We start from the raw sequence: 144,179 nt of genomic DNA, 5'->3' as shown, positions 1-144,179 counted from the left end.
TGGTGTGACAGAGGAAGATGCAGAGGACAGGGTGAGCAGCTGAAAGAAGAACAATTATTTCTGTAATTGATTAATACAGATTATTTTTTAATTACTGATTAATCTAATGCTTGTTTTTAATTAATCTATGGATTATTTTAGGATTAATCAATTATCCTGTGGTTACTTTACCAGTAGGTCATAACCAGAAATTCTAAAGATAAAATAGTAGAGAAGCTTGAATCTTCGACTGGACTAGGGTTGTTTGACGCGAGGACGTTTTGCTTCAAATCGCAGAAGCTTCCTCAGCTAAAATTTTTAGCTGAGGAACTTCTGCAAGCTTCTCTACTATGGAAACCACCTGGACAACTGAGAGCCTTCACAGATACAGATAAAATATTTGTATGTAAGGTTGAAAGTTAGAAACAAATGTCTCATCCCAACTTTTTTGGAATGTGCGGCAGGAATGGATGTATATTCACAAATGAAATTAAGTTGACCACACAAAACATGAAAATACAGTCTGCAATGAAATAGAAGTCAAAGTAAATATAATAATTACTGAAGTTTTTTAATTAATTAGTTAATTAATTAATTAATTATTTACCATATTGTCCTTTTTCTGATTGGGGTTGCACATTGCACAGCAAAGGAGCAAACTAAAATGAAAGAACTGTGTACTTTCTCTCTGCAACATGTCCTGCATCTTCTCTTGAACATGGACACCACTCAAGACACAGCTTCCTCTCTGTTTTCCACATTCTACACCTTACTACATTACACACACACACACACACACACACACCACACACACACCACACACACACACACACACACACACACACCACACACACACACACACACGAGGAGAGATTCCAAAATGAAGCCAGATCACGTGCTGTGAAGCCAGTATTACAAAAGTCGGCACATCATCTATTTATCACTGGCAGGCCACTGAGCTGAGAGGAAATTAACCAAGCGCAGGGGTATTTATTGATCAAACACTCCACCAGAGCTTATCTTATCTATTCTCGTCAATACCAGACACAAAAGAAAGAAATTCAGGTTCTTTTGATATGATTCAATTTCTGTACTGACATCATCTTCCATCTTCAGCAGATAAAGGCAATCAGCAACAGCTAATGATTTGCACTTACAAACAACATAACACACCCCCAAAAATTTTCATTTTCAAGCCACCTGAAAATATTTTATGTAAAACAATGCAATCGATAGATAAATGAGAAGATCACTAATTAACCAAACAGACATATCTGTATAGCTCTTATAAGGACAGCATAAAAAACACTCTGTAAATAAAGTACTTACATTCTCATCATCCTCAATCTACTCCAAAAAACATTGTTTTCATTCATGACTTTTCCATCAGGTTTTGGGAAAATGAGATCACAAATCTACAGTGCATCCGGAAAGTATTCACAATGCTTCACTTTTTCCACAGTTTATTTTACAGCCTTATTCCAAATAGAGTAAATTCATTTTTCCCCTCAAAATTGTACTCACAACACCCCATAATGACAACATTAAATTTTTTTATTATTATTACTATTTTTGCAAATAAAAAAACAACTAGAATCCACACCCTTTTTTCAATACTTTGTTGATGCACCTTTGGCAGCAATTACAGCCTCAAGTCTTCTTGAATATGAAGCCACAAGCTTGGCACATCTATCTTTGGGCAGTTTTGCCCATTCCTCTTTGCAACACCTATCAAGCGGCATCAGGTTCGATGGGGAACATCGGTGCTGTCAGATTGAGGTCTGGGTTCTGGCTGGGTCACTCAAGGACATTCACAGAGTTGTCCTGATGCCACTCCTTTGATATCTTGGCTGTGTGCTTAGGATCATTGTCCTACTGAAAAATGAACCATCTTCCCCAGTCTAAGTCAAGAGCACTCTAGACTACGATTTCATCCAGGATGTCTCTGTATACGCTGCATTAATCTTTCCCTCAATCCTGACTAGTCTCCCAGTTCCTGCCGCTGAAAAACATCCCCACAGCATGATGCTGCCAACACCATGCTTCATTGTAGGGATGTTGCCTGGTTTCCTCCAAACATGATGCCTGGCATTCACGCCAGAGAGTTCAATCTTTGTCTCCTCAGACCAGTAGCTTTTGTTTCTCCTGGTCTAAGAGTACTTCAGGTGCCTTTGGCAAACTCCAGGCAGTCTGCCATGTGCCTTTTAGGTAAGAAGTGACTTCAGTCTGCCACTCTACCATAGAGGCCTGATTGGTGGAACTGCTGCAGAGATGGTTTTCCTTCTGGAAGGTTCTCCTCTATCCACAGAGAAATGTTTGGAGCTCTGACCAGAGTGACCACCGGGTCCTTGGTCACCTCTCTGACTAAGGCTCTTTCTCGCTCAGCTTAGACGGATGGCCAGCTCTAGAAGAGTCCTGGTGCATCCCACTATTTACATTTATGGATGATGGGGGCCATTGTGCTCACTGGGACCTTCAAAGCAGCAGAAATGTTTCTGTGCCCTTCCCCGATTTTTGATTCAAGACAATCCTGTCTCAGAGGTCTACAGACAATTCTTTTGACTTCCTGCTTGGTTTGTTCTCTGACATGCACCGTCAACTGTGGGACCTTATATGTATACAGGTGTGTGCCTTTCTAAATCAAATCCAATCAACTGAATTACCCCAGGTGGACGCCAATTAAGCTGTAGAAGCATCTTAAGGTTGACCAGTGGAAACAGGATGCACCTGACTCAGTTTTGAGGTTCATGACAAAGGCTTTGAATACTTACGTACATGTGATTTCTTTGTTTTTTTTATTTTTAGTGAATTTGCAAACGTTGCAAAAATACCTTTTTTTCCACACCATCATTATGGGGTATTGTGTGTAGAAGTTTGAGGGAAAAATTAATTTCATCTATTAAGGAAAAAAGACTGCAACCATAACAAAATGTGGAAAAAGTAAAGCGCTGTGAATACTTTCCGGATGCATGGTATCTGTAAAACTGCCAACAAATTGGCAAACCAAAAAGCAAACACAGGTGAACACAGACTCACTGACAGATGACATATGTGTAGGTAATGTCTAAAGAAAAAAAATATCATTCTTTTGTTCATGCTTTAAAAGTGTTTACAGTTGCCATTTTTCTCTGTCTTATATTTGTCTTTGATTTTTTGCTATTGTTTGACAAAATAATAATATTGTAACTCTGGCAAACCACCGATCCGTTTTTTGGAACATTTTCTGTGATTTAGGGTCATTATAAAAATTGATTAAATCAGAAAAAAATAACAGATTGTCTGATCATAAGAATATTCATTTTGGCAGTCTTCATGCACACAACCTCTGCCAAGGTGCACTTTTAAGAGTTTGCTTATAATTTCTTTTAAAATATAACAAACAAATTATCATTAATACAGTAATCAGATAGGGAATTTAATAATACATTCTGAAAATACACTGAATGAAATTAAGGCATTCTGCATAAAATGAAGATATACAGAACAAGCAGTAGACATACCTGACGCTATCCCCGGGCAGACTTGCATAGCTGTCTGGGTCTCTCCTGTCTTCGTCTGTACAGGTCTGAGTTTGTCACTCCTTCAGTTTCAAAGAGTTCAATCTCCCTCTCTCCCTCCCTTCCTTTGTTCCTTCCTTTCCTGCCTTCTGAAAATCTTATTCCAATGCAGTGGAATTACTCCAGAGTAGTCTGTGTGTGCCACGGTTTGATCCACACAGAAACGTTACGTTTCGGGATCTTCTTTCACACACACCTCCAGGGCACCACCCTTGAGGGAAAGACACGCTCAGAGGTGTGGTTCACATTCTGCAACACCTATCAGCTACTTTTTGCTCCTCCTCTTTTCTTCCCCAGCAGGCTGAGGCAGGATGCCTCAGAGAAAAAAATAAAAAAATACAATTTGCCCTTTTAGTCTTTTCTTTGTCTCCCCTACATCATTCAGCTTTAAGACATTTCTGTAGAAAAAATAAATAAATAAAATATCTTTATATTTAAATTATCTTTATATGGCATCAGTTCTGTGCTGATTACCTCAGTATATCTAAAATGATGATTCTGTACAGATTAAGAAGTGTTGTCTTAATTTGTTTGTGCTTGTGAACCTGCAGTGTATGGACCATCATTGAATTATATCAAATTAGAATTTCTAGTTTAAAACATTCTCTGACTTTATGCAGCTTGTTGAACCTTGTGGTGTGCTCTCTTGTTGCAAACATGAGCTTATTTGCAAAAGAAGCCATTGAGAAAGACAAAAATGTCAAACTATGATAATCATTGCAAGTTATGTGGGACAAATGTTCCTCCCCATTACAAAGAAAACCCCACAGATAGCACATTTTTTTGACCAGCTGAAAGTTGCCTTCAGACAAATGTCTGTCTTACACTTTTTAAAATAATCACCTACATTACTGCATTTCAATCGAAAAAGTCAATTTTACATCTGATTGTCTGATTGTGTTTTATGGGTGCAACATTCTGAGTAGTTTCATGGTCCCGTGTGGCAGACTCATCTTCAGCAGCTGCTTGCCTTAACCTGTTGGTATTCCACATCACTTCCCCCCACCCCACACACACACATACACACAACTGTAGCCTGTAGTCCTAACCCTCACATTCTCTTAGCTTGCAGAGGTGCTGCAACAAGTGAAAAATAAGCTTTACATCATTACTGTACATGAAGGTAGAAACCACCTACTGCTCCTCTGATGTCATTCCAAAAAGTATTCAACATACTCAAGGGACTCCATAGTTTCACCCCCCCAAAATGCACTTTAAAAGGTAAATCCCTTCAGCTGCTCCCTTGTTTGCACTCGGGGTCAACCACAGCAAATCCAAGGTGGATCTGCCATGTTGAATTGGCAGAGGTTTTACGCCGGATGCCTTCCTGACTCAACTCCACATTACATGGAGAAATGTGGCAGGGGTGGGATATGACCGGGAAAATGCAACTTACAAGTGGCTATTGTAAATACAGGATAGGGTGTGTGCATTAGCGTCTGAGTGGCTGATAAAAATAATCAAAGTTTAGAATACCCCTTCTTATGTAACGGGGCCTTTCCTCTATGAAACCACCACGATTAACGCCCAACACTGCTCTGACTGCAACACAGTTTGTTTATGCAACGTAGCTGTGATGACAGCACTGCAGATTAAACCAACAGTTAGTTTTGTAAAGTGTTTTTCAGTGAGTTGTGTAATGCGGAAAATGGAGCCACTGCTTTAGATTGCAAAGAAACCTCTCTTGTAATGACGCTCACATGCACACTCCCAGTTGAACAAGTTCCCTTTGACCTCCACACACTCCAAAACCAGCCTTTCAGCCACATGAATGTCCTGCCACCACGTGGACAACAATGGTACAGCAACTATTTCATCAAGTAGGAAGCCATATTACAATGTGTTTCTCTGCTGCAAAAAATACCCTTTAAAAATAGGAAACACTCACTGAACTCTGAAACCTTTGTATCCCTCATGGCCAAAAGAAGAAGCACAAAGAGAAATACTGCACAATGTCCAAATATCATGTCAAGCTGAATTTGATAACTGCATGCATCATACTGAACAGGAACATTTTCTCAAACAATATCAGAAACGGGAGGACTTTAATCGTCCCTTAGTCTTGACTGTCATAGCAATTCTTGATCTGCATTTTTCAGATCGCCTGCCAATCAAATACTGAGCCTGCAGCTTTGTCCTTTAAACTTGGTTTTCACTTTGCAAAGACTCAAGAGACATAAAGCACCATGAACTGCAGGATCATGGAAAAAAGTAGTGGGGTTTATACTGCAGTGGAGCCACAAAGCTGCCATAAAGTGTTAATATGGCTCTTACACTATGCAGGTACTTACAGAAACAGGAGCGATAATAATACACTCTTACCAGTGTGCTGTGTTAAAATGCGGAGATGATTTTAGTTTTCTTCTAAAGTCTGTGTGCTGTCACTGCAAACAGTTCTAATGCTGTTATCTCAGTCTTCATGGCCACATCACTTCCTGCACGCCATGGTGTGTGTGTGGGTGTGTGTGTGTATGTCTGTTTTTGACGGGTGGTGTGACAATAAAAAAGGCTGTTGGTTTACACAAACTGTCAGTCAAGAAGGGGGGTGTGGGAATGAAGAGCTCAACAGACATTCAGGAGGGAGGTGGATGTGGAAAAATTTGTGAATAGTTAGTATGGGGAGGTGTTAGTGAAACCTTCATGACAAGATGAACAAGATTGGGCTGAACAAACAAAAAACAAAAAAAACACAAACAACAACTTAGATTTCCAGCATTACCTCTGAAATTATATAAAGCTGATAGGGAGGAAAAGCCTTTAATTTGTAATTTTTTCCCCTTGTCAGTCTTACAAATCAGCAGTCGGTGGGGAATATCAGTCTGGGGGAAGCAGACTGAACATTTCTGCTGGTCATCAGAGCTGTACTTCCCTATATGCTCACTATGTACGCAGCAAATAAAGAAAGGCCACAACTCCACTTCATATCAAAAGGTGCACTTGAGCTTGCCTGTATCTGTTCAGCTGCAGCTGGCTGATGTGATGTGCTGCTGACCTCCAATGGTGGAGTAAAAAAACCTAAGTCATCAAATCAGACAAATTCTACTTCACGTCACGTGAACTGACAGCTGATCTCACGGTGTTTGCCTTCTTCACTGCAGATGAAAAAAATTTATTATTTATAAGTTTTATTCATATAATAACAGGAAGGTCAAGTCACGTCAAATCTGAGAGCTTGTGCTGTGCTGCGCTTTGTTGCATCCACAACAACACGGAACAGCCACGGGTCCTGGATGGCAGTCACCCAGAAAGACAAACAGGTTCATTCCCACATCTCAAAAATAACAATTTTATGCCACAGCCAGATGAAATATGGGCATCCTGTTGACTTCTCCAGCTACTGTGTGCTGGGATCATCATGCACAGAGAAATGGGCAACATGGCCAAAATGTCGAGTATGATACTCCTCATCTTAGTATATTTAGTAACTGCCACGTTTGACACAAAGTCATCCCCCTGTATTCAAGAAACCACCAATAAGACCTTTCTTAGTTTTTTAAAAATTCTTATTAATTTGCAAAAATTTTTAAAAAATCAAGCATTTTTCATGTTGTCATTATGGGGTGTTGAGATCAGAATTTTGATCAGGAAAAAATTAATTTACTCCATTTTGGAATAAGGCTGTAATATAAAAAAAATGTGGAAAAAGTGAAGCCCTGTGAATACTTTCCAAATGCACTGTATACAGGTATGAGAATGGGCAAAGAAAAAACTCTGAAAATGAGCGGGGGTCTGGGGGCTGCTGCAACTGAAGGAAATCAATTGTAAGGTCTGAAAGAGGTTTCTGAAGGAAGTATTTTAGCAATAAGGTCAAGTGAGGGGGGGCGTGTTGGCTTTTTAAATACTGAAAGACACCGGACTCATCGAGAGGATTTATTGCTGCTATAGTAGACTGATGCAGAAGGTGACAGCAATGCAACAATAAGGATGGCGGCTGCCATGCCGTTAAACGCCACAGAAGAAGGGTTCGTTTGGTTTTCTCCACAGGGCCACATTTTGAGAAAAAGCGTGTTTCGTGTCAAATAAAGCCATTATACAGTGAGGAAAATAAGTATTTGAACACCCTGCGATTTTGCAAGTTCTCCCACTAAGAAATCATGGAGGGGTCTGAAATTTTCATCTTAGGTGCATGTCCACTGTGAGAGACTTATATATATATATATATAAAAAAAAAAAAATCAGAAAATCACAATGTATGATTTTTTAATAATTTAATTGTATGTTACTGCTGCAAATAAGTATTTGACCCCCCCCCACCACAGCAAGAATTCTGGCTCACACAGACCTGTTAATTTTTCTTTAAGATGCCCTCTTATTCTGCACTCTTTACCTGTATTATTGCACCTGTTTGAACTTGTTACCTGTATAAAGACACCTGTTCACACACTCAATCAATCACACTCCAACCTGTCCACCATAGCCAAGACCAAAGAGCTGTCTAAGGACACCAGGGACAAAACTGTAGACCTGCACAAGGCTGGGATGGACTACAGGACAACAGGCAAGCAGCTTGGTAGAAGACAACACTGTTATGATTATTTATTAGAAAGTGGAAGAAACACAAGATGTGCTGGCGTGGTTTTGGAATCCCTCGGTCCGGGATTCCATGCAAGATCTCACTTTGTGGGGTAAGGATGATTCTGAGAAAGCTCAGCCAAGGCAACTAAGGAGGGGCTCCGTAAGAAGCATTTCAAGGTCCTGGAGTGGCCTGGCCAGTCTCCAGACCTGAACTCAATAGAAAATCTTTGGAGGGAGATGAAACTCCAAACCTGAAAGATTTGGAGAAGATCTGTGTGGAGGAGTGGACCAAAATCCCTGTTGCAGTGTGTGAAAACCTGGTGAAAAACCACAGGAAACATTTGACCTCTGTAATTGCAAACAAAGGCCACTGTACAAATATTAACATTGATTTTCACAGGTGTTGAAACTTATTTGCAGCAGTAACATACAAATAAATTATTTAAAAAATCATAAATTGTGATTTACGGATTTTTTTTTTTTTAGGTTATGTCTCTCACAGTGGACATGCACCTAAGATGAAAATTTCAGACCCCTCCATGATTTCTAAGTGGGAGAACTTGCAAAATCGCAGGGTCTTCAAATACTTATTTTCCTCCCTGTATATATAAAGTTAGCGGTTTTATATGATGGAATAAACAGAATATGGAAACAAATTTTAATGGAAATCCATACAGAAATGCTGGTTTTGCAGTCCTGAATTTCACTTTAGTATGTGTACAGGATAAATAACTGCACCACACTTAAAAATTTCAGTGATTGTAAACACATTTAATTGCATGAATAGAATTATTGAACATGAACCTGAGCACCTAATGTTCAGTCGCTTACCAGTACAAGTGCTTTGGACTTTGGGGCTGGCTCTATACCTCTTTCGCGCTCTTCCTGAAAAACGGATGCAATCCATACGCTGGGTCGCTTGGGACACTGGACCTGGGCAGCACACGATTAGTCCATTTAATCTTAACTTGGGTGAAGTGCAGTGGTGTCAAAAGTACACACATTTGTTACTTAAGTAGAAGTATAGATACTGCAGTTTAAAAACACTCTGGTAAAAGTTGAAGTATCAACTTGACCTCTTTACTCAAGTAAAAGTGAAAAAGTATGTACTCCAAAACCTACTTAAAGTATAAAGTATAAGTAACCTTAAAAAAAAAAAAAAAAAAAAAAAAGGTAGATGCCACTATAGAATTGAAACTTAATTTAAAAACTGATTCGTTCTACATGTGGCCCAAGACCCAAAACCCAAAATTACCCCCCAACACCACCACCTGCACGAAAATGTTTCAATTCTAGAAGCTCTGAAATGCAATCTGGGACTATTCCAGACAATAAACTGCAGTGAGTGCAGCATCCATTTAGTGAGAAAAAAAAAAACTTTCCTTATTCAGATTCATTCCAGTAGTATTCTGCTCTTACTAGGATGCAGCAGTTTTCTAGTTTGGCAGATAGGTCTGGAGGAAATCACTGAAGAAATTAACACATTGAAAATATGGTTTGACCGAAACAAACTGTCATTAAACTTAAATAAAACAGGGATGAAATGGAGGTGTAAGAGTCACTAGGTGTTCACAGGAACACTTATTTATTTCTGTATGTATGTATGTATGTTCATTGTTAGTTGCTTTTATTTTTATTTTCTGTTGTGTTTCTATTCAGGTTCTTTTGTCTCTTTCTCTGAAATTGTATAATAATTATCATTAGATTATTAATATATAAACAAAAATAAATTTAAGAAATATTACAATTTGAAACAAATGCACCCGAACGTGAAGACAGCTGGAACTGCTTCATGCTTTTAACATTGAAAATGCCATAGACATGCTAATGTGTTAGCGTCGCTCCCATTTTTAAGTTATAAAATACATCTATCAACTGTTTCAGAAGACCATAACAGGTCGGTTTAAATAGAAAAGGTAAATAATACTCACAGAAGTATGCTCTGTAGGGTTTTAGCGGGGGGAAAATTAAGCGAAAGAAAGAATAAACGAAACAATAGGTTGAAGCATTGCTTCAATCTGCAACCACTGCTTCGACTGGTTCAAAATCCATTCCTTTATCTCATTGAGCCATGTTTCTGATATAGCAATTATGTTAATTTTTTTTTTAAATTGACTTAAATATTCTTTAATGTTGTTAAAGTTTGCATACAGACTTCTGCTGTTGAAATGGATTATTGATAATTTGTTATCCGTTTTAATGATCCAATTAAACTGTTAATCTGTATAATAGCAACAACTGTCATTGATATTTGAGAAGAAATTATTGTCCAGGTCTATATCGTGCTCCAAGTCCAGTACATTGTGGTCTGTGTATTTAAATGTTCTCAGTTCTAGTTTTCCATGATCAGCAATCCTGTGAGTTATATCCTTCTTGTCTCCAGATGTAGATGATGTAGTAGATGAATAGGTTCCTCTGGTCTGTGTCATGGTGTTGTGATGTGTTTGTGTCCTCATACCTTATTGGTCGTATTTGTCCAGTTCCTTGATGTTCCTGATTACCATAACCTTCGCTTGTTCTGGTGTTCCGTTCAGTTTGATGAATGTTTTGCAGTTGGATGTCCATGTCTGTTGAATTTTTCCGATTTTTTTAAGAGACGAGCTTTCCTGGCGATGTCTGCGTTTCTTTTGGTCAGATGTTCATTGATGAATACGTTTGTTCCTTTGAGTTTCCATCCCTGTTTTAACAATGCCATTTTATGTTTTCTGTTGACAAACCTCATTATAACTGCTCGCTTGTCTCCATCCTCTCTCCTGGGCAGGGGGTGGCACGCTTCAATGTTATTACAGTCCATTTGAATATCTTTAGATTGCAGGAAGTCAGCCACCTGTTGTTCCACTGAGCTGCCTCCTGCTCACTGGCCTCGAGTCACAAAACATCAATTAGACCAGCCATCGTAAGCATACTCCCATGATTTAGGGTTACGGCTGCATAACTGTAGCCAAATTTAAAGGGATTATGGCTATAGCTGCCATAACCTTAATCCCTTCACGTAAAATAAGCCACTACGGAATGTTTGTGTAGCAACTGGTTACATTACATTCAAGTTAACATAACTTCTGGGCTTTTGTTTGTCATTAACCACTAACGTGTACAATGCAGCTTCCTGACATGCATGAATGTTTTATTAGTGTTGTGTTTTAAATTTAAGACAGCGTTTTAGGGCCACATTGACTTTTTTTTTAGACTTTGAGAATAAAGTCATAATATTATGAGAATAAAGTCGTAATTTTATGAGAGAAAACTCTGCATCTCAAATGAGATCTGTGAGCCCTTTGTGAAGTTGTACTTCAGTGTAGGTTTTATAAATAAGGAACTTCATCTTTTGACCCATCTGCACCACATTATCAGCATCAGCACTCTGAAAACAATATGCAAGAAAATGTCTGTACTCTGGAGGAGGAGTTCTCATGGAGTTTGCCTGTAGTTCCGGTGATTAGTAGCTCCTGAAATCACCTCTTTCATAGAGGAGGAGACGGCTGGAACAGGCAGTCTACAGGGTTATTGCTTCTCGTATAAATACAACTTTATTCTCGTAATATTCAGAGTTTTTATCTCATAAAACTGCAAGGTTTTTTCTCGTAAAATTACAAGGTTGTTTCTCATAAAATTACAATTTTTTTTCTCGCAAATTACAACTTTATTTTCGAAGTCAAGAAAAAAAAAATCAATGTGGCCCTAAAACCCCATCAAAGAAATTGAAAGTAGCATTCTGCAAATATTTATGCCCCTCAAATCAAATTTGGCACATTATCGATTTAGACTGATTTGCTTTTCATTTGTTTTATTGTTCCTTTGCCAGCATCATGGTCTTGCTGTTTTCATGTAAATACTTAGAACAGTAGGTTCTGAATGCCAGTAGGAAAACTCAAATATAACTTGGCATGTGCATGAAGAGGCAAATAGCAGGTTTTTCCATTAAAGTGCAACATTTGACTTTGAAGACTGTCATATGAAAGCGAAACTGTTCATTGTCCCCCTACACTTCAACATAATGCATTTTCTTTTGTAAACAACTTGTTTGTAGTCATCAATCAATCAATCAACTTTTTTCTTATATAGCGCCAAATCACAACAAACAGTTGCCCCAAGGCGCTCCATATTGTAAGGCAAGGCCATACAATAATTATGAAAAACCCCAACGGTCAAAACGACCCCCTATGAGCAAGCACTTGGCCACAGTGGGAAGGAAAAACTCCCTTTTAACAGGAAGAAACCTCCAGCAGAACCAGGCTCAGGGAGGGGCAGTCTTCTGCTGAGACTGGTTGGGGCTGAGGGAAAAAACCAGGAAAAAGACATGCCGTGAAGGGGGGCAGAGATCGATCACTAATGATTAAATGCAGAGTGATGCATACGGAGCAAAAAGAGAAAGAAACAGTGTAGTCATGTAGTGAGAATCAGTTTAAAGCATGGATCTGCAGCTGTCTGTTTGGCTAAAATATGTATATTGTCTTTAGGAATCCCATATTGGCACAAAGAGATTTCTGCAAAACCATAATTTTTTATTTCAGCATGGTAAACAATAGCTACTTAAGTGGATGAGTTCCACTGGGCTCTCAAATTAATGATCACTTGCCAAGCCATTCCACACAACAAGACCACATTATATCTGGGAGGAGGGGACGATGACACTTCACTGAGCAGTGTTCATGAATACGTGTGAGTGTTTGTGTGTAGGGCCTGATGAAATATGTCTCCCTGTCCTACAGGGTAACAGTCTTCTAATGACTCCATCATTCTACAAATAGACACCCAGTGCAGCCTCATCTCCAAACTAGGTGCTGGCAGCAGCTGTTGTGTGTATGTGTGTGGGCGCATGTGAAACAGAGAAAGGCCGTATAAACAGTAGGGGGCCACCTCATTCTCCACCTCCTCAAAAAGGAGCTGCAATTAACAACAGTCAATTCATGATCTGCCATGAGGCTGTACAGGCACAAATATTTTGCTTTTATCCACGTAACCATGTCTGCATGTGTGATGCTCCATAAACACACGTGTTAAGTGTCACTGGTGCATGTCATCCAAAATTAAACCAACATAATAAGCTGCAATACCCATGTTAACCATGGGGGCAGTATAACTGTGTAGGCAGGGTAACCACAAAAAATTATAAAGAAGAACAGATGATCATTTCAGTGGGTTCTGGCTGCAGAACGTGGAGATAGTGGAGGTTCAATTTGCAGTCAAACCTTCTTGACCATTTCAGAAACTACAAACTCAAAAAAAAAAAAAAAAAAAATCACAGGACCAACAGACAGCACTGCTTCTTTTTTGCATTGTTAATGCTTGGATTTAGAGAAATAAATAAACTACTGGTACAGTTTTTTTTTTGTTGACTGGATATTCTTCTCAATAAAAGTATTTTAATCTTAAAGCAGCAGCAGCTGTACACTGTGAAAGATTAATGCATCATTATGGCGAGCTAATATCAGCAAGCTGCAAAACAGGGTTAGTTAATGTTAAAGTTATCCTACGACAGACTCAATCATTATCAGCACAGCAAGTTGTTTGGAAAAAATCTCATGTGAAACACACCTACAAATACACTCAACAAAAATATAAACGCAACACTTTTGGTTTTGCTCCCATTTTGTATGAGATGACCTCAAAGATCTAAAACGTTTTCCACATACACAATATCACCATTTCCCTCAAATATTGTTCACAAAGCAGTCTAAATCTGTGATAGTGAGCACTTCTCCTTTGCTGAGATAATCCATTCCACCTCACAGGTGTGCCATATCAAGATGCTGATTAGACACCATGATTAGTGCACAGGTGTGCCTTAGATTGCCCACAATAAAAGGCCACTCTGATAGGTGCAGTTTTATCACACAGCACAATGCCACAGATGTCGCAAGATTTGAGGGAGCGTGCAATTGGCATGCTGACAGCAGGAATGTCAACCAGAGCTGTTGCTCGTGTATTGAATGTTCATTTCTCTACCATAAACCGTCTCCAAAGGCATTTCAGAGAATTTGGCAGTACATCCAACCAGCCTCACAACCGCAGACCACGTGTAACCACACCAGCCCAGGACCTCCACATCCAGCATGTTCACCTCCAAGATCGTCTGAGACCAGCCACTCAGACAGCTGCTGAAACAATCGGTTTGCATAACCAAAGAATTTCTGCACAAACTGTCAGAAACCATCTCAGGGAAGCTCATCTGCATGCTCGTCATCCTCATCGGGTCTCGACCTGACTCCAGTTTGTCGTCGTAACCGACTGAGTGGGCAAATCTCACATTCGCTGGCGTTTGGCACGTTGGAAGGTGTTCTCTTCACGGATGATCCCGGTTCACACTGTCCAGGGCAGATGGCAGCAGTGTGTGTGCGTCGTGTGGGTGAGCGGTTTGTCTGATATCAATGTTGTGGACTGAGTGGCCCATGTGGCGGTGGGGTTATGGTATGGGCAGGCGTCTTTATGGATGAAGAACAAAGGTGCATTTTATTGATGGCATTTTGAATGCACAGAGATACCGTGACGAGATCCTGAGGCCCTGTTGTGCCATACATCCAAGATCACCACCTCATGTTGCAGCAGGATAATGCACGGCCCCATGTTGCAAGGATCTGTACACAATTCTTGGAAGCTGAAAATGTCCCAGTTCTTGCATGGCCGGCATACTCACCGGACATGTCACCCATTGAGCATGTTTGGGATGCTCTGGACCGGCGTATACGACAGCGTGTACCAGTTCCTGGCAGTATCCAGCAACTTCGCACAGCCATTGAAGAGGAGTGGACCAACATTCCACAGGCCACAATTGACAACCTGATCAACTCTATGCGAAGGAGATGTGTTGCACTGCATGAGGCAAATGGTGGTCACACCAGATACTGACTGGTATCCCCCCCCAATAAAACAAACTGCACCTTTCAGAGTGGCCTTTTATTGTGGACAGTCTAAGGCACACCTGTGCACTAATCATGGTGTCTAATCAGCATCTTGGTATGGCACACCTGTGAGGTGGGATGGATTATCTCAGCAAAGGAGAAGTGCTCACTATCACAGATTTAGACTGGTTTGTGAACAATATTTGAGGGAAATGGTGATATTGTGTATGTGGAAAAAGTTTTAGATCTTGAGTTCATCTCATACAAATGGGAGCAAAACCAAAAGTGTTGCATTTATATTTTGTTGAGTGTACCAACTGAAATTTGTATTGTTAAGCTTGTGAATGTGATCCCGTTCGACAGTCATACACTTATCGGTCACTTCATGAAGTATGTCTATTCACCTGCTCATTAAAGTAAATCATGGCAGATACTCAGAGCATTTAGACATGTAGATATCATCAAAAGGATCTAATAATGTTCAAGCATCAAAATGGGGAAAGAAAGGTGTTCGAAGCTGCTAGTTTGAGGGATGCTGCGACTTACATTCCACAAAAAAACCCACACATTTGTTTTTAATAATGATCAGAGTGACTATTTAAATAAGAATTTCCCAGAAATCAAAGCACTAAACAAAATAAACTCTAATAATGAACGAATACATGCCAACAATAAACAGTACACGTCAACAATACACACAAATCTCAAATTAAAGGAACTAATAAAACAGGAAAAAAGGTGTTAACTTGTACTTCTAAGGTAAAAACAGGAAAGTAGACTATAGTAGGCACATCCATCCAAACTGGACAATGGGCAAATGTTGCTGGTCTGACGAGTTTTCAAGTTCTACTGTGACATTCAGATGGTAGTGTCAGAATTGGGTGTACACACATGCAAGCATGGATCCATCCTTCCTTTTAATGTCAGCGTCAGGCTAACGGTGAAATGGTGTGGTAACTGTGTGATGCTATTATGTTAAAAAGGACTAAATCTTTGAGAAATGCTTCCAGCACCTTGCTGAATCTATGCACAGAGAATTAAGATGATTAACATAGTTATATGTATTATCATCTCATAAATTGTGGCTATTTTGGATACACATTAATTTTTGATGTATGAAAGCTTGAATGATATTTGCAGTTACTTCCCATGTAAGTTGTAACTTACATGTGAATTAATTGGAGGAATCGAAGTGTCAGAGAATCTATGTCACGACCAATTAAGACAGCTGAGCCAGCTCTAAAAGCAAAAGAGGGTTCGACCTGTCCTCGCCAAGTGCACCTAATGAAGTGGCCAGTGGGTGGACATTTTTCAAGTTTATACACACGTTTTTTTGGCACAGAAAGATTGTGAAACCGATGACTGTTTCTTAACATGACTTCTAATCTGGAAATTTGTCCTACACAAACAGTCTAATTCTTCCTGGCTAAGTACATACTCTTTGTCTGAGCATGAAAAATTCATGTAATTTCCTTTTTTAAAACACAGACATTATATTAGATACTTGGCTTCCATAAAGGTATGTTGAACTGCATATCTCACTGGCTTTTGGAAATAAATGAAGAATACTGATATTGTCCAAAGCACTGAAAAAAAATCAATAGCAGTTGTGTATTTGTATCATTTCAGTCCAACCTACCACCTAAACAGTGGGAAACACTGTATATTTAACTCTACTGTATTCGGTCTCTGTTAAGGAAAGATAGTTCTGCAATGAGACATTTTTAATCCATCTAAAGTTACCAAAACCTATAAACCTAAAACCTATCACTCAGTTTCCTACTTCATAACTTTTTTCTTTTTTGTCTTGATAAGCCACATGTGAAATTTAACATTTGGATAAATATTTTGATAACTTGGCAACCAAAGGTTTCATTATAAAGACCATGGACTTCCACTTTCTGGCAGAGAGAGAGAGAAACAGAATGCAGATGCCAATGTAGCTTAAAAATGGCTACAGCAACTGTCAGCAGTCGACACAGTGTCTGTGTCCTTCTGTCACCTGACATTTTCAGACATCTGTCACTCCAATAAAGGTCATTAAAGAGGTCATAGCTCCAGCCACATGAAGCCTTGGGGAAAGAATATACCTTTGCAACTATTATGTCAGCAAGCGGTTAGATTTCGAAAAGATGTGGCAGTTATGTACTCGTATATAGTGCTATATGTGGGGCCAAAAGAGCTGACAAGGGCCAAGATGTGACAGAAAAAAATATTATACAGTTATAAAATATCCCATTCATACAATGTTAGTTAGTAGCTCAAATAAATACAATGTAATAAAACCTGTTCATGTTTTCTTTCCTTTCTGTTGGTTTCATCTGGCAGTGAAGCAGAACTTAAAACAGCAACTCTTGAACACATGCATGAAATACTGAACAACAACAGTACATTTTCAGTCACAGATAATATTAATAATAATAAAGTGACTTTGAATTCGAATGCAATCTAATCAGAAAAAAATAATCATCTAAAGAGCAAAGCATGTAATGGATAGAAAAGGTCCCACAAGGTTGTTGCACACCAATCTAGCTCCCTGTGCTGGTACATGGTGATATTAATCTCCCTTGCTTGATAGTGTAACACAGGGGTAGGCAACCTGTTCCAGAAAGAGCCATGAGGGTGCAGGTTTTCTTTGCAGCCACTGACTCCACCAGGTGATTTCAGTGATTAACTGATTCCATCTGCTCAAAGTGATATTAATCAGTAAAATCACCTGGTGGAGTCAGTGGCTGCAAAGAAAACCTGCACCCTCATGGCTCTTTCTGGAACAGGTTGCCTACCCCTGGTGTAACATGACAAAGTACAGCTGATTTTGTGCAGATATATAGCACATATCAGATGGACAGGGTAGATATTGAAATTATATATAAAGTTATGAAGAAAATTTCATATATGCACACACACACACACATATATATATATATATATATATAAAGTCTAAATCCAATCTCTCTCTCCCCCTCTCTCTCTCTCTAGCATGAGGGCTGCCTAAGCCCAAACATTTTCTCTTTGGCAACGCATGAACTGTGCACACAACAGTTCAAGCATACACATGTAGCATGAATGATTCACTGACTGTGCAAACATAATTTATGACTAACATTTCCTTTGTTCTGTACTTTTTGTTCCCGATACCCCCTTTGACCTGCAAATGACCAAAGTGTAATGCCCAGTTCTGGCCGTTGGAGAAGATGCAATACTCCCCAATCTGCAAGACCTTTGCCACCATGCAAGGAGGAAACAACACACACCTTTTGACTGTGGCCCCTCAGAGTGTGTTGCAGTGTCCAGCAAACAGTGACATAATTACGCAAGTTCTCTCTCTTACTGGCCAATAGCTGTAAGCATTCCAGTTGTTTTTCTTATAAATCATTCAGTACTTCATGATGAATTTTTCTTTTTTTCTTTGCCAAAATGATCCTGTCCTCCTGGTCTGTCATACTTGTTTGCCAACTAGGCTATAGTGATAAGTTAATGCAGGAACTTTTTCCCTACGAAATGTTAATGCACTTCGGTTTGCAAGCTAAAACTGCAGACAGCTAAAACTGTTTTCATGTTTATATATGCTGAGTTAAGATGTTAGATATATCCATATTGACTACAAATGTCCAAAGCTTAACATCGTTATCAATGTGAATTTTATCACAACACTATACCATGATTACCACCCATTCATACTACGGCAATTCTATAGTACCCTTCTGGCCTCATCATTGGTGATAAAAATCTTTACCATTCATTCTGGAAAAACCAACACAGCCATATCCACTATTTGTGGTGCAAAATAATAAAATATTCTTCTATCAAGGGACCAATGTAGCAAGACTTTATTTGTAACACTGCTAGAATAAATAAGTCCTGTATAGGCCACAAGGTGTGTGAGGCAGGTGGGTATCCCAGCCAAGCCCAGTGCCCATTTACAGCTGGATGGACTGGAAAGATACAAACGGAGTGTCTCATCCACACACAGACACACCTGGACTTCAACACTGGTCTATATACTGGTAGCCCAACTTTTACCCCACAGAACACTGGGACCTGAGGCCCATCAGATCAGTGTTTATTCCTGGATAAGGTAGCTAGCATGAAGAAGGAGAGGCTATGACTCTCCCTGGATGGAACAGCAGTCCATCAAAGGTTACTTCCCCAGCCAAGGCTTATACTCATGAACAGCTGGGTATAGGTCTTGACGTTATTCTTTCCAGAGGTTGTTACAATTAGAAGATATTACATGCACTTGTTTTGGTTCAGTGGGCATCAATGGTCGTGCAAACACTGCAAAATCAGAATACCTGCTGAACAATCAAATTTCCCAAAAGTATGACTAAAATTTTTCACTTTAACACTGTTAATGTCTCTGCTGGCAGTACAGATGAGGATAAAAATATTAATCTCCCCTGTTTTTTTCAAATTCCTTCTCCTGTTTTGTCAGCATCAACAGTTTTTTCTTCCACAAATCTAAAGTGATTTCTTTTGTTTTTGGCATGTTGCTTTCTCACGTGACAGCTAAAACTCTTATTAATGTTTTGATACTGCGTGTGCACTGGAAAATAACCCTCAGTTTTTAAAATGAATTTACAAGCTTTGAGCATTACAAAGATCAAGCACATCATTGCATAACAGTGATTTGTGGTATGGCTCAACAAAAAAGGTCAGTTCTTAAAGGGGATCTAATAATTTTGACCCTGGTAGTTTTTGCTTTTTTCGTGTGTGAAATTTTTTTGTTTCTGTGTGCAAAGTAAAATCATGTAAGCATCAAAAACAAAAAAGGATATTTAGAAATGCTCTGTTGAAAATTCCTTGCTCTGTTAAAAAGCACTTGGGAAAATCTTTTAAAGAAAACATTAAATTTCATAGAGGGACTAATAATTTTGTCCTCATCTCTATATTCAAAATGCAGTACAAACAGAAGCAAGTGGACAGTCTTGAGTTTTACTTGCACAGCAAATATTACCTCACCACAGGATCGTGAGCAACACCTATTAGCCCTCTATGAATGTTTAAACTAGTTTAAATTTAGGGCTGCAACTAACAACTTAGCCACATGGGGTGTGCAGTCAGTACATTCTGAATGTGGGTCCCAAGCCCGTATAAATGAGGAGGGTAGAAGGAGGCAGGGGTTCTGTCAGGAAGGGTATCCGGCATAACACAACACAACCATGCGGAGTACAAATCAAATTTCCATACTGGATCGGTCGAGGCCCGGGTTAACAATGACTGCCACCAGTGCCGTTGCCCAACAGGGTGCTGGTGGAAATTGGCCAACTGCTGAACAAAGAAGAAAAATAGGAGGAAAACATATCCAGAGATAGCAGGAGAAGAGGAAAACTAAAAGGGTGGATGTGAGAGTCGTGACGTTGAACGTTGGCAGTATGACTGGTAAAGGAGAGTTAGCTGACATGAGGGAGAGGAGAAAGGTAGACATATTGTGTGTGCAAGAGACCAAATGAAGGTAAGTAAGGCCAGGAGCATAGGTGGTGGGTTCAAGTTGTTGTATCAACATGTGGATAGGAAGAGAAATGGTGCTGGGGTCATTTTAAGGGAAGAAAATGTTAAGAGTGTGTTGGAGGTTAAGTGAGTGCCTGACAAAGTGATGAGTGTGAAGTTGGAAACTGAAGGGGTGATGATGAATGTCATCAGTGCATACGACTCACAGGTAGGTTGCGAGATGAGGGACACAGAAGATTCCTGGTGTGAGTTAGACGAGGTGGTGGAGAGTGTGCCCAAACATGAAAGAGTGGTGACTAGACTTCAATGAGCATGTTGGTGAAGGGAACAGAGGTAACAAGTAAGTAATGAGTGGATATGCTATCAAGGACAAGAATGTGGAAAGGCAGATGGTAGTTGATTTTGCAAAAAGGATGGAAATGGCTGTAGTGAATACTTACTTTCAGAAAAAGGAGGAGCAAAGGGTGACATATAAGAGTGGAGGAAGATGCACCCTGGTGGACTACATTCTTCATAGGAGATGCAGGCAAAAATAAACTGGAGATTGTAAGGTGGTGGCAGGAGAGAGTATAGACAGCACCGGATGGTGGGTTACAGGATGATTTTAGTGGTGAAGAAGAGGAAGAGAGTGAACGCCCAACAAAGGATCAGATGGTGGAAGCTGAAGGAGGAAAATGTACAGTAGTGTTCAGAATAATAGTAGTGCTATGTGACTAAAAAGATTAATCCAGGTTTTGAGTATATTTCTTATTGTTACATGGGAAACGAGGTACCAGTAGATTCAGTAGATTCTCACAAATCCAACAAGACCAAGCATTCATGATATGCACACTCTTAAGGCCATGAAATTGGGCTATTAGGGAAAAAGTAGAAAAGGGGGTGTTCACAATAATAGTAGTGTGGCATTCAGTCAGTGAGTTCGTCAATTTTGTGGAACAAACAGGTGTGAATCAGGTCTCCCTTATGTAAGGATGAAGCCAGCACCTGTTGAACATGCTTTTCTCTTTGAAAGCCTGAGGAAAATGGGACATTCAAGACATTGTTCAGAAGAACAGCGAAGTTTGATTAAAAAGTTGATTGGAGAGGGGAAAAGTTATACGCAGGTGCAAAAAATTATAGGCTGGTCATCTACAATGATCTCCAATGCTTTAAAATGGACAAAAAAAACAGAGACACATGGAAGAAAACGGAAAACAACCATCAAAATGGATAGAAGAATAACCAGAATAGCAAAGGCTCACCCATTGATCAGCTCCAGGATGATCAAAGACAGTCTGGACTTACCTGTAAGTGCTGTAACAGTTAGAAGACGCCTGTGTGAAGCTAATTTATTTGCAAGAATTCCCCGCAAAGTCCCTCTGTTAAATAAAAGACATGTGCAGAAGAGGTTACAATTTGCCAAAGAACACATCAACTGGCCTAAAGAGAAATGGAGGAATATTTTGTGGACTGATGAGAGTAAAATTGTTCTTTTTGGGTCCAAGGGCCGCAGACAGTTTGTCAGACGACCCCCAAACTCTGAATTCAAGCCACAGTTCACAGTGAAGACAGTGAAGCATGGTGGTGCAAGCATCATGATATGGGCATGTTTCTTCTACTATGGTGTTGGGCCTATATATCGCATACCAGGTATCATGGATCAGTTTGGATATGTCAAAAAACTTGAAGAGGTCATGTTGCCTTATGCTGAAGAGGACATGCCCTAGGAATGGGTGTTTCAACAAGACAATGACCCCAAGCACACTAGTAAACCAGCAAAATCTTGGTTCCAAACCAACAAAATTAATGCCTTGCAGATGTGAAGAAATCATGAAAAACTGTGGTTATACAACTAAATACTAGTTTAGTGATTCACAGGATTGCTAAAAAAAGCAGTTTGAACATAACAGTTTTGAGTTTGTAGCGTCAACAGCAGATGCTACTATTATTATGAACACCCCCTTTTCTACTTTTTTTTTTTTTTACTAATAGCCCAATTTCATAGCCTTAAGAGTGTGCATATCATGAATGCTTGGTCTTGTTGGATTTGTGAGTATCTACTGAATCTACTGGTACCTTGTTTCCCATGTAACAATAAGAAATATACTCAAAACCTGGATTAATCTTTTTAGTCACATAGCACTACTATTATTCTGAACACTTCTGTATAAAATTCAGTGAACAGGTGAGACAGGCACTGAATGGAGGGGAAACAATTCTGGTCAACTGGGAAAGTACTGCAGATGTGGTGAAGGAGACAGTGAGGAAGGTACTGTGTGGTGAAAGTAGGTGAGTTTAAATTCGTGGAGTCAACTGTCCAAAGTAATGGAGAGTGTGGTAGAGAGGTGAAAAAGACAAAGGGACTGAGCTGGAAAGGATGTGCAGCAGATTAGGATGATAAAGGATGGAGATGGCAATGTGCTGACAAGCAAGGAGACCATGTTGAGAAGGTGGAGGGAATATATTGAGGAGCTGATGATTGAAGAAAATGAGAGAGAGATGATGTGGAGGGAGTAAATCAGGAAGTATAAGAGATACATAAGGATGAAGTGAGGGCAGCTATGAAGAGAAAAAAAAAAGAGTGGAAAGGAAGTTGGTCTAGATGATATGCCAGTGGAGGCATGGAAATGTCTAGAAGAGATGATAGTGGAGTTTCTAACTAGATTATTTAATAAAATCTTGGAAAGTGAGAGGATAATTAAGGAGTGGAGACAAAGTGTGCTGGTTCCCAGAAGAACAAGGGTGATCTGCAAAGCTACAGTAACTACAGAGGAATAATGTTGATCAGCCACCTCATGAAGTTGTGGGAAAGAGTAGTAGAAGCTAGGCTTAGAAAGCAGGTGAAGATCTATGAGCAGCAATATGGTTTCATGATGAGAAAGAGCACTGCAGATGCAATGTTTGCTCTGAGAATACTGATGGAGAAGTATAGAGAAGGCAAGAAGGTGTTACATTGTGTGTTTGTGGATTTAGAGAAGGCTTATGACAGGGTGCCAAAAGAAGGTATTAAATGAGGAAGTCTGGAGTGGTATAGACATATATGAAGGTTGTGCAGGACATGTACAAGGATAGTGAGAAAGTGGTGAGATGTGCAGTAGGAATGGCAGATTCATTCAAGGTGGAGGTGGGATTACATCAAGGATCAGCTCTGAGTCCTTTCATGTTCACAATGGTGTCGAACAGATTGATGGATGAGATCAGACAGGAGTCTCTATGGACTATGATGTTTGCAGATGCCACTGTGATCTGTAGTGAGAGTAGAGAACAGGATAAGTCTAGCCTGGAGATGTGGAGTTATACTCTGGAGAAAAGCAGAATGAAAGTCAGTAGAAGCAAGACTGAAACATGTGTGAGAATGAGAGGGAGCCCAGTGGAATAGTGCGGTTACAAGGAGTAGAGGTGGTGAAAGTAGGTGAGTTTAAATCCTTGGAGTCAACTGTCCAAAGTAATGGAGAGTGTGGTAGAGAGGGGAAAAAGAGAGTGCAGGCAGGGTGGAGTGTGGCAGCAGTGATTTGTGATGGAAGAATATCTGCAAGAGTGAGGGGAAAGTTTACAAGACAGTCGTGAGACCGGCTATGTTGTACGGCTTAGAGACGGTGGTGCGAACAAAAAGACAGGAGGCAGAGCTGAAGATGTTGCAATTTTCTTTGGGAGTGATGAGGATGGACAGGATTAGGAATGAACATATCAGAGGGACAGCTCGGGTGGGACGGTTTGGAGACAAAGTTAGAGAGGTGAGATTGAGATGGTTTGGACATGTGCAGAGGAGTGACCCATGTTACATAGGGAGAAGGATGCTGAGGATGGAACCACCAGGCAGGAGGAGAAGAGGGAGGCCAAAGAAGAAGTTTATAGATGTGCTGAGGGAGAACAAGCAGGTGGTTGGTGTGACAGAGGAAGATGCAGAGGACAGGGTGAGCAGCTGAAAGAAGAACAATTATTTCTGTAATTGATTAATACAGATTATTTTTTAATTACTGATTAATCTAATGCTTGTTTTTAATTAATCTATGGATTATTTTAGGATTAATCAATTATCCTGTGGTTACTTTACCAGTAGGTCATAACCAGAAATTCTAAAGATAAAATAGTAGAGAAGCTTGAATCTTCGACTGGACTAGGGTTGTTTGACGCGAGGACGTTTTGCTTCAAATCGCAGAAGCTTCCTCAGCTAAAATTTTAGCTGAGGAAACTTCTGCAAGCTTCTCTACTATGGAAACCACCTGGACAACTGAGAGCCTTCACAGATACAGATAAAATATTTGTATGTAAGGTTGAAAGTTAGAAACAAATGTCTCATCCCAACTTTTTTGGAATGTGCGGCAGGAATGGATGTATATTCACAAATGAAATTAAGTTGACCACACAAAACATGAAAATACAGTCTGCAATGAAATAGAAGTCAAAGTAAATATAATAATTACTGCAAGTTTTTTAATTAATTAGTTAATTAATTAATTAATTTATTTACCATATTGTCCTTTTTCTGATTTGGGGTTGCACATTGCACAGCAAAGGAGCAAACTAAAATGAAAGAACTGTGTACTTTCTCTCTGCAACATGTCCTGCATCTTCTCTTGAACATGGACACCACTCAAGACACAGCTTCCTCTCTGTTTTCCACATTCTACACCTTACTACATTACACACACACACACACACACACACACACACACACACACACACACACACACACACACACACACACACACACACACACACACACACGAGGAGAGATTCCAAAATGAAGCCAGATCACGTGCTGTGAAGCCAGTATTACAAAAGTCGGCACATCATCTATTTATCACTGCAGGCCACTGAGCTGAGAGGAAATTAACCAAGCGCAGGGGTATTTATTGATCAAACACTCCACCAGAGCTTATCTTATCTATTCTCGTCAATACCAGACACAAAAGAAAGAAATTCAGGTTCTTTTGATATGATTCAATTTCTGTACTGACATCATCTTCCATTCTTCAGCAGATAAAGGCAATCAGCAACAGCTAATGATTGCACTTACAAACAACATAACACACCCCCAAAAATTTTCATTTTTCAAGCCACCTGAAAATATTTTATGTAAAACAATGCAATCGATAGATAAATGAGAAGATCACTAATTAACCAAACAGACATATCTGTATAGCTCTTATAAGGACAGCATAAAAAACACTCTGTAAATAAAGTACTTACATTCTCATCATCCTCAATCTACTCCAAAAAACATTGTTTTCATTCATGACTTTTCCATCAGGTTTTGGGAAAATGAGATCACAAATCTACAGTGCATCCGGAAAGTATTCACAATGCTTCACTTTTTCCACAGTTTATTTACAGCCTTATTCCAAATAGAGTAAATTCATTTTTCCCCTCAAAATTGTACTCACAACACCCCATAATGACAACATTAAATTTTTTTATTATTATTACTATTTTTGCAAATAAAAAAACAACTAAGAATCCACACCCTTTTTTCAATACTTTGTTGATGCACCTTTGGCAGCAATTACAGCCTCAAGTCTTCTTGAATATGAAGCCACAAGCTTGGCACATCTATCTTTGGGCAGTTTTGCCCATTCCTCTTTGCAACACCTATCAAGCGGCATCAGGTTCGATGGGGAACATCGGTGCTGTCAGATTGAGGTCTGGGTTCTGGCTGGGTCACTCAAGGACATTCACAGAGTTGTCCTGATGCCACTCCTTTGATATCTTGGCTGTGTGCTTAGGATCATTGTCCTACTGAAAAATGAACCATCTTCCCAGTCTAAGGTCAAGAGCACTCTAGACTACGATTTCATCCAGGATGTCTCTGTATACTGCTGCATTAATCTTTCCCTCAATCCTGACTAGTCTCCCAGTTCCTGCCGCTGAAAAACATCCCCACAGCATGATGCTGCCAACACCATGCTTCATTGTAGGGATGTTGCCTGGTTTCCTCCAAACATGATGCCTGGCATTCACGCCAGAGAGTTCAATCTTTGTCTCCTCAGACCAGTAGCTTTTGTTTCTCCTGGTCTAAGAGTACTTCAGGTGCCTTTTGGCAAACTCCAGGCAGTCTGCCATGTGCCTTTTAGTAAGAAGTGACTTCAGTCTGGCCACTCTACCATAGAGGCCTGATTGGTGGACTGCTGCAGAGATGGTTTTCCTTCTGGAAGGTTCTCCTCTATCCACAGAGAAATGTTGGAGCTCTGACAGAGTGACCACCGGGTCCTTGGTCACCTCTCTGACTAAGGCTCTTCTCGCTCAGCTTAGACGGATGGCCAGCTCTAGGAAGAGTCCTGGTGCATCCCAACTATTTACATTTATGGATGATGGGGGCCATTGTGCTCACTGGGACCTTCAAAGCAGCAGAAATGTTTCTGTGCCCTTCCCCAGATTTTTGATTCAAGACAATCCTGTCTCAGAGGTCTACAGACAATTCTTTTGACTTCCTGCTTGGTTTGTTCTCTGACATGCACCGTCAACTGTGGGACCTTATATGTATACAGGTGTGTGCCTTTCTAAATCAAATCCAATCAACTGAATTTACCCCAGGTGGACGCCAATTAAGCTGTAGAAGCATCTTAAGGTTGACCAGTGGAAACAGGATGCACCTGAGCTCAGTTTTGAGGTTCATGACAAAGGCTTTGAATACTTACGTACATGTGATTTCTTTGTTTTTTTATTTTTAGTGAATTTGCAAACGTTGCAAAAATACCTTTTTTTCCACACCATCATTATGGGGTATTGTGTGTAGAAGTTTGAGGAAAAATTAATTTCATCTATTAAGGAAAAAGACTGCAACATAACAAAATGTGGAAAAAGTAAAGCGCTGTGAATACTTTCCGGATGCATGGTATCTGTAAAACTGCCAACAAATTGGCAAACCAAAAAGCAAACACAGGTGAACACAGACTCACTGACAGATGACATATGTGTAGGTAATGTCTAAAGAAAAAAAATATCAATTCTTTTGTTCATGCTTTAAAAGTGTTTACAGTTGCCATTTTTCTCTGTCTTATATTTGTCTTTGATTTTTTGCTATTGTTTGACAAAATAATAATAATTGTAACTCTGGCAAACCACCGATCCGTATTTTTGGAACATTTTCTGTGATTTTAGGGTCATTATAAAAATTGATTAATCAGAAAAAAATAACAGATTGTCTGATCATAAGAATATTCATTTTGCAGTCTTCATGCACACACCTCTGCCAAGGTGCACTTTTAAGAGTTTGCTTATAATTTTCTTTTAAAATATAACAAACAAATTATCATTAATACAGTAATCAGATAGGGAATTTAATAATACATTCTGAAAATACACTGAATGAAATTAAGGCATTCTGCATAAAATGAAGATATAACAGAACAAGCAGTAGACATACCTGACGCTATCCCCGGGCAGACTTGCATAGCTGTCTGGTCTCTCCTGTCTTCGTCTGTACAGGTCTGAGTTTGTCAACTCCTTCAGTTTCAAAGAGTTCATCTCCCTCTCTCCCTCCCTTCCTTTGTTCCTTCCTTTCCTGCCTTCTGAAAATCTTATTCCAATGCAGTGGAATTACTCCAGAGTAAGTCTGTGTGTGCCACGGTTTGATCCACACAGAAACGTTACGTTTCGTGATCTTCTTTCACACACACCTCCAGGGCACACACCCTTGAGGAAAGACACGCTCAGAGGTGTGGTTTCACATTCTGCACACCTATCAGCTACTTTTTGCTCCTCCTCTTTTCTTCCCCAGCAGGCTGAGGCAGGATGCCTCAGAGAAAAAAATAAAAAAATACAATTTGCCCTTTTAGTCTTTTCTTTGTCTCCCCTACATCATTCAGCTTTAAGACATTTCTGTAGAAAAATAAATAAATAAAATATCTTTATATTTAAATTATCTTTATATGGCATCAGTTCTGTGCTGATTACCTCAGTATATCTAAAATGATGATTCTGTACAGATTAAGAATGTTGTCTTAATTTGTTTGTGCTTGTGAACCTGCAGTGTATGGACCATCATTGAATTATATCAAATTAGAATTTCTAGTTTAAAACATTCTCTGACTTTATGCAGCTTGTTGAACCTTGTGGTGTGCTCTCTTGTTGCAAACATGAGCTTATTTGCAAAAGAAGCCATTGAGAAAGACAAAAATGTCAAACTATGAATAATTCATTGCAAAGTTATGTGGGAACAAATGTTCCTCCCCATTACAAAGAAAACACCACAGATAGCACATTTTTTTGACCAAGCTGAAAGTTGCCTTTCAGACAATGTCTGTCTTACACTTTTTAAAATAATCACCTCACATTACTTCATTTCATCGCAAAAAGTCAATTTTACATCTGATTGTCTGATTGTGTTTTATGGGTGCAACATTCTGAAGTAGTTTCATGGTCACTGTGCAGACTCATCTTCAGCAGCTTGCCTTAACCTGTTTGGTATTCCACATCACTTCCCCCCCACCCCAACACACACACATACACACAACTGTAGCCTGTTAGTCCTAACCCTCACATTCTCTTAGCTTGCAGAGGTGCTGCAACAAGTGAAAATAAGCTTTAATCATTACTGTACATGAAGGTTAGAACCACCTACTGCTCCTCTGATGTCATTCCAAAAAGTATTCAACATACTCAAGGGACTCCATAGTTTCACCCCCCCAAAATGCACTTTAAAAGTAAGTCCCTTCAGCTGCTCCCTTGTTTGCACTCGGGGTCACCACAGCAAATCCAAGGTGGATCTGCATGTTGAATTGGCAGAGGTTTTACGCCGGATGCCCTTCCTGACGCAACTCCACATTACATGGAGAAATGTGGCAGGGGTGGGATATGAACCGGGAAAATGCAACTTACAAGTGTCTATTGTAAATACAGGATAGGGTGTGTGCATTAGCGTCTGAGTTGCTGATAAAAATAATCAAAGTTGTAGAATACCCCTTCTTAATGTAACGGGCCTTTCCTCTATGAAACCACCACGATTAACGCCCAACACTGCTCTGACTGCACACAGTTTTGTTTATGCAACGTAGCTGTGATGACAGCACTGCAGATTAACCAACAGTTAGTTTTGTAAAGTGTTTTTTCAGTGAAGTTGTGTAATGCGGAAAATGGAGCCACTGCTTTAGATGGCAAAGAAACCTCTCTTGTAATGACGCTCACATGCACACTCCCAGTTAGAACAAAGTTCCTTTGACCTCCACACACTCCAAAACCAGCCTTTCAGCCACATGAATGTCCTGCCACCACGTGGACAACAATGGTACAGCAACTATTTCATCAAGTAGGAAGCCATATTACAATGTGTTTCTCTGCTGCAAAAATACCCTTTAAAAATAGGAAACACTCACTGAACTCTGAAACCTTTGTATCCCTCATGGCCAAAAGAAGAAGCACAAAGAGAAATACTGCACAATAGTCCAAATATCATGTCAAGCTGAATTTGATAACTGCATGCATCATACTGAACAGGAACATTTCTCAAACAATATCAGAAACGGGAGGACTTTAATCGTCCCTTAGTCTTGACTGTCATAGCATTCTTGATCTGCATTTTTCAGATCGCCTGCCAATCAAATACTGAGCCTGCAGCTTTGTCTTTAACTTGGTTTTCACTTTGCAAAGACTCAAGAGACATAAAGCACCATGAACTGCAGGATCATGGAAAAAAGTAGTGGGGTTTATACTGCAGTGGAGCCACAAAGCTGCCATAAAGTGGTAATATGGCTCTTACACTATGCAGGTACTTACAGAAACAGGAGCGATAATAATACAACTCTTACCAGTGTGCTGTGTTAAAATGCGGAGATGATTTTAGTTTCTTCTAAAGTCTGTGTGCTGTCACTGCAAACAGTTCTAATGCTGTTATCTCAGTCTTCATGGCCACATCACTTCCTGCACGCCATGGTGTGTGTGTGTGTGTGTGTGTGTGTATGTCTGTTTTTGACGGGTGGTGTGACAATAAAAAAGGCTGTTGGTTTACACAAACTGTCAGTCAAGAAGGGGGGTGTGGGAATGAAGAGCTCAACAGACATTCAGGAGGGAGGTGGATGTGGAAAAATTTGTGAATAGTTAGTATGGGGAGGTGTTAGTGAACCTTTCATGACAAGATGAACAAGATTGGGCTGAAAAAACAAAAAACAAAAAAAACACAAACAACAACTTAGATTTCCAGCATTACCTCTGAAAATTATATAAAGCTGATAGGGAGGAAAAGCCTTTAATTTGTAATTTTTTCCCCTTGTCAGTCTTACAAAATCAGCAGTCGGTGGGGAATATCAGTCTGGGGAAGCAGACTGAACATTTCTGCTGGTCATCAGAGCTGTACTTCCCTATATGCTCACTATGTACGCAGCAAATAAAGAAAGGCCACAACTCCACTTCATATCAAAAGGTGCACTTGAGCTTGCCTGTATCTGTTCAGCTGCAGCTGGCTGATGTGATGTGCTGCTGCCTCCAATGGTGGAGTAAAAAAACCTAAGTCATCAAATCAGACAAATTCTACTTCACGTCACGTGAACTGACAGCTGATCTCACGGTGTTTGCCTTCTTCACTGCAGATGAAAAAAATTTATTATTTATAAGTTTTATTCATATAATAACAGGAAGGTCAAGTCACGTCAAATCTGAGAGCTTGTGCTGGTGCTGCGCTTTGTTGCATCCACAACAACACGGAACAGCCACGGGTCCTGGATGGCAGTCACCCAGAAAGACAACAGGTTCATTCCCACATCTCAAAAAATAACAATTTTATGCCACAGCCAGATGAAATATGGGCATCCTGTTGACCTTCTCCAGCTACTGTGTGCTGGATCATCATGCACAGAGAAATGGGCAACATGGCCAAAATGTCGAGTATGATACTCCTCATCTTAGTATACTTTAGTAACTGCACGTTTGACACAAAGTCATCCCCACGGTATTCAAGAAACCACCAATAAGACCTTTCTTAGTTTTTTAAAAATTCTTATTAAATTTGCAAAAATTTTTTAAAAAAATCAAGCATTTTTCATGTTGTCATTATGGGGTGTTGAGATCAGAATTTTGATCAGGAAAAAATTAATTTACTCCATTTTGGAATAAGGCTGTAATATAAAAAAAATGTGGAAAAAGTGAAGCCCTGTGAATACTTTCCAAATGCACTGTATACAGGTATGAGAATGGGCAAAGAAAAAACTCTGAAAATGAGCGGGGGTCTGGGGGCTGCTGCAACTGAAGGAAATCAATTGTAAGGTCTGAAAGAGGTTTCTGAAGGAAGTATTTTAGCAATAAGGTCAAGTGAGGGGGGGCGTGTTGGCTTTTTAAATACTTGAAAGACACCGGACTCATCGAGAGGATTTATTGCTGCTATAGTAGACTGATGCAGAAGGTGACAGCAATGCAACAATAAGGATGGCGGCTGCCATGCCGTTAAACGCCACAGAAGAAGGGTTCGTTTGGTTTTCTCCACAGGGCCACATTTTGAGAAAAAGCGTGTTTCGTGTCAAAATAAAGCCATTATACAGTGAGGAAAATAAGTATTTGAACACCCTGCGATTTTGCAAGTTCTCCCACTAAGAAATCATGGAGGGGTCTGAAATTTTCATCTTAGGTGCATGTCCACTGTGAGAGACATTATATATATATATATATAAAAAAAAAAAAAATCAGAAAATCACAATGTATGATTTTTTAATAATTTAATTGTATGTTACTGCTGCAAATAAGTATTTGACCCCCCCCCCACCAACCAGCAAGAATTCTGGCTCACACAGACCTGTTAATTTTTCTTTAAGATGCCCTCTTATTCTGCACTCTTTACCTGTATTATTTGCACCTGTTTGAACTTGTTACCTGTATAAAAGACACCTGTTCACACACTCAATCAATCACACTCCAACCTGTCCACCATAGCCAAGACCAAAGAGCTGTCTAAGGACACCAGGGACAAAACTGTAGACCTGCACAAGGCTGGGATGGACTACAGGACAACAGGCAAGCAGCTTGGTAGAAGACAACAAATGTTATGATTATTTATTAGAAAGTGGAAGAAACACAAGATGTGCTGGCGCTGTGGTTTTGGAATCCCTCGGTCCGGGATTCCATGCAAGATCTCACTTTGTGGGGTAAGGATGATTCTGAGAAAGCTCAGCCAAGGCAACTAAGGAGGGGCTCCGTAAGAAGCATTTCAAGGTCCTGGAGTGGCCTGGCCAGTCTCCAGACCTGAACTCAATAGAAAATCTTTGGAGGGAGATGAAACTCCAAACCTGAAAGATTTGGAGAAGATCTGTGTGGAGGAGTGGACCAAAATCCCTGTTGCAGTGTGTGAAAACCTGGTGAAAAACCACAGGAAACATTTGACCTCTGTAATTGCAAACAAAGGCCACTGTACAAAATATTAACATTGATTTTCACAGGTGTTGAAACTTATTTGCAGCAGTAACATACAAATAAATTATTTAAAAAATCATAAATTGTGATTTACGGATTTTTTTTTTTTTAGGTTATGTCTCTCACAGTGGACATGCACCTAAGATGAAAATTTCAGACCCCTCCATGATTTCTAAGTGGGAGAACTTGCAAAATCGCAGGGTCTTCAAATACTTATTTTCCTCCCTGTATATATAAAGTTAGCGGTTTTATATGATGGAATAAACAGAATATGGAAACAAATTTTAATGGAAATCCATACAGAAATGCTGGTTTTGCAGTCCTGAATTTCACTTTAGTATGTGTACAGGATAAATAACTGCACCACACTTAAAAATTTCAGTGATTGTAAACACATTTTAATTGCATGAATAGAATTATTGAACATGAACCTGAGCACCTAATGTTCAGTCGCTTACCAGTACAAGTGCTTTGGACTTTGGGGCTGGCTCTATACCTCTTTCGCGCTCTTCCTGAAAAACGGATGCAATCCATACGCTGGGTCGCTTGGGACACTGGACCTGGGCAGCACACGATTAGTCCATTTAATCTTAACTTGGGTGAAGTGCAGTGGTGTCAAAAGTACACACATTTGTTACTTAAGTAGAAGTATAGATACTGCAGTTTAAAAACACTCTGGTAAAAGTTGAAGTATCAACTTGACCTCTTTACTCAAGTAAAAGTGAAAAAGTATGTACTCCAAAACCTACTTAAAGTATAAAAGTATAAAGTAACCTTAAAAAAAAAAAAAAAAAAAAAAAAAGGTAGATGCCACTATATGAATTGAAAACTTAATTTAAAAACTGATTCGTTCTACATGTGGCCCAAGACCCAAAACCCAAAATTACCCCCCAACACCACCTGCACGAAAATGTTTCAATTCTAGAAGCTCTGAAATGCAATCTGGGACTATTCCAGACAATAAACTGCAGTGAGTGCAGCATCCATTTAGTGAGAAAAAAAAAAAACTTTCCTTATTCAGATTCATTCCAGTAGTATTCTGCTCTTACTAGGATGCAGCAGTTTTCTAGTTTGGCAGATAGGTCTGGAGGAAATCACTGAAGAAATTAACACATTGAAAATATGGTTTGACCGAAACAAACTGTCATTAAACTTAAATAAAACAGGGATGAAATGGAGGTGTAAGAGTCACTAGGTGTTCACAGGAAACACTTATTTATTTCTGTATGTATGTATGTATGTTCATTGTTAGTTGCTTTTATATTTTATTTTCTGTTGTGTTTCTATTCAGGTTCTTTTTGTCTCTTTCTCTGAAATTGTATATAATAATTATCATTAGATTATTAATATATAAACAAAAATAAATTTAAGAAATATTACAATTTGAAAACAAATGCACCCGAACGTGAAGACAGCTGGAACTGCTTCATGCTTTTAACATTGAAAATGCCATAGACATGCTAATGTGTTAGCGTCGCTCCCATTTTTAAGTTATAAAATACATCTATCAACTGTTTCAGAAGACCATAACAGGTCGGTTTAACATAGAAAAGGTAAATAATACTCACAGAAGTATGCTCTGTAGGGTTTTAGCGGGGGAAAATTAAGCGAAAGAAAGAATAAACGAAACAATAGGTTGAAGCATTGCTTCAATCTGCAAACCACTGCTTCGACTGGTTCAAAATCCATTCCTTTATCTTCATTGAGCCATGTTTCTGATATAGCAATTATGTTAATTTTTTTTTTAAATTGACTTAAATATTCTTTAATGTTGTTAAAGTTTGCATACAGACTTCTGCTGTTGAAATGGATTATTGATAATTTGTTATCCGTTTTAATGATCCAATTAAACTGTTAATCTGTATAATAGCAACAACTGTCATTGATATTTGAGAAGAAATTATTGTCCAGGTCTATATCGTGCTCCAAGTCCAGTACATTGTGGTCTGTGTATTTAAATGTTCTCAGTTCTAGTTTTCCATGATCAGCAATCCTGTGAGTTATATCCTTCTTGTCTCCAGATGTAGATGATGTAGTAGATGAATAGGTTCCTCTGGTCTGTGTCATGGTGTTGTGATGTGTTTGTGTCCTCATACCTTATTGGTCGTATTTGTCCAGTTCCTTGATGTTCCTGATTACCATAACCTTCGCTTGTTCTGGTGTTCCGTTCAGTTTGATGAATGTTTTGCAGTTGGATGTCCATGTCTGTTGAATTTTTCCCTGATTTTTTTAAGAGACGAGCTTTCCTGGCGATGTCTGCGTTTCTTTTGGTCAGATGTTCATTGATGAATACGTTTGTTCCTTTGAGTTTCCATCCCTGTTTTAACAATGCCATTTTATGTTTTCTGTTGACAAACCTCATTATAACTGCTCGCTTGTCTCCATCCTCTCTCCTGGGCAGGGGGTGGCACGCTTCAATGTTATTACAGTCCATTTGAATATCTTTAGATTGCAGGAAGTCAGCCACCTGTTGTTCCACTGAGCTGGCCTCCTGCTCACTGGCCTCCCCTCCGCTGTCTTCTGACACCACCCGTGCGTAGGATCGAGGTTTAATATGAATTCCTGTAATAATAACGTCGTTCATCCTTGTGTACTGTTCCAACTCTGCAACACGGTTCTCCAGGTGCACCAGACGCCGGTCTTTCTCGGCATTCTGGATCCGGAGAGCCTTCACTTCTATTATGATTCCCATGCATATGAGGAAAGGTTTAACTTCCACCCCCCTCTCACCCTGCCAAAATCCAGAAAACCATGGAAAATTCTCATCCTTCTGTATTCATTAATCTTTAACAGACACACTGCAGTCATTGTTACATCATCTCCTGTTGTGTTTATAATAAATATTTATATTTATTTACGGTATCTTTTTTCCCTGGTTGAAATGCAGATACAAATGAATGAATCTACCAGACTTAATTTAATTTAACCTTTATTAAACCAGGTTAGTCCCATTGAGATCGAGACCTCTTTTGCAAGGGAGACCTGGGCAATTATAAAGTTTCAAATTCACCTAACCTGCATGGTTTTAAATGGGGGAGGAAACAGGAGCACCCAGAGAAAACTCACGGAAACACGAGAACATGCAAACTCCACACAGAAAGGCCACAGGTGGGAATAGAACCCATGACCTTCTTGCTGCGAGGAAACAGTGCTAACCACTAAGCCACTGTGCTGCCCTTAAAAATGTACACATTACTTTTCATGCTATTTTATTTGTCAAAAAATAAATGTCCAAGGTTCATTGTCATGTGAAGCAAGAAATCATCTCATCTGAAACAACAGATATGGTTTTAACTGACAGATGAGCATCAAGATTTCTAGACACTTTTTTAAAACTTAAACTATATTAATTACAAGTTTTCTAATTTAAGAAACATTTTTTAACTTCAAAATGACCAGAAATCAGAAATGAATCTTGAGGTAAAAAAAAATAAAAATTAAAAATATGTAGGGATTTTCTTAGTTCTGATGCTCCTCTGACACATTTCTGCACACTTTCGTATTCTGTGTTTTCTTCTTTACAAAACATCTCCAGTTCATCAGGTTTGTTGGTTTCTGAGCATGGACAGCCCGCTTAAAATCACATCACAGATTTTCAATAATATTCGGGTCTAGGGACTGAGATGGCCATTCCAGAACGTATTTTGAGCAGTGTTTAGGGTCGTTGTGTTGTTGAAAGATCTAGCCCCGGCGCAACTTCAACTTTGTCACTGATTCTTGAACATTGTTCTCAAGAATCTGCTGATATTGACTGGAATCCATGTGACCTTCAAGTTTAACACGATTCCCAGTACCTGCACTGGCCAGACAGCCCCACAGCATGATGGAACCACTTCCAAATTTTACTGTAGGTAGCAAGCTTTTTTTTTCTTGAAATGCTGTGTTCTTTTTCAGCCATACATACCGCCCCTTGTTATGTCCAAATAATTCAATTTTAGTTTCATCAGTTCACAGCACCTTATTACAAAATGAAGCTGACTTGTCCAAATGTGCTTTAGCATACCTCAAGCGACTCTGTTTGTGGTGTGTATACAGAAAAGGCTTCCTCTGCATTACAGCATCTCCTTGTGCAAAGTGTGCTGTATAGCTGAACGATGCACAGAGACACTAGCTGCAGCAAGATCATGTTTTAGGCCTTTGGAGCAGGTCTCTGGGTTGACTATGACTGTTCTCACATCCTTTGCTTCAGCTTATGAGATTTTTCTTGGCCTGCCACTTCAGGCCTTAACTAGTACTGTGCCTGTGGTCTTCCATTTCCTCACTATGTTCCTCACAGTGGAAACTGACAGCTAAAATCTCTGAGATAGCTTTTTGTATTCTTCCCCTAAACCATGATGTTGAACAATCTTTGTTTTCAGGTCATTTGAGAGTTGTTTAGAGGCTCCCATGTTGCAACTCATTAGAATAACTGCAAAGAGGAGAAACATTTGTAAATTGCCACCTGTGTAAGGAGGTGAAGGGCCAATGAGCTTACCAAACCAATTTTGTGTTCCAATAATTAGTGCTAAATGTATTCAAATCAATAAAATGACAAGGGTGGCCAAATTTATGCACCTGCCTAATTTTGTTTAAATAATTATTGCACACTTTCTGTAAATACTAGAAACTTCATTTCACTTCTCAAATATCAGTGTGTTCGTCTGCTATATGATATATTTAACTGAAATTTCTGGTCCAGACAACCAAAGATTTATTAAGGAAAATCATGAAAATTATCAGGTGTTCCCAAACTTTTGCATACAACTGTACGTCACAGTGCACAGCGGTGAAAGTTGGACTGAGTTGAACTTTGACTGCGGTGAGTTTGACGTCAAGCTACGGTGCGCACTCCCAATGGAGTGTCGTGCAAGCTTGGTTTTTGCGTGTCACACTGCAATGCACAATTTACAGAGAGAGTCTCACTGAAAACAATGGGTTTTAGAACAATGCACGCCGTGTTTGCATGCTCGCTGTGAATGGCCCTTTAGTCTTACCGGTTCAAACTATATTTTTATATTTCATTTTCCACCATATCTGTTGTGAAAGTGTAGGAACACGGACCCACAACAGGGGGCGCAATGAACGGACAATGGAGAAGGTAAATAACAAGATTTACTTCTGTGAAACAAGCACAATTAATATAACAAACACAATTTGGGGTCGAATCCGCTGGTGTCGTGTGGGCAGGCTCGAAGGTAGGAGACGTCCGTCTCAGTCGAACCGGAACCACCCAGATCTCCTCTGCCACCGAACCCTGGAAATACTGGAACCGCCAAGTCCCGAATTCCCAGGTGGCCACTGCCTCCGCTCGTCGGATCCGGTACTGCTGGCAGGAGAGAGCAACAACACACAGGCGTGGATGACCGCACCCAGTAACGGAGAGGGGAGAAGCCGCCTCCACCTCTTGTCAAAGAACAGCAGGAAGGTGAGTACTTATCCAAACAATGAAGCTATCTGTAGTCACCAGTCCTGAAAAGGTTTAACGGGTTTAGCTGGTTATGCAATATATAAATGCAGAGAATACTACCTTAGTCTTAGGCGATATCTCGGCACTGAGGTGGAGACGCCGTCCTCCTGATATACCTCTGTGCTGAGTGGAACAGCTGTGTCTGGTGATGGGTGACAGCTGTCACCCAGGCTACTCCCATGATGCGGCAGCGCCCTCTGGTGCCTGGAGCCCGCACTCCAGGCAGGGCGCCCTCTGGTGGTGGTGGGCCAGCAGTACCTCCTCTTCAGCGGCCCACACAACAATATCCATGAAAATTCAGTCAGGTATATCTTCTATTATACATTCCAAATCTAAGGTGGAACTTGACTAGTGTATACTAAGGTTCTCCTAAATATTAAAAAAAGAGAAAAAAGAGGAAGAAAGAAGAAGGGACAGAGCCACCTAGGTGCATTGTCTTGAGAACCAGGGATGGTAGGTTTAAAAGCTTTTTTATCCCATGGGAACTCTCTCTACTCACCCAAGCAGCTCAAGAATATGGACAGCATGTATATAAGTGACATTTACACAAACAGGGCAGTAAACAACATATACAAAAAATATCACAACTACATAATATTATAGGAGTTAGTACCTGAAACCTAAATGTTCCTACAGAAAAAGATTAAAATAAACATCTACCTAGTCTGTAGACATGTTGTAAAACAAAGTTATGGCTAATAGGCGAAGATATAAATCTGGTTATTATAGAAACAAAAACTATGATAAAATATGTATTAGGTTCCTATCTAAAGTTCACCCTGCTAGCTAAGTTATGGATAGTTACTATAGAAAGACAAATTCCATACTCTACATGCTTTCTAATGGAAACCCCAAACTTAGATACTATCTGTTGATATCTATTAAAGAACCGTTTAAACTTAAGAACCATTAAATATCTACATCATGTAAAAGAGTATAAATCCCGAAAGTTGGCTAACTATAGCCAGAAGAACTACCGTAATTTAGCCTATAAGTAGCCTAGCACACCTTGCTAACCATCTCAATAAAGCCGATAACTAGAGTATAAAGCACAACAGTGTTGCTACTCTCTACAATAATGATCGTAACAAACAATACATATAACAACAAACGTAAACAAGTGTCTATTAACGTTAACTTAACAAACAGAATCGGCTATGTTGTTAGCTATGACAGACAGTGCTGCAGCCGGCTCGATAAGCTAATGTTAGCAGCTAAGTTTAGCTAATTGTACCCCAATTCTAACGGTTTTCACCTGTAATATTATGCTTGTGATTAAACATTAAATACATAAACAAATCAAACATACACACTGACTCGAACAGCAATTTTTCTTGCTCTGCTGCAGCTGCATGAGTGGTTGACAAGGCGAATCCCAGCATCAGGGTTCCATGAACACTGTCTTCTGTGCACACGCTTAACAGAGAGTAAAGCTGAACCGACACTGACTTCATTAAACTAAGTCAAATGAGTTGTTCTGGAACCAAAAACTTAACAGATTCCCATCTCAGGGTAAATCACCTCAGATTTCAGAGATAGGCCCAGAGTTTGTTGAAACCTCCTTTCTGAAACAGGTCCCAGGTTCAAGACAATCAAGGCAACTCAGCTTTATACCACATAGTGAGGAAAATAAGTATTGAACACCCTGCAATTTTACAAGTTCTCCCACTTAGAAATCATGGAGGGGTCTGAAATTTTCATCTTAGGTGCATGTCCACTGTAAGAGACATAATCTAAAAAAAATCCAGAAATCACAATGTATGATTTTTTAAATAATTTATTTGTATGTTACTGCTGCAAATATGTATTTGAACACCTGCCAATCAGCAGAAATTCTGGCCCTCAAAGACCTGTTAGTCCGCCTCTAAAAAGTCCACCTCCACTCCACTTATTATTCCAAATTAGAAGCACCTATTTGAGGTCGTTAGCTGCATAAAGACACCTGTCCACCCCACACAATCAATAAGACTCCAACTACTAACATGGCTAAGACCAAAGAGCAGTCCAGAGACACCAGAGACAAAATTGTAGACCTCCACAAGGCTGGAAAGGGCTACGAGGCAACTGACAAGCAGCTTGGTGAAAACAGATCATCTGTTGGAGCAATTATTAGAAAATGGAAGAAGCTAAACATGACTGTCAATCTCCTTCAGACTGGGGCTCCATGCAACATCCCACCTCGTGGAGTATCAATGATCCTAAGAAAGGTGAGGAATCAGCCCAGAACTGCACGGGAGGAGCTGGTCAATGACCTGAAGAGAGCTGGCACCACTGTTTCCAAGGTTACTGTGGGCAATACACTAAGACGTCATGGGTTAAAATCATGCATGGCAAGGAAGGTTCCCCTGCTTAAATCAGCACACATCCAGACCTGTCTTAAGTTTTCCCATGACCATTTGGATGATCCAGAGGAGTCATGGGAGAAATGTGGTCAGATGAGACCAAAATACAACTTTTTGGTCTTAATTCCACTCGCTGTGTTTGGAGGTAGAAGAATGCTGAGTACCATCCCAAAAACACCGTCCCTACTGTGAAGCATGGGGGTGGAAGCATCATGCTTTGGGGGTGTTTTTCTGCACATGGGACAGGACGACTGCACAGTATTAAGGAGAGAATGACCGGGGCCATGTATTGCGAGATTTTGGGGAACAAACTCCTTCTCTCAGTTACAGCATTGAAGATGGGTCATGGATGGGTCTTCCAACATGACAATGTCCCGAAGCACACAGCCAGGATAACCAAGGAGTGGCTCCGTAAGAAGCATATCAAGGTTCTGGAGTGGCCCAGCCAGTCTCCAGACCTAAACCCAATAGAAAATCTTTGGAGGGAGCTCAAACTCCGTGTTTCTCAGTGACAGCTCAATAACCTGGCTGATCTAGAGAAGATCTGTCTGGAGGAATGGGCCATAATCCCTGCTGCAGTGTGTGCAAACCTGGTGAAAAACTACAGGAAACATTTGACCTCTGTAATTGCAAACAAAGGCTACTGTACCAAATATTAACATTGATTTTCACAGGTGTTCAAATACTTATTTGCAGCAATAACATACAAATAAATTATTAAAAAATCATACATTGTGATTTCCGGATTTTTTTTTTAGATTATGTCTCTCACAGTGGACATGCACCTAAGATGAAAATTTCAGACCCCTCCATGATTTCTAAGTGGGAGAACTTGCAAAATCGCAGGGTGTTCAAATACTTATTTTCCTCACTGTACACGTGGAAAGAGTCAAACATGACACATGCTCATCCAGTGCTCTTCCAAACAAGGACACATTCACACTCTAAGATGTTCCCCACAGCTTCAGTTGTATCAACAAAGCATGGAATGTGATTTTTATTTTTTTTTAATGTAATGCACTCAGAACACAGTAATCCTCAGGCCATTAAAACACTTTGCCTCTGCCAGCTTTTAGTGTGCAGAGTACTTCAGAAAACCCAGACTCATCTCAGGCCATAATTAACACTACAGCGCACACAGCAGCATTCATGCCGAGAGAATTAAAATACTGCTTTGAATAGCAGGCCCCTGGGAATGGACGGTCAGGAAATGGTTTAGAAAATGCTACTGTCCAGTGTTTGTGTGGACATTCCTGAGCAGGGAGTAGATCATTCCGTAAAATACGTTATACAGTGCATCCAGAAAGTACTGGCAGCGCTTCACTTTTTCCACATTTTGTTATGTTACAGCCTTATTTCAAAATGGATGAAATTCATTTTTCCTTTAAGTTCTACACACAATATCCCATAATGACAACATGAAAAAAAATTTTTTTTTCAGATTTTTGCAAATTTATTAAAAATAATAATAATAATAAAAAAAAAACAGAAACCCCACCGAAGAAATCACGTGTACATAAGTATCCACAGTCTTTGCCATGAAGCTCAGAATTGAGCTGAGATGCCTCTTGTTTACACTGATCATCCTTGAGATGTTTCTACAGCTTAACTGGAGTCCACCTGAGCTAAATTCAGTTGAGTGGACATTATTTGGAAAGGCAGACACCTCTCTACAGGTAAGGTCCCACAGTTGACAGTGCATGTCAGAACACAAACAAAGCATGAATTCAAAGGAATTGTCTGTAGACCTCCAAGACAGGATTGTCTCAAGGTACAAATCTGGGGAAGGGTACAGAAACATTTGTGCTGGTTTGAAGGTCTCAATGAGCACAGTCTCCTCCATCATCCATAAATGGAAGACGTTGTGACGCACCAGGACTCTTCGATAGAGCTGGCTGCCCGTCTAAACTGAGCGATCAGTGGAGAAGAGCCTTCATCAGGGAGGTGACCAAGAACCCAATGGTCATTCTGTCTGAGCTCCAGTATTCCCCTGTGGAGAGAGGAGAATCTTCTAGAAGGACAACCATCTCTGCAACAATCCACCAATCAGGACTGCATGGCAGAGTGGCCAAACAGAAGCCACTCCTTAGTAAGAGGCACATGGCAGCCTGCCTGGAGTTTCCCAGAAGGCACCTGAAGGACTCTAAGACCATGAGAAACAAACGTCTCTGGTCTGATGAGACAAAGATTGAACTCTTTGGTGTGAATGCCAGGCATCATGTTTGGAGGAAACCAGGCACCAACCCTATAACGAAGTAGGTGATGCTGCTGGATTAGTGCTATATGTGCCCTCCTCCCCCACTTCTTTCAGCTGCCCCAGTTTGCTTGGTGTCATCACAAGGGAATTCAGTACAGATAAGCATTGGGACCTTGGACAAGTTTTATACTGGATACTATCTTACTGTTGCAACTGTAGCTCTATATGGAGAAACCTGTTCACTGTTCCTGGTGGATTTTCCCACTCAGTTACATAATGGACCTACTCTGCTTCACTTCTGAGCATCAGGTGTGCACAGAACAGGGATTAGTGCTGAAAATTATCAGTTAATTAGTTAATAATTAAGTCATAGGATGAGTTGGTGATTAACAAAAATCTATCATTTGTCTCCTTGACAGCAATGAGTGTTTTGAAATGAGATTTTATTGGCTTCACACTCACTGATGGCACAACTAATTAACCAGTATAGCCTTTTGAGTGCTCAAAGAAGGAATTGTGGCATAAATTTATTAAAGCTTTTCACTTCAAAACAACCAGCTCAAATAATGAATGTTGACAACTTCTAATAACATAGCCTTGCCAACAGTAACTGGGAAAGGATGAATTTGTCATTTAAAATTTTCATTATCACTAGTTATTCCGAGTCCCATAATAAATAATAGTAATCTATTTAAATCTTCAGTTTAATGTCTAAGAAATATTGTTAGGAATTCCCTGCACTTTATTTTTGAAAATACGGATTTAACTGTTTTACAGTACCAGCTTAAATAGGTTTTGCATTGGTATCTGTCAATAAATTTTCATTTCTTGTAAGTATCTCTGTCACCACATCCTATACGCAGATAAGTGGCAGAAAATGAATGAATGAATGCATGCAAGCATCTCTGATGACTAATTATTGGTATTGAAAAACATATCCGTCAACCTATGGTTGCGTGTCAGCGTTTGCTGCTTCTCGTCTTGTCTCCTCGTTTTGCTGCTTCTCTCGTCTGCATCGTTTGCTGCGTCTCTCTATCACTTTCAGTGTAATGCATTGACAACTCAATCATATCACATGCAGTTTTACACTTTGCACCAGCCATTTCAGTATGATTCTCAAAAATGCATCTAAAGAAATATCAAGCTTTTTTTAAAGAACATATTAATTATTCAACACATGCAACAATGTTCCATGAGATTACAACAATCTTGCAAAAACTGTGGCGCTTTTTCACAGGTGTTTCAAAAGTAAATGTTTTACACTGGTATTCCAGATACAAACCAACATTTTCTTGTGAAGGAGGAACAAACTGTTTCTGGTCACTTAATGTAAATTTTTCAGGCAGCCTTGACATTTTTAACTTGATCCCCAACAAATATATTAACATATTTTTAAGTTGACCTAACAAATTACACTTTATACTATGCATTATTAGAAGTATTCTCTCTATTAGAGCAACTTCTACTTAACCATACTTTTGTCACACTTTTATGCTGCATTACTTCCTGATGTGGTGATGCATCTGGACGGTCTATAAAGGATTTTTTTCCTTCAGTCACATCTTTTTACTTTGTTGATTTATTTCATTTTATATACAGTATGCTACGTCTTTTTGCTTCAACAAAAATCAATTAAAACGAAAACAAAACTCTAAACTTTGACTTCATTATCTTAAATATTAGAATGCCATGCTGCTGTCAGACCACTGTAAAATTATGATGCAAAAAGTAAAAATCCCTCCACCTGAAAAGCTGCCACAACAGAATATAGAACCTCAATTACCACATTCTCAAATACTTCTAATTTACCTTTCAGCACAAAGTGTAAAAAAGCAGTTCATAATCCGTATATTAAATATAAAAACAAATTGTGCAAAACAAACATCAACCCAAACAAAATTTACCATCGTCAAATAGACAGCTGGGGGCGCTGGGGAGCAGAATGAGTGCATACACTGAGATTGTAGCTAGGTAAATTACAGAACTGCAAAATGTTAAGTTGTCGTTCAAACGTTCATTACATTCATCTAAAATACGTTTTTTTCCCCCTTAATTCTAGTGTGGTAATGTATAAATGTCTGTCAACGTCGGTCTGCCCCCCCGACCGCCTCCCCTTAAAAAAAAAAAAAAAAACTCAACTTCTCAACTCTGAACCAAAAGTGTCCTTTCGGATAAACTCTGTCAGACTTTTGACATACCCATTGGTCATCTCCGTAATACCGAGCATCTCTTCGTTCTGTCCCCAAACACACTCTCGTTTTCAGTCTTCAGCGACAGAAGTCCAGATGTTCGGGATGTAACTAACAGCGGACACAGAATGGCGAAAAGACACAGCCTCGCCTCTGGTCGCCGACTGTAAAGCGACACACACTAAAGAAACATCCGCTTTCTTTCAAAGTAAAACCAATTATTCGAGTATGACTTGAAAGTATTGGAAATTTTGATATAAGAACATCTCGCTGTACTTTTTGTACAAAATGAAGTAAGACAGCCATATCTCCATTTCCCTTTTAAGGAAAGCAGTGATTAAGTTTTGCGTCACCAATCCCCCTAACTTGTATATACAAACACTGTGTCAATACATATTTATTATGATAGTGTTTAGGGTTATTTTTTTAAAAAAAAAAGAAGGAGTAGTTCAATGTCTTTAGATACAGTGTGTAGCAAGATAAACATTACTGTGACAACTCGTCCCAAATGTAGTGCTTTTATTTTGAAGTCCTAAGCGCCATTTCTACGTTGCTCGGTATATTTACACTAGCTTGTCGTTCAGTCAGTGAGCTTCGACTGCTGCAAAAACACTATTTAGCTTTTATTACAACAGCTGCGTAAAATGTTCCAACAGATTAATAAGATTGCTTGGTTCCGCAGCCTGCACATACGGTGTTAATCTTTATTTTGCATATGCTACAGATATATGTGATGTGGGACTTTTCATCCTGATTCAATGGAAAATGTGGGTGGGTGTCATCATGAGGAAGCAGCTTAGAAAAAAAAGAAAGAAAAAAGGCATTTCAATGAGAAAATGTTCTTGAAAAGCAATAAAAAGTGAATTGGGAAAAGTACATTTTAGAAAAAAATGTGCAAAATGAATTAACAATGCTAAAAATATAAACTATTTTGTTGACATTCAATGCATTTTATTAATATTTAATGGCATGTTGCATGCATAACTGCTTGCTGTAGTCACCAACAGTGTCGTGTTTATTCCCCTCTGATACTAGAAACCACATATATTTCCATATAAGGAAGCACAGAACACCCTTCCTTTAAAAAAAAAAAAAAACATGAAGGGGATGGGCCTTTATTCTACAGCTATTAAAATGTACCAGACCGTAAGACCAACCCCTAATAGAAATGTAAATCAAGTGACATTGGTTTACACGCCCCCCCCCCCCAAAAAAAAAGGTAATGAAAAGGAAAAAACAAAATAGATATTTCGCTCCTATTTACTTGATTGAAAATTGTCAAATGCAGTAACCAACATTAGTACAAATGCATAGTTTGAAAGGCTTTTGAAAGTTTGTCCACTGAAATGTAAACGGTAAATGGACTGCATTTACACTCAACAAAAATATAAACGCAACACTTTTGGTTTTGCTCCCATTTTGTATGAGATGAACTCAAAGATCTAAAACTTTTTCCACATACACAATATCACCATTTCCCTCAAATATTGTTCACAAACCAGTCTAAATCTGTGATAGTGAGCACTTCTCCTTTGCTGAGATAATCCATCCCACCTCACAGGTGTGCCATATCAAGATGCTGATTAGACACCATGATTAGTGCACAGGTGTGCCTTAGACTGCCCACAATAAAAGGCCACTCTGAAAGGTGCAGTTTTGTTTTATTGGGGGGGGGGGGGGGGTACCAGTCAGTATCTGGTGTGACCACCATTTGCCTCATGCAGTGCAACACATCTCCTTTGCATAGAGTTGATCAGGTTGTCAATTGTGGCCTGTGGAATGTTGGTCCACTCCTCTTCAATGGCTGTGCGAAGTTGCTGGATAGCGGGATGAAAGTCCTGGGTCCCAATTGAAAAGACGTTCCCGCTAGCTTGGCCAAAGGGGAGTAGGGGAGTTCCCCTTTGGTTGACCTGGTAGAGGAACAGTCTTTTGGTGCGAGCCGCGTGGGTTCGATCCCCCACCGTCGTCCCGGCCACGAAGGTCCTGTTGCTTCAATCTCATACAAAATGGGAGCAAAACCCAAAGTGTTGCGTTTATATTTTTGTTGAGTGTATATAGCACTTTTCCATCTGCATCAGATGCTCAAAGTGCTTTACAATAATGCCTCACATTCACCCCAATGTCAGGATGCTGCCATAATTGTCACTGTTGTGAAGGAAAGAAAAAACAAAACAGCTGGAACGTGTTGCGTGTCACGGTTCTGCTATGGAGGAAAAAAATAAAACCACACACCATAAAAAACACAGCATTTTATTGAATCCCTCTTATTGAACCAACAATACAAATATGAACCGTCTGTTCCTCTGTAGATGACCCGTGGTCACAGATGAACAGTCATGACATGACATGAATGAAGCAGTGCACTCTTATCATGTCCACATCTGTCGGCCTGGCATGTCCAGCCAGCCCTGCACGCATGTCCAGTGGACGGCACGCTGCAGGGCAGCCACCGCGTCATGTGGAACAGAGCTCATGTGGGTGATGTGACATTCAGATCGCCCACTGCGTGTTATGATCTGATGGTCTGTTTCACCTGGGGCAGCCTGTCAGTGTGCACGCCATGTGCTCGCTTGCTGCAGCTGGTCACAACAACAATATATGTTTTTATGTATGTCCACGTGAGGTTGTAAGGTCATGATGTCCGTCAAAACATGATACGTGTTTCCCACCTGAGACGTCCAGAACCAGAGATCTCAACAGCAGCTGCTGTCGGTGGCCATGCCCCCTGACAGTTCAGTGCACACAGCAACGTGTCTGTTATGTGATTATTATTTTTTAGTTATTTGTTATGTAATTGTGTATGTAGTTAGTGTAGGACTTATTAATATATCTGTCCTGGCTGTGGTCCCTGTGTTTTTAATGTGACACGTCATGTGCATGGAACCATCACTTGCAGCTGTCAGTCAGTCTCTGTTCAGCAGCTGGGAGGAGGCTCTCTGTGTTTTTTCATTTATCTTTGATGTCTTTTTAATAGAATGCAGTGGGCCCCAAACCTGGGGTCTAAAGTTGCACCCTAGGCTCTATAGTTATCCTAACCAGAGCTGGCATTGTATCCGAGGGTTCTCTTCAAGATGGCGATCGTTCCCTTAATTGCAGACAACTGCACCTCATGTGCGCTTGGGTGACCGGGGATTGCCTCAAGGTATTTCTTCAGGTTCTTCTTCATCAGGCCTGATGCCCCCACCACAACTGGGATGATATCAATGTCTTTCACTGACAATGTTGTTCGTAGGTAATTTTTCAGTTCTTGGTATTTTGAGATCTTTCCCCTTTCCGCTCGATTCAGGCCGTAGTCACTGGGGACTGTCACATTGAAGATTTTGGCTGTTTTCTCTTGCTTGTTTCAGATGACAATATCAGGTTTGATCTTGTCTTTTTTTTTCCATTTGCCTTGAATTTCCTTCTACAAGAGCGCAGTTGGCCCCAGACCCGGGGTCTAAAGCTGCACTCTTAACATTACTGGCTTTGTATCCGATGGCTCTCCTCAAGATGGTGACCCTTCCTCTCCTCAAATACTGCCTTTGATCTCCTGCCCCACTTCTCAAGTTTGAGTAGGCGAATCAGTGAGATCTCTTTTTCTTCTCCCCAATGGACCATTTTACAATGATGCAGTTTCACTGGATTCTTTTAGCCCATTGATGGTGTTGTTGCTGGGGTCCAGGATCAGAACTATCTGGTGGATGACACTGCTGATCTCGTGGATGACCCAGCTGAGTGCTGCTACAGAGGAGATGTCTCCCCACAGCACTGGGAGAAGTTGCACCATTTTCTTCATACGCCCTGGTGCCTAGGCTCTTTGTGGAGGTTTTAGCTGGGGTTTGTTTCTTTTGAAACATCCTCATACCAAGATCTCTCCTGGCAAACCCCTTCACAGTGGGACTGAGGACACTCGAGGCTTGTGTCCAGTAGGAACTTGCTGTGTGCGCTCAGACGTGGCTAGCCAGTCCCCGTCTGTACATCCATATTAGCAGTTCATGCAAGTGCGCTCCCACCCCCGGGACGCCACATGTTCCGGATTGGGGGGGGGGCACAACACACGCGCGATACGCACGCATGGCACATATGTTGCAGGGGGAGCCGATACTCTGGCACGTCACTCGTGGGGGCACTTAGACAAATTTCACATCCAGCTCAAAAGCGATTGTCTGCTGACTGTTTTCGTGCTAACAGCGTGAATGGTCACACATTTTCTAAGTATCAAGAGAGCAGTGTTGGATGTTCGTGTGTGTCACCTGGAATTTGGCCGACACCTGCCGCAAGAAGGATCGAATGGGCTCTTGCAGGACACACTCTGTCTTTCAGCCGCTGGTGTACGCAAATAGGTGTAGCGACAGGTACGAGGCATTAGAGGCAGCTGATTTTTCACAAATGGCATACAGTTCCTCCTTCATGCACGACTTGGCTTCAATCGTGTTACTTGTACGTGTGAAGGGGCCCTAACCAATCAGATTTGCGGAACAAATGTAATTGGATTAGAATTGTCTTTTAACATCACTGCTACTGGATTCAAGTATCTTGGCATTAATGTGCCACGTGCTTTTTCAGGCCTTTACTCTCCTAACTTTACTCCACTTACGACCAAAGTTAAGTCTGACTTTCAGAGATGTAATAATCTTCCTCTTTCAATTATTGGGGAGATTAATGTAGTTATAATGAATGTTTTACCAAAGTTCCTTTATGTGTTTGAATCAATTCCTTTATTTTTTACCAAAACACTTCTTTGACACCTTAGATAGAATAAGTAGTTTTATTTTGGGGGAAAGTCTCCAAGGATCTTCAAGTTGTTGCTCCAAAGATGCAAGTTCAATGGTGGTCTGGCCTTACATAATTTTATATTTTATTATCGGGCATTTCATCTTTAGAAAATACAATTTTGAGTTGATGCTCCAAATCTATCACAGTGTAAAATAAAGGCTTCATCTTGCTCTTCTTTGTCCTCATCTGCTCTTACATTTCTCTTTGCCAACTAGTTATCAATGTATGTGAAAAACCCGGTTGTGCTTAATATTGTAAGATTTGGTATAAATTTAGAAAACATTTTATATTTGTATCAGCTTCCCCCCCAGGTTCATTACACAACAACCACTCCCCCCCCCCCCCCCACACAGAATCAGAATGCCTTTTATTGTCATTATACATTGGTACAACGAGATTAGGGCCATCCAGTTGCAGTGCAATAAAATAGAATAAAAATAAAAACCACCTGGACTATCTGCTTTCGCTGCCTGGCATTAACAAAAGTATACAATTTTGTTGACTTGTATTCTGAAGGTCTTTGTTTTTTGGCAATTTATAAGTTATTAAAACTATCATTCTTTTTAGGATTTTCCAAGTTTTAAATTTTATCTCTGTGTTTCCCCAGTTCCCCTCCCTACCTCCTCAGCAGTTAAGTGGTGATTTTCTCATTTTTAAAACAGTCAAAGAATTATTTCTGAGATTTATAATCTTATGTTAGATCTTTATGATCACTCAAATCTAAAAACAAAATTTGTTTGGGACGGGATGCTGGGATTGCAATTCAGTGAGAGTTGGTGGGAGCAAGTTGTGAATGGGATACACCCGGTATCGTCTTGTGCTCGGCTTGCTCTTATTCATTTCAAGATAATATATAGGGTCCACTTCTCAAAATCAAGACTATCTCACATTTTTCCAGAGACAGAAGGCAAATGTGACAGATGCTCTAACAGTCAGCGTAATTTGAGCCATTTTTTTTTTTTTTTTTTTTTGTCCAAAACTACACACGTTTTGGTTTAGCAACTTCATCATATTATCTGGTATATTGGGCATTCCTTTACATCTCTGTCCATTGATAGCAATCTTTGGTGCTCCCAGTGAGACCATACATTTAAACTCTGTGCAGTTGGAGATTATCCGATTTACCTCATTACTACCCAGATGCCGTTTACTTTTACTATGGAAATCTCCTCACCCACCAACCATTTCACTCTGGCTTAGGGACGTTGCATTCTTTCTCAAGATGGAGAAAATTAAATATACATTGAGAGGATCCACACACAAGTTCTCTCACATATGGGAAACATTTCTGACCTACCTGCCCACCTTATGAATCTTGCCAGACAGAGTACACACAGATTGATTGACTTCTACGAGACAGTGCTATGTATATGCACACTCAATCTTGTGAGCCAGGATGGGTGGGTTCTTATTTTTTTTCTTGTTCCTCTCCTTTTCATTACTTACTGTAAAGAATAAATTGTTTTTTTCCCCCATTTCTACTCAATGTTTGTATTCATTTGTTTTTACTATGTATATAATTGAGTGTTGGTGGTTTTGTTTTTTCTTAAAAAATGTAATTGTAAATTGCAGTTTTATTTGATATCGCTTGTAAAATATATATATAAGCAAGAGTCTACATTAGTGTGAAACATTCTCATTCATGTTACCTTTATTTGTTTTACAGTTGGAAAGAAAAACAAATCATCTCTGCCTCAATTTGAAATGTAACGTCTCAACAGTTACATATGAAACTTCAAGCCACACTAACATACAAGTTCAATAAAAATCCTTAGATAAAAATACATTCAGTTTGCTCAAGAGAGGACAAGAAGCTGCCGATAGAACAGCTTAGTGTGACTTTAGAATAATTAATTTTAATGTGTACAACTTATGGAAAAGTGTGCATCGGACAAAAATACTTTTATGAGGAAAGAGGAATTGTTTTTCCATCTTGAAGTCATTGCCAGACACAGACTGACACCTATCGGTCTAGTAAGGCAGAATTTCTTACCCCTATGCTATGAACACCATTCTTCCACAGGATATGCGGTATGGAAGCAAAATTTGTCAGTAATCGAAAAAAAAAAAAAAAAAAAAAATCATCAAGTAATCCCCAAGAAAAGCAGACAAAAGAAACTTGAAATGGTATTAAATATTAGCAACAGTCAAACAGAAAGAACAAACCAGTCATCACTACAGACTGTAATAAAACAATTCGAGCATGAGTTTTGAAAATTATAACACTCCTGATTTCCGAACATAAGGCATTTGTGAAAAACAACCTCTGAAAGGATAATGAGATGCTCTGTCAATTATATCACTCAGGTGAGCCTGACAAAACATGAAGGGGGGGATTATGAAGGAACATAGAGATGTGCTTTAATAAACCACATGGTGGCTTTGCATGTTTTAGCCCATTAAACTAAAGCCAGCTATACACTACACAATATGATGCCAGTGCCTTATCAACATAACTCAGTGCTGCATCAAGGTAATGCAAGAGAGTACTGCAGAATAATCACAGAATACAGTGCCCACATCAAGGTGTGTGGCTCTAGCTGGGCAGCAAAGGAACACCGGGAGCTGCGCACTGTGCATGGTGCTGCACAGTTTATCCCATGTAGAGCTGATGTGTAGCTCTGGAGTGCAAATAAATATGTAACGAGGCTATGCTTCAGTCAACACTCAATAAGTTATGGTGTGTGCACAACATAAAATTACTTCCTATGTTTGATTAGTTCATCGCAGAACATAACCATCTGTGCCAAATTGTGAAACATATACAAAGAACTGAGATAAACAACATGGCTGCATGGTAGACATCATACGGATTTTTTTGTGGATAATAGAAACACAGAAATACATTTACTGAGCAAAGAATATATATATATATATTTTTTTTGCTCAGAGAGAAAAGTGCATGTGAGCCAGCACCAAACTGTGGAAATGACTTGTATATTGTGCACACGCAGTAGCATTTCTTGCATTTTTTTTATTTTAGATTTTTTTTGCTATACGAGGGCTGTCCGTAAAGTATAGGTCCTTTTTATTTTTTTCAAAAACTATATGGATTTCATTCATATGTTTTTACGTCAGACATGCTTTCACCCTCGTGCGCATGCGTGAGTTTTTCCACGCCTGTCGGTGACGTCATTCGCCTGTGAGCACTCCTTGTGGGAGGAGTTGTCCAGCCCCTCGTCGGAATTCCTTTGTCTGAGAAGTTGCTGAGAGACTGGCGCTTTGTTTGATCAAAATTTTTTCTAAACCTGTGAGACACATGGAAGTGGACATGGTTCGAAAAATTAAGCTGGTTTTCAGTGAAAATTTTAACAGCTGATGAGAGATTTTGAGGTGATTATGTCGCTTTAAGGACTTTTCACGGTGCGAGACGTCGCGCTGCGCTCTCAGGCGGCGTCATCAGCCTGTTTCAAGCTTAAAACCTCCACATTTCAGGCTCTATTGATCCAGGACGTCGTGAGAGAACAGAGAAGTTTCAGAAGAAGTCGGTTTCAGCATTTTATCCGGATATTCCACTGTTAAAGGAGATTTTTTTTAATGAAAGACGTGCGGACGGGTCCGCGCGTCGGGACGCAGCCGACGCGGTGCCGCGGCACAGGAAAAACACCTCCGTGTTGATAACCATTTGTAAAATCCAGGCGGCTTTTGATGGCTTTCAGTGGAGTGAGTATATGAGAAATTGTTTATCAGCTGGACATGTTCCAACTTGTCCTCAAGGCTTCCAACAGAGGTGTTTTTCCTGTGGCGGAGCGTCGCAGCGGCTGCGAGCCGACGCTGCAATCCGCCCGCACGTCTTTCATTAAAAAAATCTCCTTTAACAGTGGAATATCCGGATAAAATGCTGAAACCGACTTCTTCTGAAACTTCTCTGTTCTCTCACGACGTCCTGGATCAATAGAGCCTGAAATGTGGAGGTTTTAAGCTTGAAACAGGCTGATGACGCCGCCTGAGAGCGCTGCGCGACGTCTCGCACCGTGAAAAGTCCTTAAAGCGACAGAATCACCTCAAAATCTCTCATCAGCTGTTAAAATTTTCACTGAAGACCAGCTTAATTTTTCGAACCATGTCCACTTCGATGTGTCTCACAGGTTTAGAAAAATTTTTGATCAAACAAAGCGCCAGTCTCTCAGCAACTTCTCAGACAAAGGAATTCTGACGAGGGGCTGGACGACTCCTCCCACAAGGAGTGCTCACAGGCGAATGACGTCACCGACAGGCGTGGAAAAACTCACGCATGCGCACGAGGGTTCAAGCATGTCTGACGTAAAAACATATGAATGAAATCCATATAGTTTTAGAAAAAAAAAAAAAAGGACCTATACTTTACGGACAGCCCTCGTACACACAATACTGGTCCATCCAAGGTACCCTCCCCCCCACACACACTTAAAGTATAGTCACATGGCATCATTGTGTAGTGTAGTGAATGTCCAGCTTTAATCACATTAAACGATGCTGCTAACTATGCTCCCACTGTGGACAAAAAGTCTTTTTTTTTTTTTAATCTGCAAGGCAATCATAAGTAAAATTAAATTAATTAATATCGGACAAAATATCGACTGTGTGTTACCTAGTGCATGACATGCATATTTCAAGTGTCCGCAACTTCAGATTCACAGCTGAATGAAATTAATTAAAAGAAAGAAAAAGAAGGAAAAAAACCCCATAAAAATATGACATTGACTTTGGAAATCATTTGGTAGAAATTGAAAGTATATGCAAATTGTATTCAATGATGAAAAACATGCAAAACCATTAACATGGTCATTTAAGTGCACTGTGCAAGATGACCTCAGTGAAATAAAACATATTTAGGTTCATAGAATCTCATACCATACCTACTACATAATGAGCAATTAGGTATAAACCCCTCCTACCACTTGTGTGCATCAGCATTACACGATGCAGTTCTAACACGCACTACACATATTATATTCACTCATACAGCACATGTTCTCATGCTGCTAATATTGCTTTATAATACCTTATGTGTATAACTTTGTGTCTACTAAATGTTGTGATGTGACTGATGCATGTTTGCCTTCATTTGTAAAACATTCATTCACATTTGTGCAAGTTAAATCAGATGCGGCCAATGTTTTGGCTCTTATTACAGCTAAAACACTCTTCACCATTTCTCTCTGATACAGATTCTTTGGTCCAGTCAACTGTCTCACCAGTGTTTGATAAATGCCCAGTTTTATCGACCAGCCTTGTGTCCCTGTTTTATATATACACAAAGTATCACTGGTCAGTACAGACTTCCACAGAGAATCCCCAGTAACTACTTATTTATGTGGATGTTTACAGGTCTATCTGATCCCAGACCAGCTGTGGAGATAGGAGGTCCAGCCTGAACCCCGTGGACTTGATGACTCTTCCTCTCCTGAAGAAGGGGGTGGGGGGGGGGGGTGGAATGCAAGAACACCTGGTAAGTCACGAAAGAGCAATGACAGAATGTTCTCAAACACTTGTGAATGGATTTATTAATTCGGCATACAAATCAACAGTTTAAAAAAAAAAATCTCATAAAAACAACAACTTAACAGTGTACTCATGTGGCCAAAAGGGTGTAGGCAGAAGCAAAGCTTATAAATACCACCCCTTATACTATATATATATATATATATATACATATATATATATACATATATATACATATATATATATACATATATATATATACATATATATACATATATATACATACATATATATACATATATATATACATATATATATACATATATATACATATATATATACATACATATATATATATATATACATACATATATATATATATATACATACATATATATATATATATATATATATATATATACATACATATATATATATATATATACATATATATATATACATACATATATATATATATACATACATATATATATATATATATATATATATATATACATACATATATATATATATATATATACATATATATATACATACATATATATATATATATATATACATATATATATATATATATATATATACACTCACTCATAACAACAAATACCAAGAAAGTGTGCACAAATTATATAAATTAAACAATGAACTAAAATTTCAAAACACAACCAGACAAACAATAGTGCACAATGCACAAACCCAAAACAATAACAAAATCTGTAAACATAATTCTTCAAACTATAACAAGTAATTTTATTATTTTTGGAAAGCCTTTTAAAGCCAACTAAGGTATCAAGTAATTTAATGTTATCAGGATGACTATTCCAAATGTTAACACCTTTAACAGAAACACAATGAATTTTTATAGTAGTTTGAAATTTTAATTTCTCAAAAAACAGTATTCCTCTCAAATTACAGCTGGAGTCCCTCATTTTAAACAGATCCTGAACATGTTGAGGCAAAAGTTTATTTTTAACTTAAAACATAACTTGTACTGTGATGTAATCAACCAAGTCCCAGAATTGTAAAATATGCAAACAGGCAAATAACATATTCATTGGCTCACGATATGGTTTGTTACTGATAATTCTTATATCTTTCTTTTGCAACAAAAATATTGGATTAATATTAATTTTACAGGTGTTTTCCCAAACCTCAACATAAAATAGTTAATGAATGTTGGGAGAGGAAGTCTTGTGCTTTATGCAGAATTGCAATGGCTTTTGATATTTTAGATTTAACATAATTAATGTGTTTTCCAGCTTAATTTATTGTCAATAAAAACACCAAGAAATTCTGTATCAGTTACAATTTCAATATCATGTAGTAACCTCTTAAGACTTAAACCTCAAGACACGCAGAAATGACATTAATACACAACTTATTATACCCCCCCCCCCCCCCCCCCCCCAGACATTTTAGCCATAGCGGTTATGAGTGATCTCAAGATTGTTAAGATGGTGCTGGTTTCACTGTAGTCACAGACTTTACCAGCTAATTTCACTGAGGAAAGAGTCCCTCAGTGAAATCAACCACTGATGCGACTGTCAGGAATGAATCTTGCCTCTTTATTGCACGAGATTGAGATCCACCGATTTCAATGTTCCAAATTTTCTTAACCTGCTAATAAAATTAAGAAAAGAAAAATCTTTAAAACCCTTTGTGGATTACTTTAATATAAAGACACAATATCATAACATGTCTTGAAAAGAGAAGTTTAATACCAATGTAATGTAGTGTAGAACCTGTACCTTGTGCAATGGCGGCCAGTTTACTTTTCTCCTCTGGGCTGAGCTGCAGCATGGTGTGAATGACAGGAAGCAGAGCCCGCCGCTCACTACCTGATCTCAGGAAAATGAACTGCAGCAGGACGTTCTTCAGATACTCCAGATTGGCTACGCCCTTCTCTCTCTCCTGATTCCTCTCCAGACGGCGAACTTCACTCTTCAATAACTGTTTGTGAAAGAAACCGGTGTCAATAAATGATTAAACCCTAAGATGAGTCAGAACTATTATGGTAAGAAACAAGTGCTTAAATTAAGGATTCTCTTCTCCAAAGATAATGTGTAACAAAATGTTCAATCAAACTTTTGTAACATGCTGTTCACAAATGCGATGTGTTTGAGAATAAACCCAGATATGAACTTGCTGCTAAACTACAAAAACATTGTAAATACCACCATTGAAGTGGTTAAGTTTTCACTGACATTTGTCTGTCAGCAGGACATCTCAAAAAGATATGAACCAAATTCAATGAACTTTGTTGAATAAGAAGAAACAAAGAGCCAAATCATTGCTACACATTTTTCATGTCAATGTCAAATTTATTTATATAGGACATTTAATACAGAAAAACTGCCCAAAGTGTTGCACACACCCAAAAAATATTAATAGTAATAATGAAAAACACAACAGGAACAAAATGGCTAAAATGATAATCATAACCAAATCAGGAATCGGCTAGCTTGAGTCGAAAGCCAGAGCAAACAAATGAGTTTTTAAGCAAGACTTGAAGATGTTTAAAGACGGGGCAATATGGACATTCAAAGGAAGCCTGTTCCAGAGTCTTGGAGCCGCCACTGAAAATGCATGGTCTCCCCTGGTTTTCAGCCGGGATCTCAGCTTTTCAAATTTATTATAACTGTCAAAGATGACACTAAGATTCCTTACAGACGGGTGGCAGTGGATACTCAGCGAGCCCAGAGCAGTGGCATCAAATGAGTTCCAAAATACCGCAATCTCGGTTTTAGAGTTGTTCAGATTAAGACAATTATGGGTCAACCAGTCCTTCACTTCCTTCAAACAATTATTCAAAAGTTTAAAATTGTCTCTGCCCGGGTACAGCAGAAGATAAATTTGCAGATCATCTGCAAAGCAGTGAAAAGAAATATTATATTTTCTAAAAACTGACCCGAGTGGCAGCATATACAGAGAAAACAATAAAGGGCCCAAAATGGAACCCTGTGGTACTCTGCATTTTAGTGGGGCAACATCAGACAAATGAGGGCCCAGGTGCACAGCAAACCACCGATTTTCCAAATAGGATGTAAACCAACGTAAGGCAGTACCTTTAATGCCAACATGATTTTCAAGGCGCAACAACAGAATTTTATGGTCAACTGTGTCAAACGTTGCCGTTAAATCTAGAATAGAATAGAATAGAAATACTTTATTCATCCCAAGCTGGGAAATTTCTTTGCAGTAGCAGCATTTACACTTAGACAGTGCACCCTTGTTCCCACTATTAATAGTAGAATAAAATAAGGAATAAAATAGAAATAAAATATATAAAATTAAAATTCAAAATAAAGAAAAAATATAATATGTACAACAAAGTGTGCAATAATAATGTACAGTGTGCAGTAATAATGTACAGTAACAGTATATTAGAGCCGATATATGGATTAGCAGTATACACCAGATGTCATGGGGTGTCTCAATATACTGATAAAGGATGGATCAGCTTTTATTATACAGTGTGATGGCATGTGGCAGGAAAGATTTCCTGTATCTGTCCCTTCGACAGCGGAGCTGAAGCAGCCTGTGTGAGAAGCTGCACTTTACGTGCATTAGGGTAAAACAAGTTACCCAGAACTTTGAGTTCTTGGATTTGTTTTTCCTCAATCCATTTCGGGCACGTACGGGAATTGGCAGCATGATCGCCAGAGCAATTTACACATCACACAGGACCCTGACAGTTGGCAGAATTGTGGTCACACTTACCACAGGCGTTGCAACACTCAGCGCTTTGACAAGAAGATCTGAAATGGCCAAACTTCTGACATTTAAAACAATGAATGGGGTTAGGGATATATGGGCTAACCCTGACATGCAATCTAATCTAAAAGAATTAAATCTAAATCTAAAAGAATTAAAACAATAGAATGACCAGAATCAACAGTTAAAATTAAGTCATTAAAAACTCTTAAAAGTGCAGTTAAAGTGCTATGGCGCAACTTAAAACCAGATTGAAATTTTTCAAAAATGCCATTAGCCTCCAAGTAAGTTTGAATTTGTTTAAAAACCAAATTTTCCAATATTCTGGACAGAAAAGGCAACTTCAAAATTGGCCTATAATTTGCAAGGACTTCAGAGTCCAAATTTTGCTTTTTAAGCATGGGCTGAACAACCGCATGCTTAAAAGAACCAGGGACACAGCCAGAAGTCAGCGATAGATTCGTGATCTTCAGTAAATAAGGGCCAACCACATCAAATGCATATTTGAGCAGTTTGGGAGGAAAACAATCAAGTGGACAGTTAGAGGGTCAGAGCTTTTGCACAGCAACAGACAGATCACTGAGAGTAATTTGCTCAAAAGCCGTAGAACAGACTATGTTCATGGAGGGATTTGCCTCAAAAGAGGCAGGAGGTTGAAGCCCTGATGGCAGATATTTTATCAATAAAAAAGTTAAGAAAGCTATCACACAATGTTTGACAGTAAACAACACTGTTTAACTCCACAAGATTCACTAATTTGTTTAAAACATTAAACAGGACCTGGGGTCTCTTAATATTTGACACAATTAAATTTGACATGTAATCAGCTTTCGCAGATTTGACTGTTCTCTGATAATTTGACAAACAGTCCCTTAAAATGTCCAATGACACACGAAGCTTATCCTTTTTCCACCTCCTTTCAGCCCTTCTACATTCTCGCCTCAGTGCACGAGTGGTGTCATTTAACCAAGGCTCAGCTGCAGACTTAGCCTTTTGGATTTTCAAAGGCACAAGCAGATCTAAAATAGAGATGCAAGTTGAATTAAACATTTCCATAGTCTCTTCAACTGAGCTAGTTGACAAATCCAAAGCTGGCGCCAGGGAAATAAATGCGCTCGAAAATTCCTCTGCCGTTGAAGAGTTAATTACGCACCGCGTACGCGTCAGGGCGCACGGCATAGATGGAGCACAAGGCAATTTTACAGAAAAAACAGGAAAGTGGTGAGAGAGACTGGTATATATATATATATATAAAAAAAATGCTTCTTCAAACTAGATATTATATTCTCTTGTTTGTACAATTGTTAAACATATATCTTCACTTTTTGTTTGTGGAAAAAAGCTCATTTGGAAAAATTATGGTTGCTTGATTGGGAAATCTGACAATCAACTTTAATTATTTTTATAAGAGGTACTAAGTCTTGTATTCACCCTATTGAGGTTTTAAATCCCACAAAATCTTGAAAACTTCGGAGAGGTCACCTGCGAGATTGCATTGAGACGGTCTGATAAGGCTGCACTTTAACTGCTGCACATAAACAACAGCATTAACATTGCAACATAAAACTCTGTATATTGTGCCTAAAACTCTAGTGAATATATTATATGGGTTTATAGACCTTGTTATTGTGTTTATGTAAATATGTGAGAAGTTCAGGTTGTTTCTCCGTTATTTTCAATGGGAATCCCTGTGAGCTGGATTTGCTTCCTGTTCATGTCATTCTGGGGGAAATTGCTCTTTAATGTCCTGCTTATTGTCCTTACAGCACTGTTTGTTCCAGAGTAATATATATAAGATGTCTGAAATATGTTTTGCATTTATTATATTCCACGCAGATTAAATGTATCAGACACGGATTATTTGGAATATTTGTTTTAGCAAGTTTTTGTGGTCTCATGCATGCAGTCTCTTATTAATGTGATGAAAAGCATAAAAAAAAATTATATTTTGGTAGGATAATGTTCATTTGCAATTGTTGTCATGTGGATTCTCTATGCTGTTTTGACTGCAGTCTCTGGCATGCAAGGGATTATGGAATATCTCAATAGGGCAAACAGGCCTTGAAGTACATTGGTGGCGGTGCTGAACTCCATACGCCACAATATGAAGCAGATGAGAGCAATGACTCCCCCTGGATGTGATTCCAGTTTGACACAGTTTACTTCTCCAGCCTAGGCCGGTGTTGCAACACCGGTACCCAACTCATTGCCCACCAAGGTACCTGCTCAATATTTTTTTAAACACATGGTTCTCATTTTTGCTAATAAATTGACTTGACATTGTTTGCTTACACCCTCACATTAATATCAGTGCTATATTGCAATTCACCCTCCCACAAGCCCCCACTCTGACAGAGTTGCCAAATCCCATTATAATAAGGTAAATCATTTTTTTCTTTTTCATCTTCTTTTGGCTGATCCCATTAGAGGTCACAAACGCAGATCGATGATCAGTCTCCATTTCAGCCTGTCCTCTGCATTTTCTTCTTCCACCTGCATGTCCTCTCTAACCCCATCCATGACCCTCTTTTTGGACTTCCCTTTTTCCTCTTAAGTGGTGACTCCTCAGCATCTATCTCCCATCTACCCTGCATCATCTCTCTCACTCTGTCTTCAAACTGTCTGGCCTGCGCTGTTCGTCTGATATGAGCGTTCCAAATCCAGCAAGTTCTCATCACTCCCATGGAACATCGCAGCATTTTTAGCTCTCGCCCCTGTCTTGTCAGCACCACCAACTACATTTTTAAGTCAAGACTTAAAACCTATTTTTATTCTCTTTCTTATGAATAGTTTTTATTTTTTATGTTTTATTCTTTTACTTGTTTTTAATTATGTATTTGAATTTTTTAATTTTATGTATTTATTTTAATTTTTTATGTTCAACTGTTCTGCGTGAGGCGCCTTGAGACGGCTTTTGTTGTGATTTGGCGCTTTATAAGATGATTAAATTGAAAACTGAATTTGAACACAGGCGATCTCACTACCGACATCTTGCAAACTTTCCCTTTCACTTCTGCAATTTAAATATAAGGTACTGTATTTATAGGGTCATTATAAGACAAACTACCTAATGATAAATATATATATATATATATATATATATATATATATGTATTTCATTTTTGCTTTACAAATTTCGTGTGGTTGTTTTTAACGCCACTGACGCGCTTCTTTTGAAGCTCGGTTGCTTGTCTCGCGAGATTTGGCAACGCTGCCGTATACGTCACAACAAGTATGGCGGCGTCTACTACCTGCGAGAAGAGCTGAACAGAAAGATTTTATTTTAAACGTTTTACATGTGATAGCTTAAAAAACCGGCTACATAGTTTTCGACAGCTGGAAGACTTGCTCCGCCGTGAGCATGGGGCTGGAGCGCTTGCTGTGCGCGGAGCTGGAGCGTTACTCCAAACAGATTTTGCTCCGTGTCGTTCCGCAGAGCTTCAGGATGTCCGCTAGCAGCGGCTCCTCTCAAGTTATCAACCGCATTCAGAGCGTCCGCAGGTTCCAAGTCAGTCCAGGTCAGCCCCCCAAAGACGTGGTTCTGTTCCAGCACGACAGGACGCGTTTCTTCCGCCTGCTGTCGTTTTTCTGTGGAGGTCAGGCTCTCTTCTGGGCATACGTGTCTCACTTCGCGTACACCAGCCTCAGAGACACAGGGGGCGCTACAGAGCAAAGCCCCGCGTCCACCAGCACGGGGCTGCCTGGGATGTTTAACTTTGACGTAAACCTGGGCTCCACCGTGTGGAGGCACAGCTTCACACTGGGAAGCCTGGCAGTGGGAATGTTAATAGTCGGGATCGGGGTTATACTGTGTCGTCGATCTGTCAGCCAGGTGGTTCTGCACAAAGGTGGCCGGATGGTGACCGTCTGCACTCAGTCACCTCTGGGACCAGGTCGGGGACGCAAAATCACAGTCCCACTGTCTCAGGTAGCCTGCCATGCCAACAGACATGAGTCCCCTTTCTTCATCCCATTCAGAATTAAAGGACACAGGCTGTACTTTCTTTTGGACAAAGAGGGGACACTGAACAATCCTCACCTCTTTGACATCACAGTCGGGACTTACAGACCGTTTTAAACTTTCTGGAGCTGAGATTCTATAGATGACACTTTGTCAGCTTGACGGGTTCTATTCAGTCAAGTAAAATGCAGAAAACCAGATGCATAGTTGTTGAACTTTGTGTTTGGAACATCAGATTGAACACATTTTGTTAATGTTGCCAAAAATACATAATTTTGAAATAATAAAAAAACTGCATGCATGAAAAATGTGTACAATTACTTACACCAAAGACGACATTTTTGTTAGCAGGATTATTCTAAATAACTGGAAGAACATTCAACGTGCATGTCTCCACCACATCTGACCAATCCTTGAATTCTGCATTAGAACTAAAACATTTATGTTGGTAGCTGTCAAAATGTACATTTAACACAAGCAGAGCCTTACCTGGATGTGTGCATAAACTCAAGATTGTCAGGAAATATGTATGACTGGTGGGTTTATGCTGAGGTCAGAACCCTCAGACATTCTTAAAGACCAGACAAAGTGCAGATCAGCAGCAAAATGTTTGGTTTCTTTAACTTAGAAATAGTGATTATTCCACCAAGATTCATGTGGTCTTGCAGAAAACTGAGTCACATTGTTAAGAATAACTTAACTGCAAGAAGAACCTGTTAAAATCTTAATGATTCAGATGCTGAGAGTTTTTGACTCAACAGTAATGCTTATATCTTTATTATCAAAAATGAAACACAACCTTTTTCTTTGGACCCAGATGGAGCATCAGTAGATTTTTATTTTTGGAGGGGCCATCGTGTCATATATTTAAACATCCTCAAGGGCACTTTTCAGAATCTAATTTAATGACCAAGTATGTCAACACATACAAGGAATCTTGTGTGCACAATAAGTTATACATAATACAGCATTAATTGTCTGTTTTCATGCTGCTGAGGTGGAAAATTATTTATTTATTTTACAGAAAAAGGTGTTTTATCTCTTCCTGTGTAATAACATGCCAGATATCTTAAGAGCATGGATAGCAGTTTGGACCTTGGGACACCTCCGTCTCAGTCGTGACATGTAAAGCTTAACCAGCGTGTTTAGTGGCACTGTGTTTTTAATCTGTCTGGCACACGGCCACTTTAGTGATTGCAGCTATCATCTGAAATAAATGAGTTTAGCTGTTGCCTAAACTTTTGAAAAAGTGAATGTGAGTGTATACGCACTGTGATCTGCTCCATGAGTGCAGCATTGGTGGCCTCTGTTTCATGCAGGATGCCGTTCATGTGCTCCATACTACGTGTGGCGGTGCTTAACTTTTGACTGAGTTCTTCTTTGGTTGGCTCCACTGTCCACACAAATGGCTCTAAGGAGAAAATGAAAGACTTATTAAAGGCTTACTGTACAGTGCCTAAAAAGAAGTACGCAAAGGATGTCAAAATTGAAAGAAGAGGGTATCTTTATTTAAAAAAAAAAAATGTAAAAAATGAACTCTCAATGTGACAGTAAATGTCAGCAACATGATCCAAACCATAAAACACATCAATACTAGATTGTATAACCACTCCTTTATCCAACACAAGATATCATTATTATAGTAATTTTGCAAACCACTGGATGCAGACAACATTTCCAAATCATTGAATATCTCTTCAAGTTCAGTTAACTCATAATAAATGGAAATAGTACAGTAAACCAATCTGGAGCAAGTCGTCCTCAAGAACAAAAAGTAACTACATGAAGGAGACTAGTGTGGAAAGCCACCATGTCACCGATGACGACCATAAAGGAGTTCTAGGGACAATGGCTGTAATTAGAGAGGCTGTACACAACATTTACCCGTTGCTTCACCATTCACAGCTTCTTTATTTTCATTACGTTTGGAAAGAGGTGTTATTTGATTTAAAACAACGATTTGTTTTGAAGTTATTGATTCCAGAAGGTCGAATCTTTGAATATCTATCCAACTTTACTTGCCAGAGAGTGGCAGAACATTTGGAGGAATGATGTTTAATCAGTCAAGTCCCACAACAACAAACGGAGGATATTATTACTATTATTATTTTTCCTTTACAAGCGGGACAGTAACTTCAGTTTACAAGCCGGCAAAGCGGGAGATGTTAATGGTCCAATCCACGCCAGAGAACTGTTGGCTGCCCCACAAAAAAGGCACATTAATGAGGAACGAATAAAAACTGTCCGGCAGAGAGCAGACGATTCTTGTTTTTTGCCCGCAACAATAGACAAGAATCCTGGTTAACGACTTTAATTAACAGAAAGGTGAGTCATGACTGACATCTTTAAATGGCTTTGACGGAGATTGATGATTAAATTGTGGACCCGCTGCTTCTTCCACAATCAACGTAGAGAAATGATCATTTTCCTGCTACACACCATCGGAAACAATGTAATGGCCCAACTGCAGCATAATCTTTTTCAGGCAGCAGTGTAACAGGCCGTTGCTCTGTTACGTTAGCGAGAACTATTGTGTTATTCATTATATTAATTGTACTATTGTTACTTTTGACTAAAATGGAGAAAATAAATTGCAAATTTCGCATTGAAAAGCACGTGCCGGAAGCTGATAGTGAAGAAGGAATGGACGTCTAGAACCACGAGTGTACAGCCGCTTTACCTACCTAATTGTTTTAGAGACCGCGGTGACAGAGCTGCTTTGATTTCCGACCAGTCACAGCTCGTTTAATAAGTTTGTCCGCTTCGGTTTCATTTCCGGTAATGGTGCTCATCATATTGCGAAAGCTCAAGTTGGAATTCATTGGGTTTCACCCGTTTTGTGTAAAAAAGAAAAAAGAAAAAAAAAAAAGAAGCAAAATAATTTTTTGACTTATCTTGTGACAGAAATAATGGAACCTGAATTTTAATTTCGATGGAAATCCGTCATATGACGGAAGACTAGCACCCACGCATTCATCAGCTGTGAGTGAGTGTTGTCAAGCATACAATCACTGAAACACAAACCTTGTTTTGGATTGGGGGATGTGAGAAGCTTCTCCAAAGAGGGTAAAGGTGTAAGGGCAGGAGAGGGACTGTCAGTGTCATTGGTCTCCATGCCCTCACCCTCCTCCCTGGCCATAGACTGTAGGTCACTAAGGACTAGTAATCCCAGCCCTGCCTGGTTCCGGTCTGTGTTCTTGCGCTGGGTATCTGACGTAACAGACTTGCGGCCGGACTGCATGGACATCGAACCTGCACAAAACACACAAAGTCAGTCCTGGTTCACGTGTGAGCTACTAATGATGAGTCTCCAGATGTCACTAAGCCGCCGTTTGTGTCTCAGAGGTGGGAATGCAGCTGCTGAGCCTCAGCAACACCTGGCTGAATTGAAGTGGCAGAGAAACGACACAGACAGTTGCATTTTCAGGCCCTTACTGAATGTGTCTGACTCCTGAGAACAGCTGTGTGGGAGGTGATAAATGAGCTCCCACTGCTAGCTCACTGCCAAACACAGCAGCACAACCTTCCTCTCTGCTCTCACTGTTTCCCCGCTTCTGGAGCAGAAAACTAAACACAGTTTGAGCACAACAAACACTTGACATATTGACAAAGTTGTTTGTATGCTATTCATTCATCTGTGGTGTTTACTGCGATCTGATGACAAGTTATTTTGTGGACATTTTTTACCATTTGCAGTTTGATAGGAGGAGATGCAGTGCCACTCCTGAAGTGTGATGAGGTCAATTCCAGAGCTCAGTTCTCTAAAACAGTGACAGCGATATCAAATGTGCAGTTTTTGATTCTTTCCATTTTAAGATAATTAAGTTCCACAGGCTGTGATTACTGAAACAGAAGTAAAGCTGCTGTGTTGCTAAATCACAATAAAAATGATGTTTCTAAACACTCAAATGAGATTTTGCTTTTACATATTTAGCAATTAAATTTTGAACACCCCTTTTCTACTTTTTTTTTTTTACTAATAGCCCAATTTCATAGCCTTAAGAGTGTGCATATCATGAATGCTTGGTCTTGTTGGATTTGTGAGAATCTACTGAATCTACTGGTACCTTGTTTCCCATGTAACAATAAGAAATATACTCAAAACCTGGATTAATCTTTTTAGCCACATAGCACTACTATTATTCTGAACACTACCGTACATTATAATACAGAGCAGAAAAGCAAAGCTTCCCAAAAGGCTGATTTATGGTTGTTAGCGTTTTAGGCAGGGGTGTTGTCCAAGTGGTTAGTGCGCTTGGTTTCAGTGCAGAAGGATCCTGGTTCAAACTCCACCCCTGCCCATTTCTCCATGTAATATGGTGTTGCGGCAGGAAAGGCATCTGATGTAAAACTTAACATGCAGCTCCAGCTCAGCTGTGGCAATCCCAAGTGACAACGGAACAGCCGAAGGGACTTGCTTACTATTGTCGTTAGTGTTTTGGAGAAGCTTAGAAAAATTCATGAGAATCAAAAAGACAGCAGTGCTTTAAACAGGAAAGACTGAATTTACCATAGAAGAGACTCTCCTGAGCAGATGATGGCACTGTTGCACCATTTTGGAGTTTTCAAAGTTTTCTAGTTTGAAGAATACATTCAGTCTTCTATTGCAGCTTGGACAGCAAAGCAATCATCTTGCATTATTTGTCTGTTACTAGCAAAGCAAATAAATAAATTCCACAGACTATAGCTATGTCTGGAAGGAAATAAAAGACGTAATGATACAATTTTACAGTTAGATATTAAAAAGGTATCCAAACACACCTGGAAGCAGTGGTGGGCACAGTTCTGTTAATCCACTAACCGCTAATTAGCAAAGCTAACGTTTTTGTTAGCTGATTAGCTTTTCAGATAACTTTGAAAACCATCAGGGGACCAATTAACTTCCGCTAAATTTAGTTCCAATAACTATTAGACCACTAACATATTTTTATGGACATAGTGAATAAAGCTTAACAGTCAAACACATTTGTAAAGCCTGAATTCATACACTTTAGTGCCTGCCTGTTACATGTTTTGTAGCAGAGAGACAGTTATGAGAGGTAGAGCTCAATCCTCTGCAACCAGAGGAGAGCAGACTACCAGAGAGAAAGGAAGAGGGGGAGAAAAAAAAAAGAAGATAATTTATTTTCATAGCCATACAGACGTATCACAGGAGTCATGCACAGCAAGACAGTTTTGACTTATGGTCAAAATTTTAAACAAACTAATCCGGACAGGTTATTGAAATTAACGTCAACTCTGTCATTTTACAAAGTGAAAATATCAACTATATGTTTCAGTTTTAAAGTGATGCACTAATTTTGAAGGTTTTAGCGTTTACAGACACATATGCCGAAATGCATTATGGGAAAACTAATCTGTATTTGTAAATGTCATTGTTTTTATTTGAAAAAAAAGGCAATTTGAAAATTGAAAATTCTGTCCAGTAGATGGCAGTGTGAATATCAATTGCCACACATTCGCAAAAAGTGCTGAATCACTTAACAGAATTTTCAGTTTTCAAATTGCTTTTTTTTTACAAATAAAAAGACATATTTACAAATACAGATTTATTTGTACAAACCAACACACACATTACAGTAACTTGTGTGTTTCTTTGTTTTTTAACATATACCAACCAACCACTGATGACAGGAAACTAATTTTCCCATAATGCTTATCGGCAGGTGTATCTGTAAAACACTAAAACCTTCAAAATTAGTACATTACTTTGTAACTAAAACATAACTGATATTTTCACTTTGTAAAACGACAGAGCTGACGTTAATTTCAGTAACTTGTCCGGAATTAGTTTGTTTAAAATTTTAACCATAAGTCAAAACTGTCCTGCTATGCATAACTCCTGTGATACATCTGCAAGTCTGTATAGCTGTGAAAATAAATTCCTTTCTCTCTGGTTGCCAGGTCTCTTTGCTGAGAGAAGCCTGATCTGAGACAGAAGTGCTGCCTCGTTGTGTCAGTAGCTGCCAGTGTACTGGAGTAAATAGTAAAAGTTAACGGTTCAACTTTTAGCTGTAACTTCCACTAAATTTTTAGGGGTTTATTGGTTTAGCCTTATAAAAGTTAACTTTTCAGTTAGTGGATTAACGGTTATTGAAGCTAACTTTTTGGTTAGCTGTGCCACTGAAGCCATTTTCTGGAAGGCAATGGATCCAGAATGTATTCACAGTGCTTCACTTTTTCCACATTTTATTATATAACAGCCTTATTCAAAAATGGAGTAAATTCATTTTCCCCCCTCAAAATTGTACTCACAACACCCCACAATGACATGATTTTGTTTTTATTTCGGCAAATTTATAAACAAAACAAAACAAAACACAAAGAAGTCATGTCCATAAGTATTCACAGCCTTTGCTCAATACTTTGTTGATGCACCTTTGGCAGCAATTACAGCCTCAAGTCTTCTTGAATATGTTGTTGCAAGCTTGGCGCATCTATCTTTGGGCAGTTTTGCCCATTCCTCTTTGCAACACCTCTCAAGCTCCATCAGGTTGGATGGGGAGTGTCAGTGCACAGCCATTTTCAGATCTCTCCAGAGATGTTCAATCGGTTCAGGTCTGGTCTCTGGCTGGGCCACTCAAGGACATTCACAGAGTTGTCCTGAAGCCACTCCTTTGATATCTTGGCTGTGTGCTTAGGGTCACTGAGCTGTTGAAAAATAAACCGTTGCCCCGGTCTGAGGTCAAGAGGGCTTGTCTCTGTACATTGCTGCATTCATCTTTGACTCAATCCTGACTAGTCTCCCAGTTCCTGCTGCTGAAAAACATCCCCACAGCATGATGCTGCCACCACCATGCTTTCCTGCAGGGATGGTGCCCGGTTTCCTCCAAACATGATGCCTGGCATTCACGCCAAAGATTTCAATCTTTGTCTCATCAGACCAGAGAATTTTGTTTCACCTGGTCTGAGAATCCTTCAGGTACCTTTTGGCAAACACCGGGGGAGCTGCTTTTACTAAGGAGTGGCTTTCATCTGGCCATTCTACCATACTGGCCCAATTGGTAGATTGCTGGATTGCTTGGTCACCTCTCTGACTAAGGCCCTTCTCCCCCAATCACTTAGTTTAGACAGATGGCCAGCTCTAGGAAGAGTCCTGGTGGCTCTGAACCTCTTCCATTTATGGTTGGTGGAGGCCACTGTGCTCACTGAGACCTTCAAAGCAGCAGAAATGTTTCCGTACCCTTCCTTAGATTTATGCCTGGAGACAATCCTGTCTCAGGGGACTAGAAACAATTTCTTTGACTTCATGCTTGGTTTGTGCTCTGACATGTACCGTCAACTGTGGGACCTTATATGTAGACAGGTGTGTGCCTTTCCAAATCATGTCCAATCAACTGAATTTACCCCAGGTGGACTCCAGTTCAGCTGTAGAAATATTTCAAGGGTGATCAGTGGAAACAGGATGCACCTGAGCTCAATTCTGAGCTTCATGGCATATGAATTCTTAGTTTTACTTTTTAATAAATTTGCAAAAATCTAAAAAAAAAAAAACCTTTTCGCATTGCCATTATAGGGTGCTGTGTGTACAATTTTCAGGACAAAAAAAAAAAAAGAATTTCATCCATTCTGGAATAAGGCTGTAACATGACAATGTGGAAAAAATGAAGCTCTGTGAATACTTACACATATACAGTACATAAAATTGTGTGTGCGTATGAGAGAGAGAGAGTGTATAAACAAGCAACAGTGGCCACCATGACCCTGTAATTACAGACGAATCTTCATAACTCACATACAGATAAGACCAAATTTACACTCAACAAAAATATAAACGCAACACTTTTGGTTTTGCTCCCATTTTGTATGAAATGAACTCAAAGATCTAAAACTTTTTCCACATACACAATATCACCATTTCCCTCAAATATTGTTCACAAGCCAGTCTAAATCTGTGATAGTGAGCACTTCTCCTGTGCTGAGATAATCCATCCCACCTCACAGGTGAGCCATATCAAGATGCTGATTAGACACCATGATTAGTGCACAGGTGTGCCTTAGACTGCCCACAATAAAAGGCCACTCTGAAAGGCGCAGTTTTATCACACAGCACAATGCCACAGATGTCGCAAGATTTGAGGGAGCGTGCAATTGGCATGCTGACAGCAGGAATGTCAACCAGAGCTGTTGCTCGTGTATTGAATGTTCATGTCTCTACCATAAGCCGTCTCCAAAGGCATTTCAGAGAATTTGGCAGTACATCCAACCAGCCTCACAACCGCAGACCACGTGTAACCACACCAGCCCAGGACCTCCACATCCAGCATGTTCACCTCCAAGATCGTCTGAGACCAGCCACTCGGACAGCTGCTGGAACAATCGGTTTGCATAACCAAAGAATTTCTGCACAAACTGTCAGAAACCGTCTCAGGGAAGCTCAACTGCATGCTCGTCGTCGTCATCGGGGTCTCGACCTGACTCCAGTTCGTTGTCGTAACGGACTTGAGTGGGCAAATGCTCACATTCGCTGGTGTTTGGCACATTGGAGAGGTGTTCTCTTCATGGATGATGCGAAGGAGATGTGTTGCACTGCATGAGGCAAATGGTGGTCACACCAGATACTGACTGGTATCCCCCCCAATAAAACAAAACTGCACCTTTCAGAGTGTCTAAGGCACACCTGTGCACTAATCATGGTGTCTAATCAGCATCTTGATATGGCACACCTGTGAGGTGGGATGGATTATCTCAGCAAAGGAGAAGTGCTCACTATCACAGATTTAGACTGGTTTGTGAACAATATTTGAGGGAAATGGTGATATTGTGTATGTGGAAAAAGTTTTAGATCTTTGAGTTCATCTCATACAAAATGGGAGCAAAACCAAAAGTGTTGCGTTTATATTTTTGTTGAGTATACATAGTTTACGTGTCTACCTGAACAGGTAAACATACGTTCCATTGTTCCAATATTCCTCTTTGCACATATATAAAAGAATATCAGTATGTTATGTGAAACATAATGTGTGCAACGTCGCCCAAAATACGAAGTTCACTGGTCCTCATCTGTATCTATCAGAATCCATAATTTCAAATATGAAATAGTTTTTATGAACTTGATGTAAATTTTGCAGACTCACTCACCAATTTATTGACCGACTCTTATGCCTGTGCATTCCACGCTAATTGCAGGGAATATATTAACTATTATATGAGAGTAAAGATCCCACAATTAATGAATGTACTATTTTTGGTCCTTTTGAAGAGTAGCTCACAAAAGGCTCAGAAAACTTGTATCATATTTATATATGATACAACTATATATGATAGGCCTTTGTTCTCCCTGTTCCTTATTTATTTATAGAAGGTGTATGAACTATGGAAATTTGCTGGGTAGATAATGACGTATTTGTGATTTGTACTCAAAGTATAATAAATTAAATGCCCTGAAAAAATGCTTTATTTTCGGGACTATAAGTTGCTTTGTTGTTTGTGTGATTTTTAGTAATTTTGGAGGATCCTGCCACTTACATTCTAAAGGGACTTATTTCTTATCGAGTTACACTCTCTCATTGTTCCATATAAAGGTACAGTTGCTAAAATTTTAATACTGCCAACACTCACGGTTTACCAACTTTAACATCAGTTAAATCCCCCTCTATGTGGCTCCATACTTACTATTCTGGTTCTGTAAGATAAAAAGCTGTTCCTCAACTTTGGTCATTTGGCCCTGTAGGGTATCCACTGTGGCCCGGTGCTCATCCTGCAGCTTCCTCAGCTGTTCCCTGAATGTCTGACGCTGTGCATCAGTCTGGGAACACAGGTCGGCCTGAGCCTGGGTCAGCTCTGACTGCAGAGCCACTTTCTCAGATTGTAGCGACAGCAGCCTAAAGGAGGAAAAAAAGTTTACATACTTACCAGGACAGAAAAGATGGACTGTCATGTCACAGGAACTTTATGGCAGCTCCAAATTTGGTAAATCAAGAATATCATAAGGGTGCATGCCTTGACTTTTCCAAGCCCTCAGAATACTCCAAGGGACTACCCTCCCTCCCCAAGTAACTTATGTCTGTCAGGGAGCATTGTACTATCTTTCGGTTCATGTTTACAATTAGCTCGTTTACTAAAACCAGCACTGAAAATCTGTGACCACCCAAAAAAAGAAAGAATGTTGGAAAGTACTTCCATTAAGCCACCTCACCTCTCACGGAGTTCTGCATCCTTGCTAATGGCTTCCTGCAGCATTCTGTTGTGCCGCTCCAGAAGAGTGTCATGCTCAGTCTGGAGCTGGTGTAACTCTGCTGTGCTGCTCTGTAGGCTCTGCTGGCTCTCCACCAGCCTGGACTTCAGATGCGCCACCTGAGAACACAGCTGATCCCTACAAGACACACAACAAATTGACTACCTTTATATCATATACATAGAATAAAAACATTGTACAATTGTAGCTGTTTCTCAATTGGTAGCTGTAACTCTGAAGCACGGAGCTCTCCAACTGACAGTTTTTACTTTTTATAACTTTCTTTATTGAACATGGATGTAATTTTTTACAAATTGCCTTACCTCTCTATTTTGCTGGAATCACCTTCACTCTGCCCGTTGGTTTTGTTCTTCTGCTGTTTCAGCACATTGTGAACTCGTACCTTGTAACTCTCAAACTCACCTGTTGTTGCCACAACCTCAGCCTGAAAAATAATACACAGATTAAGCAAAGGTATATATAACCATCCTTTACTGCCTTCATATGCTAAAAACAAAAATTAGGCTATACTGGAAGCGTCCCCCCCCGAAGGACTCAACAGGATAACTTATCGAAACAAGAGTCATCAGGAGATGGCATATCCCCCGGCTCGGTCCCCACAAATCAGTAACATAAAGGGGATCACCCAAGTACACGCTTATGTTAAATACACTCAACAAAAATATAAACGCAACACTTTTGGTTTTGCTCCCATTTTGTATGAGATAAACTCAAAGATCTAAAATGTTTTCCACATTAGACACACCTGTGCACTAATCATGGTGTCTAATCAGCATCTTGATATGGCACACCTGTGAGGTGGGATGGGTTATCTCAGCAAAGGAAAAGTGCTCACTATCACAGATTTAGACTGGTTTGTGAACAGTATTTGAGGGAAATGGTGATATTGTGTATGTGGAAAAAGTTTTAGATCTTTGAGTTCATCTCATACAAAATGGGAGCAAAACCAAAAGTGTTGCATTTATATTTTTGTTGAGTATATGCTTGAAAATGGTCAAATGGTTCTTGAGATATTGTGCTAACAAAGGTGGCAATGACAATATCTTGGATAGCTCGCTGTGACTTTGAAATTGGCCCCATGGTCACTGTAATCGGCTGGTGTCAGGAGATCACCCAAGTACACTCTTATGCTAAATATGAATATAGTTGGTCGACGGGTTCTTGAGATATCGTGCTAAAAAGTGAAAGCAGAGGAACAGACAGATGGACGAACAAACGTAAATGCTGATTGTTATATCCCCCGTATTTCATACAAAGGGGATAAAAACTGATCAGGACTGTTGCTTGAAACATCACAACACTGTATTAATGAGCCAAGTGTATTTTTCCCTCTTACCCTTAAAGTCCAGCAGATGCGACTACATCATGTTGCGTATGCACTGTGGTTTTGTTCCGTCATGCACACAGGTTCAAATCCCACTGCTAGCATTTCAGAAGTGGAGCACTTGATTACTTGTTAATTTGTCCATTTGTTGAATTTTTTGGTGATTCTATCATACTCCAGCGGTCTTTGTAGTTACACGTATATTGTTGTTTTTTTGTACATTTTAGTTATGTTGAATATTATATTCTAATTTATTGTGCTGTCATCTTCACAGTTTATACCATAAAATCCCAACTGTGAAGCAGTGAGCTTGAGAAGATCCTCCTTTCAAATTTCTGTCAGACCAGAAAATCAACAAGAGTGTACACTGAGTGTCATTAATCCCCATGTTGCCCCTGATGTGCAGTTGAGCGTCTTGCATGGCAGCACCCTGGCATTGGTGTGTGCGTGTGTGTAGTGGTGGCTGTGTTTAGTCTTCAAGATTGGCTGGTCAGACACATACCCGAAGGAGCAGCCATCAAAAACAGACAAACTGCATATTATCTATGGAACAGAGAGCTACTTCAGGGATGTGTCTGAAACATGCCACTGCGCTGCAGGTGGAATCAAAAACAAGATCTTGATTGGCTGCACTGAGGTCCAGCAGTCACAACACGGCTGTGACATGATGCAGCTTTGCCTGGTGGAGTTTTGGGGTAAGAACCAGCTTTAAATAGTGTTACTGATTAGGGATGAGTATTGATAAGATTTTATTGACATCGATACCATTATCGATTCCGCTTATCAATCCGATTCCTTATCGATACCTCTTGTGAATTTTCTGTGTACTAAAAGTAGGCTTTACAGGTTTTTATTGTCAACAACATTTTAATGAGTCTTAAAGTATATAAATATGAAATTGGTCACTGGAGCCTTAAACGTTGGACATAATAAACTCTACATGTTGGAACCTTGATCTCTGGACATAAATAGAAATAAACAAAATCTGTAGTTTTTGTCAAAAGCACTTCCTTTCAGACAAAGGCTATTGATGTCAGTGGATCTAATCAATTCTTAACGACACCCAAAAAGAACAGGTTCTCGATACACAACCCTATTACTGATCAACAGGTTAGTGCTTTTCACTCTGTCTGGGTAACAAATAAATCTTTTAGTTAACCCCATTTTGATCTTTATGGTTCAATCACCTACAGTCCTAGTGGTGGACTTAATAAGGTGAGGACCAAACAGGGGAACTGGCTTCAGTGGTCAAACGTACACTGATTGGCTATAACATTGTGATCACCTGCCTAATACTGTGTACGTCACCGTTTCACCAGCAAGACAGCGCTGCCCCTTTGAGGCAAGGAATCCATTAGACCTTTGAAGGTGTGCTGTGGTAACTGGCACAAAGATGTTAGCAGCAGATGTTTCAAATCCTGTAAGTTATGAGGTGAGGCCTCCACAGATTGGACTTGTTTGTCCAGTACATCCTCATGGTTTTCCTTATTTAGTCAACATTTGGTAGGTACTAACCAGAACAAATGGGAACATCCCATAATCCCTGGAGTTTGGGAGATGCAGTGGCCCAGGTATCTAACAATCACAATTTGATCTTTGTCAAAGTCACGCAAATCTTTATGAATCCCCATTTTTCTTACTTCCAGCACGTCAACTTCAAGGACAAAATGCAAACTTGTTGTCTAATATATCCCACCCACTAACAGGTCCAATTGTAAGAAGATAATCAGTGTTACTCACTTCACCTGTCAGTGGTCGATGTTGTAAATGTGAGTCTACAAAGTACTGTACCTGTGCTGACCAGAATCAGTTTGTGTGGAGATTACAAACAGGGAGTGAGATTGGAAGCCTCCTTTTAGTCATCTATGATTGATCATTTACATTTTGAAAGTTAACAGTGCAGTATCACCTCAAATCTGTAACTGTCTTTTTGGCACAATGCTCTGAAAACAAAATAGTGGTCATTGTTCATTGCTTTCTCCAAGGAAAAAGTGCGATGAAGTGCAGCCTCTCTGCAAAACAGTTGGAAATATCTCTGCTACTGACCTTACAGTAAATACTAATGATGTACAGTCAACAAAAATATAAACGCAACACTTTTGGTTTTGCTCCCATATTGTATGAGATGAACTCAAAGATCTAAAACCTTTTCCACATACACAATATCACCATTTCCCTCAAATATTGTTCACAAACCAGTCTAAATCTGTGATAGTGAGCACTTCTCCTTTGCTGAGATGATCCATCCCACCTCACAGGTGTGCCATATCATTATGCTGATTAGACACCATGATTAGTGCACAGGTGTGCCTTAGACTGACCACAATAAAAGGCCACTCTGAAAGGTGCAGTTTTATCACACAGCACAATGCCACAGATGTCGCAAGATTTGAGGGAGCGTGCAATTGGCATGCTGACAGCATGAATGTCAACCAGAGCTGTTGCTCGTGTATTGAATGTTCATTTCTCTACCATAAGCCATCTCCAAAGGCGTTTCAGAGAATTTGGCAGTACATCCAACCAGCCTCACAACCGCAGACCACGTGTAACCACACCAGCCCAGGACCTCCACATCCAGCATGTTCACCTCCAAGATCGTCTGAGACCAGCCACTCGGACAGCTGCTGAAACAATCGGTTTGCATAACCAAAGAATTTCTGCACAAACTGTCAGAAACCATCTCAGGGAAGCTCATCTGCATGCTCGTCGTCCTCATCGGGGTCTCGACCTGACTCCAGTTCGTCGTCGTAACCGACTTGAGTGGGCAAATGCTCACATTCGCTGGCGTTTGGCATGTTGGAGAGGTGTTCTCTTCACGGATGAATCCCAGTTCACACTGTCCAGGGCAGATGGCAGACAGTGTGTGTGGCGTCGTGTGGGTGAGCGGTTTTCTGATGTCAATGTTGTGGATCGAGTGGCCCATGGTGGCGGTGGGGTTATGGTATGGGCAGGCGTCTGTTATGGACGAAGAACACAGGTGCATTTTATTGATAGCATTTTGAATGCACAGAGATACCGTGACGAGATCCTGGGCCCATTGTTGTGCCATACATCCAAGAACATCACCTCATGTTGCAGCAGGATAATGCACGGCCCCATGTTGCAAGGATCTGTACACAATTCTTGGAAGCTGAAAATCTCCCAGTTCTTGCATGGCCGGCATACTCACCGGACATGTCACCCATTGAGCATGTTTGGGATGCTCTGGACCGGCGTATAGGACAGCGTATACCAGTTCCTGCCAATATCCAGCAACTTCGCACAGCCATTGAAGAGGAGTGGACCAACATTCCACAGGCCACAATTGACAACCTGATTAACTCTTTGCGAAAGAGATGTGTTGCACTGCATGAGGCAAATGGTGGTCACACCAGATACTGACTGGTATCCCCCACCAATAAAACAAAACTGCACCTTTCAGAGTGGCCTTTTATTGTGGACAGTCTAAGGCACACCTGTGCACTAATCATGGTGTCTAATCAGCATCTTGGTATGGCACACCTGTGAGGTGGGATGGATTATCTCAGCAAAGGAGAAGTGCTCACTATCACAGATTTAGACTGGTTTGTGAACAATATTTGAGGGAAATGGTGATATTGTGTATGTGGAAAAAGTTTTAGATCTTTGAGTTCATCTCATACAAAATGGGAGCAAAACCAAAAGTGTTGCGTTTATATTTTTGTTGAGTGTATAATGACTACTGATGTGTTCGTAAGCAGTTTCCTTTACTGTTTCTCCTGAAACGTGTGCGAGTTCTTAAAGCATGAAGATCAGCTAAAGGTTCAAGGCTAAATTTGACTTGTGTACCTTAGCAGCATCACACTGTTGCTGCAGGCTGTTGATACGTTGCTGTAAGGAGCTGCTGGTTCTTTGTTGCTGTTCCAACGCAGACCTGAGTTGCTCCTGCAAATGATGGCGCTCAGCTGTCAGCTCACATATCTGGATCTTAACACAAAACCACAGAGACTGTTTATTACCATCACTGACTGTATATAAATACTGAACAAACCCTCCATGATGTCACCCATAGGTTGGTTTTGATCCTAAAATGAGGGCTTTGGATGTCATCATCTTGGCAGTTCTTAACTATAGCTGGGTAGGGAAGGTAGTGGGAGGGAGGATTTCAGAAAAGTTACGTGATATTTTCAAAATGTCAACAAAAGATTAGAGCAAAATGACAGCATTTCTATTAAGTGATGGAATGTTGCTGTTGGGTTTTGTTCTCTCGCAATAACGGTTATTCCAGCAAGGCTCTCACGAGAACTGTAATTCAAATAGTCATGGCGACAGATGGTAATTCCTGCTAAATATTTCCATGTCATTGCTTTTTCTAATTCAATACTGCTGAATGTCATGTCTTATAATGTTGATCAGGCTCTCTGTCTCCTCTGTCCACATGTACAGAACCACGTATTTTGCCTGGATGCGATGTGACTTATAATAGTGGGAAATGAGGCAAATTCTTTTTTTTTTCTTTCAATTGCCTGAAAAACCATCTCATGGGAGCATGAAAAATGTTTTCGAAAACATTTTCAAAATACACTTTTTTCATTAAGTGTATTTTCTTTTCACTACTTCAAATTGCTCAATTTGAAGGGTAATGGAAACCTGTCTTTTACCAAACTCCCAGTGAACCTATAATAAACAGGCAAAGAGATGGGGTGTAGGCAAGACTGGCACAACCTGGGCAGGACGAATGAAGCCTGAATATGCCACCACATGGATCCAGTAAATTTTTGCCAGTTAAAGAAAGTCGAAAAAAATATTCCTGGACTCACCCCCTTATTCGGAGTTGCTCACTTATACAACCCCTGGCAAAAATTATGGAATCACCGGCTTCGGAGGATGTTCATTCAGTTGTTTAATTTTGTAGAAAAAAGGCAGATCACAGACATGACACAACACTAAAGTCATTTCAAATGGCAACTTTCTGGCTTTAAGAAACACTATAAGAATTCAGGAAAAAAAAATGTGGCAGTCAGTAACGGTTACTTTTTTAGACCAAGCAGAGGGAAAAAAATATGGAATCACTCAATTCTGAGGAAAAAATTATGGAATCATGAAAAACTAAAGAACGCTCCAACACATCACTAGTATTTTGTTGCACCACCTCTGGCTTTTATAACAGCTTGCAGTCTCTGAGGCATGGACTTAATGAGTGACAAACAGTACTCTTCATCAAATCTAGCTCCAACTTTCTCTGATTGCTGTTGCCAGATCAGCTTTGCAGGTTGGAGCCTTGTCATGGACCATTTTCTTCAACTTCCACCAAAGATTTTCAATTGGATTAAGATCTGGACTATTTGCAGGCCATGACATTGACCCTATGTGTCTTTTTGCAAGGAATGTTTTCACAGTTTTTGCTCTATGGCAAGATGCATTATCATCTTGAAAAATGATTCATCATCCCCAAACATCCTTTCAATTGATGGGATAAGAAAAGTGTCCAAAATATCAATGTAAACTTGTGCATTTATTGATGATGTAATGACAGCCATCTGCCCAGTGCCTTTACCTGACATGCAGCCCCATATCATCAATGACTGTGGAAATTTACATGTTCTCTTCAGGCAGTCATCTTTATAAATCTCAATGTAACGGCACCAAACAAAAGTTCCAGCATCATCACCTTGCCCAATGCAGATTCGAGATTCATCACTGAATATGACTTTCATCCAGTCATCCACAGTCTATGATTGCTTTTCCTTAGCCCATTGTAACCTTGTTTTTTTCTGTTTAGGTTTTAATGATGGCTTTTGTTTAGCTTTTCTGTATGTAAATCCCATTTCCTTTAGGCAGTTTCTTACAGTTCGGTCACAGACGTTGACCCCAGTTTTCTCCCATTCGTTTTGTTGTGCATTTTCAATTTTTGAGACATATTGCTTTAAGTTTTCTGTCTTGACACTTTGGTGTCTTCCTTGGTCTACCAGTATGTTTGCCTTTAACAACCTTCCAATGTTGTTTGTATTTGGTCCAGAGTTTAGACACAGCTGACTGTGAACAACCAACATCTTTTGCAACATTGCGTGATGATTGACCCTCTTTTAAGAGTTCCTCTCCTTTGTTTCAATTGACATCTCTCGTGTTGGAGCCATGATTCATGTCAGTCCACTTGGTGTAACAGCTCTCCAAGGTGTGATCACTCCTTTTTAGATGCAGACTAACGAGCAGATCTGATTTGATGCAGGTGTTAGTTTTGGGGATGAAAATTTACAGGGTAATTCCATAATTTTTTCCTCAGAATTGAATGAGTCCATATTTTTTTTTCCCTCTGCTTGGTCTAAAAAAGTAACCGTTACTGACTGCCACAATTTTTTTTCCTGATTTCTTATACTGTAGTGTTTCTTAAAGCCAGAAAGTTGCCATTTGAAATGACTTTAGTTTTGTGTCATGTCTGTGATCTGCTTTTTTTCTACAAAATTAAACAACTGAATGAACATCCTCCGAGGCCGGTGATTCCATAATTTTTACCAGGGGTTGTAGAAAGTTAAAATAACAAAAAATATATATGCTGTTTCTGTATCCTCTCTGTTAGTTAATGGTTTCCTCTTTGGTCCATACCCCACCCTTGCAAAAATTTTCAAGAAAATCAGTTTAGCAGTTTTTGGTCACAACAAACAAATCAATAAACAGACATGGGTGAAACCCGAACTTCCTTGGCAGAGGTAATAAGCAGCACATTAGTCTCCCTGTCCTGGTGATGGGGGGGAGTAGAAAATGAAGCACTGGGTGTTTTACCTTTGAGCTTTCTAACTGCTGCTGGTTTGCCTCCAGCTCTCCTCTCAGAGACGCTTGCTGCATCATGAGGGAGGACTCCTGCATGCCCACACATGATATTTTAAATTAATACAACCATTTCAATTTATTTTCATTTATATAGCGCCAAATCACAACAGCATTGTCTCAAGGCGCTTCACACAAGTAAGGTCTAGTAACTATTCATTTACACAAATCAGAAGCACAAATGATGAACTCTTTCCAACATTTTCAAAAATGCCATAGCTGCATAACACTATTTAGACTCATAACATAAGGCAGCAGTATTACACACAGAGTAATGAGGAAACATGAGGAGTGAGGAACAGACCTGTTTCTTAACATCTGCCAAGTCCTTCTTAGTATTCACCAGGAGCTGTTTCATCTTGGAGGCCTTCTCCTCCCCTTGGTCAATTTGGGATTTCAAAGCCTCTGGAGACACAAGGGTACATGCACGCACAGTCATACAGGTTAGACAACAAACAAATATGAACTCTATATTTTGTATTTATTTGAGCGTTTGACTGCATGGTCTAACAGGAACAACAATGGCAATTACATGTAACAGTAATTCACACCTGGTGATCTGGTATATATAAGTCTTAAGTTGTTTACAAACCTGTAGCTGAATCCAGCTGTTGCAGCTACAAAGAAAGAAATTATACACTGTTGTATGTTTGTTGTGGTCTGTTTCTGTCTTACTGAAAATAAACCAAAATATGGAAATATGAAGTCACATGGCTTGAAAAGTAAGTAATTGATTGGAAAGATTTTGTTGGCTGTCAGTCTGCAATCATCAGGGCTACGTGAACACTATATATGAGAACATTTTTAAATAAAGATGATTAAATTACTGACAAGTCTCGCTGCATTTCACATTTGTCATGTGTTTGCTTTTCTTTGGTGACACAAAAATCTCACAATGGGTTAAGTCAATTATCTCTATAAGGACCTTGTATGTCAGAGAAAATGAGCCACTAGAAATAGGATGAAAATGAGGTGCTTTGTATAGCTGAATACTACAGTAATGATAATAATACTAATTTTTAAAAATGCACAGACAGCACTTTGGAACTACATTTTAATCCCATGTTGCTTGACAAGGGCTTGGCTCAGTTTACATGTTCTGGACTTAATAAGTTACCTCATTTGCCCTGTTGAACCAAACTAATGGGGGTCACAAGTCAATTCAACTTGTCATCAGTGGGGATGTGTATCAACAACTTTACTTTAATATGTTGGACCAGTTCAAATATGAAGATTATAGCTTAATGTTTACATCCTAGTATGAGTAATTTGTATAGTTTAACCTAATAAGTCTGACATGTTGTATCATCTGTGCACACACGTTCATACTGTATATACCAGATATATACAGTGTGTACACAGCAGGGGTGGTCGCCAAGCAGTTAACTGCACAAGTTTCCAGGGCAGAAGCATCTCGGTTCAAGGCCACCCCTGCCCAATTCTTGATGTGGAGTTGTGTCAGGAAGGGCATCTGGTGTAAAATGTGCCAAAGAAACAGCCACCCTGGATCTGCTGTGGCGACCCCGAGTGAAGCAAGGGAGAAGCTGAAGAAAATTGCTTACTTTTACACAGTGTTTACATGGAAAAAAAAAATCCAATTGTTTTTATTACAAAGTAGATGAAGTCAGTTCTGGCTTACTGGGCTGGTGCTTATCCTCAGGTAGCATAATGTGAAGTGGATCAGAGTCTACAACTCTCCAGTGACGGGATGCAGATGATGTGTCTTGTCCAAGCACACAGACACAGTCTAAAGTACACAACTGGAATCAAACCTCAGTTTGTAGAAGGTAGCACTTCTCCTATCCCACACACCTGCTCCTTTACAACCATACATGTTTTAAACTTGACACAAATACACATATTTTAAATCCAATGTTAGACCATTTGTTGATATTACATCTGTAGGTGGTTTGAGGCCATGCAGCAACAACAGATCAAATTTCACCATCAGTGAAGACTGACCAGAAGTTCCCTCACTGAATACTATGATTTGACACACAGTATAGTACTTGACAACTGTGTAAAACCTGCATTGAGTTCTGACGAAGCTGGCATGTCTGATGTGGAACTGTACAAAATCCCACAGGCTGGTTACGGGAAAACATTGAACGGACAGATCAATAAAAATCATAGCCACTGAATCATGTTGTGCACTAACAGCCGTGTGAAGTAAAGCTGCTATGTCAAAACGTGAATGTCAAATTCATACCAATTTCTTGTTTGAGTGCCTCCTCCTTCTGGGTGTTAATGAGTATCTGGGACTTTAATTCCTCAGCACATACATCTCTCTCTGAGAGTTTGGCATTGAGTTCTTTCACGAGTCGTTCATAGTCTGCCATCTCCATGCCAAGTAGAGAGCTCTGTTGGGCCTCCTGCAGGCAGAGGGACATGCTGCATAAGTAATGGCACATAGCTGTGTATCACTGTGTTAAGATTAATATTTAGGATAAATCACAACAAAGATTAAGTTCACAACATGCTTGTGCAATGTCATCAGTAAGTGATTCTGTTTAAATCTTTATGCTAAATATAAATTTATCACTGGCCACAAAAATTCAGAATCACTTTGCCTCAATTCCATACACAGCTATGACAAAGTAAGGCTGCGTGGCAGTCTCCATGTATACAGCTGTATTATGTAGGACTCAACTAATGGAAAACTAACAGCTCCTGTACTCTGGGCTACAATGGCTCCATTCTTCTCTGAAAGCTGCTGTAGCTGCAGGCGAGCCATCATTAGTCCACTCCCTTGACTGGGCAAGCCTTCAAAGGAGTGTTTTTGAGAGACCGTCGTGTGTGCTCGCACGTACCTTGCGTAGCTGGTCCAGCTCCTGGGCCATCTGTTGGGACTGCTGCTGCTGCTTGTGGAGCTGAGCTGTCAGCTCCTCTACCTCCTTGACGGCAGATAACAATTCCTTTTGAAAAACAAATAAAAATATAACTGTTAGCTTAAAGGTGACACAATGCATTTCCAGACAGACACTCCATATTTCTACAGTTGAAAGAATGACATAATTGATTACAATTATATAAAAAAAGAAAGATGTGGTGGAGGACAGCTGTCAACTTTCATCCAAACCATGTGTCTCTATATTAAGGTTATTTTAAAAGAAGGAAGAAGGATACAGAGGCTAGGCTGACATCTGTTCAGTAATAGTATGTACCGCTGTGCTCACACGTTTACATACCCTGGCAGAATTTCTGATTTTTTGGCCATTTTTCAAAGAATATGAATGATAATGTAAAAACTTTTTTTCCTCTCATGGGTAGTGGTTGTGTGAAGCCATTTATTGTCAAACAACTGTGTTTACTATTTTTAAAATCATAATGACAACATAAATTTACCAAATAACCCTGATCAAAGGTTTACATACCCTGGTGATTTTGGTCTGATAACATGCACACACGTTGACACAAACAGGTTTGAATGGCTGTAAAAGGTAACCATCCTCACCTGTTATTTGTTTGCTTGTAATCAGTGTGTGTGTATAAAAAGGTCAGTGAGTTTCTGGGCTCTTGACAGACCCTTGCATCTTTCATCCAGTGCTGCACTGATGTTTTTGGTTTCGGAGTCATGGCAAAAGCAAAGAATTGTCAAAGGATTTCCGGGGAAAGGTAATTGAACTGTATAAAACAGGAAACATATGAAAAGATAGACAATGACTTGAGAATGCCAATCAGTAGTGTTTAAACACTAATCAAGAAGCGGAAAATGAAGGAAATTAAACCACGGTCAGGTAGACCAACAGAAATTTCAGCAACAACTGGCATTAAAATTGTATGGGATGCAAAGAAAAACCCAAAAATAACTGCAGCCAAAATACCAGACTCTGAAAAAAAAGTGGTGCGGCTGTTTCAAGGTGCACAATAAGAATGCACTTGAAGAAAAATGGGCTGCATGTTCGAGTCAATTTCAATTTATTTTCATTTATATAGCGCCAAATCACAACAGAGTTGCCACAAAGCGCTTCACACAGGTAAGGTCTAACCTTACCAACCTCCAGAGCAACAGTGGTAAGGAAAAATTCCCTCTGAGTAAGAAACCTCAAGCAGACCAGACTCAAAGGGGTAACCTTCTGCTTGGGCCATGCTACAAACATAAATTACAGAACAATTCACGGACGAATATACAAGAAATGCTATTGGCGCACAGGACAGGAGGGTCGCCAACACAAACACAACTCCCATCTCTGGGTGGAGTTGCACCTTAAACAGAGAGAAAAAAACAGAATCAGGCATCAGAAAGACAAAAAATACTGTATAATTTGCCAGCATTAAACAACAAGAAAAACAGAAGAAATATTAAGGTGTTCGCTGGCCACAAGACCTAAACTTCACTAAAAGACCCAGAATTTAGGTAAAGTTGAGGCCGCAGCCCGCTCCAATTACTAATAAATTAATTAAAAGAGTAAAAAGCGTAAAACAAAACTGTACCAGTATGCTAGCCATATGAAAGGGAAAATAAGTGCGTCTTAAGTCTGGACTTGAAAATCTCCACAGAATCTGACTGTTTTATTGACGCAGGGAGATCACTCCACAGAACAGGGGCACGATAAGAGAAAGCTCTGTGACCCGCAGACTTCTTATTCACCTTAAGGACACAAAGTAGTCGTGCACCCTGAGAACATCAAGTCCGGGCCGGTACGTAAGGTTTAATTAGTTCAGCTAGGTAGGGAGGTGCCAGCCCATGAATAATTTTATAGGTTAGTAGCAGAACCTTAAAATCTTATCTCACTGGGACAGGAAGCCAGTGCAGGGATGCCAAAATGGGTGTAATGTGGTTGTACTTTCTGCTTCGTGTCAAAAGTCTGGCTGCAGCATTTTGAACCAATTGGAGAGCCCTAAATGCTAGACTGCGGTAAACCAGAAAATAGAACATTGCAGTAGTCCAATCTAGAAGAGATAAAAGCATGGATCAGGGTCTCAGCATCAGCCATAGACAGGATGGGATGAATCTTCACTATATTTCACAGGTGGAAGAAAGCAGACCTAGTAATATTTCTAATGTGGAGGCCAAAGAACAACGAAGGATCAAAAATTACCCCAAGGTTCCTCACTTTGTCAGTGTGATGTATGACACACGAGCCGAGGCTGAGAGTTAAGTGGTCAAATTGATGCCGATGTCTCACTGGATCATTTTAGTCTTATCAGAGTTTAAAAGTAGGAAGTTTCTAGACATCCAACTTCTCACTGCTGCAAGACAATCTTCTAAGAATTTTATGTGAACGAGATTACCAGCAGTTATCGGCATGTATAACTGAACCAGATCCAGGGTATTTCCAATAATGTGTGTCGAATCCCGAATGCATTGCCGAAATCCTAATGCATCTACAATTTCCATAAATGATTTGCAGAGGGGATCAGAAGGCTTATTTATATGAATGTTAACGTCACCAATGATCAGAATGTTATCTACACTAGCTGACAAGTTAGAGATGAACGCACCAAATTCATCTAAGAATTCAGAATATGGGCCAGGAGGCCTATATACAGTGACAAAGTAATACGACTGATTTTTATTCTTCTGACCTTGGCAATGTGTAATATCCTGAGCAGAGAGGCGAATCAGATGCTCAAACTGGTTATATTTGTAACCCCCAACAGCTAATAAGCTAAACCTAGATTTATAAATAAGAGCAACACCCCCGCCTTGCTTCGCATCACAAGGGATGTGACTAAATGTATATGCTGGTGGGCAGGCCTCATTTAAGGGGAAAACAGCTGTAGGTTTAAGCCAGGTTTCACATAGCCCAATCATATCTAAGTGATGATCAATAATTAGATCACTGATCAACAATGATTTTGAGGACAGTGATCTTATGTTAATGAGACCAATTCTAAGGACCTCAGTGGGGTTGACAGTTGAACTGGTTGGGTTTAGGGGTGATTCCAGAGTAGCATATATAAGATGCCTAGAAGTAGGTTTAGGTTTGAGACATTCCACACGCGTTGTAGGTAGCAGACATGAAATCTTTGCTATTGCTGGAACAACCACTGGGCCATCCTCAATTTCGACATCATCCAATATAGTAATGGGTATTAAGTTTGGAAAGCATATTCCTCTATGATTTTTATGGACACGACTACGGAAGCAGGCCATAGTCTCAACTTGTTGAAATTCCCTCCCTGGCAAATAAACTGCAGTATCACCATAATGAATTTTCTGCACTAAATTCCCCGCTAAGCTAATGGATTCCACACCCACATTTGTCATAAGCCTTGCAGGGTCTCTAATCACCTGCTCCGTGGCCTGCTGTAGATTCCTAATGTTACCCTCCCTGTGGAGCTCTATGTTCGCAGACAAGATGGCGGCACCTTCCCCAGTAGGGTGGAGGCCGTCCGGCATCAGCAAGCCATGGCGGCCCCAGAACGAAGGCCAGATATCAATAAAGCTAAAGCCTTGCTGTCTACAAAACTGCGCCAGCCGTCTATTTAACAATGTCAGCCTGCTAAACGCCTCATCAGAACCCCAGGAGGGGAGGGGACCAGAGACTATTAATCGATGCCAACACATCTTTTTGGCAAGGTCACAAGTCCTCTCTATGTCCATTTTTGTGACCTCTGAGTGCTTCATCCTGATATCATTGGTGCCAATGTGAATAACTATGTGACTGTATCTCATGTCATGTTCCTTCATCTGTCTTCCCTTCTGCAGCGTCAGCACCCTAAGATGAGATGCAATGTCGGGAGCTCTGGCCCCAGGAATACATTTAACATCAGCCGGCGTCTGTAACCTGACTCTGCGGGTGATAGAATCCCCTATCACTAAAGTCCGGTGTTTCGGCCTGGAGACAGCAGTGGAAGTCACTTGTGGGCTCAGAGAATTCACATCAGGCAAATCCAAGGGGGAGAACCGATTCACAGTTGGCACTGGCGAGTGTGATTGGGGTGCCACAACCGGCACCAAGCCCTACGGGGCTTCCTCCACCTAGCCACAGTCCGAAAGCAGTTTCTCCACAGCCAGCGTTTCTAAGCTGATGCTAATGGGCTCGCTAGCCGGCCCAACACTAACCTCATCTGGAGTGCCCGTAACATCTAACGCCACTGAGCTAAGAAGCTGCTCTAACTTACGGACACGGCTCTCTAAGAGAGCCACCCTATCTTCCAACATCACGCAGGATTTACGGAGGGTGTAAAGTAGAATTAGTAATATACTTTGTGCACTAAGAAATTCAAGAATGTAGCCAAGCAAATACGAGCTAACCAATAATGGATAAGCTAACCACTCCTAAGGCTCACACAATTGCAAATAAATGAATTAAAATTCACAGCAGTTACACTGAAAAACTAACTGAAGTATTAAACAGGTAAAAAAGCAGCAGCTATAAAAATAATGACCGGGGGGGGAGTCAACCTTGCTAGCAAGAAAAAAAAAAAAAAACACTCCTAAAATTAACACAAGAGTAAAGTACTAAGCTAAAATTCACAAGTTATACTAAACAGTTAATTAACTAACAGAAGTATAAAAACAAAAATGAAATGAAAAAATGATGACGGGGGCCCGAAATGGCTAACGCAAGCTAACCGCTAGTGAAAATGCTAGCCGCTCCTAAGATTTTACACAGGAGTAAAATAATTACTTAAAATTCACAGCAGTTCGACTGAAAAACGAACAGAAGTATTAAACGGGTAAAAAAGAAACGACAGGGGGAGGGGAGGAGTCGACCTAGCTAGCGAAAGCTAACCACTAGCGAATGCTAACTGCTAATAGATACAGAGTAGATACAATTAATAACCAGAAGAGTGCTAAATAGAAATAAAAGAAGCGTATACAACCGTGTGAAGTTCAGAGTAGCGTCACAGCAACAAACAATCCGTCAGAAGCAAGTTGCCAGATCTCTGGAGTTTCAGTCTGATGGCGTCCCGCTGCAGAGCGTGTTTGTTGCATGAAAGAAAAGTGCCAGAAGAAAGCCATTACTGTGCAAATGCCACAAAGTGTCCTATTTACAATATGCCAAACAGCACAGAGATGATGTTTTTGGGATGTGTGAGCTACAAAGGCACAGGAAACTTGGCCAAAATTTATGGCAGGATGAATGCAGCAGGTTATCAGAAAATACTGGAGGCAGAATTGGCACTTATCAGCCAGGAAGCTGCTCATGGGACATACTTAGATGTTCCAACATGACAATGATCCAAAGCACAAGGCCAAGTCGACCTATTATTGGCTACAGCAGAATAAAATGAAGATTCTGGAGTGGCCATCTCAGTCTCCTGACCTCAATATCATTGAGCCACTCTGGGGAGATCTAAAATGTGCAGTTCATGCAAGACAGCTCAGGAATTATCAGGAACTGGAGGCTTTTTGCGAAGAAGAATGGCCAGCTTTACCATCAGAGAAAATAAAGAGCCTCGTCCACAATTACCACAAATCACTCCAAGCTGTCACTGATGTTAAAGGGGGCAGTACACGGTATTGGGTTATGTAAACTTTTGATCACAGTCATTTGGGTAGCTTCAGTTGTCATTATGATTTAAAAAGAGTAAACAGTTCTTTGACACTAAATGGCTTCGCACAACCACTAACCATGAGTGAAAAAAGTTTTTTTTTGTTTTTTTTTAATCATTCATATTCTTGAAATATGTACCCCCCCCCCCCAAAAAAAAAAAAAAAAAAAAAAAAAAAAATCAAAAATTGTGTCAGTCTCAACTTTTGAGCACAACTGTATATCTCCCTCTTCTACCTTGATCTTCTGTTCTTTCATAGTTCTTTCAACCAGCAGGTCTCTGTCCAGGTTGGCCGAGTGTTTTTGTTGCTCTTGACTCTGAGCTTCCAGCTGTTTTACTGTGCTCCTCATGGTCTCCATTCCAGCCAGCAGGTCCTCTTTCTCACTGCCCAGCATATCTTTCTGTGAACACCAAAACACCCAAAGGTAACAGAACTCCATGCAAGAAAGTGAGGATGGGCCAGGCAAATAAGCATTGTTTGAAAAGCATAAACGTGGGACATTATCTATTAATGACAAAATTTCAGAAATTCTTGTTTGGTGTAATATGTTTGCATGCATTAAATAATATGCAGAATAATATAATAACCAAAAGCAGTTAAATGAAGAAGCTTCTGCTTCATTGGGGGTCACCACAGCAAGTCAACAGTCTCCATCTCAACGTGTCCTCATTATCCTCTTTTGTCACATCCACTTGCATAGGTTTTTCCAACCAGGTAGCTGAATCAGCTAACACTTAATGAGAGACTACGGTACTAATTTGCACTCTGTGCCTCAGTCGCATCCACCTAGGAGGGTCTGGGAGCATGTTTTGGACAAATTTAGTAGAAATGGTGCAATCTGATGTAATCTGACATGTTGTTTAGACCATTTTTTGGGACTGTGCATGATCCATTTTTGTATTAAAGTTTTTTTGGGGGGGCGGCTTTCCCACCTCTAACTCCTGTGGGTCTGTCCTTGGTTGTTTTTAAATCGCTCTTATTGACTCTGCGAGTCCTTGCAACAGCTGTGCACTGGTGAAGATCTAAAAGAGACTTATTGCATAATGAAAATGAAGCAGTGTGTTTGTGCATTTTTTTCAAAAAATACATGGCAGTGTATGCTGATGAAACACTGGCTGCTCGCTACACCTCACACTTTTTCCCACAAGATCACCAACGCTTAAAGAACTCACACCTTGCATGTCCTTCCCCACCATATCCATAAACTTTCTCTTTTAACCTCCCTCTTGTCCTCCTCCCCAGTAGCTCCATCCTCAGCATCCTTCTCCCTATATACCTGAGGTCCCTCCTCTGTACATGTCCAAATCATCTTGATGTCACCTCTGATTTTGTCTCCAAACAGTCTTACCTGCAGTATCCCTCCAATATGGGCTTTCCACATAAGTGATTGATCACGACGGTTTTTGAAACCAGAAGCTGTGAGGTGATGGTGTGGATGTTAGAGAGACAAGAGGCTTGTGACCAGAGGATCCTCGATTCCCAAGTCAGACATGAAAATCACTAAGGTTACTTGGGAAAGGTCCTTAATCCCCAAGCGTTCCCAGTATGCAAATGACAACCTTGCATGGCAGCATGCTGACATTGGTGTGTGTGAGTTAGTGAATGTGAGACATCATTGTAAAGTGCTTTGTGTGTATGCATCAGACAAGAAAAGTGCCATATAAATTCAGTCCGTTTACCAATTAACTGGCAAATCCCCAACACATGCCTGGGTAAAATTATGCACGAGATGACCTCATGACCTAAACAGCAAGGCCATCTGGTAGCTAGCAGGTGCCTCTATCTCTGATGTAGGTTGTGGGAAAATTTTGTATGCCAAGTACAAGAAAAATTAGCTTGATTGTTCCCCACATTGGAAATCACCATGTGCTAAGTTTTGTGAGTTTGTGCCAAAGAACTTTGGAGATGTAGTCAAAACATTCAGACATAGGATTTACTGTGGTCTCAACTTTATTGATAATTTTTCTTCCAATGCTGATACTTTATTTGGGAACTGAATCCATCCTGATGAGACACAGGAAGAGAATGCAAGTGGAAAATGGGATTTACACTAAAATGCATGGCAAGAGAAATCATATACAACAGCTTGCAGGCTGTCTTTTCAACTGCTGAAGTAGATTTCACTGTTGAGCTTTTTACATTTACTTGTCAGAGTACTCTGAAAGAAAACCTGGTGACTGTTGACTATCCAAAGTGTAACTGCCCATTCTTGATGCATGACAAATGTGATCTCGGAGGCAAGAATAAAACTGTGTGTGTGCCACCTAAAGGTGACTTCAGTCATTATTTCTATTCTACTACATTATAAATTTAAAGGATAAAATAACTACTGTACACAACTTAACTTGCTGTCTTAAATTATAGATTCCAACCTTGAAAAGACCCAACAGTAGGGTAGCTGCTATACTTAATTTTTAAAGTACCATAATTCTTCACATTTATCTTTTTTTCCCTGAAAATTAACAAACCCATAAGAGACTCCTGAAACTCATTCATGCAAATCTGACACACTCTGTGGGCTTTCTCTGTAAGCTGCACTGAACCAAAAGTAGCAACAGCAGGTACCTACCATCATCTGCCAGCCCAACACTGAAGAATGATTGGTAAACAGAGATGTCCAGAGACATATTCAAAGATACCCTCCTCTAAATTCCAGTGGGGTTCTCCCCTGAGACCAATGAACACACACAAACACACACGAACAAACCAGTGCCTCAGAAAAATAGTGTTATTCCAGCACATGGCAGATGGAAGCTCTACTCCGCTCCATTTAGCTGAATGTTTTTTTACTGGGAAGAGACGGTGACAAGCACAGGGAGAGGAGTGTATATAAAAGAAATTTCTCCCTAGTTCACCCTGTCACATCAGATGGGCTATCTGTGGGAACACGGCTGTCAAGCTTCGCTGGTTAAAGATTTGGCGGTTAAAATGACTTGCCCTAAATCAGATGGAAACAGAGTTAAGCACGAAATATTGGAAAGATACACCGCCGGACAAAGTGGCACTGCTCAGATTTACCACAGGGGGAAAGTGCTGTGTGCGTTTGTTAGTGCGCATATGTGTGTGATTGAGTGGGTTTCTGCACTACCTGTGTGACAGCGGCACCAAGTCGTTTAGTCAGTTCAGCAATCTGTCTCTCTGCTGCCTCCACCTTCTCTTTCTCCTTATCCAGTTGCTCCATTTGCTTGTCGTAATCTATCTGCAAATGCTGCACACAACACAAATGCACACACAGACACAAGAGTCATTGGAAAAGCCAACTAAACAGTTCAGCGGAGGTGAACGTCATGGATTTTAAACAACAGCTGCATTTACATTTGACTATGGAACAAATCTAATTAGAAACAACAGATTGGTTTCTTCCCCAATGGGGACTCAATTGTAAAGCACAGTCACACCGCTGGGTGTGGCATCACCCTGTCCAAATAACATTCTTTCAGCATGGATATTGCACCTGACCTTGTAGCCTTCAGCAACGTGAATGATATCTTTCATGGAGCTGTTCAGTTTCTCCCTCTCTGCTTTCAGTGATTCTACTTCCTCCTTGAGGGTTGCAACCTGAAGGAAAAAAAAAAAAAAGAATGCAGAAATTATGGCTTATCTGATTACCGAGGGGAAAATGTAATTCTTGGATGAGCCTATAAATTATGACATTTTAACAGTTACCGCTTGTCCATACAGGACATATCCTTAATTTATACCTTCAATGTGACCACTAGAGTTCTGAAAACAATTTTTCATAAACAGAAAAAAGCTATTAATGATAATATCAGGGGAAAAAGGGAACGATCCTCATCTTTGAAAAACTTCATGCTTGCATTCACAAAAACAGTTTGCTCCAGTAGTTAAAATTTAACAAAAACAAAATACACATCAGACTCACCAACATGACAGAATTCAAATCAAGTAATTCTTTTCGCTCAAGTTAGCATTTTAACAGTCTGAATGTTAGAAACGTCCCTGTGTCTCTTTCTATACCTCTTTCTTACTGGCATCCATCTCCTTCTTTGCTTTGACAGCTACAGCTTTAATCTTGTTCATCTTCTCGTCCTTTTCTTTGCTTTCTTTTTCCAGAAGCGCTAGACAGAGCAAGAGTAAACAAGGTCTGACATCAAGCTCTAAAATAAATAATCTACAATTCATCACCTCTTCTAAATGGCAAACAAACCGCAAACCCCACATCACAACCAAGACATACATTTACATATGTGGCTCAGTGTTCATATAGCACTCTGGCTGATTAATACATGCTACTCAAAATATTATTTATTTAATCGATAAAATGTGCCAGTGATTGTTATACCAATTTTCTCTGTGAACTCTTTGGCTGCATTGTCCTCAGAGAGAGCAGACTGGGAAGTGGCTTCCTGACACAAAGAGACCAAAGGAGAGAGAGATAAAAACACAAATTACACCAATTTCCACCCTGAAGGGAAGAGAGACAGAGAGAGAAAAAAAAAAAGACCTTTCACAACTGCATTTTTGGTTGTGTAGAAAAACCTTAATTAATCATTTCTAAGGATGCTAGAAACCTAACTGGATTGTGACATTTTTCACCATGTAATCCAAATATACTGATGATATTTTTCTGACAATTGACCCTATTCTCACTTTAAAGTGACTAGAAGGGTAAACAAGCAAATACAAAGTTAAGTTTTCTAAAGCTGTAACCAGCAAATGATCAATATTTGGGAAAAGTTTGAATAACTTCAAAATCCAAAGTTGGTGTCGATACATTTTTCTGACAACTGACTATTTGACTAATCAAACACTGCATGAGTACATACAGTCGAAACCTAACTGGAGACACACTACCCAATTTACACTGCTGTCTTTAAACCGTAGCACAACACACAAAGCATTCAACAAGAATCAGTGGCATCAATGTGTTCCAAAAGTCAAAGCTCAACTTAGTCAACCACAAGAATACGTATGAGAATACTTAGCAGCCTGAGATAAGTTCACCACGAGCTACCAAATTCACATAACTACAAGACAAACATTTTTTTCAGAGAACAGCGTAAACCATCAGGAGGTCTACTCACCTGCAGAGCAGCTAATTCACTTCTCAACTGAGATATGATTGAGTCCTTCTCAGTCAGCTGTTGGCTGAACTCTCTTCTCTCAGTCTCTGCAATGTCCCCATCGCTCTTCAATCCCTCTCTCTCCTTCTCTTCAGTTCCTTCGATCAGCAAAGAAAGCTGAGCTTGTAATTGTTGGTTCTCAGCAATAATCTTCACATTGGCTATCTTCATATCCTCCAGATCTTTCTGCAGCCCTTCACTATCCCTCAACACCCCCTCCAGGTTGTCCTTCAAAATGTTCTTCTCCTTTTCAAGGTCCTTGATATGAGCCTGAAAATCTATTTGCACCTCCTCTAATCTCCTTTCTCCTTGAGCCTCTTCAAGACTGCTCCTCAGCAGCTTATTCTCTTTTTCCAGCTCATCTACACGTGCTTGAAGCTCTTCGGCCTCTTTAGTGGAGTTTCTGAGAACTTCAGATAGATTTTCTTCCAGAGATCTGATGGTGACCTGTGTCCGCTCTGCTTCCTCTGTCAGTGATTTGAGTTTTGCCTCCAGCTGATTCTTTTCAGACATCTCATGCTGCAGCTGAGCTGTCAGGGCTGCCAAATTAGATCCCAACAGTTCCTTCTCTTCTTGGCCTTGGGCTGTCCCACAAAATGCATCTTGCAGTTTGAGCTGGAGGTTGGAATTTTCAACTGAGAGATCTTTGATGGTCAACTCCAAAGAAGAAATAGTTTCCTTCATTTGTCCCAACTCTTCTTTGAGTTTGTCCTCTATCGTTTCTCTGAGCTCATTCAAACGTTGCACTTCATCCTCCTTTTCCCTTCTGAAACTATTCAATGCCATCTCTTTTTGTTCGCTCAGTAAATCTGCATTTTCTTTCTCTTCGTGCAGCCTCTGAATGTCTCTTTCTCTTTCTATGTTAAGCTTTTGCATTTCCTCTCCTTGAAGCTGAAACAATAACTTTAACTGGTCACGCTCTTCGGTTAAGGCGTTCAACATCTCTTTAAGCTCTTCAGTTACATTCTCCTTTACCTGCAGCTCCTTCTCTTCTGTTGCTTTGGTCAGCAAAGACACCTGAGCTTGTAATTGTTGGTTCTCAGTAACAAAGTCTTCATTGACTATCTTCATATCCTCCAGATCTTTCAGTAGCCCTTCAGATTTCCTCACTGACCCCTCAAGGTCATCTTTCAAGATATTCCTCTCCTTTTTCAGATCCTCAATATAAGCCTGGAGATCTATTTCAACATCCTCTAATCTCCCCTCTTGAGACTCTTTAAGACTGCTCCTCAACAGGAATCTCTCTTTTTCCAGCCCATCTACATGTGCTTGAAGCGCTGATGCCTCTTTAGTGGCATTTCTGAGAACATCAGACTGATTTTCCTCCAGAGTTCTGATAATGGCCTGTGCCTGCTCTGCTTCCTCTCTCACTGAAGCCAATGTTCCCTCGAGTCGATGCTTTTCAAACACCTCATGTGCCAGCTGAGATGCCAGGTCTTTCATTTTGGAGTCCGACAGTTCCTTTTCTTTATGGGCTTGGGATATCTCAGAAAATGCATCTTCCAGTTTGTGTTGGAGGTTGGCATTTTCTGTTGAGGGGTCTCTGATTGTCGCTTCTAATGATGAAACGGTTTCCTGCCTTCTTTCCAGCTCCTGTGTCAGCTTCTCCTCTAGTTTTTCTCTCTTCGTGTTTAGAAGTTGTAATTCATCCTCCTTCTCTTTTCTCAGACTATCCAATGCCATCTCTTTTTCTGCTTGAAGCAAATCTAAAGTATTTTCCTTCTCTTCCTGCAGCCGATGGATGTCTTTTTCTCTCTCTTCATCCAGTCTCCTAATTTCCTCTTTTTCAAGTGAAAAGTGGGATTGCATTTCGTTGCGCTCTTCAGTCAAGTTGTTGACCATCTCTTGTAGGTCTTGAATCATGCTCTCCTTCATCTGTAGCTCAGAAAGCACCTCCTCATTCTGCCTGGTGAGGCCCTCCAATGATTCCTTGAGCAAAGTTGTTTGTTCCTTCATGTCAGGCTGCAGGTTAATTTTCTGATCTTCCACTGTAAAAGCTTCCATTTTCACTTTCAAGTCTTGGATGTCCTCCATTAGACAGTTTTTCTCTTCTGTAACATCACTGAGCTTTGTCACTAGTCTGTCCCTCTCCTGGCTAACTTCTTCAATCTTAATTTGAAGTTCCAATAAAGTGTTATCTCCCTGTTCTTTCATGGCTTTGTACTGAAGGACAAAATCTTGTGTCTTCTGACCCAATTCTAACTCCAGACCTTGTAGTATGTCTCTCATGTGGTGGCACTCGGCAATGGCAGAGTCTCTCTCTTTGGTCAAAACCTCACAGCTCACCCTCAGCTCTTGGATCATCTGCTGCTGCTCATCTGGACAAAAGGAATTTTGGTCTGGAATATTAAAAAGTGGTGACAGCTCCTCTTTGGAATTACATGGGACAGCATTATGTCCATGCATGCATTCTTCCCTCTGCTGCTGACACACTTTTGTATCTTCCTGTTGGCCAGGGTCAACATTCAAGTCACTTACATTTGTGTCTGAGTGAGTGTTTATATTTTCCCGGTTCAGCTGCAGCTCGTTGATTTTGAACTCCAGCTCATCTCTCTCCATCTGAAACTCCTCCTTGGCCCTCTCGAGTTCTGCTTCTAGCTCACCCTTCACATTGCTGAGCAGGGTGAGTTCATCCTGTAGCATGGTGTTTTGAGCTCGAAGATCTTCCAAGACAACTTTCAGTCTACTTGTCTCTGTCTCGTCTCCAATGCTCTGGTTGGAGTCAGACTGAGGGCAGCGGGATAATTCCAACATTCTAGCAATGCCTGAACCACGAGCAGGTTCTTCATCTTCCTCTTGTACATCTTGCAGGTAGCTGTCTGAGAAAAATTAAGTAAATAAGGTGAACAAGTCCGTTTGATCTTCTTTTAATGTTTAAATGAATGGGTATATAAACAAAATGTTTAATTTGGTCAGTGACCAAATTAAAAATCCATAACCAGTTTGCTACTAACAAATTACATTTGTTTCAGCCTATGTCCACGCTGAGCGTGGATGAATCTTGCTCTATGATTTTGCACTGTGTGTGAATTTGACACTGGTAAGAATAACAAGGTGGACATCCACAGGTTATAACTTCAACTGGAGAAAATGCCTACAACATAAAGTAACTGTTCTACAAAATAACAGATACAATTTAAGTTTGAATTTCAGTTTTTAAGTGAAGTGTTTTTGTACCTTTGAGTGCAAGCTGCTCAGTCAACTCTTCGTGGAGAAATAGGAGACGCTCCCTCTCGATCTCAAAGTCCTCCTCCAGAGCCCTCACTTCCTCCTCATGCTGTAGGCTTTTCTGAGCAAGCTCTTCTCTCAGGTTTTCCACTTCCTGTTGGGCCTTTGTTAACTCCTGCTGGTGACTTTCATGCAGTTCAGTTATCTCCTGGGACTTTTGAACTTGGATGGCTTCAAGTTCAGCCCGAAGGCTTTCCAGCTCAACTTCCAAGGAACGTTTGACTTCTTCTAAACTGTCTTTGACACTTGCATGATCAGCGAGGACTTTCCTCTCACATTCATTCTCTTTCTGCCTGTCACTTTCTTCACGCTCTTTCAAAAGGTTCTGAAAAAATGCGACTTCTTCTTGGTGTTTATTGTTGGATTCCTCGATGCTGCTCTCTAGATAATTAATCCTCTTCTGGTGTTCGTCTATCGAACGGTCAAGTGCATCTTGCAGTATTGCGAGCTCATCCTGATAAAAAAAGATAAAACATTTATGTGTGTGTGTGTGTGTGTATAAATATTGTGGTAATCTAGTTTCATTAAAATATGCATTTACTTATCAATGTTACTTAATGAAACACCCAAAAGTGGAATCTGTTAATCAGAATTACATGAAAAATACATGCACCTCATGTTACCTTGGCTTGTTGCTTTGTCCTCTCCAGGTCTTTACGAGACAAAGCAAGGCTTTGCTGACTTTCTGCCTTCTCCAACAGTAAAGCATCCATCCTCTCTGTCAACTCCTATTACAAGCACATACCCAAACAATTCATGTGATACGGTACACTAGGAAAGGAAAACCTGAATGAGTGGTGACATTCACTCAGACACACCACACAGGTGGATTATACGGTGCAATCAAGCAGTAAACAACCAATCGTGCTCTGTGACATGCGCAAAAATGCATAGCAGGCCCATCTGTTTTTGGATATACTGGTATTGGATATTTGTTTGAAAGCATAATGTTCCATCTGTCCAGCAGAGTTCCTGAGACTTGTAGAATCAATGCCAAGGAGCACTGAAGTGGCCCAACATCTTACTAAAACACTATGTTGGGTTTTCCTTTAATCTACCACCCATCTGTATATAGAATGTTGTTGTTTGTCTTATGGAGAACGTAGGAGCCAAACAATGCTCCTAGATTACTTAAAATGCAAGAGATAAATGTTACAACAATAACAGGGATTAAAGGAAATAAAAAGAAATCTGCCTGAAAATTTTTTTCACAGCCAAAAAAAATTTTCAGGCAGATTTCCCCCCCATTGAGTGGCATCACACTTATCCTACTCAATTTACTGCTAAATGTGCATTGTATTTTTATTTTGCACATTTTCACCTTTTCTTTGCCTTTAACCAAAATTCATATCACAACCTACACATTTGTTTGATAATATAACTAACCACAAGAGCCATAATTAATCGTTTTCATATTTTTTGGCTTCCCTCATCCTAACTGACCTGTGGAATGCATGACCTGATTGAGAGGTCAGAAGGTTTTATGAACCTATTTTATGTCATGCCATCCTCAGAAAGCAATTTTAGGTATATTTTGGGACAAAAAAACGTTTGTGTTTGTTGTTATGCATCGTGGGTCTGTAGCTGTGTTTTTAGTTTAACCACAGCGACAACACTCACATAGACACTCAGAGCAGACTTTGAAAGAAAGAACAGTTTAAAAATATGTCTACAAAACCCTGTTGTTTGCTCACTGTGTCACTCGTCGCCGCGATGTGAGACACTCAAACAGTGCCACCCTCCCCCCCATCCAGAGTGCAAACAAGACACAGAGGAACAGAGACAAGAACTCCCTGCAAGGAGGAATAAACAACAACAACAAAAAACAAAAACAGAGACATTATTCTAAAAAAATAATTTTTGAATGCTTTGAAAGCGATAAATTTTATCTTGCGTCCAGCCTTGATTTTTCGTCAGGACAGTGCCAGCGCAAAACCTGCCTTTTGGGAGCCCAACTGACGGAATTATGTCATAGTGACAGAGAACGTTAATCCCTGCAATAAATAATTCAAGTGATTAATTAAAGATGGCTTATTCATTTTGGATTTGTTCACTAAAATTAAGTCAACTGAAGCAAAAATTATAATGTACAACTATGCAAGAATATTTGAGGTACTTAAAGTAGCAGGGAAAGAAGGTATACTAGATATTACATACCTGGACCAATATAGAATCAGCTGAACTGCTGTTATTCTGTTTGGATTGCTGTTTCAGGGATTCAACTTCTTTCTCCAAATCTGAGAAATGGGGGGACAACATAGCTTTTAAAAGTAGAAGTACAGGCCCACATAGCCTCAAAACCAAACTTAATTCTTAATTCATTACCTGCACATCTGCCCTTCATTTTCTGCATGGCAGCCATCTGCTTCTTGGCAAACTTGATGAGGTCATCTTTGGGCAACGTGTCCAGCTAAGAGTTCAGTTGGGGGAAAAAGTACAAGATTACAGCTGGATTTTTAAGCAACTGTACTTTAAACATAAATGAGTGGTTATAGTACCTTTGACTTCGGTGCACCTGCTGCTGGTGATGTCACAGACTCCACACTGCTACTACCAGGATCCTGTTGCAGCGAAAAGAAGAAAATGACAAGGGTATTCGGATCACAGACCCTTGGACCTGCAAATCACTTCCCATTGCAGACAAAATGCTGAGTATTCCTATTTTGAACACCACAACAGCATAGTTAGCAAGACATCTCTGGAAACAAGGATTTCTGCTCAACAGGACTGCAACTTACAATAACAGTCAGTTTTTTAATAAGGCCCATTTTGTATGAGTGTTAAGATTACAACCCCAATTCCAACGAAGTTGGGAAGTTGTGTGAAATGTAAATAAAAACAGAATATAATGATTTGCAAATCCTCTTCAACCTATATTCAACTGAATACACAACAAAGACAAGATATTTAATGTTCAACTGATAGGCATTTTTGTTTTTGTGCAAATATTTGCTCATTTTGAAATAGATGCCTGCAACATGTTTCAAAAAAGCTGAGACAGGGGCAACAAAAGACTGGGAAAGTTGAAGAATGCTTAAAGAACACCTGCTTGGAACATTCCACAGGTGAACAGGTTAATGGGAAACAGGCCAGTGTCATGATTGGGTATAAATGGAACATCCCCAAAAGGCTCAGCCGTGTTCACAAGCAAAGATGGGGCGAGGATCACCACTTTGTGAACAACTGCATGAAAAAAAATAGTCCAACAGTTTAAGAACAATATTTCTCAATGTTCAACTGCAAGGAATTTAGGGATTCCATCATCTACAGTCCATAATATAATCAGAAGACTCAGATAATATGGAGAACTTTCTACACGTAAGCGGCAAGGCCGAAAACTATCATTGAATGCCCGTGACCTTCGATCCCTCAGGCAGCACTGCATTAAAAACTGATATCATTGTGTAAAGGATCTTACCGTGTGGGCTCAGAAACACTTCAGAAAACCACTGTCAGTTAACACAGTTCGTTGCTACATCCACAAGTGCAAAACTCTACCATGCATATTGAAAGCCACACATCAACAACATCGAGAAACACCGCCGCCTTCTCTGGGCCCGAGCTCATTTGAAATGGACAGAAGCAAAGTGGAAAAGTGTGCTATGGTCTGATGAGTCCATATTTCAAATTGTTTTTGGAAATCATGGATGTCGTGTCCTCCGGACAAAAGAGGAAAAAAACCATCCAGATGCCAGAATATGTGATGGTAAGGGGGTGTGTTAGTGCCCATGGCATGGGCAACTTACACATCTGTGATGGTACCATCAATGCTGAAAGGTGCAAACAGGTTTTGAAGCAACACATGCTGCCATCCAAGCAATGTCTTTTTCAGGGACGTCCCTGCTTATTTGAGCAAGACAATGCCAAGCCACCTTCTGCACGTGTTTACAACAGCGTGGCTTCGTAGTAAAAGAGTGCGGGTACTAGACTGGTCTGCCTGCGGTCCAGACTTGTCGCCCATTGAAAATGTATCAGTTTGAACATTAAATATCTTGTCTTTGTGGTGTATTCAATTGAATATAGGTTGAAGAGGATTTGCAGCTCCAACAGGAAGCACTCATGCAAGCTGTAAGAGCTTTTTAATGTCCAAAGAAGATTATGAAACATCGGTGTCACAAATTACCCACTGAATGAAAATGCAACTTTTTGTTTACTGAACAGAACTTTCCCTCTACTGCACGCTATATATACAAACTTAAACAAAGGTGGCAATTTTAATACCCCAAATCATTTTCATTTCATTTTCATTTATTTATTTAAAAGGGACAACACATATTAATGAACACATAAAGTGTAAATATGTCAGATTATAGCCATGGGCTAATTTCCATCTGTAGTCCCTGAAAGACTATAAGAATTAAACAATTTACAGTAAAAACACACAAACATCACAGGAGCTTACAATACAACAGACTACATTACATACTAACATTACTAACTACTACAACACGACACAGACTAGACAAAAGACAGGAAACAAAAGGACACTGACATGATCTGAGCATGAAGGTTAGCTTACACAAATTCAGTCAAAGGAGGACACACAGTTAAAAACAACAACAAAAAACTATATGTACAATTCAATTAGAATAAGTTAATTAAAACTGCAAGTCTATTTTCATACATTTATATATTTTAAAAACCATAACTTTAAAAACAATAATTTATAAAGTGCTGTAGTGCATTGCACATTCCCTACAGTTCTTCTTAATTTCTACAATTGAGTTCATAATGCTCACATTTTTTATTTGATTTGAGCCACTCCTTTAAGTGACTTTTGAAGGCTTTAAAGCTTGGAGCCTCTCTCACTGTAGTTGGCAAAGCGTTCCATTGGGCACTGCCTTTGTAGGACAGAACATTTTGTGCAAATCAAGCCATTCCATATGTAATCAAAGCACTAGCATTTGACAAGGGGCTTGCCATCATGTCACATAATTTCTAATCACGCTAGTACAAGATTCCTAGAGCAGATTGTAGACTAACTTCAAGATTAGAATTAGTATATTTTTTAAAAAAAGAACTCAAAACAATTAATTGATTATCAAAATAGTTGTCAATGAATTTCATAGCTAATTAATCACTGATTATTCATTGCAGCTGTAATCACTTTTTAGATACACCTGGAACTATATGTATTTGGACAGTCAATTTCTGTACTGTACTCCATCACAGTAAAGGGAAAATTAAACAAGATGCGCTTTTAGTGTAGACTTTCAGTTTTAATTCAAGAGGTTTAACAAAACAATATCATTCACAATTTAGGAATTACAGCCATTTTATACACAGTCCCTCCATTTTCAGAGTTCTGAGTTATATGACTAATAAGGATTTCTGTGAATCCAAGTAACCACCTTATAGTTTTCTTTACATAAGTAAGAGGAAGGATAGCTGAACATTTCTAAGTCATTTAACATGTGGGTCATATCTAGAAACAACTCAAAAGTCTATGTTTAATGTTTCCTGTTTCAGGTATAGAAATGCCATTCACTGGAAAAGAAAAGGCATTTTGTGGATACGCTCAAACACAGTCGAATAAGGACATGGATATGGCACAAAAAGTTCAAAGAGGAAGGCTGTCTGTGCAGGGCAAAATGATCTGGATCACCAATTGCGGAAGAGATACTGGAGCAGGTTCAGGAAACATTTTTGTGAAGACCCAGAAAGTCCATAAGAAGAGAAAGGGTGGAAACCCACATTCCTCCAACACCAACAACTGACATGTGCTGTATCACATGCGGTGCGCAAACTGGAAACTTGTGAAATTGTTCATGAAATCCACATATCTTTGAATTTCTCATTCAAATTTTGATGAATAAATCTTATTTTGCTCAACATTAAGTCTGTTCAGTTTCATTTACCTAGACTATGTAGTTACTCAGATATTTGCATCTCATGATATCAAATTATTTTGAAACACCCTGTACTTTATTTACATCAATCTTGAAGAAATACAAATAGTATGATAAGTAGCATGATAATTTTATCTGAATGAGGTGGTTCTGAAAAACTGATTGTCTGTGCAATAAGGACAGTAGTGAGGGAAACTACCAAGACACCAATAACTAGAGCACCGTGCTCCTTGAGCACAAACCTCTGCCAACACTAATTTCCAATTCCACAAATTTTTACCTTGGAAAAAAAATTTCAAGGTCAAAGTCCTGTTAAAAGTGGCTTTTCATAACCTAAAATATAATATAAAATATAGATGATACAGGCTTTTCAATGTTAAAAAACAAATATCTGCTAAATCCACAATACAGATCAAACAGTCAATTCATTGAGAGTGCCAGTTTGCAACGCATTGTCACAAATGAGAGTGACTGAGGCACTTTTGATTGAGATATAATGCAAAATGTACATCAAATGGCCTTTTCAATATTAAATTCAAATGTCTATAAAATCTGTAATACAGATCACGTCCAGATCAAACTTTGTCAGTTGATAAAGGACACCATCCGACATAAGGCTGTCAAATATGAAAGAAATTTGATCTTGTTTGAGAGTTATGAATTTTTGAAAATTTGTTCAGTGTTAGATAGGGATTTTTCATATTTTCCAAGTTTTTTCCTGACTTTGACCTATGACCTGTTTAACCTATGACTTTGAAAATTGAATCAGTTTTTGCCTATTGGAATATGAATCCTCAGAAAAAGTTCATAATGTTATATGAATTGTGGGCTACAGGCTATTCACAAACAGACAAACAGGAGCGAAAACGTAACCTCCTCCAACTTCATTGGTGGAATTAATATCCTGAAGGAGTTACAGGCTTTTGTGCACGTGAATAATGACTTTTCACAATGCATCTTTTGTCAGTTGCATCACTAGTCAGAGGACTGTAATACAGGAAAACAAATCTCGTGTCTCTTGCTAGAGGTGGGTGATACCGGGAATTTTGGTATTGATCCGATACCAAGTAATTACAGGCCCAGTATTGCCGATATCGATACCGATACGTTTTCATATATCAAAAGGATCCAAAAGACCTAGGACAGAATTTTGCCAAACATTGTACGTGACAACAAAATACTTTATCACAATCAACATTTTTGTTTAAAAAACATCACTCAACACAACTTAAAACAAAATCTCCTGAGGTAGAGGGCTGACAAACCACAATACAAGGGTGCGCTGCTCCGTGTTGTGTGACAGCGCAGCGCTGCTCTTACAGAGAGAGTAGACTTTGATGAATCTGCATGCACAGCAGTCAGTGCGTGTGGGAGAGAAAAAAGGAGTATCAATCTTTTTACGAGGAACGTTCAATATCAATACCAGTGTTGGTATCGATATTATCAATGTTAGGATCGATCCGCCCACCTCTATCTCCTGGCAAACTGTAGAAGAATTTTCATGAGTTATTCCTGCATCACTCAACCAAGAAATTGTTTAATGATTACTACTTAAAATTCCAGCTTTGAAAATTGTGCCTGAGTGTCTACATTTACTTACACAGAATGGATAAAGAAAACAGGGTAACTAATTATGATAGCTGAGTTATTTTTGGGAAATTATACGGTTTTGATTCTTGCACGGGTTGATCATGTTTTCACAAATGAAGTTTGGCATAAATAATGAATACACGTCGTTGTGCTACTGCCTCTTCCAACAAACTGTACACATATCACATTACAAAGAAAAAAGAAAGGACAAAGTAGTGCGTAAGCACTTTTATAACCAATGCACAACATATATCTAAATTATAGATGCAACACTCAGTGCCAAGTTTTAGCATAGCGGCTAATGCTAATTTTTCAACATTATTTACCTCCATTTCAGACGGTTAGCCTTCTTCTCGGTGGTCTGACAACTGTGCGGCGATACCCAGCAAGTTAAAACGGACAAGATCAACGCAAACACAGATACTTTGAGATTATTGGGTTTAAAATGAAAGCATTTCAATTGTTTTGGGATATCAAGCTGAAGAAGCACCTTACTTCCGCATTCGTCAATCGCACAACGTCACACAATATACAGGATGTGGAAAGGCGCTGTTCAGGATGTATTTATTTATTGTGCATGTGGAGAGTTTGGTATCTGTTTAAAATTTCATGTACATACAGCTTCTTTTTTTTTTTTACAGATCACTGGACTGCTGATGTCCGATTGTTATGGATGTGAATGAATGGAAAAAGATTTTTTTAAGATTATGTTTTTGCAAAATAAGATATATAGGTTTGGACTGGAATTATTTTGGCAATAAAAGCACACACACATTTTTTTTATTTATTTATGTATTTATTTATTTTTGAAGTTGAACAGTCTGGTGGTTCACAACTAATTTGACAGTGAAATGTTTTATAAGTTATCTCTGCTACGGGACTTCAACGCACACATGACCAATGACAGAGACACTTGGAGAGGTGTGATTGGGAGGAATGGCCTCCCTAATCTAAACCCGAGCGGTCGTTTGTTACTGGACTTCGGTGCTAGTCATGAACTGTCCATAACGAACACCATGTTCAAACAGAAGGATGCTCATAAGTGTACATGGTACCAGAGCACCCTAGGCTGAAGGTCGATGATCAATTTTGTGATTATATCATCTGATCTGAGGCCGCATGTTCTGGACACTCGGGTGAAGAGACCCAGTGTAGAGTTGTCAGCTGATCACCATCTGATGGTGAGTTGGATCAGAGGATGGGGAGGACTTTGGACAGACATGGTAAGCCCAAACGGATAGTGCGGATGAAGTGGGAATGTCTGGAGGAGCCCACTGTCCGACAGGTCTTCTACTCACACCCTGGCGGAGCTTTTATAGCATCCCTGTGGAGCTTGGGGCATTGAACCAGAATGGGCAATGTTCAAAGCTTCCATTGCTGAAGCAGCAGCAGGGAGCTGTGGCCTGAAGGTCTTAGGTGCCTCAAGGGGCAGCAACCCTAGACACCGGTGGTCAGAGAAGCCGTTCGACTGAAGAAGGAGTCTTTGTTATCTCGGAGGACTCTGGAGGCAGTTGGAATGCACTGACAGGCACAAATGGTGGCAGCCTCTGTTGTGGGGAGGCAAAGCAGTGGGTGTGTGAGGAGTTTAGACAAACCATGGAGAAGGACTTTCAATCAGCACCAAGGTGCTTCTGGTGGACCGTGCTCAGGAGAGAAAAACTGGAACCATCCAACCTGTCTACAGTATGGATGGGACTCTGTTGACCTCATCTGAGGATGTAATCTGGCACTGGAAGGGACACTTTGAGGAACTCCTGCATCAACCTGGAGCACCCTCTAAAGTAGGGGCAGAGCTGGAAGCTAATGGGGGATTATCACCAATTTTCCCGGTGGAAGTCACTGAGGTAGTCAAACAACTCCACAGTGGCAAAGCTCTTGATGAGATCTATCCAGAAATGCTGAAGGCTCTGGCTCTGTCTTGGATGAGACATCTCTTCAACATTGCATTGAGGTTTGGGACAGTGCCTAAGGAGTAGCAAACTGGGGTGGTGGTCCCCATATTTAAAAAAAATGGGACCAGAGAGTGTGTGCCAATTATAGTGGCATTACACTACTCAGCCTCCCTGGTAAAGTCTACTCCTGGGTGGTGGAAAAGAGGGTTCAGCCGATAGTCGAACCTCTGATTGAAGAGGAACAATGCACGTTACGTCCTGGCCGTGCAACCACCAATCAGCTTTTCACTGTCACAAGGATTCATGATGTTTTTTGTCCATATTTTAATGTTCAATGGACAGATTTAAAAATAAAATGGGCTTAAGAGGTCATATTGTGACAAATCACCATACTTTCAACTTTGCTTTTTTTCAAATTTTATGCTCCCAGTTTTGATCATTGAAATGTGGAGACACAAAGTCATCCATAAATAATATTTCACTATAATATTTAATATTATTGTGAAATGTATTCGTTGCGACTGTTGTTTGTGTCCATTCATTTACGTCATTCCAATAATACCCAAGATATTATTAATAAATGCAGAATATGGGTTTCATTTTGAGACTCATGTGTTAGCAATTATAATATACAACTTGACTTTCCTCTCAGACGAAATAACAGTTCATGGGTAAACATGGTTTTGCAAGTGTTAACTGCAACAGATAGCCAGTCTCATGGCACTCCGTGATGGCATTAAGAAAAGTCAATTAATCTGTGGGTTTGTAATATCATCACAAAAATGGGGCTTTTTGTGACGGGGGCATGAAATATGGGGTGATGCTGTGGTGGGGGGTGGGGGGGGGCTGGGGGAGTTATGATTGAGGTTATGGGAAGGGAGACACTTACGTTATGGTTATGGTTTGAGTCAGGAAATGGGAGGATTATAAATAGTGAAATAATAATAATAAAAAAACGCATCACAATAAGCGCCCAATTTTCGTGATTGTGGCAGGAAACAAAGCAAATGACTTTCCAGATTGAATTGAAAAAAATAATTCAGATATTTTCAGCTACGGTTACTACGTTTACTGCTCAATACTGACAATTTTCTCCTGTTTTCTCACGTTACAGACAGTGACTCTATTCAACTACTAATGCGCAGTTACACTCTCTTGTCTTCTCCCAGCAGTATTTTGATCAAAATTTGGTGGCTTTCTGTTCAGTCTGATTGATTGCACAACCAGTGTAACACAAGCACATTGATCAAACTGCATGCATACATGCACATTTCATCAGTGTCAGACAACATTATAAGTTGAACAGCCAACATTGCTCGCGGCAGTACAGTGATGCTTATTGCTATATATACTGTTCAAATTGTGTAAATATTAGGGGAAAAAACTGTTGTTTTTAACTGCCCACACTTTTCTCTCTCTTTGTAGGTTCTGTGATTAACCTTTAAACTTATTCACGGACTAACACCTCCCTACTTAGCTCACCTAATTAAACCCTACGTACCAGCCCAGGGTTTACGTTCTCAGGGTGCAGGACTACTTTGTGTCCCGAGGGTGAATAAAAAGTCTGTGTGTCACAGAGCTTTCTCTTATCATGCACCTGCTTTGTCTAATGATAAAACTGTCAGATTCTGTAGAGACTTTCAAGTTCAGACTTAAGACGCACTTATTTCCCCTTTTGTGTGGCTAGCATACTGGCAAAGTACTATGCTTCCTACCCTTTAAAATTCATCTTATTAGTAAACAGAGCAGGCTGCGGCCTCAACTTTATCTAAAGTCTGGGTCTTTTAGTGAAGCTTAGGGCTAGTGGTCGGCGATCACCTTAGTATTTCTTCTGTTTTTCTTGTTGCTTAATGCTGACAAATTATACTGTATTTGTTGTCTTTCTGATGCCTGATTCTGTTTTTCTCTCTGTCCGAGGTGCGGCTCCAGACAGAAGTGGGAGTGGGTGTCTTCTTCTGCAATGGTCATGAAATTGGCGGGATCTGTTGACCCAAACCCCACCCCAAACCACCACCCTCCCGTCCTGGAGACCAACATGGACTCCCAAAACTTCCTGTACATTTGTATTGTCAAGTGTGTCAGTAGCATGGCCTAAGCAGAGGGTCACCCCTTTGAGTCTGGTCTGCTTGAGGTTTCTTCCTCAAATGATCAGAGACTGTTTTTCCTTACCGCTGTCACATGTGTGCTTGCTCTAGGGGTTGGTAAGGTTAGACCTTACTTCTGTGAAGCACTTTGAGGTAGCTTTGTTGTGATTTGGCGCTATATGAAATACATTAAATTACATTTGTAAGATCTCAATGGCCCAGTAAGGGTTGACGGGTCCCAGAGTAAGGCCAACACCTAAAAGGGGTTGACCCTGCTTATAGTGGTAAGCAGGATCAAAGTACAAATAGTCAAATAACAGCTTGGAAACATTACTGAAAAATTGTAATAAATGCTGTGATGTTATTCTGTGAGTGCAAAATGATCAGAAAATAAGCACAGGTCTGTCTGATGGTGTCATGATTCTGTTTCGGGGGCTATTATAGAGAGGTGAGGATATCTGTCCTCGTGTTGACACTGTGCCTGTCACTGTGCTTCTGTTTTCCAATCACGAAGTCCAGCTTTTTCTTCTCTTAAATATGGAGAGCATCTGTTTTGACACAAGTGAAAGAAACACTGACGGAGGCAGTGAAATGCCTCTCATCCTGACAAGGTTGGGACGATCTGGGCAGAAGGGCTGGGACGCTGCCGACTCCCTGTCTCCGATCACTCCTTTCCACCCTGTTCGGGTCAAACGCACCCATCCATCACAGCCCCTCCCTTGTCTTCTCCCAGCAGTATTTTGCTGCCATCTTTCTCTCCCCGCTCGCTGCCATCAGTCAGTGACGACTTTGCAGTAATATAACTGACACTGCCTGACGTTCAGGGAGTAATGAATAGCCAAGCTGGTCTATCAGGAGGAGTGAGAGACACTCTTTCATGGACCTCGCATTTGCTTTTTTCTTCATGTATGTCTTTCTTTAGTTATGTTACCATATATACATATATGTATATATGTGACAACTGCTCTGGTCCTTTTCCATATCTCCTCTATCAGTTTGCAAACATAATTCTCATTTTTTAATTTTGTTTAGCTAGAGATGCTGAAAGGCTTGGTGCTTGATGGTGCATGGTGCATGAAGGGTAATATACTATACATACTAGTAATACAGCTCCAAAATGAACTCCTGTGTAGTGCTGAAACTGTACTGTAACACTGTTCTAAAACCAGTAAAAAAAAACATTTGTGCATAATACTTGTATGGAGTCTACGTCTGCAAATACATAACATATATAGTTAACTTACCTTGTTTGTTTAATCCATCACAGCTGAAGACAAAAAGTCCACACTTTGCTCTCTGAAGTTAGGTCCCGTGTGACCCCATAAATGTGGTGTAACTCTGCTGTAAAACCGATGTAAATCCTTATGACCACTCTGAGTGTGAACTCAGTTGAAATTCTATTCCCAAGATGATAATTTATACTCTTCTACTAATGTGTTACCCATGGGGATCCACGGGCTCTAGATTGGGTAGCGTTTATGAAATAGGTAGCTGACATTTTTCAAGGGTGGTAATAAATTAAGCAAAGCTTGGATAATGAGTTGGAATGGTGTGTGATTCCAGAATGATTTTAGAACCTTAGACTTCAACAATTTTTAATTTACCGTCTTAATGTATTTATAAATTGTTTAGGTTCTCATTATCATATACACACCATTATTATTATTTGATATTTACTTCCATTTTGTTATTTGATTTTTAAATGGACCACAATGGAAATAAGCATTTTCAGTTTCTTGTGTCATCCATGTATTTTTTAACATATTTACAATTATATTAAGAACTTACATTGAATTTACTAAATAAAATAACTCACACCTCACACTCACACTCACACCTTTAATATAAAGATGATTTACTGCCCTCTGCTGGAATAGCATGTGAGTCCAGAAAGTAGTTAGCAACATCCATTGTTCAGTGTTGTTAGACACAAACTCCAATTCCAATGAAGTTAGGACGTTGTGTAAAATGTAAATAAAAACAGAACACAATGATTTGCAAATCCTCTTCAACCTATATTCAATTAAATACACCACAAAGACAAGATATTTAATGTTCAAACTGATAAACTTTATTGTTTTTGTGCAAATATTTGCTCATTTTGAAATGGATGCCTGCAACACATTTCAAAAAAGCTGGGACAGTGGTATGTTTACCACTGTGTTACATCACCTTTCCTACTAAAACATCTGCACTCCTTTACTATGAAGCCACGCTGTTGTAACACGTGCAGAATCTGGCTTGACATTGTCTTGCTGAAATAAGCAGGGATGTCCCTGAAAAAGACGTTGCTTGGATGGCAGCATGTGTTGCTCCAAAACCTGGATGTACCTTTCAACATTGATGGTGCCATCACAGATGTGTAAGTTGCAGTGCCATGGGCACTAACACACCCCATACCATCACAGATGCTGGCTTTTCAACTTTGCGCTGGTAACAATCTGGATGGTCTTTTTCCTCTTTGGTCCAGAGGACACGATGTCCATGATTTCCAAAAACAATTTGAAATGTGGACTCATCAGACCACAGCACACTTTTCCACTTTGCGTGTGTCCATTTCAAATGAGCTCGGGCCAGAGAAGGCAGCATCGTTTGTGGATGTTGTTGATGTATGGCTTTCGCTTTGCATGGTAGAGTTTTAACTTGCACTTGTAGATGTAACGGCGAACTGTGTTAACTGACAATGGTTTTCTGAAGTGTTCCTGAGCCTACGCGGTAAGATCCTTTACACAATGATGTCGGTTTTAATGCAGTGCTGCCTGAGGGACTGGGCATTCAGTGTTGGTTTTCGGCCTTGCTGCTTACGTGTAGAAAGTTCTCCAGATTCTCTGAATCTTCTGATTATATTATGGACTGCAGATGATGGAATACCTAAATTCCTTGCAATTGAATGTTGAGAAACATTGTTCTTAAACTGTTGGACCATTTTTTCACGCAGTTGTTCACAAAGTGGTGGTCCTCACCCCATCTTTGCTTGTGAACGGCTGAGCCTTTTTGGGATGCACCTTTTATATGCAATCATGACACTCACCTGTTTCCAAACAGGTGTTCTTTGAGCATTTGTCAGCTTTCCCTCTTTTGTTGCCCCGTCCCAACTTTTTGAAATGTGATGCAGGCATCCATTTCAAAATGAGCAAATATTTGCACAAAACAACAAAGTCTATCCATTTGAACATTAAATATCTTGTCTTAGTGCTGTATTCAACTGAATATAGGTTGAAGAGGATTTGCAAATCATTGTATTCTGTTTTTATTTACACTTTACACAATGTCCTAACTTCACTGGAATTGGGGTTGTAATATCCGTAGCTTCTCCAAAGTCCTATCAACATTCCGTTTTCATGTCCAGTCAACTGAATTTACCCCAGGTGGACTCCAATTAAGCTGTAGAAACATCTCAAAGGTGATCAGTGGAAACAGGACGCATCTGAGCTCAGTTTTGAGCTTCATAGCAAAGGCTGTGAATACTTATGTACATGTGATTACTTAGTTTTTTATTTTTAAGAAATTTGCAAAAATCTTAAAAAAAACTTTTTCACATTGTCATTACAGGGTATCGTGTGTAGAATTTTGAGGGAAAAATATTTTCATCCATTTTAGAATAAGGCTGGAACAAAACAAAATGTGGGAAAAGTGAAGCTCTGTGAATTCTTTCCGGATGCTCTGTATGTGTTGCATCAGAGTGTAAGTTGCAGGACCTCCCAAACTAGGAAAAAAAAAAAAACTGCAACTCATACTCTGGATAATAGGGTACATTATACAAATAATGAATGTTTATGAGTTCAATGGTATGAATATATAATGTGTTGAAAGATGGAATGTTCCATTCAATGACGCAAATGGAACAGCTCTCCTTTTTAGATCCTGTGTGGATTAGAGAAGATCCAAAATAAATTCAAGTTTTTGTGCCCAATTTTAGTTTTTTTAAAAGTCATTAATGATGTATGTTGTACATTCTGCATAGATTATTAATCTCTTATGGATTTTAATAGTGTAACAGTTTTTCACTTTTTTCTTATACTTTGATTTTTCATCACTCCACTGTTGCTTCCACGTCCCTGCCACCTTTCCCCAGCCAGTCAGTAGAAGATGACTTGGGGGTTGTGGAGTTGTTGTTTGTAGCGTTTTTTTCACTGACCCCCTACAGCGTGATTACAGACTCTCAGTGGAACCTTTCAGAGGCAAGAATCACTGACTGTTTGCCTGACCAAACAGTCTGGACTCTCAGACTGTGCAATTTTGATTTGAGCTCAACGGGGCTCTATGTGCAGGGAAACAGAATAATTACAAACTAATGTCTTCAGAGCATCAAGTGGGGCTGCAAGGGATTAAAAGGAAATACAGTACTGTGCAAGAGTGTGAAGAACTCCGGTGTTTCTGTTTAAATTTGAAATTTAAAAAACAAAACAAACACAGAAACGATTTTACAACTTTTAATTATAGAATGAAAGTGCATTAAGGAAAGCAAACAGACTGATACCTGATACTTGAATGATTGACACCTAATACTTTGTAGGTTTACAGCCCAATGCATGATTCCACAAATACAATAAACTGGGAATAAGAATCAACAATGAATTGATCATCCACCCCAAAACTGGATTTAAGAGTGTCACCTGGGAAGTTGATCTTATTTAAATGGTGAATGGACTGCATTTATATAGCACTTTTCCATCTGCATGAGACGCTCAAAGTGCTTTACAATAATGCCTCACATTCACCCCGATGTCAGGCTGCTGCCACACAAGGCACCCACTACACACTGGGAGCAACTGGGGGATTAATGACCTTGTCCAAGGGCCTTTAGTGATTTTCCGGTCAGGCGGGGATTTGAACCAGGGTGCCTCTGTTCTCAAGCCCAACACTTAACCACTACACCATCACTTCCATTTAGTCTTTAATGCTTTATTTATAGGTGAGCTGGGGGGTGGGTTGAGCTGTAGCCTTGCAAGAATTTCAGCTGTTTGTCCTTCACCTGCCACCAGTTGTTCAGAGTCACCACAGAGGCTCGTGTATGGATTCTCATTGGGATTCAGTACAAATTTTACCTGTGCAAGAGCACTCAGTATTTAAAGAATTGTTGGCACTAGGTGTAACAATGACGAGCTATAACATTCATGAGTAGAAGACCCCCAGGGTCCACGCAATATTTCCATTTCCAAAATTATTTTTTGTTTTCACCCCTATGTGTTTGCTTGTATGTTTGTCTGTTTGTGAACAGCCTGTTGTATATTGGTATGGATTTTTTATTTATTTATTTATTTATTTATTTTTTACAGAGGATTTATATTCTGATAGGCAATAACTGATTCAGTTTTCAACATCATAGGTCAAAGCTCAAAGTCAGGAAAAATATTACAACCCCAATTCCAATAAAGTTGGGGCGTTGTGTAAAATGTAAATAAAAACAGAATACAATGATGTGCAAATCCTCTTCAACCTATATTCAACTGAACACACCACAAAGACAAGATATTTAATGTTCAAACTGATAAACTTTATTGTTTTTGTGTAAATATTTGCTAATTTTGAAATGGATGCATGCAACATGTTTCAAAAAGTTGGCACAGGGCAACAAAAGACTGGGAAAGTTGATGAATGCTCAAAGAACACCTAATTGGAAACAGGTGAGTGCCATGATTGGGTATAAAAGGAGCATCCCCAAAGGCTCAGCCATTCACAAGCAAAGATGGGGCGAGGATCACCACTTTGTGAACAACTGCGTGAAAAAATAGTCCAACAGTTTAAGAACAATGTTTCTCAATGTTCAATTGAAAGAAATTTAAGGATTCCATAATCTACAGTCCATAATATAATCAGAAGATTCAGAGAATCTGGAGAACTTTCTACACATAAGCGGCAAAGCTGAAAACCAACATTGGATGCCCATGATCTTCGATCCCTCAGGCGGCACTGCATTAAAAACCGACATCATTGTGTAAAGGATCTTACCACATGGGCTCAGGAACACTTCAGAAAACCATTGTCAGTTAACACAGTTCGCCGCTACATCTACAAGTGCAAGTTAAAACTCTACCATGCAAAGCGAAAGCCATACATCAACAACATCCACAAACACCGCTACCTTCTCTGGGCCAGAGCTCATTTGAAATGGACACACGCAAAGTGGAAACGTGCTGTGGTCTGATGAGTCCACATTTCAAAATGTTTTTGGAAATCATGGACGTCGTGTCCTCCGGACAAAAGAGGAAAAAGACCATCCAGATTGTTACCAGCGCAAAGTTCAAAAGCCAGCATCTGTGATGGTATGGAGGTGTGTTAGTGCCCATGACATGGGCAACTTACACATCTGTGATAGCACCATCAATGCTGAAAGATACATCCAGGTTTTGTAGAAACACATGCTGCCATCCAAGCAATGTCTTTTTCAGGGACGTCCCTGCTTATTTCAGCAAGACAATGTCAAGCCACATTCTGCATGTGTTACAACAGTGTGGCTTCGTATTAAAAAAGTGCGGGTACTAGACTGGCCTGCCTGCAGTCCAGACCTGTCGCCCATTGAAAATGGCGACATGTGTGGCGCATTATGAAGTGCAAAATATGACAACGGAGACCCCGGACTGTTGAACAACTGAAGTCGTACATCAAGCAAGAATGGGAAAGAATTCACACCTACAAAGCTTCAGCAATTAGTGTCCTCAGTTTCCAAATGCTTATTGAGTGTTGTTAGAAGGAAAGGTGATGTAACACAGCGGTAAACATACCACTGTCCCAGCTTTTTTGAAACGTGTTGCAGACATCCATTTCAAAATGAGCAAATACTTGCACAAAACAATAAAGTTTATCGGTTTGAACATTAAATATCTTGTCTTTGTGGTGTATTCAACTGAATATAGGTTGAAGAGGATTTGCAAATCATTGTACTCTGTTGTTATTTACATTTTACACAATGTCCCAACTTCACTGGAATTGGGGTTGCAGAAAATTGGAAAAATCCCTATCGTTTAACATTGAAGGAAGTTTCATAAATTCACAACTGTCAACAAAGATCAAATTTCTTTCATATTGGAGAGCATTATGTAGGATGGTATCCTTTATCGACTGACAAAGTTTGATCCAGATCTGATCCAGATTACAGATTTTATGGCCATTTAAATTTAACATTGAAAATCCCATTTACTGTGTATTTTACATTATATCTGAATCAAACATGCTCAAATCTCTCTCATTAGATGCAGACTGGCACTGACTATCGCCTGACAATGGTTGATCCAGATCTGATCTGAATTGTGGATTTTGTAGACATTTGAATTTAGTATTCAAAAGCCCATTTGGTGTACATTTTGCATTATGTGTCAATCAAAAGTGCCCCCGATCACTCTCATTTGTGACAGTGAGGTGCAAACTGGCACTCTCAATCAATAGTTTCTGTATTGGAGATTTAACAGATATTTGATTTTAAGATTGAAAAGCCCCTTTGATCTTTATTTTGTATTATATTTTATCTTATAAAATCCACTTCGATCAGGACTTTGAGCTTGAAAATGTTTTCCAAGTTAGTGTTCGTGGAGGTTTGTGCTCTATGAGTGTGTATTTTAAATTAATAGCTTCTGAGTTAATTAGCTTTGCATCACACTGGTCTCATTTTGATACCACTTGCATATTTTCAGTCCAGATAATATCATTAGCCTTTTCTCAGCCTTTATATTTCTAATCAGTCCACTCATCTTTTTCTTTATTGCCTCATGTATTTGTTTTCTTCCTGACATTTTACCTCCTCAGACTGGCAGTACCATTAATACATTTGACATTTTGACATATAGCTTTGACATTTTAATGTATTTAAGCAGGAATTGAACCTCTCGGATTGTTATTTTCAGTATAAACCCCAAGAGAGTGGCGTTGTACTGAATGATAAAAGTGTACCCTCTAGAAAGATGACAGAATACTTAATCATGTTCTGAGCTGCTAATAATAATGTTAGCTCTGTTAAATAATAGGTTAATAGTTAATAAAGTCTGTGTCATAATCTGAAGACAAGGTGATTTATCAGAAGCTGGATATTCTTAATCAGGTGTAGATATTGTCAGCAAAGAGGACATCTGTCCTGTTGGCAGTGTTGCACAACGTTTGGTCATGAATGTGTTTTCAGAAAAAAGTAGTTATGCTATAGATAAGGGGTGACCAAGTTCAGTCCTTGAGAGCCACATTCCTGACACTCTTGGTTGTCTCTCTGCTCCAACACACCTGAATCCAATGAAAGACTCATTAAAAGTCTGCTAACGAGCCTTTCATTGGAATCAGGTGTGTTGGAGCAGGGAGACAACTAAGATTGTCAGGAATGTGGCTCTCGAGGACTGAACTTGGCCATCCCTGCTATAGATACTGTTCAGTTTGCGTCATAATTCGCCCGTGTTCTCTGTGTGCTGCCTCTATGTGGTCATAGCAACTTAAACAACAAATAGCCAAATTTTTGCTCAGGCTGAACCCATATGTGTTCACACAAAGACACTTGGAGATCAGATGTAAAACAAAAGCAATCAAAGATTTCTGACATCCGCCAATCTGGAGCTGGATCACCTCCAAAATTCAATGGTGTCTTCCATGCCCTAACATCTATCTGTGGTGCAAATTTGGTGAGAATCCGTGAAGTAGTTTTGACATAATATTTCAAAGTCTGTATAAAGTGAGTCTTGATCCAGAATCTGGATCTGGATCACCTTAAAATTCAGTCGAGTCTTCCATGCCCTAATATCTATCTGTGGTGCAAATTTGGTGAGAACCCTTGAAGTAGTTTTGATATAATCCTTCAAAGCCTATATAAAGTGAGTCTTGATCCAGAATCTGGATCTGGATCACCTTAAAATTCAGTCGAGTCTTCCGTGCCCTAACATCTATCTGTGGTGCAAATTTGGTGAGAACCCTAGAAGTAGTTTTGATGTAATCCTTCAAAGTCCATATAAAGTGAGTCTTAATCCAGAATCTGTATCTGGATCACTTTAAAATTCAGTGGAGTCTTCCATGCCCTAACATCTATCTGTGGTGCAAATTTGGTGAGAACCACTGAAGTAGTTTTGATGTAATCCTTCAAAGTCTATATAAAGTGAGTCTTGATCCAGAATCTGGATCTGGATCACCTTAAAATTCAGTCGAGTCTTCCTTGCCCTAACATCTATCTGTGGTGCAAATTTGGTGAGAACCCTTGAAGTAGTTTTGATGTAATCCTTCAAAGTCCATATAAAGTGAGTCTTAATCCAGAATCTGTATCTGGATCACCTTAAAATTCAGTGGAGTCTTCCAAGCCCTAACATCTATCTGTGGTGCAAATTTGGTGAGAATCCGTGAAGTAGTTTTGACATAATCTTTCAAAGTGTATATAAAGGGAAATCTTGATCCAGAGTCTGGATACAGATCCAGATTAGCTCCAAAATTCAGTGGAGACTTCCATACCCTATTAACTATATGTTGTGCAAATTTGGTGAGAATCTGTGAAGTAGTTTTGACATAATCCTTCAAAGCATATATAAAGTGAAATGTTGATCCAGAATCCAGATCCGGATCCAGATCACCTCCAAAATTTAATGGGTTCTTCCATGGCCTAATATGTACCTGTGGTGAAAAGTTCGTCAGAATCTGTGAAGTAGTATTCACATAATCCTTCAAAGCCTATATAAAGTGAATCTTGATCCAGAATCCAGATCGGGATCACCTCCAAAATTCAGTGGAGTCTTCCATAGCCTAACATCTATCTGTGGTGCAAATTTGGTGAGAATCCATGAAGTAGTTTTGACGTAATCCTTCAAAGCATATATAAAGTGAAATCTTGATCCAGAATCCAGATTCAGATCCGGATTACCTCCAAAATTCAGTGGAGTTTTCCACTGAATTTTCCATCCATGTTCTATAGCTGCTTATTCCAATTAATGTTCATTAATTAATTACATCCGCCAAGGATGTAATAAAATCATCAGCATTTATTTATTTATTTGTCTGTCGGTTAGGAGAATTATATCAAAACTACTGTACGTATTTTGTCAGCATTTTCACCACAGATACATATTACACCATTGAAGACTCTGTTAAATTTTGGGGGTGAACCAGATCCAGTTTCTGGATCAAGATTTCACTTTATATACGCTTTGAAGGACTACGTCAAAACTACTTCACGTATTCCCACCAAATTTGCAACACAGATAGATATTAGGACATGGAAGGCTCCACTGAATTTTAAGGTGATCCAGATCCAGATTCTGGATCAAGACTCTCTTTATATAGACTTTGAAGGATTACATCAAAACTACTTCACGGGTTCTCACCAAATTTGCACCACAGATACGTATTAGGACGTGGAAGGCTCCATTAAATGTTAGAGGTGATCTGGATCCATAATCGGGGTCAAGATTTCACTTTATATACACTTTGAAGGATTACGTCAAAACTACTTCACGAATTCTCACCAAATTTGCACCACAGATAGATATTAGGACATGGAAGGCTCCATTAAATTTTAGAGGTGATCCGGATCCGGATTGGTGGACATCAGAAATTTCTTCAGAAAGCTCTTGTTTAATTTATTTAATTTACTAAAACATATTTTAAGTGTTTTTATTTTGGGGAATTTGAGATAGATCAGAGTTGATGGCCTAATATGTCATAAATCAGAACATCAACACAGTTGATAGCATCAGTAAGTCATGCATCAGGTGTTTTTCATTGTTTATCTTAGGTTGAAACTGGGAATTTACTATAATTTATTGTACAGTTCCCTTGTTTCACTTCACCATATTATGAGCAGAGGCATAGAAATGAGGGATAGAGTGATTAGAATGAAAGAGCAGTAAGTGCAGCCTTTTCTTCTTCCGTGGCTATAGGCCGTCAACATGCTGCATATAAATAGTCTGGTGGATCAGCAGGGGGAAAGCACTTCATCAAGGACCACAGGCACAACATGCATCCGTCTGCACTAACACCACCACTCAGCCTTGATTACAAGTCTTCCTCACTTCTACCTCTCCTCTTCTTCCCAGGTTCATTCTTCTTCATAGCTCCTGCTTTGCTTGCTTGCACACCCCATGCAGATGTAATTTCAGATACTGTGTGCTTTGTCAAAGTAGTGCAAACAAAGTATTTTTTGTGCCATGAAAAGCCTTTCATTGATTAACGGCAACAGTTCTGCATTGGTCCAAGTTATCTTATCCAACATATGGTCAGAGTTCAAAAGTGGGCAGTTCTCCACATTATGCTAATGCAGGAATTTTCAGAGCCTTCCAATGAAAAAGATGTGCATCTATGAATTACTGGATCCAGCAATTACACAAAAAATGGCTCATTGGATGAACTCAATTCAATTCTGTGTAGGATTTCCATCTAATAAATATATGTAGCCCCAACTCACATAAAACACATCCATGCAAGATAATGTAACTTAATTTAGTTGGGACTACATATATTTATTAGATGGAATTCAATCCAATGAGTCAATTTTTTGAGTGTATCCCTCAAACAAATGACTCACTGGATGAACTCAATTCAATTATGGGTAGGATTTCCATCTAATAAATACGTATATGTAGTTCCAGCTAAATTAAATTATCTTACATGGATGTGCTTTATTTGAGTTGGGGCTACAAATATTTATTAGATGGAAATCCTGCTCATAATTGAATTGAGTTCATCCAATGCATCAGTTTTTTTTAGTGTAGTTGCCTCCAACTTACTGCAAAGTCAAGGAGCCTTGAACTATCTTCACCATAGTGAACAGATCCATAGCAACCAGTACATTTATCCAAATCAGCCCCATCTGCACTTGTGGTCATTTTGAAATCACCCATGATGAGACCTCTCAGGCAGTCATGATTTACCAAAAGAAGATGAGAAGAAGACTTGCAACATAGGCACTAAGGCCAGTTGGTGCTGGTGCTTATCCCTGGAGTCCGTCGCATGAAGTGAATGAAAGTCTACAACTCTCCCTGGAAATTCATAATGAATTGGACAATCAGCAGAACTGATAATGGCATTGATAGCAATAAAATCTTACTAATTCTGGTTCTGAAGCACCCTTGAGTACATTGACGTGCACACACGTGTGCACACATGGGGTCTGTGTTGATTTCATTAGCAGGTTGGAGATGCAACACAGTGCCTGACAGTTTCAAGAGGGATAAGGCATCTGGATTCATCACTGACAACTGTTTATTAAGTATGACTGAAATACTGTCTCCTCCTGCATTTGTGGGCCTGCTCGCTCCTGCTGCTGGTTTTTCATTATCAGCTTGATGGAGCTGTGGCCTGTGACCATGTATGTGTGTTTTTTAGTGTGGGGGTGGAAGATGACTCCTCACGTCACTGAATATATTTCTTCTGTACTGCCTCACTTTCAATCAGAGCTAATGGAGCTGCTGGCCAGTGCTCGGCTTTGGCTTAGCGCGCACACAAACACGACTGCAGTCTGAGCCAGACAAGATCACAGGCCGTAAATATAGATTGATGATGCATCGCCATTCATTCACACTATAAAAAAACTGAAGCCGAATTCAAGCCAACCAGTGGCGCCATCTTTCTCCATTAACATCAGAGTGTGTGTACTGGATACAGCTTTCTAACAGCCAACATATAACAGATTTTAATGAAGCTAACTGTTAACAAACGCAACATTCAACATACGGCTGTTGTGTATGCACAGATCTGTACTGACTAGAGCCTTTAAATATGAAAATCAAAAACAGAGCAGCCTTAGTTCATTTGCTTGTACCAGATGGGGAAAATAACATGGAAGTATTGAAGGTCCTGTTTAGCAGTGCTCATGATGTCTAATTTTTGATGGACTCCTAAGCAATCCTCAAAATGCGGATGCTTGAAAGGTTTCGAAAGATTTCAGAGCAGTGTTTCGTGTTTGCTCTTTCACCAAACTGAACGTCCCCCTCCCTGACTACATTTATATCCTCTCCATGAATATCACAAACAGGATTGGTGACAAGGCGCAGCCTTGGTGGAGGCCAACCCCCACAGGAAACAAGTCCGACTTACTGCCAAGAACCCGAACACAGCTCTCGCTTTGTGAGTAAAGATTGGATGGCCATGAGAAGGAACCCTCACTCCATACTCCTGCAGTACCTCCCACAGTATCTCCTGGGGTACCCAATCATACGCCTTCTCCAAGTCCACAAAACACATGTAGACTGGATGGGCATACTCCCAGGCACCCTCCTGGATCCTTGTGAGAGTGAAGAGCTGGTCATTGTTCCACGGCCAGGATGGAACCCGCATTGTTCCTCTTCAATCAGAGGTTGCCACCCTTTGGGCCTGTCGGTACCTTGCAGCTGCCTCCGGAGTCCTGAAATCACATATCCCGGAAGGACTCCTTCTTCTTCTTCAGTCGGATGGCTTCCCTGACCACCGTTGTCCACCACGGTGTTCGAGGGCTGCCGCCTGCAGGGGACTTTTTAAGCCTGCAATCAGACCACCCCCAGGTGGGCTGGCCTTGTAATGATGACATTTTTGGGCATGCGTCAGAGCCTCATGCAAAGCAGTCAGGTGAAATCCAGTCTGTAAAATTAAGTGGTCTGAGGACAGGCATCAGTGAACATTAAATCAAGCAACTCCCTGTTGACATGACCTAAAGTCATGTCACCTAAGATAAAAGTGAGGTGTGAAAACAAAAACAACCTAAAATTTAAACGAAACTATGAAATCAACCAAAACACCTGACAGTACATGTGACCTCTGTGGACCCAAAAAGTGTATCTCGTCAGGGACATCTGCCCCCCACCAGGACTTTGACTTTACCAACTGAACCAGGCTCTTTCGGGCAAGCAATGTAGCGTGTGAAGTATTTGTGGGATTTTACTCCGCTTGTTGCAAAGCACAGACTATGAAAATACTAACACCATGTATCTTTACACAGTGAAAAAGAACAGAATATTAACCTAAACTCAAACAGTACCAATCTCAACTCTCCCTGCGAACAACGTGAACATGTATTACCCTTAGCAACAAGGTGAGATCAGTAAATGTAGACCTGACCATTGACCCTATACTCAGTGAAAGGTGGAGTGGTCTTCATCCAAGAGAACTGGGAGGGATGGGAGGCCAGCAGCAATTTTTTTTCCCACGCCAGCGCTGCACCACCTGCTGGCTTCCGCTGCTAAGCACCGATGTGCTTGTCACCCCTTTAATGCTGCCAAGCACTAGTGTGCTCACTAATCCTTTATCAGTCCTTTTTCATCTGGAAGACATAATATTTTGTCGAGAGACTTGATTAATATATAATAGAAACATCAATGGTAAATGGACAGCATTTATATAGCGCTTTTCCATTTGCGCACCGGGAGCAAGGATCCTTAATAATTTTCCGGTCAGGCTGGGATTTGAACCGAGGATACTCTGGTCTCAAGCCCAATGCTTTAACCACGAGACCATCACCTCCCTAAACATCAATGAATAGGTTCATATGACAGACACAAAGTGGAAAAGTGTGCTGTGGTCTGATGAATACACGGTTCAAATTGTTTTTGGAAATCATGAATGTCGTGTCCTCCGGACAAAAGAGGAAAAACACCATCCAGATTGTTACCAGCACAAAGTTCAAAAGTCAGCATCTGTGATGGTATGGGGGTGTGTTAGTGCCCATGGCATGGGCAACTTACACATCTGTGATGGCACCATTAATGCTGAAAGGTGCATCCAGGTTTTGGAGCAACACATGCTGTCATCAAAGCAATGTCTTTTTCAGGGACGTCCCTGCTTGTTTCTGCAAGACAATGCCAAGCCACATTCTGCACATGTGGCTTCGTAGTAAAAGAGTGCGGGTACTAGAGTGGCCTGTCTGCAGTCCAGACCTGTCGCCCATTGAAAATGTGTGGCGCATTATGAAGCGCAAAATATGACAACGTACACCCCCGACTGTTGAACAACTGAAGTAGTACATCAAGCAAGACTGGGAAAGGATTTCGACTACAAAGCTTCAACAGCTTGGAATTCCGGCGAGGGCAGTCGCATCTCCTCCTCTCTCCTCTATTTCTGCTCCAACCAAAGTCAATTCAAAGTCCCTACTTCACCAGGCTGTGAATTCTTCAAACTATATTGGATTAATCATGGAATTGATCAGCTGGTCTCTGAACGCTATTGGCATCATTTTTTTCTACAAGAACATCAGGGCCGGGGGACCCTGCGTGCCCGGATTGAACTTACCCTGCAGGCTATGTTCTCGATGCCTGGGTGACTTGGCAGGTCGTATGCTTTCCGCCTTTCTCTGTGGAGTACGTTGAGGATTTATTCATATTTGGATTCATAGTAGGAAGGCTGGTACTTATTGGGTTATGTGCTGCCCTGACCTACCGGAAGATTGGCAAGACGGCTGCTGCCAAAACCATGACCCCTCGCTTGTCCGTCATGATTAATGAGTTGGGCAAGGCGTTAAGCCTTGAACTCAGACACAAATTGGATAACATCTCGGAGCAAATGCGTGCCTTGCAGTGGAAGACTTCAGAGACCGGGGAATTTTTCATAATTGGGATTTGGTTTGTTCATGTGAAGCTGGAAAAGTGTTTTTCACTGCTCAACCACAAACACAGCAGGCTTATAAGCCTGTCAAGGATAAATTTCCCATTGTTTTTCCTCCAGAAGAATTTCTACGGCCTTGGGAAGATTGGCTGCCTCCTTATCTTTCTTACTCCAGTACTCAAGGACAGACAGACTCACACATGGACAAAGACTGAAGCATGCTCCACTTTCCCTTCTACCTCATCTCCTGCCCCCCATCACACACCCCATCCTGGCCACCGCTCACACCACCCCTTTCCCCTCTGGGGGCTGCGCGGTTTTAGCTGCATAAACAATATCAAATGTATATGTGTTGTCTTAATTCTGATGTGTTGTTATGTGTCGACGCGGGTTGAGGAGCGGACCTGCGTCTGACGGAACCCAGCGCCAAAATAACCAGAAAGCGGTTCCAATAACAAAACAATTTATTTTCCCCCTTCTGTGCAATACAAAGTGTACAAACGTAAAATGCGTCTGTCTGGCAGAATGAAGGACGGCACGCTCTGCAGCGCCAAAAAGGATCGAAGCCCGGCGCTTCTGGACCCACATTCACCGCCAAACACCCCCCAGGTGGACACGACAAACCGACTCTCTGATGTGTGCTGACAGCATGTGTCCCTCACCCGTCCTCCTTCACAGGCACGATGTGTCAAACCCAGGCGCGGTCCTCAGCGTCTCACAAACGAACATCACAAGGTCGAGTTCCCGGCAATTCTGCTTGAATCACACATAGCTTAAATGCAGAACGCCATCTCATTATCTGCTTCAGCTGAAAGTCTTTAAGGTTGCACGTGAACACCATCCACAGGTGCTGCACATCACGTTGATGAGGGTGAAGGACTCTTCTGCCAGCACCTTCTCCACAGACAATAAATCAGTTTGCATACCACCTGGAGAGCAAAGAAAAGAACACCCATGTTGGGAAAGTGTAGGAACACGGACCCACAACAGGGGGCGCAAATGAACGGACAATGGAGAAAGTCAAATCACAAAGTTTTACTGTTGTGAACTCACACAACAAACACAACAGATTACAAATACAGCAGTAACCGAATTCCAAAAGTGTCGTGTGGGCAGGCTCGACGATAGGAGACGTCTGTCCGAGTCGAACCGGAACCACCCGATTTCCTCTGCCACCGAACCCCGGGAATACTGGAGCCGCCAAGTCCCGAACCCCAGGTGGCCACTGCCTCCGCTCGTCGGATCCGGTACTGCTGGCAAGGAACAGAAACAGTCAGGTGTGGGTGCGGCTGCACCCAGCAACACACAGGGTGGAAACACCACCTCTACCTCTTCTCAAAAACAACACTGAAGGATTGGAAGGTGAGTACTTATCTAGTCACGTCCAACACTGTCTTCAGCTGACCTTAAGCACAAGCAAAAAGTGTTAACTCTTAGAATAGAGTAACTGGCTGAGTTCGTTACCTCTTTGGTAGAGCGATATCTCGGCAATGAGGTAGAGATGCCGTCCTGCTGATATACCTTCCTGTTGATGGATATCAGCTGTCTCGTCTCAGGTGATGGGTGACAGCTGTCACCCTGGCTGCTCCTGTGAGGCGGCAGCGCCCTCTGGTGCCTGGAGCCCGCACTCCAGACAGGGCGCCCTCTGGTGGTGGTGGGCCAGCAGTACCTCCTCTTCAGCGGCCCACACAACAGGACCCCCCCCTCAACGGGTGCCTCCTGGCGCACGACCAGGCTTGTCCGGGTGGCGACGGTAGAAGACGGCCAGGAGGGCCGGGTCCAGGATGAAGCTCCTCTTCACCCAGGAGCGCTCTTCGGGGCCGTACCCTTCCCAGTCCACCAGATACTGCAAACCCCGGCCCATCCGTCGGACGTCCAGGAGCCGGCGTACAGTCCAAGCCGGCTTGCCGTCGATGATCCGGGCAGGAGGTGGTGCCGGACCCGGAGTGCAGAGGGGTGAGGTGTGATGAGGTTTGATTCGGGAAACATGGAACACTGGATGAATCCGCAGTGAGGCCGGAAGCTGAAGCCTCACTGCGGCGGGATTGATGACCTTGAGAATTTTAAACGGACCAATGTATCGTTCCTGTAGTTTTGGGGAGTCCACTTGTAGGGGAATGTCCTTGGTGGACAACCACACTTCCTGCCCAGGACGATACGTAGGAGCCGGGGTCCGCCGCCGGTCTGCATGGTTCTTCGCCCTCGTCCGGGCCTTCAACAAAGCAGAACGGGCGGCACGCCACACCCGACGGCACTTCCGTAGGTGGGCCTGGACCGAGGGCACACCGACCTCTCCCTCGACCACCGGGAATAACGGGGGCTGATACCCCAAACACACCTCAAAAGGGGAGAGGCCGGTGGCTGATGATACTTGACTGTTGTGGGCGTACTCGATCCAGGCCAGGTGGGTACTCCAGGCCGTCGGGTGCGCAGCTGTCACACAACGTAGGGTCTGCTCCATCTCTTGGTTGGCCCGTTCTGCTTGCCCGTTGGTCTGGGGGTGATACCCGGACGAGAGACTGACCGTGGCCCCCAGTTCCCAGCAGAAGCTCCTCCAGACGTGCGAGGAGAACTGGGGACCGCGATCGGAGACGATGTCTGATGGTATCCCATGCAGACGGACGACGTGGCGGACCAGGAGGTCCGCTGTCTCCTGGGCCGTTGGTAGCTTCGGGAGGGCCACGAAGTGGGCCGCCTTGGAGAATCGGTCCACTATCGTGAGGACGACGGTGTTTCCCTGGGACGGCAGGAGGCCCGTGACAAAATCCAGGCCGATGTGAGACCAGGGGCGATGAGGCACGGGCAGCGGCTGTAGCAATCCCGATGTCTTGCGGTGGTCGGCCTTGCCCCTGGCGCAGGTGGTACAGGCCTGGATGTAACCCCGGACGTCGGCCTCCAGGGACGCCCACCAGAAGCGCTGCCGGACGACTGCCATGGTTCTTCGCACCCCAGGATGACAGGAGAGCTTAGAACCGTGACAGAAGTCCAGAACTGCAGCCCTGGCTTCTGGTGGGACGTAGAGTTTGTTCTTCGGTCCGGTTCCGGGGTCTGGGTCTCGTGTCAGGGCCTCCCGGACGGTCTTCTCCACGTCCCAGGTGAGGGCGGCCACGATAGCGGACTCCGGGATGATGGGATCCGGGGGATCCGACGACTCCGTTTTGACCTCATCTTCATGTACCCGGGACAAGGCATCCGATCTCTGGTTCTTGGTCCCGGGACGGTAGGTGATCCGGAAGTCAAAACGGCCGAAGAACAGTGACCAGCGGGCTTGCCTGGGATTCAGCCGCTTGGCGGTCCTGATATACTCCAGGTTCCGGTGGTCAGTGAAAACCGTGAATGGCACGGACGCTCCCTCCAACAGATGTCTCCACTCCTCAAGGGCCTCTTTCACCGCAAGGAGCTCTCGATTGCCGACGTCATAGTTCTGTTCGGCTGGGGTCAACCTGTGGGAAAAATAGGCACACGGGTGAAGGACCTTATCGGTCTTCCCGCTCTGGGACAGCACGGCTCCTATCCCTGAGTCCGAGGCATCCACTTCAACCACTAACTGGCGACTAGGATCGGGCTGCACCAGAACAGGTGCAGACGAGAAGCGCCGTTTCAACTCCTTGAACGCGGCTTCGCAACGATCCGACCAGGTGAAGGGGACTTTTGGTGAGGTCAGGGCTGTCAGGGGGCTAACTACCTGACTGTAGCCCTTAATGAACCTCCTGTAGAAATTAGCAAAGCCTAGGAGCTGTTGCAACTTCCTACGGCTTGTGGGTTGGGGCCAGTCTCTCACCGCCGCAACCTTGGTCGGATCAGGAGCGACGGAGTTGGAGGAGATGATGAACCCCAAGAAGGACAAAGACGTGCGGTGGAACTCACACTTCTCGCCCTTCACAAACAGCCGGTTCTCCAACAACCGCTGCAGGACCTGACGTACATGCTGGACATGAGTCTCAGGGTCCGGAGAAAAGATGAGTATATCGTCTAGGTATACGAAGACGAACCGGTGCAGGAAATCCCGCAAGACATCGTTAACCAACGCTTGGAAAGTCGCGGGAGCGTTTGTGAGACCGAACGGCATGACCAGGTACTCAAAGTGACCTAAGGGGGTGTTAAATGCCGTCTTCCACTCGTCTCCCTTCCGGATCCGAACCAGGTGGTACGCATTTCTAAGGTCGAGCTTGGTGAAAATCTGGGCTCCATGCAGGGGTGTGAACACTGAATCCAACAGGGGCAACGGGTATCGGTTGCGAACCGTGATCTCGTTCAACCCCCTATAATCAATGCATGGACGAAGTCCGCCATCTTTTTTGCCCACAAAAAAGAAACCTGTGCCCATCGGGGAGGTGGAATTCCGGATCAACCCGGCAGCTAACGAGTCCCGGATGTAGGTCTCCATTGATTCGCGCTCAGGCCGTGAGAGGTTGTACAGCCTACTGGACAGGAACTCACTGCCCGGAACCAAATCAATGGCACAATCATACGGACGGTGGGGGGGAAGAGTGAGAGCCAGATCCTTGCTGAACACGTCGACAAGGTCGTGGTACTCCACCGGCACCGTCCCCAGATTGGGCGGGACTCTGACCTCCTCCTTAGCTCGGGAGCCGGTAGGAACCGAGGAACCTAGACACACCCGATGGCAGGTCTCGCTCCACTGAACCACTACCCTGGACGGCCAATCAATCCGGGGATTGTGCTTCAACATCCAGGGAAATCCTAAAACCACACGGGAGGTGGCCTGAGTCACAAAAAACTCGATCACCTCCCGGTGATTTCCTGACACCACCAGAGTTACAGGTCAATCAATCAACTCAATCAACTTTTTTCTTATATAGCGCCAAATCACAACAAACAGTTGCCCCAAGGCGCTCCATATTGTAAGGCAAGGCCATACAATAATTATGAAAAACCCCAACGGTCAAAACGACCCCCTATGAGCAAGCACTTGGCAACAGTGGGAAGGAAAAACTCCCTTTTAACAGGAAGAAACCTCCAGCAGAACCAGGCTCAGGGAGGGGCAGTCTTCTGCTGAGACTGGTTGGGGCTGAGGGAAAAACCAGGAAAAAGACATGCCGTGAAGGGGGGCAGAGATCGATCACTAATGATTAAATGCAGAGTGATGCATACGGAGCAAAAAGAGAAAGAAACAGTGCATCATGGGAACCCCCCCACAATCTACGTCTAAAGCAGCATAACCAAGGGATGGTCCAGGGTCACCCGATCCAGCCCTAACTATAAGCCTTAGCGAAAAGGAAAGTTTTAAGCCTAATCTTAAAAGTAGAGAGGGTATCTGTCTCCCTGATCTGAATTGGGAGCTGGTTCCACAGGAGAGGAGCCTGAAAGCTGAAGGCTCTGCCTCCCATTCTACTCTTACAAACCCTAGGAACTACAAGTAAGCCCGCAGTCTGAGAGCGAAGCGCTCTAATGGGGTAATATGGTACTACGAGGTCCCTAAGATAAGATGGGACCTGATTATTCAAAACCTTATAAGTAAGAAGAAGAATTTTAAATTCTATTCTAGAATTAACAGGAAGCCAATGAAGAGAGGCCAACACGGGTGAGATATGCTCTCTCCTGCTAGTCCCTGTCAGTACTCTAGCTGCAGCATTCTGAACCAACTGAAGGCTTTTTAGGGAACTTTTAGGACAACCTGATAATAATGAATTACAATAGTCCAGCCTAGACAGGTGGTGTCTTATGCGTGATCGGAGGGAGTAGGGAGCCATCTAGTGCCCGAACCTGTACCGGCGAGGTAAGCGCCACCAGAGGGAGCCCTATCTCCCTGGCCCATCTGCTGTCCAACAGATTCCCCTCAGAGCCCGTGTCCACCAGTGCTGGGGCCTTCAGGGTTGAGTCCTCATAAAGGATCGTGACTGGGAGTCATGTGGCAATGTGGGTGTGTCCCACGTGAATGTCTCGGCCCACCCCTAGCCCAGTCTCTAGGGGCGGGGCGTTGGAGTTGAACCGCTCGGGGCAGTCCCTCATATGGTGCTCTATCGCACCACAAACAAAACAGGCTCCGTGGGCCCATCTCCTCTGTGCGTCTGGTGCCCTAAATGTTGCCCTACTTTTGTCCATAGCTTCGTCAGTAGGGGGAGCTGTGGCCCCACGGAGCGCAGGGGCCGTGGAGCGTGGGGAAGGCGGAGCGCGGTCGGAACCGGAAGGGAGAGGGACGGCGCGTGCCCGGCCACGCCCTTCGTCTCGTTCCCGCCGACGTTCTTCTAACCGGTTGTCTAACCGTATGACGAGATCGATGAGCCCATCTAAATCCCGCGGTTCGTCCTTAGCCACCAGGTGCTCCTTAAGAACCAATGACAGTCCGTTTACAAAGGCGACGCGGAGGGCAGCGCTATTCCAGCCGGACCTCGCAGCCGCGATGTGGAAGTTGACTGCATAGGCAGCTGCGCTCCGACGCCCCTGTCTCATCGACAGTAGCACAGTTGAAGCGGTTTCTCCTCTATTGGGGTGATCGAACACGGTTCTGAACTCCCTCACAAACCCATCATATGTCTGAAGGAGCCGTGACTTTTGCTCCCAGAGCGCTGTAGCCCAAGCGCGTGCCTCGCTGCGAAGCAGGTTTATTACATAAGCTACCTTGCTAGCATCAGTCGCGTACATAACTGGACGCTGTGCGAAGACGAGCGAACACTGCATAAGGAAATCCGCGCACGTCTCCACACAGCCTCCGTACGGCTCTGGGGGACTTATGTATGCTTCCGGGGAAGGTGGGAGGGGTCGTTGAACGACCAGTGGAACGTCAATGTTACGCACAGGGTCTACGGGAGGGAGAGCCGCAGCGGCGCCCGGAGGGCGCGCTTCCACCTGCGCGGCGAGAGCCTCCACCCTGCGGTTCAGGAGGACATTCTGCTCGGTCATTAAATCTAACCGAGTCGTGAAAGCGGTGAGGATCCGCTGCAACTCACCGATTACCCCTCCTGCGGACGCCTGCGCGTCCTGTTCTTCCATTGGCCGTTCAACAGCCGGTTGATGCCCCTCGGGATCCATGACATTGGCCGAGATATCCTGTTGGGAAAGTGTAGGAACACGGACCCACAACAGGGGGCGCAAATGAACGGACAATGGAGAAAGTCAAATCACAAAGTTTTACTGTTGTGAACTCACACAACAAACACAACAGATTACAAATACAGCAGTAACCGAATTCCAAAAGTGTCGTGTGGGCAGGCTCGACGATAGGAGACGTCTGTCCGAGTCGAACCGGAACCACCCGATTTCCTCTGCCACCGAACCCCGGGAATACTGGAGCCGCCAAGTCCCGAACCCCAGGTGACCACTGCCTCCGCTCGTCGGATCCGGTACTGCTGGCAAGGAACAGAAACAGTCAGGTGTGGGTGCGGCTGCACCCAGCAACACACAGGGTGGAAACACCACCTCTACCTCTTCTCAAAAACAACACTGAAGGATTGGAAGGTGAGTACTTATCTAGTCACGTCCAACACTGTCTTCAGCTGACCTTAAGCACAAGCAAAAAGTGTTAACTCTTAGAATAGAGTAACTGGCTGAGTTCGTTACCTCTTTGGTAGAGCGATATCTCGGCAATGAGGTAGAGATGCCGTCCTGCTGATATACCTCCCTGTTGATGGATATCAGCTGTCTCGTCTCAGGTGATGGGTGACAGCTGTCACCCTGGCTGCTCCTGTGAGGCGGCAGCGCCCTCTGGTGCCTGGAGCCCGCACTCCAGACAGGGCGCCCTCTGGTGGTGGTGGGCCAGCAGTACCTCCTCTTCAGCGGCCCACACAACAACCCAAATGTCCAGCCAAACCCCCCAACACACAACATGTGTGCCATTATTATGGTAAACAAGTGATAACTGTGGATTAATTGCTGTCTGTGGAAATGTGAGTGTGGACGTAATCTCGTTGTTGCACTTGTAATGACAATGGCAATAAATCTCATCCATCCAATTAGTGTCCTCAGTTCCCAAACGCTTACTGTAATGACAATGGCAATAAATCTCATCCATCCAATTAGTGTCCTCAGTTCCCAAACGCTTACTGAGTGTTGTTAGAAGGAAAGGTGATGTAACACAGTGGTAAACATACCACTGTCCCAACTTTTTTGAAACGTGTTGCAGACATCCATTTCAAAATGAGCAAATATTTGCACAAAAACAGTTTATCAGTTTGAACATTAAATATTTTGTCTTTGTGGTGTATTCAGTTGAATATAGGTTGAAGAGGATTAGCAAATGATCGTATTCTGTTTTTATTTACATTTTACACAAAATCTCAACTTCATTGGAATTGGGGTTGTATTTGAGTTGGGGCTACATATATTTATTAGCTGCAAATCCTGCACATAATTGAACTGAGTTCATCCAAAGAGCCTTTTTTTGAGTGTATTACTACTACTCCTCCTACTACTACAATTCTGCAACATAAAAGTGTCTCTGTCCTTAACTGCTACTAGTAGTAGTAGTACTACTCAAGTGCTCAATGGCCTATGTCATTCCCTGTATGTAAAAACTTGAAAATACCCAATTCAGATGGTCATGATAATTATTCATTCCTTGGCAGAGTTTGCCAGCGATCAAATCCCTTTCAGTTGAGCTCTTGGCGGAATAACTCCAGGCAGCAACATACATCCTCACAGCACAAATTATAGGATTCTGTTCTCATAAAGCAGATAACATCACAAAATAATGGGTATAATGGGATTTTTTGTGACAAGGATTTCTTGGTTTTTGTTATCATAGTGTCTAAACCTGTCATTTATATCATGAGTCCAAATACGATATGAAAAAGTGTGAGACGTGTGGAGTATCATCATGAAAGCTTTTGAATTGCTCCGTATCTAAAGATATTCTGTATTTGGTGATAACTGAGGAACCATTCTGTATGTTTTCAGCAATTAAGCAACATCAATCACAGTCAAGAAACTGGTCCTGAATGGTAAGCAGTCCATTAGTGGAATTACAGCTTCTGAGACACAGAAGAGAGAGAGAGAGAGAAAGAAAGAGAGAAAGAGAGAAAGAGAGAGAGAGAGAGAGAGAGAGAGAGAGAGAGAGAGAGAGAGAGAGAGAGAGAGAGATAAAGCGGATGAATCCAATCAGTAATCCATCGCTTATGATATGACTTTGCAAAGAATGCTTCACTTTGAGCGCCCAAACTGAAAACTATCAATCCTCATAATATTACTTAAACCTTAAAAGCTCTTTGACTTCAATCAGTAGTTTGTTTGCATGACCCAGTGGATTTGGACAGAAAATGCAATTACAGTAAAGCCACAGCTGCAGACCTCCAGACATGCTGACTGGGAGACGGCTTGTGCTGCATTTATGGCAAAATATGTCACACGAAGCACTAATTGGGAAAGGAAAGCTGACACTTAAACAACAGCATGTCTCCTGCTGGCATTGTGGGCAAGTACAGAATAGAATATGGGGGACTAAGTGGAGCTTTCAATTAGTATAAAAATAAATCTGCATAATCGAGACCATTCTGTATTACATAGTTAATCATTTATCGACACTTACATTACATTATATACTCTGTGACTGGTCACATTCTCAGAATCTGAGCAGCCTAAGACTGTGATTTCTACTCCTGAAACTATAATAATAATAATAATAATAATAATAATAATAATAATAATAATAATAATAATAATAATAATTATTATTATTATTATTATTATTAAAATATGATATAAAATCCAAACATGAATTAAGAAGCCTCCACAAAAGTAAGATTATCACAGATTACATTATTAAATATATTTACTAAAAATATGATCTGTAACAAAATGCCTGTCACAAACTTAATGGCAGTGTTTGGACAATTTTTCATTCCGTAAGAAGTGGATGTAAAATATTTCACTCTCACGATGGCAACCGGCACAGTTCACTTCATTACCAAGGTGATATGCCCACATTCCTGCTATCCTCAACCACACTGCTACTATTCTCAACCACACTGTTACTATCCTCAACCACACTGTTACTATCCTCAACCACACTGCTGCTATCCTCAACCACACTGTTACTATCCTCAACCACACTGTTGCTATCCTCAACCACACTGTTACTATCCTCAGCCACATTGCTACTATCCTCAACCACACTGCTGCTATCCTCAACCACGCTGCTGCTATCCTCAACCACACTGTTACTATCCTGAACCACACTGCTGCTATCCTCAACCACACTGCTACTATCCTCAACCACACTGTTACTATCCTCAGCCACACTGCTACTATCCTCAGCCACACAGCTACTATGCTCAGCCACACAGCTACTATCCTCAACCACACTGGTACTATTCTCAACCACACTGGTACTATCCTCAACCACACTGCTACTATCCTCAACCACACTGGTACTATTCTCAACCACACTGGTACTATCCTCAACCACACAGCTACTATCCTCAACCACACTGGTACTATTCTCAACCACACTGCTACTATCCTCAACCACACTGGTACTATTCTCAACCACACTGGTACTATCCTCAACCACACAGCTACTATCCTCAACCACACTGGTACTATCCTCAACCACACTGCTACTATCCTCAACCACACTGGTACTATTCTCAACCACACTGGTACTATCCTCAACCACACAGCTACTATCCTCAACCACACTGGTACTATCCTCAACCACACTGCTACTATCCTCAACCACACTGGTACTATTCTCAACCACACTGGTACTATCCTGAACCACACTGTTACTATCCTCAGCCACACTGCTACTATCCTCAACCACACTGGTACTATCCTCAACCACACTGTTACTATCCTCAGCCACACTGCTACTATCCTCAGCCACACAGCTACTATCCTCAACCACACTGCTACTATCCTCAACCACACTGCTACTATCCTCAACCACACTGTTACTATCCTCAGCCACACTGCTACTATCCTCAACCACACTGCTACTATCCTCAACCACACTGCTACTATCCTCAACCACACTGCTGCCATCCTGAACCACACTGCTGCTATCCTCAACCACACTGCTACTATCCTCAACCACACTGTTACTATCCTCAGCCACACAGCTACTATGCTTAGCCACACAGCTACTATCCTCAACCACACTGGTACTATTCTCAACCACACTGGTACTATCCTCAACCACACTGCTACTATCCTCAACCACACTGGTACTATTCTCAACCACACTGGTACTATCCTCAACCACACAGCTACTATCCTCAACCACACTGGTACTATTCTCAACCACACTGGTACTATCCTCAACCACACTGGTACTATTCTCAACCACACTGGTACTATCCTCAACCACACTGTTACTATCCTCAGCCACATTGCTACTATCCTCAACCACACTGGTACTATTCTCAACCACACTGCTGCTATCCTCAACCACACTGCTACTATTCTCAACCACACTGCTGCTGTCCTCAACCACACTGCTACTATCCTCAACCACACTGTTTCTATCCTCAACCACACTGCGACTATCCTCAACTACACTGCTACTATCCTCAACCACACTGCTACTATCCTCAACCACATTGCTACTATCCTCAACCACACTGCTACTATGCTCAACCACATTATTATTATACTCAGCCATTGCTGGAATGCAGGGGACAATTAACTCCATCTTTTTATTAAAAGTTATTCAAAATGATGTGATTAATAAATTTGCAGCAATGTTCTCACCAGCAGTAGATTTCAGTGCAGTTTGAGAATATCGACGCTTCTTGAAAAAATGGAGAATGTCAGCATATATGACTGGCCATTTCAAAACTCATTAAATCACATATTCATTCATTCATCTTCTACCACTTAGTCCAATCAAGGATCACAGGGGGCTGGAGCCTATCCCAGCAGTCACAGAGCACGAAGTGGGGTACACCCAGGACAGGACGCCCGTCTGTCGCAGGGCCACAAATAGACAAACAAACACAGACACACCCACACACACACCTATGGACAATTTAAAGATTCCAATCCAGCTAACCCGCATGTCTTTGGATGTGGGAGGAAACCGGAGCACCCGGAGGAAACCCACGCAATCACGGGAAGAACATGCAAACTCCACACAGAAAGGCCACGGGAATTGAACCCACGAACTTCTCGCTGTGAGGCAACAGTGCTAACCACTAAACCACTGTGCTGCCCTAAATCACATATCTCCTGTAAAAATATTCTAACATGTTTAAACAGTGCCCCTTTATGTTGTACAAAGGCTGAATGGTATTGATTCCAAGATGGATCCATTTCTTGCCAACATCACTTAAATGTAGCCGACATTAAATATTCTTTCATGTTTGTTAAAACAGCCCCAAAACACAACTTGACCAGATGGTGGCAACATGCAACATTTTAGTACTCTCCAGATGCTGAAACATAGACGAGGATGAAATTTAATCAGTCTTTTTACGTCTGCCAATATTTATGCCTCCAAGTCTTGGATTACTTGAACTCCAATTAAGGTTTATGAAACTTGGTACTGAAGGAACACTACTACTACTACTGCTACTACTACTACTGCTACTACTACTCATAATAATGACTTAGATTTCCATAGTGCCTTTCAAAAAATGCAAGGTCGCTTTCCACAAAATAAACAGCCAGAAAGCAACGTCCTTAGTTAAAAGGTAAAATTTCGACCGTGCTTTAAAGATGCTCAAAGAGGAGGCACTGCACATCTCAGTGGGGAGCAAATTGGCATAACAGGATGAAGCCATTACGTTTGAGGTAATGAAGTTATTACTTCCTTTGACAATGTCCCAGAGGGTGTTATGGATCTTTAAAAATAAATAAATAAATAAAAAATTGGAGCAATACACAATACACAAATTTGTAAATGCAATTTGCTCCAGATTGATTGCAATACCTGTGATATTACTGATCTTTGGCGCACCAAAGAGCATAGCTCTAAACACTGGAATCACCACACTATGGAACTACCTTTGTTCCTGGATGGAAACCACTGAAGCAGACAACCAGTGCATTCACACCTCTCAAAATTAACTATCTATTTGCCAGAGGTAGGGGAAAGGTGGGCATCTCCATGGCCGAACGCAGTTGGTGGGGTCCTTAATGCTGTGGTACCAGAACTGCATGCTGGATCATGGACAGAGAAACACACCAAATGACCAAAATGATGTTCCATCACAATACAAGTGATACTTTCTACTTTCTGAGTATCTCTAAATAATCACTCATTTGACTGAAAGGCATTCATGTGGTATCCAAGGTATCAAAGACATCCACTTGTCCCCTTTGGTCACAGGTTACCATCCAAATCAAACAAATATACATTAAGACTGGAAACATCAGGACCCAAAGGACTTGAACCTTCGTTCTCCTGCAAAGGTATTGGCATCATCAAACGCTTCTGTCCAGTGATGTCATGACCCTAATAGCTCTTCCAGGCATCTCTCAATGTCAAAGGCTACAAGTTCGACACTTTTGCTGCATTTAGATACACTTCTGACAGCAGAGTTCGGGAAATCACTGAAAACCTGGATCATAATCTTAATCCAGGATAATCACAAACCCAGACATGTTGATGCCTTTCTCATCTTCGCAAGTAGATAAGTCCCTTTGGCTGGTCCTTTGTTTTCACTTGCGGTCATCACAGCAGATCTGCACCACGTGGACCACCACGTGGTAACCTTCCTCACTGAAACCACTAATCACTAGCGCACTAAACAACTTGGCCACCATCCCCTTTCACCACCCCCTTTTTTCATCTTCTCAAGTGCTGACCTTGTTTCCATCAAGGTCAGTAAACCTTTCCTTACCAATAAAAGGTACCGAAGCCACTGGTTTCCAAAACCCTACCCAACACCCAGTCCATGGAATCACTGAACATTGAAGGAGCCAGAACACATCCCTGATGAATGCCTCTGCACCATAGAGCTCTAATCGTATCTGTGTAGGTTAACTATGATATTCAATTTGTATAATTTCAGTTCCATCGTGGTGGTGTACTACAAAGGTAAAATTACAAAAATTGGATCACTGCGCAAATACTTGGAAGTGACTGTAGGTTAGCATAGTCAAAGGTCACCAGACTGGAAAGGAACAGGTTGTTGAGGTTTAGCTGAGGTCTCGGGCAGTCACTCCTGTTGAATGCCATGTCTGAATTCAAACCCAACAGGAGCTAAAGGGTGTGCTGGTTTTCTGCAATCATATCAATGTCCCTCATTCATTAGTCACCCTTACAAAGTTATCAGCAAACAATTTCAGTTTCCAGCACCAGCACTGTGAGAGTACCATGTACTCATTTTCAGGGGAATTCTTGTATTCCGATATTGGTGTATTTGTCTTGTGTCCGCTGATCAAGATGAACTGCCGTGTGCAACCCAAATCCAATCCAGCAAGACCGAGACATCAATAATATTAGTGGAGCAGTTAGCAACCTAAAGATATCACTATTGATCTCCTACTTAGATTCAGCTTGTTTAGACCGAGAGACAAATAGCCTCCTTGCCTCGCTTCAGGAACCCTTTTCATTTTGCAGAAACAGTTACTCTGTTATACTGTTACCTGATACCGATGTAATTCCCGTCATCTGTGAGAAAGTGACATTAATGACTATTGTGAATGGGCTCAGATCCTGTATTTTTCATTTGTTCCATTCAGGACGTCATACTGCATTCACATCCCGTGGATTCATTTCGCAGTTCAGAGACTAGCTTGGTCCAAACCTCTTTTGTCAAAATGCCATGATTAGAATTTTCTTTCATGCTAATGTCATCACTTTCTCTCGATCTGTGAGGATGGCTTACATCCTCCTCTTCCTATTTTCAGATCAGATCTTTTGTTTTAGGGGAATGTTGCAAAGGACTCAAATGGCTGCAAATACCAATGATGTCATTTTAATTGCGCCATTGATTACATATTGCATCATGTCTCTGAGTGAACATTTCACAATAATTTTTATTGTATTGGTAAAAGCAATGAGACAATAAATGTCTCAAAGTGACTTGTACTATGGTTATTCTGAGGCATAGACATAGTTAGTATTTAGTCAGATGACATAACAGAGGATTAAGTTGTATACAGACTCTGAGACCAGTTGGTTGTACTTAGAGTCTACAACTCCTTCTGAACTGGATGCCAGCCCATCACAGATTACTTACCCAGCCAAGGGCAGTACCCGTTTACAGCTGGGTGGACTGAGACCATATAGGTCAATTGTTCTGACCAAGGACACAGATGGTTTGTGTGACTCAACCCAATTCAATTCATTTTAAGTTCTATATGTTATGTGTCGGACGCGGTCGGAGCACCGACCCAGCGTTTGACAGGACCCAGCATAAAATAAGCAGAGCACGGTTCAAAAGGTAACAGAATTTAATAAACATAATAGTGACTGGAGTGATAAACAACCCAAAAGGTCCGCGGTCTGGTGAGGTGGAAATACGGTTGAGTCTCTGGCAATCACACACTGTGCATTCAAGGTTTAAGTGCAGCAAGCTCTGATCAAGACAGATACACCACAGCTGTGAGTCCTGATGACCTGCACGTGATAACAAGCCTCAGGTGTTCAGGGTGAGGTCTTAATACTCAGCCACACGTCAGCCACTCAGTCCTGAACGCATGCCACCTGGAAGGAGAAACAGAAAACAAAAACAAAGCCAGCCAAACACCCCAGCCCACAACAGTACCCCACCCTCACGGGAAGCCTCCCGGCGACCACACGAACCTGGGACAGGAAAAACACCCCCCTCCAGGGACCATGGCTGGAATGTTGGCTGGGAGCAAAAAACACCTCCTGCAGCTTCAGTCTCAGCTCCGTGTGCTGACGATCCAGCTGGGAAAGCCTGTCTCCAAGAGCCGAGCGTTACTGCGCTCTGAAGACAGCTCCGTCGTCAGCTGCTCAACCTCATGTGAATTTCATCATGCGGTCATTGACCCTCTCAATGTTGAGCTTCTCTTCTAGTTTTTCCTTCAGCTGGATGATACGAGCTTCCAGCCGCCTCTTCTCTGCCAACAGGGAACTCTGTGTTGAGACTATAGATCTCATCTTGGAGCTCATCCTACCACTCCCTGAGCCTGTCTGCAGTAGACAGCTCCTCCTGGATGTGTAACATGTCTCCCTCCATGGCTTTAAGCTTCTTATCACTGTCTTTAGCATCATTAACTGCTTCATCCCCGAACATTCACAGCTCTTCCAGTCCTCTCATCTGGTCTTTCATTCGGGCTTGCAGTTTCTTCAAGTGCTATAAGACATTATCGTGATTTTCAGTAACATCTTCAAGATGGCCTTCAAGCCCTCCCAGATCCAGCTCCCATTTCTTCTTGGCAGAGTGGGCCTGGAAACATTACCTATATACATCCTCCAGCTGAATCTTCATCTCCTCCAGTCGCTGCTCCATGGCACGCTTGGACCTCTCCAAACTATGAACTCTTTCCGAAGTCATCCGTCTCGGTCTTGAGCACTTTATTAAATCGGTCAAGTTCATCTTTCAGGTCTGTAAGAGTCTTTAACTCTTGCCAGGGTCAACACTTTTGTCTCCTTCTCCCTGGCCTCCGCTTCGGCACAATCATACTCCTCTGCATATAGAGTAGCAATACGTTTCTCTTTGGCCCACATCTGGTCAGACTTTTTTTGCTTCCTCTCCAGATTGGAGACGATCTGTCAAAGGTGGTCCTGGTCCACCAAGAGGTCATCCATTTCTCTTGCTGCAAACGGATCTCTATCTTATCCAGTTTGTCCATAGGCTGAACATTTCTACTCCAGCTGCCGCTGAACACCGTCCAAATTCCCATTGGACTCCTTTGAGGCCCTCTTCAGCCCCCTCTACTGACAAGGCGTTCTATCCTGCCTTTGTCTTTCTTTCAGCCAGCTGAGTCTAGAGAGCAAAGACGTACTTCTCTACAGTCTTCTTGCTCTCACTCTCTTCTTTCTGCTTCTCCCGCAAAATATACCCCTCATCCTCCATCTACCCTAGGCAGATGGAGAAGGAAGGTGTCTACTGGATTTCCTCTTGGAGCAGCTCCTGAATGTCCTGCAGCTGACACTCCAGTGCAGAGATATCTTTAGTTAAATTTGATGGTCTTGCCTTCTGCTTCAGTTAGCAGACCTGTTAGCGTCTCCACCTCTGACTGCATCCTTGCATTCGTTTCTGTCAACTCTTGCTTCTGTCATTCACTTTGCACAGATTTGGCCAGGAGTTCTTAAACCTGTGCATTCAGCCTTCTTTCAACCATGTTCAGAGTCTGCTTAGTCATAAAACAAAAAGAAAAAAAACCCCCAATAACCCCCCAGGGAACGCCACAACCAAACCCCAGGGGTGCAAACTGGGCGGAAAGAAAAAAAAAAAAAAAGGAAAAACACAAACAACCATACCACCCCCCCCCCCACCCCCCACCCCCACCCCCACCCCCACCCCCACCCCGCCAGAGGACCGTCCCATCAAACCCCAGGAAGAGGAGAAAAGAAAAAAAACAACCCAAACTTAAGCTTGCAAAAAAAAAAATGTGTCATGTGTCATGGCTGCACATAAAGCAGTCATGACAAATCCAGTTTGTAACATTAAGTGGTCTGAGGGCATTTGGACATGTGTCATGGAACATTCCATCCAACAAACAGATGGTAATGAATACTATATTCTTTTTCTGCTTATAAACACCTCGAAAGGCCCCTTCACACATAGTGCAAAGTATGGACGGTGTTTGGATGAAAATGGCGAAACAGCGTGAAACAGTTTGAAATTAGCGCACGAAACATTGCACCAACGGGCAAGCCAGAACCCGATGCGAGAGTTCGTGCATGCACCGGTGTCCATCGAGCAGGAACAGTGCCAGGTCCATAACTGTCCAAACACAGTAGGTGTTTTTCAGCTAGAGTGTCCAGAATGTCAGATCACCACAGCTGCTTCTGTCGGAAGCCAAACCTCCCGTGAGTGGAGCGCACACACCCACATATCAGTGTGTGTGTTTGCAAAGTCACACTCGTGGGGAACTTCGACAAATTTCACAGCACTATGACAGTGATTGTCTGCAGTCTCTTGTCGTGCCAAGAGTGCGACTGGCCACACATTTTCTAAGTGCCATGCGAGTGGTGTTAGATGTTTGTGCGTGTCACATGGAATTTGGCCGACACCTGCCGCAAGAGGGTGTGATGGGTTCGCACAGCGCACACTTTATCTTTCAGGTGCTTGTGTGCACAAATAGTTGTAGCAACAGGTGTACAAGGCATTGGCGACAGGGACGACATTACACAGTTTGCACATGATTTCTGTGTCATGCGGACTAAGTGTGTACTTTGTCCAAACTTTGCACTATGTGTGAAGGTGCACTAATACTACACACTATAGCTTTAAAGCATAAAAAAATGGCACCTAAAATAAAACAATATTTATGTTTGACATATCCCCGAACTTACAAAATGTCAGCATGGGTAATCTATATTGCATAATAATGTCAATCAGTGCAAGCAAGGAAGAACGTCAATGTCAATTTTATACAATGCAATGTCCATTTTATTGATCTTTTTAAGGGCCATTCCTCTGCATTTGGAAATGTCGTCCCAATCAGTAAGAAGGCAATAAATTGGTAAATGGGTTAGTTCAAGTTAAATTTAATTAACTTCCCCATTCAGAACATGTAATGTGATTATTCTCTGGTGCTTCCTGTATGTAGTAGAGATACAAACAGATGAATCATGAGTGTTGGAAGGACTAACAATTATGTGAGTTCTTTCTTTATGTCCACCTACAAAGCAGAGATCATGAATGTGTCTCAAATTATGTGTTCATCCCTGTGTGTGTTTATATGATGATAACAGTTTGATTTGATTGATAACAGGGGCATTTAAAATCAATTAATACTTGAACATGTGACCCAGTACCTATATTGATCAAAAGTGAATCAAATCAAAGGACTGTGTTTCATTTTGCCTAAATGTAAAACAAACCAGAGTCAACGGACAGTGATGTTTCGAGCCATGAGAGAATGGAATCATTTACCACTAAAGTTAAGGGAATTGAGCAGTGAACTGGGTTTTAAAAAGGAACTTAAAAAGTATTATCTAAGGCAAATGGTTGAAGTATTGTGATGTATTATGAATTGATTATGAATGAATTTATTCTGAATGTATTATGAATTTTCATTATGATTTACAGGTCTTAATGGAAATCTATTATGTTATTGTACTGAAACTGTGATTAAAACATGAATGGACCCCAGATGCTAATGGGGATCCAAATAAATAAACAAATAAACAAATCATCACTTGTGTACCAACATGTGACACAGTAAATAACAAGATATATAATAATATGTATATTTGTATACATATATGTTATAATGTATTGCATAATGCATTCTTATGCATAATACACCAATAATACATACTTACTACCATTCTTAGTTTTGAACTTGTCTTGTTTTAAAGAATGTGGCTACACTGACTGACTGACTCACTCGCTCACTCAGATTACTGGCATAAAAACCATGATAGATGCATGGAAAAACAATAGGCCAATAGTCACTACATCAAGGAAAAGTTAATTAATGGTATAAATATTCACTAGCGCATTGCCCGTGGCAATGCACGGGCTCTCGATTGGGTAGTGTTTAT

The 144,179-nt window shown here is 40.9% G+C and overlaps 2 protein-coding genes across 3 annotated transcripts; one reads left to right on the top strand and one right to left on the bottom strand.

The window, feature by feature from the left end:
* Positions 1–54,292: 54,292 nt before the first annotated feature.
* Positions 54,293–105,715, bottom strand: LOC117524090 (GRIP and coiled-coil domain-containing protein 2). Of its 2 annotated transcripts, XM_034185821.1 has the most exons (25): positions 105,534–105,715; positions 100,267–100,329; positions 100,094–100,178; positions 99,926–100,005; positions 98,392–98,496; positions 97,718–98,222; positions 96,229–97,359; positions 94,502–96,180; positions 93,760–93,823; positions 93,435–93,535; positions 92,916–93,014; positions 92,545–92,664; positions 89,692–89,856; positions 83,818–83,922; positions 83,217–83,379; positions 81,312–81,412; positions 80,963–81,040; positions 78,032–78,169; positions 73,203–73,324; positions 72,841–73,017; positions 72,318–72,526; positions 65,727–65,954; positions 63,974–64,113; positions 56,776–56,977; positions 54,293–54,968 (listed from the first exon to the last, which is right to left on the bottom strand). In XM_034185821.1, the coding sequence occupies exons 1-25, from the start codon at positions 105,537–105,539 to the stop codon at positions 54,895–54,897; spliced, it is 5,940 nt and encodes a 1,979-aa protein (XP_034041712.1). In that variant the 5' UTR covers positions 105,540–105,715; the 3' UTR covers positions 54,293–54,894. The 2 variants fall into 2 exon arrangements, with proteins under 2 accessions (XP_034041712.1, XP_034041711.1); XM_034185820.1 differs by having other exon boundaries at positions 94,502–97,359.
* tmem223 (transmembrane protein 223) lies at positions 61,961–63,222 on the top strand. The gene has a single exon (XM_034185822.1). The coding sequence runs from the start codon at positions 62,103–62,105 to the stop codon at positions 62,817–62,819; it is 717 nt and encodes a 238-aa protein (XP_034041713.1). The 5' UTR covers positions 61,961–62,102; the 3' UTR covers positions 62,820–63,222.
* Positions 105,716–144,179: the final 38,464 nt, after the last annotated feature.

The sequence above is a fragment of the Thalassophryne amazonica genome, chromosome 14, assembly GCF_902500255.1.
Source record: "Thalassophryne amazonica chromosome 14, fThaAma1.1, whole genome shotgun sequence".
NCBI lineage: Eukaryota > Metazoa > Chordata > Actinopteri > Batrachoidiformes > Batrachoididae > Thalassophryne > Thalassophryne amazonica.
The sequence above is the reverse complement of the archived record's forward strand: the minus strand, read 5'-3'. Positions and strand labels throughout refer to the sequence as shown.

Excerpts from the sequence above, each read along its gene's own strand:
- tmem223 (XM_034185822.1), top strand. The coding sequence starts at position 62,103 with ATGGGGCTGGAGCGCTTGCTGTGCGCGGAGCTGGAGCGTTACTCCAAA.
- LOC117524090 (XM_034185820.1), bottom strand. Across the intron at positions 78,170-80,962 it reads AGCAGTTAGAAAGCTCAAAG|ATCCAGATATGTGAGCTGAC; the intron begins GTAAAACACCCA and ends TTTTGTGTTAAG. Across the intron at positions 73,018-73,202 it reads GATTCCAGCAAAATAGAGAG|GGATCAGCTGTGTTCTCAGG; the intron begins GTAAGGCAATTT and ends TGTGTCTTGTAG.